Here is a 144,179-nt window from a genome sequence, read left to right on the forward strand (position 1 = left end):
CTCTGTTCCCTGTAGTGATGGGCTGAATCATGGCCCCTGAGCGGGAGACCATCCTGGATTATCCAGGTGGGCTGGTATAATCAGAGGTCCTTGTAAGAGGGATGCAGGGGGAGTGAGAGTCAGAGAAGGTGACGTGATGACAGAAGCAGAAATTGGGCTGATGAGCTTGCAAAATGCAGGAAGGGGCCACGAGCCAAGGGATGTTGGCAGCCTTGTGAAGCCAGAAAAGACAAGGAAACAAGTTCTGTCCTGGAGACTCTGGAAGGAACCTGCCCTGCCAACACCTTGACTTTAGCCCAGCGAAACTGATTTTGGACTTCTGACTCCCAGAAGTGGGAGATAATAAGTCTGTGTTAAGTCACTAAGTTTACGGTGATTGGTTACAGCAGCAAAGGGAAACTAAGACACCTGGTATTGCTTTAACTAGCGCTCCCTAGGAACTAACCAGCATATTGCATGGTCTCCACTTCCAGAGACCATGCAGTCCCTAAAGCCACGTTCTCTTCCTGAGGTCCCTGTGTGCTCTGTAGGGCCTTGCTGGCATTGGATGGACTCTGCCATTTGTCAGGAAGTTCCATCTCCTCTGTCCAGGGATGTCACCCCAGGAGACAGAGGTGTCTTCTGTTCTAGAAAACTCTAGCACAGGTTGGAACAGCAGTGCAGCCCCCAGAGTTTGGACAGAACCACCTCCTTTTGGCAGACCGTGCCCTTTGTCCTCCCCCATGCCCACCTCCCCTCTGACCACTGCCTGGACCCCAGGGCACTTTGTAATTTTATTTTTTCTGATTTGCAAGGATAACAGCTGCACCTTGCAGAAAATCCATGCAGTACAGAAACGAATAAAGAAAAGTAAAACTGTGGCAGTTCACCCAAATTGCTCTCCAAAACATAACACGAGGTCGAGGGCACAGCTCATTATTTTGTCTCCTTTAAAGCTTAGCATCTTTCTTGGATTCATAGTTGTATTTGAAAGTTTTCTGACAAATGTTCCAATTACAGTTCACTTTGGACTATAGAATCTGCCTGGGACAGCTGGATGGTATTATTTGGACTTGAGCAACTAGAGAAAGACAAGGAAATTAAGCCACCAGAGGTGAACTGTATCTTAATTCAGTCTACACTTACTAGCTGTTTGACAGTGGGAAAGTTTCTTAACTTTTTTGCCTCGGTCTCCCCATCTGTTAAATGGGGATGCTAATGGTTCCCAGCACCTCCCGTGGCCCTGAGGATTACAGGAGTTAAGGAGTTAAGAACTTAACTATTAGGGCTTCCCTGGTGGCGCAGTGGTTGAGAGTCTGCCTGCCGATGCAGGGGACATGGGTTCGTGCCCCGGTCCAGGGGGATCCCTACTTGCCACGGAGCGGCTGGGCCCGTGAGCCATGGCCGTTGAACCTGCGCGTCCGGAGCCTGTGCTCCACAACGGGAGAGACCACAACAGTGAGAGGCCCGCGTACGGCAAAAAAAAAAAAAAAAAGAAAAAAGAACTTAACTACTTAATTGGCTCTGAGTAAGCTCAGAGTAAATACCACTTTTTTTTTTTTTTTAATCAAGACTCAGCCCAAATGAGGAAACAGGAGAAAATTCGGTATTAATTCTTGCTCAATAATTGTTTGGACCCATGTTTCCCTGCACATGTCCTGTGGAACATTACTGATTCCAAAGGATGTGGGATGTTAATTGGTATTATGGGGAAACAAAATTAAAAATGTATGGGTATAGTGAGGCAAAGTTAAGCAAGCTCTTCCTACGGTACTCCTCAGAGTCGTCTTCATGGACTTTGCTTCCAAGATAGGTCTCCTAAGGGGCATTTCCCCAGATTAATTCATTGAGGCAATCCATTTTGCTTCTCTAAAGCCTGTCCCAGGACCAGTGTCCCACAGAAGGCACTCTGGGGACTCCTCCGTTAGACCATACAAGACCCATCCTCTGTCCTGCCTTTTCTCCCTGTTCTGTGTGGAGCAGTGGCTCCGGTATGCTTGTCGAGACTCCAGCTGGGAGCACGGATGCAGCGGTCCCCTCCTCCACCTGGGCAGCTAACCCTGGGAGAGGAGGGTCACCGCTACTCCCAGATCGGCTGAGCCTGTGTACAGAGGAGGCTGCATGTCGTCCGGCAAGTGTCCGGGGCGTGTCACGCTGCGCAGACATTGAGCAACAGGCTTGGCACCAGTCTGGAGCCTGCTCCTTCCGTGTCCACACGTGACTTGAGCAAACTTATTTTTCACTCTGTCCCTCCCTCCACAAGGCAGGGATAAAGCCATATCACCTCCTACTTCAGGTGGGGGTGATATGCGTATTAAAGGGGGACCTTCGAGGCAGAAAAGGAATGCCCGCCTCTTGTTTGGAAAAGCGAGAACAATGGTTACAATGGTTCCTTGAAGTCAGTGTCAATTAGAGTTTGCTGGAATGTAGACCCACTGGTTGGGATTTGGGTGGTGACATCTACAGGTACGCTGGCATTAGTCACCTGGGATTACCTGTTTTATTAGGGTTCTCCAGAGAAACAGAACCACTAAGACGTGTGCGAGTGTGTGCATGCATGTGTGTGCGCATGCACGTGTGTGTGTGTGTGTGTGTGTAAACATTTATTTTAAGGAACTGGCTCACACAGTTATGGAAGGCAGCAGTTCCCAAGATCTGTAGGGTGAAGTGAGTCAGAAGCAGGAGACGCAGGAAGAGCCAATGCGGTAGTTCTAGTCTGAAGCCCAGCAGGCTAGAGACACAGGAAGAGCCGATGTTTCATTTTGAGTCCAAAGGCAGGAAAAAACGCCGATGTTCCGTTCAAAGGCTGTCAGGCAGGAAGAGCGCTCTCTTACTCTGGGGAGGATCAGCCTTTTGTACTGTTCCAGCCTTCAGCTGATTGGGCGAAGCCCATCACATTAGGGAAAGCAAGCTGCTTGACTCAGTCTACTGACTTAAGTGTTAACCTCATCCAAAAACACCCTCAGAGAAACACCCAGAATAATGTTTGGCCAAATATCTGGGCACCCCATGGCCCAGTCAACTTGACACACAAAATTAACCCTCACATGTATGATCTGTGCTTTGTAAAGGGAACTATGGGTGAAGAAATGAGGCTGAGTTACTAAACCTTAGAAACTGAAGCAGCATAACCCCTGGATCAAGGCCCAACCCATCCGTAGGTTGTTGAAGTCACCAGGCATGAGGGAAGTTGAGAAAGAACTTCTTTCTTTGGACACAGGTATTGAGCTGAGCTCTGAAAGATGCTCAAAGGAGGAAGATGTGTCCCTCAGAGAGGAGGCCCAGAGACTCTCCCGGGGAAGCCTTTGCTCTGGGTGTGACTGACCCGGCACCTCAGAGATAGGACAGGCCTGGCGTCTCCCAGCTAAAGCTGGTAATCTGCTTAAGTATCAGCCTTGGCCTCACCTCGCGGATTCCTCCCAGGTGCCAGCACTTCACAGACACTGTTACTCTTATTTCTCATAATGATCCTGTTAGGTAGGAGATGGTTTCATGTGAAGAAACCAAACCTCAGAGAAATGGAGGAAATGGCCAAGGTCACACAGTAAATGGTGGAGCTGGGGTTCTAGTTGAAATTTGTCTGACCCAGGATCTGGGTCAGCTGCTGGCTGAAGAAGGGTGGATATGCCTTTGCCAGCCCAGATGCCCGGGGCCTCCTAGTATCGTGGGCCTCCGCAGGGGCTGTTGTCCAAACCGGGAGATGGGGGGCAAGCATTATGGGCTGAACTCTTTCCCCAAAAAATTCATGTTGAAGTCCTAACCCTTGTACCTTAGAATTTGACCTCATTTGGAGATAGTGTCTTTATAGAGATAACCAAGTTAAAAGGAGGTCATTAGGATGGGCCCTAATCCAATATCATGAGAGTCCTTGTAAGAAGAAGAAATTCAGACAGACATGCACAGAGGGAAAATGGTGTGAAAACGCAGAGGGTAGACGGCCACCTACAAGACAAGGAGAGAGGCCTGGAACAGATCCATCCTTCACGGCCCTCAAAAAGAACCTACCCTGCCAATAACTTAATCTTGGACTTCCAGCCTCCAGAACTGTGAGAAAATTAATTTCTGTCGTTTAAGCCCCCCTGTCTGTGGTACCTTGTTATGGCAGCCCAAAACAGAATAACCCAGCGAGATTCCCAGTCATGAGAGAAGACAGAGCAAAAGCTTCCCCGGCTGTGTGGAGAGGCTCAGGACCCTTGGGGGGGAAAGCAGTTTGAACAAAAATGTCACCAAACCAGGACAGAAATGAGGACAGCAAGTGTTTGGAGGAACTAACCCTTGCTCTGAAACCAAGATTGGGAAATATTCATTGTTACCATTGGCTTTGGCAGTCTTGTTTGGCTGGTTCTTCACATATAGCAATGTGGGTATGTCACCTGGTCAACTGCTTTCAGCCTTTCCAGATGGGGAGTGACCAGGAGTGGGTGGCAGTATGGTGTCTCCTGTCACCCTCCCTGACATGGTCACAGACAGCCATCCTGATGCCCCACTACTTAGCTTGGCACAGTGAAAGAAGCACTGGATGAGAAGTCTGAAAAGTTGGGTTCTAGTGGAACCCAGATCTCGATCTAGATCTAGATCTAGATCAAGTGGATCCCATCAGCTTCATCATCTAAACGAGATAAATCCCTGTTCCTCTTGACTTCACAGAGGTTTTCTTTTAAATAAGATCATTTATTCTTATTATTATGTCCCACCCACTCCCCAAAAGGATTGTGGGGAGCTTGTAATAAAGACATACTAAAAGTAGAATCGGGCTTCCCTGGTGGCGCAGTGGTTGAGAGTCCACCTTCCGATGCAGGGGACGCGGGTTCGTGCCCCGGTCCGGGAGGATCCCACATGCCGCGGAACGGCTGGGCCCGTGAGCTGTGGCCGCTGAGCCTGCGTGTCCGGAGCCTGTGCTCCGCAACGGGAGAGACCACAACAGTGAGAGGCCCGCGTACCGGTAAAAAAAAAAAAAAAAAAAAATAGAATCATCTAAGCAAGCATAAAATCATGGAAGTTAAGGAACAGAGGGAGGACATGGCTGTACAACTGTACAAGACGGACTAAGCGCGAAATTTAGCTCTGAGCATCCTGGCGGTCACGAAAAAAGTGGAGCACTTTCAAAAGTAGAAAAAAAAACCATAAGATATTGCTGTTTCACTTATTGTACTCTTTTAAAGTAAAACATTATATAGTACTAAAAATGATCATTTTATTTCACTGTACAGATTCCAAACATGAAGAACAGAATCTATCCAGATTCTAAACTCAAATTTCCTACATTTTTGGACATTTTAGGCTTTTCTAGACTTGTTTAGTTTGTTTATTTATCTAGGCCACACCTCGCGGCATGTGGGATCTTAATTCCCTGACCAGGGATCGAACCTGTGCCCCCTGCACTGGGAGTGCGGAGTCCTAACCACTGGACCGCCAGGGAAGTCCCTAGACTTGTTTGGTTGAGAATAGATTAATTTATCCCTGTAAAATCTCTTCCCAGTCAAAAATATCACGTTCTGGGCAAATCTAATAAGCTTTTTTATTTCCTTGACTCTTTACAAAAATAGCTTTTTTCTAATTGGGAAAGCAATACCTGCTCCTAGTAGAAAATGTCTAAAGTACTGAAAAATATTAAACAAGAATAAAAATATCCATAGTCCCCCCTGCCCCGTTCCTTCCAGATAACTACCATCAACATTTCAGCTGACTTCACTCCAGTATTTTCTCTATGTCTTTTGAATCTCCTGGTGCTTCTTGACCCTAAATTTTGGCTTGCCTCAGCCTTGGAAGTTTTTGCTCTGAGTAAAGGCTGTGTAGGAGCATCTAGACTTAACAGTCTGTCAGCCTCTCCTGGATTGGAGCTCACTTCCTTCAAAAGCAAGCTAAGCAGCCCGTTCCGGGGCCACCTTCCCCTTGTCCCACCTGGAGAGCCATGAGGCAGCGCACGTGATGAGGCATAGACATCTCATTGTGGGTATCCAATTCTACCAATTCCCGCTCCAAAACAGGCTCTGCTCTGCAAACTGTAAGAGAACCCAGCCTAGTGAGAAACGTGGTTCCAAGGCACTATCACCTCTTCACCCAACGTTCCTATCTTCTCAGGGAGCATTTACCTGGAAGCCTAGTGGGCGTTTTGAAGGGGATCCTCATCACCATCCCACTTTATTTTTTAAGAAGCCCGCTGTAGCCACCATGGAAAACAGTATGGAGCTTCCTTAAAAAACTAAAAATAGAGTTACCATATGATCCAGCAATCCTACTCCTGGGCATATATCCAGAAAAGACAAAAGCTCTAATTCGAAAAGTTACACGCATCCCTAATGTTCATAGCAGCATTATTTACAATGGCCAAGACATGGAAGCAACCTAAGTGTCCATCAACAGAGGAATGGATAAAGAAAATGTGGCACATACATACAATGGAATATTACCCAGCCGTAAAAAAGAATGAAATAATGCCATTTGCAGCTACGTGGATGGACCTAGAGATTATCATACTAAATGAAGTAAGTCAGACAAAGACAAATACCATAGGATATCACTTATATGTAGAATCTAATTAAAAATGATACAAATGAACTTATTTACAAAACAAATAGACTTATAGACATAGAAAACAAACATGGTTACTGAAGGGGAAAGCAGGGGGGAGGGGTAAAATAGGAGTATGGGATTAACATACACACTACTGTATATAAAATAGATAAACAACAAGGACCTACCTTATAGCACAGGGAACTATATTCAATATCTTGTAATAAACTATAATGGAAAAGAAGTTTTTAGAAAGCCTGTTGGCACGTGGGTTTTCCTGCCCTTTCTTATTTCACTGTTTGAAGTTCCATCAACAGGAGATTCACACAAATTAACACACATCATTTAAAAATCTCCTTCCAAGATCAATCTGATCCATCGATCTTTGTGAGAATTCTTTCTACCTGTGATTTCCCCTCTTACATGTGATGCTAACTGCACCAGCGGGCAGGGGGTGGAGGTGGGTGGGGAGGAAGGCTTATTGGAGGGTGCAGCAGAAGTCATTTTAGGTCTGAGGGGAGGAAAGAAGACCCCCTGTGGCTCTGCAGGGAAACCGTGCGGCTCCCCAGGGTTGCTCGGTCCCAGGACTCAGTGTGGTGGGAAATGCCAGATGCCCTGGCACAGCCTGCTTCACCCTGTCGCTGGTGTAGACCCCCCTTTCCATGGAACCAGGAGTCAACCCCTCTCCTCTACTCGATTTGGAGGGTCACCCTCCTTTAGTTTCTACTGGAAGGAGGGGGCGAGGGCTCCCGTTCCTCCTGAGTCGTCCACATGGCAGTGCCCTCTTGGGCCCCATGCACCCACCTGGGGTGCCCTGAGAGGGAGCGTCTCCCTCAGCCTGGGGTGAGAGGAGGGGGTGGCCCTGGTGCAGGTCTCAAGTCCCTTCATCTCCATGGTGTCACCAAGGCTGTGCCCGTCCAGAAAGCTTTGCCCTAGGACAGAGCACTGGGTACAAGGGGCAAAAGCAGCAGGAACGTGAGCCTGTCTTGCCCTGGGGGCCTCTTGGGAAGGTACCAGTTCTGCCTGTGCTCCTGTGACCTCAGGTCTACTTCCTCTGGCAGCAAGCAAGTCGTTTTGCAAAGCTCCATGGAGACACCCCTGACCTCCTTGCTCTGCCACCCAGGTCGTGGGGCTGCTTCAGGCCCGAGGCATGGGTACCAGGGCTCCACCAACACCGCTCCTGTCATGTCCTCCCTTGCCTCTCCTGTGGCCAAACCCCGTGGTCAGTCCTCAGTCCTCGCTTTGCCTTGGCTCCTGAGACACAGCCCTCTCTTGCCTTCCTTCTACCTCATGATCCCTACTTCTCAGATGCAGCTGCTGGGCCCCGGGGCTCCAGGCATCACTTCCTTTGTCTGCCTTCACCCACTCCCTTGGTGATCTTGACCGACCGCCTCTACGTGCTGCTATATAACGACTTCCACATTTATGTCTCCAGCGCAGACTTCTGCAAACTCCAGACTCTGTCTACCTGTCTCCTTGACGACCCCCCTTGGAAATGGATTAGAATCTGAACTCAACATGTGCTGAGTCCAAGCACTCATCACCAGAAGCCTTTCTCAGCCCATTTGATGGTCCCGCCATGTAAGAATGAGGTATGTGTAATGAAATGGGGCTTCATAAACGTTGCTCTGTTTTTACTTTCCCAGGGCTGGGGAGCATCTGGTAAAATTTATCAACTTTCCAGGGGGCTCTGGAATCACACAGGTCTGTGTGTTCAAATACCAGCTCGGCTACGTACAGCGACGTGGCTTTGGGCAGGTGCCTCACGCTGTCTGGCCCGGCCAGGCTCACAGGGTTGTTGCCAGGGTCCATGGATGTGCACACAGAGCCTGGCGCCTGTGTCCCTTTCTGTCCTGTCCTTGTACTGCCCTGAGGACAGAACTTCAGAAACATCCCAGGGACCCATGGACTGCCTCTTTGTCCCCACTGTGGCCCAGTGAGCACTTCCCTGTTGCTTCAGTTCGCCCTGACCTTGAGGGTGTGGCATATTTGCACGTGAAATAACATTGGCCTGGGGTGCCCTGGCCCGACCGCAGCCCTCTGATGGGCCAGGGTTCCGTAATGTGGGTGCTGGTTGGCTGTGGCCTCCTCTGGGGCACAGCCCACACCCCCCAGGCAGAGGCAGTACCCACATGGTGGTCTGTGCTTCTTATTTAGCACTTGTTCACTCAGAGCTCCTATCGCAGAGCTGGAGCTGAAGAGAAAGTGAAAGATTTGTGACCACCTAGAGGGGTGGGATAGGGAGGGTGGGAGGGAGGGAGACGCAAGAGGGAAGAGATATGGGAACATATGTATATGTATAGCTGACTCACTTTGTTATAAAGCAGAAGCTAACACACCATTGTAAAGCAATTATACTCCAATAAAGACGTTAAAAAAAAATAAATAAAGAGGGGAAGCTAACGCATGTTTAGTGCTCACTACGCAGTAGGCACTGCTCTAGGGCTTTACAACGTGAACTTATTTAATCTGCCCCTAAAGTGGCACTACTGTCAGCCCCACTCACAGACCAGGGAATGGAGAGGAAGACAAGGTGACGGATTGGGGCAAGGTCACCCACACAGCTGGGAGGTGGCAGAGCTTCTGTCTGAAGCATGCATTTGGCTCCAGAGCCCATGCTCGTAACCATCACGCTGCCAGATTAGAGCTATCACTAATGGTCCTTTAGGCTCCAGGCCCAGGTGACAGAGGCCAGGCAGCTGGGCCACAGTGAGGGAGCTTGAAAGTAAATTCAACATAAAGGCAAAGACGTCGCTTCCTCTGGAGCCTGTGGTCCTTTTTTTTTTTCAACATCTTTATTGGAGTATAATTGCTTTACAATGTTGTGTTAGCCTATGGTCTTCCTATATACTTGATTCTGATCTTTCTTTCTTTTGCTTTTTTATGATGGAGAATTTCAAACCTGTACAAGAGAGACAAACCCACCCCACAACTTCAGTAGTGATGAGTCATGGCCAGTCCTGTCTCACCTGTTCTCACCCCCAGCCTCTGCCCCCTCCTCTGTCATTAATTAATTTTTTTTAAGTTTTTTTTTAACATCTTTATTGGAGTATAATTGCTTTACAATGGTGTGTTAGTTTCTGCTTTATAACAACGTGAATCAGCTATACATATACATATATCCCCATATCTCTTCCTTCTTGTATCTCCCTCCCTCCCACCCTCCCTATCCCACCCCTCCAGGTGGTCACAAATCCTGTGTCATTTAGAAGCACATTCCAGACATTGTCTCGGTTCACCCTCAGATAGTTCAGGATGTAGCTTTAAAAGATGAAGATACCATTATTATGCCTTACAATTAACAGTTGTCCCTTAATATCATCAAATACCCAGTCAGTGTTACTTCCAATTGTCTCTTTAATGTCATGCTTTTTTTTTTTTTGATGAATGTTTGTAGCAGCTTCATTCATTATTGGCCAAAACTAGAAGCAATCAAGGTGTCCCTCAAAGAGAACTGATAAACAATTGGAAACTGTGGTACATCCATACAGTGGAATATCACTAAGTAATAAAGGGAAATGGTTTTCAAGGCACAAATGGTGTATATTGCTAAATGAAAGCAGCCAGTTTGAAAGGCTGCATACTATATGATTCAATGTAAATGACATTCTAGGAAAGACAGAATGATCCAGGCAATAAACAGATCGTGGTCGACCAAAGTTGCTGTGGATAGGGTTGGAATAGATGAAGCACAGAGGATTTTCAGGGCAGGAAAACTATTCTATATGACATAATGGTGGATTAGGATTAATGATGCTATGCAAATATCATACTTTTTTAAAATTGTTTTTTTCATCAGTAGTCACATGTTGAGAAGCAGATGTTTCTTTGGACTCTTTTTTTTTTTTTTAAATATATTTATTTATTTATTTTTGGCTGTGTTGGGTCTTCATTGCTGCACTCGGGCTTTCTCTGGTTGCAGCAAGCAGGGGCTACTCTTCATTGCGGTGCGCGGGCTTCTCATTGCGGTGGCTTCTCTTGTTGTGGAGCACGGGCTCTAGGCACGCGGGCTTCAGCAGTTGCAGCACATGGGCTCAGTAGTTGTGGCTCATAGGCTCTAGTGTGCAGGCTCAGTTGTTGTGACACACGGGCTTAGTTGCTCCTTGACATGTGGATCTTTCCGGACCAGGGCTCGAACCCCTGTCCCCTGCATTGGGAGGCAGATTCTTAACCACTGCGCCACCAGGGAGGTCCGGACTCTTTTCAATCTATATGTTTCCCCTCCGCCTTTTAGTTCTTTGAAATTTACATGTTGAAGAAAGTGGGCCATTTGTCCCACAGATCTTCCCACCGGATTTTGCAGATTACATCCCTAGAATGTCCATTCCATCCTTTGTATTGCCTCTCTATGGGTATTTGGATCCAGAGGCTTGATCAGATGTAGATTTGGATTTTTTTTTTTTTTTTAGCACAACTGTCTTGGAGGTGGTAGTGCTCCCATTCCTGAGACAGAGAATGTCTTGTGGGGCTGATATGATCCTCAGTTCCATTCATTGATTAGAGGTTGCAAAATAGTGATGTTCTGTCATCACTTACTAACTGGACTTTTTCTCATAAGAAAAACCTCCCGTCATCCACCACTTGGTTAGCCCTCAGCACAGTTCATGTAGGAAAAGCAGACTGAATACTTAACTCTTTCCCTATAATTTACCAGTTCTCAAAACAAGGACTTAGCTCACTAGCATCCTCCTACGTGACCAATTTGCTTTCTTCTTTCTAGTGCCCTCACGAATGCACAGATTTAAACATTTTATGGCGCACTGCAGTCGGCCTTCTCACTGATGTTCAGATTGTCCCATCCTGGCCAGTGGGAGCCAGGCTGTTTGTGGTCCCTGAAGCCACGACCCTCGAAGTCCTGGATAACTTCCTTGCTCCTGGGTATCATGAGGTAGTCCAGATTCGTCTTGTCTATTTTCTGGCCCAGCCATGGCATCAGCCCATTCTCCCAGAATACCTGGGGTTTGTTGGTTAGAAATTTGCAAGCCACTGGTCTGGACACTAGGGATGCTCACTGTTCTGGGTTGGTCACTGGTTTTAGGTCTTTACAGTGGAAGAACTAGGAAACGCACGTCTATAAAATGCTAACCACCCCACATGAGCTCGTAATGCTACTTCCAACTCAGTCCAGGACTGCAGGTGCCCACTAACCTCTCCTGTCCTCCAACTCTATCCCCTTTCCTCCACACCGACAAGACTGGCTTTCAGGACATTCGGGATGGAATTTGCATACCACTAATTACCTACTTGCTTTATTCCATGTTACATACTTGACAACCTCAGAATAACAATACTGACACTCTCTCCAAAAATATAACTCAATAATACCAAGTGTTAGAAACAGTTTAAAACAATTTTTTGCAGTTATTTTGGTCCTTAGGTTTTATCCCACTAGGGATGTCCAGTTAAATTACTGCACTTCAAAGTCACTTGGACTAGTTAAGTTCATCTATATTATTTTGTTTTCGATTTGTAAAGATTGTTCTTTTGAAATTTAATCTTGCTTATGACTTGGTGAAAGACTTACGTAGCACGAAAAGACATGGAAGAAACTTAAATGCATACTGATTAGTGAAAGAAACCACCCTGCCGAGTCTACACACTGTGTGATTCCAACTAACCACATAGCCAACAGAACACACAATATACGTCACCACTTACTGTGGGATTTGCCAGTGTTCTGGAAAAGGCAAAACTGGGGAGACAATAAAAAGATCAGTGGTTGCCAGGGGTTAAGGCAGAGGAAGGATGACGAGGTGGAGCACAGAGGATTCTGGGGACAATGAGAATACTCTGAACGCTACCATAATGGTGGAAGCACGTCATCATACACTTGTCAGAATCCAAGAGTGAACCCTAATGTGAGCGATGGATTTGGCGTGATAATGGCACATCAGTGTGGGTTCATAGAAGTGTGACACTGTCCCGCTCTGGTGCGGGCTGTCCATGGGGGGCTGTGCTTGTGGGAGGGTGGAGAGGAAGGATGTGAGAACTCGCTGTGCTTTCCACTCAGTTATGCTGTGAACCCACCACTACTAAAACATAAAGTCTTTTATTTATTGTTTTAATTCCCATAGTTCCCAGGTCAAATATATAAGAAAAAAGAGGTACATTTAAAGAAGTGTAACTTCTATGCTTGTCCCTCCGTTCTCTCCTACTCCTTAAAGAAAACCAATTTTAAGTGTTTTGGAAGATCCGTCCATTTCTTCAATACAAGACACAGCCCCGCGCCCCCTTCCTTAGATGCGTGGCAGCCTGCCCTCCCCACCTCGCACTCCCTCGGGAGATTTCTCTGTAGTTCTTGTACAGGTAACTTTCCATTCAAAGACTTGTTTTTGTTACTTGTGAAACATAGTAGTTTATCCAACTACTAATGAAATACCATCTCATTTTTCTTTCAGAGCAGTAAGAGCTAATAGTGCATTTGCAAATACATGGGCATCCGCGTAGCACATTTTGCTCTCTCTCTCTGTGGCTTTCAGCCTCCCGTCTCTCGTCCTGGGGCTGAGACACTGGCTCTCAGATGAATGCTGGGCCTCTGCCCCATCCCATCCTTCCCGGCACTAATGAGCCCTAAGACACTGGCCACTCGTCCAGCCCCATCTAAAGCCTTCGCATGCCTCCTAACCCCTCGGGTAATGGGAGCAAAGTCCCCTTGTAAAGAAAAATCAGTGTTCTGCTGATTTCGATGAATTGCCCTCCTGCTTCTCGAGGAAGGTCTCCATGGCTGAGCTGGGATGAACAGCGCTTGTCCCCCAAGGCAGGCTCACGCCTGTCCCCACAGTGAGGCACCTGTGCACAGAGAGCAAGTGTGCACTACCCTGTCCCCCAGCCCCGCCACGTGGGGCTCTCACACACCAGGGTCTCTTTAATGGTGCAGATGCCACTAGCCCAGGCTTTGCTGGGGGCGGGTGGGCAGCTGCGCTTGGCTGTAGTAAAGGCAGGTTGATCCCAGACTTCATACCTTTAAAAGGACATTTAGAGACTAGCTCTAGGGTCGTCTTTAAAGGCTTAGTGGCATGTGTGTTTTGATGTCGGCTTGTGATCATAGAAACTTGGACTGGGGAGGGTCTTTGAAAGTCATGTGCCCAGTGGTTCTCAACTGGGAACAATTTTGGTTCGGTCCCCAGGGGATGTGTGGGGATGTTTGGATCCTTTTTTAGGTTGTCACAGTCGGGGGTGGGGCTGCTGCTGAAATCTCGCGGGAAGAGCCCAGGGATGCGGCTGAGGGTCCTGCGCTGCACAAGGCAGTCCCCTACAGCAAGGAATTTCCCGGTCCCGCTGTCATTAGTGCCGGCGTTGAGAGGCCTTGATCCCATCCCTTGTTGGTCAAGGTGTGGTCTGCAGACCAGCAGCCTCAAACACACGAGCACGTGGAGCTTGTGAGATGGAGGGTCTCGGTCTCCACCCCAGCCTCTGATTCAGAATCTACGTTTCAACAAGGTTCATCTGTCCAGTAAGGTCTGGGAATCGCTGCTCTAAGCAACCCCCCGTCTCCCACCCAAAGCCAAGGGGCCTGGCAGCAAAAGTCAACTCTCCCGCCAAAATGCAGCACTCAGCTAAAGCTCTGTCTAAATAGCCAGCTCTTTTAATATCTTCAATATATTTATTTTAAGGAATGATTTAGCCTAATGGAATTCTATGTATGTACCATATGATGTGTGAAAACAGGTACGACCATCATTTCGATTTTTAATCTTAAGATAAGAAGATTCCACAAACCTTTCAGTATCGTGTTCCAGTGTTTTGAAGCTCCGTTAAGGCTGTTGGTTGGAGCATCTGCTGGTCGGTTACAGAGGATGCAGCTTTGAAACCCTCCACCCACCCAGCCCCAGTTATTTCCTGAGTATCAGAATAACCTGCCTGGAACGTGAGCCTCAGAAGAGCAGAGATGGGGTCTCCTTCTCATTTGGTCTCTCCTGGTGCCAAGCACAGTGCCTGGCGGTGAGTGAACGCTCCACATGTTGGATGAAAGGAATTGAGAGACGCTGGGGGAGAGAGTGGGGGGAAGGAGAGTGAGAGAAGGAGGGAGGGAGGCTCCCTCCACAAGACATTGAGGACACAGACATGGACATCCAGGAGAGCCAGGCTCCCCCAAGTGCAGCCTCACAGCGGTCACCTCCACCACTCGGAGGGGCTGAGAGAGCAGTGAGCTAGCAGAGCTGGTCAGTTCCGTCCAGTCCCCTCTCCAGCTGAGAATTACTTCCGAATGTTCTTCTATCTGAAGGTCATCAGCTTGAAGTCGTCACTTTCTCCCTCTGTGCCCACAGCAACACACCACTTCCGGAATGGTCATCTCCATGACTGGCCAAGAGCTCTAGGCGAGAACCTGAACCTGACCCTGAGCGGTCTGCCCACTCTTGGTCGCCCTCATTCATTCGTAAGCAGAAGCTCAAGGGCTGGCATTCTGTCTCAGTAAGAGAGCTGTCACTGTGATGATGCCTGTTACTGTGCTGATAAAGCATCTGCCTGAGTGCTTTGCGCTTATCTTGTTTTTCTTCACCACTTCAGAGTGAGCCACACAACAGGAGAAGGAGGCTAAAAGGGTACAGTGATGTGGTGGCAGTCAGGACCAAAACCCCAAGTGTCCCAGGCCAGTGCTTCCTGAGCCAGTGCAAACAGCAGTAGTTCACGGGCTGCTTAAGAGATGATAAGGCAAGAAAAGACAGGCCTTTCCTCATTACTATTAAGGCTTTAATATGTTGAACTAATTTATGTATATTTCACATTGTTCCAGAAATAATTTCAGGTGGAAGGTGGGTAGAAAGAAGAAAACCAAGCCAGGAACATAAAAGAGAGGCAAGAGTGGAGCTGAGACCAAATTGCATATAATTAAAGACCTAGGCTTTTGCCCACAGGAAAGCATACACGTTTGGCGTTTTAGTTGCCAGTGGAGAAAGAAACTCAGTTTTCAGTAGGTGACTAAAACAATTGCTGAAGGAAAACATAAGCGGTCCTGAAACTGAGATAGGACATGAACTTCTTAGGGTCCCTAAAGAACGGCCGTCTCAGCAACAAGCTTCCAATAGACCTTGTGTATCAAAAAGCCGAGGGCACCACGTGGAGGGGCAGCTCAACCAAAGAGGTTCTACAAGGGGCGCACCATGCAGTCCCAGCACACAGCCCTGCAGGTCTGCTTCCTTCCAGGGGTGGACCTGAGTCACCAAAGGTCCACCTCCGCTCATGACCACCATCCCCCTCCCAGCACCCTGCTCTCCAGCCTGTTGCCCAAGACTCTGAATCTCCCAGCTTCTGAGAACAGCCCTTTCTTAGACTTTGCATCTTCCCAAGGGCTCCAGCATCCCTCCTTCCCCACCTTGTCCCTACCAGAAACAAAAGCATGGCCAACGTCCATGGGAGGCTGGAGAGCAGATGGCTGAGCTCTTGGGCTCCGGAGTCAAGGGGCCTGGGCTTAGATTCTGGCTCTGCCACCTCCTGAAAGTGGACTTGGAGCCAGTAGCTCATCTCTGCCTTAATAAATGGAGGATAATAATAGCATCCACCTACCTACCAGAGTAAAAGGGATGATACAGTCATTCAGCAAATACTTCTTGAGCTCCTGTTATGTGCCAGGCAGTGTTCTGGGCCTTTGGGATATACCAGGCCCCCAAAGACCCCTTGTCCTGTGCTTTCCTTCACTCAGTGCAGCATAAGAGTTTGTACTGAAGGCATCTAAGAAAGAGGCTAGGTAACAGGGGTGCTGTAACAGGACCTGGGGTCTTCCTGCCCTGAAAAGCTTCCTAGAGCAGCATGAGAAAAGACAAGGAAAAATGATGTCAATATGGCCTTAGGCTCATGCGAATAAAGTATATGGCAGCAGTCTTGCCTTTCCTGCCGTGTTGATGAACACATATTTTTGCCTCTAAAAAACCCCCTGTAACTCTCATGTTTCACTGTTGGGAGTATAATTGGTACAAACACTTGGAAAAACTATCCGGGATTGCATATTAAAAATGACCACACATATACCTTATGAACCAGCCTTCGGCAGAAGATATCCAAGAGAAATGCTTTATAAATATATAATAAAAGACGTACGCAAAAGTGTTCACAACACTAAGAGCCAAAAGGTAAAAACAACCCAAAATGCCCATCAACAGGAGAATGAGCAGATAAACGGTGGTGTATTTACACAATGGAATGCAATCCACAAAGAGAAATGAACGTGCTTCAAGTACACACGCACGTGTGTGAATCTGATGAACGTAATGTTGGATGAAAGAAGTCAGACGTGAAGAGTACATACCGCATGATTCCATTTATATGAAGTTCAAAGTCACCTTCAGTGTTAGCAGGTGGCAGAGTGGTTACTTTTAGGTGGCTTAGTGACTGGCATAAGGGGTGCTTCTGAAACTACAAGAATGTTCTATTTTTTATTTAGGTGATATGTGAATGCACTTGGGTGAAAATCTCTCCAGCTGTATGTTTGTGATCTGGCTAGGACTTCCAGTACAATTTCTTTTAACTCATGGATTTTAAAAATGGAGATATCATTCCCATACCGTAAAATTCACCCTTTAAGCATATAATTCAGTAGTTTTTAGAATGTTCATTGTACACTCTCACCAGTGTATAGTTCCAGACCATCTCCATCACTCCACAAGGAGACCCTGCACCTACTAACAGTCAGTCCCCACCCCCTTTCCTCCCTGCTTCTGGCAGCTGTTACTCTACTTTCTATCTCTGTGGATTTGACTAGTCTGAACATTTATATAAGTAAATTCCTATGGTGGGCTTTTGTTTCTGGCTTCATTCACTTAGCATAATGTTTTCAAGGTTCATCCTTGTTGTAGCCTGTGTCATTCCTTTTTATGACTGAATAATATCCCATTGTATGGATAGGGCCACATTTTGTTTATCCTTTATCCGGTGATGGGCATTTTGGTGGTTCCACTTTCTGGCTATTGTGAATAATGCTGCTCTGAATATTTGTGTGCATGTTTTTGTCTTTTCAACTCTCTTGTGCCACACCTGGTAGTGGAATTTCTGGATACAAAATTGAATAGAAGTAGCTGGGAGCAGGCATCCTTGGCTTTGTTTCTGATTTGAGGGGAAAGGGGGCCTTCGTCAAGTTGATGAAGTTCCTTCTAGTCCTAGTTTGCTGAGTGTTTTTAACATGAAAAGTTGTTGGAGGTCGTCAAATGTTTTTTCCTGTATTTATTGAAATAATGTGGTTTTACCATTTATTCTATTAATATGGTGTGTTACATTGATTTTTGTATGTTAAATCTTGCATTCCTGGGATAAATCCTACTTAGTCATGCATAATCCTTTTTGTTTGTTGCCAGATTCAGTTTGTTAGTATTTGTTGGGAAGTTTCTTCTATATTCGTAAAAGATATTGACCTTTTCTTGCGATGTCTTTATCTAGTTTTGGTATTAGGGAAATACTGGCCTCATAGAATGAGCTGGGAAGTGTTTCCTCCCCTTCTGTTTTTTTCAAAGAGCTTCTAAAGATTTGACATTAATTCTCCTTTTAATGTTTGGTAGAATTCACCCATGAGGTCATCTGGGCTTACGTTTTTCTTTGGGAGAAGTTTCTATTTACTAATTCAATCTCTTTATTTGTTATAGGTGTATTCAGACTTCCTATTTCTTGTTGAATCAATTCAGTAGTTTGTATCTTTCTAGGAATTTTTCCTTTTCATTTAGATTATCAATTATCAATTTAGATTATTGAATAGTTGACATATAACTGTATGTTACATCTGTATATGTTATAAACGCAACAACATAATGTTATTGATTTGCATAATTTTGTTTTCTTAAAAAAATTAAGAGTCGATAATTTAAAAAGTCTACTTATACGGTGTTTTATATTTACCCTCAAATTTACTATTTCCAGCACCCTTAATTTTTTCAGGTTACTATCTGTTGTCATTTCCTTTCAGCCTGAAGTACTTCCTTTAGTATTTCTTGTAAGGCAGGTTTGCTAGCAACACATTACCCCAATCTTTATTTAACTGGAGTATTTTTATGCTTTTATCCTTGAAGAATAATTCTGCTAGATACAGCCATCGCAAATCTACTGTTAAGCCCATCTAGTGAGTTTTTCATTTTGGCTACTGTTCTTTTCAACTATAGAATTTCCACTTGCTTCCTTGTGATAGTTTCAAATTTTTTTGTTGTTATTTTCTTATTTGTTAAGTCACCATCAACATATTTTCCTTTAATTCTCTGAACATGGCTTCCTTTAATTCTTTGGACACAATTATAAAAGCTGCAAAGCATTTTTTCTGTGAAATGCAGCCTCTGGGCCCATTCAGTCAGTTCCTGTTGATTGTGTTCTCTTGCGGAATGGGGGCTGTGGGCGGGTAACACTTTCCTGCTACTTCACCTGTCTCATACTTTTTTGTTGAAATTGGACATTTTAGATACCATATTGTTACAACTCTGAATTCTGGTTTTTATCCTGAGCCCCATATGTCATTTCTATTTTTCTGGAATTGTCCATTTCATATGTATTTTTAAATTTATTGCCACATATTAATCAGAATATCCAAAATTTATTTTGTTGTTGTTGTTGTTTGGTTTGTTTGTTTGTTTTTTGCGGTACGCGGGCCTCTCACTATTGTGGCCTCTCCCGTTGTGGAGCACAGGCTCCAGACGCGCAGGCTCAGCGGCCATGGCTCACGGGCCCAGCTGCTCCGCGGCATGTGGGATCTTCCCGGACCGGGGCACAAACCCGTGTCCCCTGCATCGGCAGGTGGACTCTCAACCACTGCACCACCAGGGAAGCTCAAAAATTTATTTTTTAATATTAAAATTTAAGAGTACAAGAATAAAAATTCTTCAAGTTTAAAATAGTTTCATTATTTTTAAAAAGGCGTCTTTTTTGGGACTCCCCTGGTGGCTCAGTGGTTAAGAATCCACCTGCCAATGCAGGGGACACAGGTTTGATCCCTGGTGTGGGAAGATCCCACCTTCTGCGGAGTAACTAAGCCTGTGCACCACAACTACTGAGCCTGCGAGCCACAACTACTGAGCCTGTGTGCCACAACTACTGAAGCCCGCACACCTGGAGCCTGTGCTCTGCAACAAGAGAAGCCACCGCAATGAGAAGCCCTCACACCACATGAAGAGTAGCCCCCGCTCACTGTGGAATACCTGAATAGAAAATGAATCACCCCAAAATTGAGGCGGTGGACTTTGGGAGCAACTGTAGACTTGGGGTTTGCTGTCTGCGACTGACTTGTTTTTGATTTATATGTTTATCTTAGTTTAGTTTTTAGTGCTTGTTATCATTGGTGGATTTGTTTATTGGTTTGGTTTCTCTCTTCTTCTTTTTTTATTTTAATAATTAAAAAAATTTGTCTTAATAACATTATTTTTTCCTTTTTTTTTCCTCCCTTTTCTTCTGAGCCGTGTGTCTGACAGGGTCTTGGTGCTCTGACTGGGTGTCAGGCCTGAGCCTCTGAGGTAGGAGAGCTCAGTTTGGAACATTGGCCCACCAGAGACCTCCCAGCCCCACGTAATATCAATTGCGAGAGCTCTCCCAGAGATCTCCATCTCAACACTAAGACCCAACTCCACTCAATGACCAGCAAGCTCCAGTGCTGGACACCCCATGCCAAACAACTAGCAAGACAGGAACACAATCCCACCCATTAGCAGAGAGGCTGCCTAAAATCATACTAAGTTCACAGACACCCCACAACACACCACTGAACATGGTCCTGCCCCCCAGAAAGACAGGATCCAGCCTCATCCACCAGAATACAGTCACCAGTCCCCTCCACCAGGAAGCCTACACAACCCACTGAACCAAGCTTAGCCACTGGGGGTAGACACCAAAAACAATGGGAACTACGAACCTGCAGGCTGCAAAAAAGGAGACCCCAAAGACAGTAAGTTAAGAAAAATGAGAAGACAGAGAAATACGCAGCAGATGAAGGAGCAAGGTAAAAACCCACCAGACCAAACAAATGAAGAGGAAATAGGCAGTCTACCTGAAAAAGAATTCAGAGTAATGATAGTAAAGATGATCCAAAATCTTGGAAATAGAATGGAGAAAATACAAGAAACGTTTAACAAGGACCTAGAAGAACTAAAGAGCAAACAAACTGATGAATAACAGAATAAATGATATCAAAAATTCTCTAGAAGGAATCAATAGAATAACTGAGGAAGAAGAACGGATAAGTGACCTGGAAGATAAAATAGTGGAAATAACTACCGCAGAACAGAATGAAAAGAATTGAGGACAGTCTCAGAGAGTTCTGGAACAACATTAAATGCACCAACATTTGAATTATAGGGGTCCCAGAAGAAGAAGAGGAAAAAAAAAAGGGGACTGAGAAAATATTTGAAGAGATTATAGTTGAAAACTTCAGTAACATGGAAAAGGAAATAGTCAGGTCCAGGAAGCGTAGAGAATCACATACAGGATATATCCAAGGAGAAACATGCCAAGACACATATTAATCAAACTATCAAAAATTAAATACAAAGAAAAAATATTAAAAGCAGCAAGGGAAAAGCAACAAATAACATACAAGGGAATCCCCATAAGGTTAACAGCTGATCTTTCAGCAGAAACTCTGCAAGCCAGAAGGGATTGACAGGACCTATTTAAAGTGATGAAAGAGAAAAGCCTACAACCAAGATTACTCTACCCAGCAAGGATCTCATTCATATTCGACAGAGAAATTAAAACCTTTACAGACAAGCAAAAGCTAAGAGAATTCACCACCAAACCAGCTTTACAACAAATGCTAAAGGAACTTCTCTAGGCAGGAAACACAAGAGAAGGAAAAGACCTACAATAAGAAACCCAAAACAATTAAGAAAATGGTAATAGGAACATACATATTGATAATTACCTTAAATGTAAATGGATTAAATGCTCCAACCAAAAGACATACACTGGCTGAATGGATACAAAAACAAGACCCGTATATATGCTGTCTACAAGAGACCCACTTCAGACCGAGGGACACATACAGACTGAAAGGAGGGGATGGAAAAAGATATTCCATGCAAATGGAAATCACAAGAAAGCTGGAGTAGCAATTCTTATATCAGACAAAATAGACTTTAAAATAAAGACTATTACAAGAGACAAAGAAGGACACTACATAATGATCAAGGGGTCAATCCAAGAAGCTATAACAATTGTAAATATTTATGCACCCCAACATAGGAGCACCTCAATACATAAGGCAAATGCTAACAGCCATAAAAGGGGAAACTGACAGTAACACAGTAATCATAGGGGACTTTAGCACCCCATTTTCACCAATGGACAGATCATCCAAAATGAAAATAAATAAGGAAACACAAGCTTTAAATGACACATTATACCAGATGGACTTAATTGATATTTATAGGACATTCCATCCAAAAACAACAGAATACACTTTCTTCTCAAGTGCTCATGGAACATTCTCCAGGATAGATCATATCTTGGGTCACAAATCAAGCCTTGTTAAATTTAAGAAAATTGAAATCGTATCAAATATCTTTTCCGACCACAACACTATGAGACTAGGTATCAATTACAGGAAAAAAAACTGTAAAAAATACAAACACATGGAGGCTAAACAATACACTACTAAATAACCAAGAGATCACTGAAGAAATCAAAGAGGAAATCAAAAAATACATAGAAACAAATGACAGTGAAAACATGACGACCCAAAACCTATGGGATGCAGCCAAAGCAGTTCTAAGAGGGAAGTTTATAGCAATACAATCCTACCTCAAGAAACAAGAAACATCTCAAATAAACAACCTAACCCTACACCTAAAGCAATTAGAGAAAAAAGAACCAAAAAACCCCCAAAGTTAGCAGAAGGAAAGAAATCATAAAGATCAGATCAGAAATAAATGAAAAAGAAATGAAGAAAATGATAGCAAAGATCAATAAAACTAAAAGCTGGTTCTCTGAGAAGATAAACAAAATTGATAAACCATTAGCCAGACTCATCAGGAAAAAAAGGGAAAAGACTCAGATCAACAGAATTAGAAATGAAAAAGGAGAAGTAACAACTGACACTGCAGAAATACAAAGGATCATGAGAGATTACTACAAGCTACTATATGCCAATAAAATGGACGACCTGGAAGAAATGGACAAATTCTTATAAAAGCATAACCTTCTGAGACTGAACCAGGAAGAAATAAAAAATATAAACAGACCAGTCACAAGCACTGAAATCGAAACTGTGATTAAAAATCTTCCAACAAACAAAAGCCCAGGACCAATGGCTTCATGGGTGAATTCTATCAAACATTTAGAGAAGAGCTAACAGCTATCCTTCTCAAACGCTTCCAAAATATAGCAGAGGGAGGAACACTCCCAAACTCATCCTATGAGGCCACCATCACCCTGATACCAAATCCAAACAAAGATGTCACAAAAAAAGAAAACTACAGGCCAATATCACTGATGAACATAGATGCAAAAATCCTCAACAAAATACTAGCAAACAGGGCTTCCCTGGTGGCGCAGTGGTTGAGAGTCTGCCTGCCAATGCAGGGAACACGGGTTCGTGCCCTGGTCTGGGAAGATCCCACATGCCAGAGAATGGCTGCGCCTGTGAGCCATGGCCGCTGAGCCTGCGCGTCCGGAGCCTGTGCTCCGCAATGGGAGAGGCCACGACAGTGAGAGGCCTGCGTACCGCAAAAAAAAAAATAATACTAACAAACAGAATCCAGCAGCACATTAAAAGGGTCATACACCATGATCAAGTGGGGTTTATTCCAGGAATGCAAGGATTCTTCAATATATGCAAATCAATCAACATGATACACCATATTAACAAATTGAAGGAGAAAAACCATGTGATCATCTCAATAGATGCAGAGAAAGCTTTTGACAAAATTCAACACCGATTTGATAAAAACCCTCAAGAAAGTAGGCATAGAGGGAACTTACCTCAACATAATAAAGGCCGTATATGACAAACCCACAGCCAACATCGTTCTCAATGGTGAAAAACTGAAACCACTTCCTCTAAGATCAGGAACAAGGCAAGGTTGCCCACTCTCACCACTATTATTCAACATAGTTTGGGAAGTTTTAGCCACAGCAATCAGAGAAGAAAAAGAAATAAGAGGAATCCAAATCGGAAAAGAAGTACAGCTGTCACTGTTTGCAGATGACATGATACTATACATAGAGAATCCTAAAGAGGCTACCAGAAAACTACTAGTGCTAATCAATGAATTTGGTAAAGTAGCAGGATACAAAATTAATGCACAGAAATCTCTTGCATTCCTATACACTAATGATGAAAAATCTGAAAGAGAAATTAAGGAAACACTCCCACTTACCATTGCAACAAAAAGAATAAAATACCTAGGAATAAACCTACCAAAGGAAGACCTGTATGCAGAAAACTGTAAGACACTGATAAAAGAAATTAAAGATGATACAAACAGATGGAGAGATACACCATGTTTTTGGACTGGAAGAACCAACATTGTTGAAAATGACTCTACTACCCAAAGCAATCTACAGATTCAGTGCAATGCCTATCAAGTTATCAGTGGCATTTTTCACAGAACTAGAACAAAAAATTTTACAATTTGTATGGAAACACAAAAGACCCCAAATAGTCAAAGCAATCTTGAGAAAGAGAAACAGAGCTGGAGGAATCAGGCTCCCTGACTGCAGACTATACTACAAAGCTACAGTAATCAAGACAGTATGGTACTGGCACAAAAACAGAAATATAGATCAATGGAAGAGCGTAGAAAGCCCAGAGATAAACCCATGCACATATGGTCACCTTATTTTTGACAAAGGAGGCAAGAATATACAATGGATAAAAGACAGCCTCTTCAATAAGTGGTGCTGGGAAAACTGGACAGCTACATGTAAAAGAATGAAATTAGAACACTTCCTAACACCATACACAAAAATAAACTCAGAATGGATTAAAGATTGAAATGTAAGGCCAGACTTTATAAAACTCTTAGAGGAAAACATAGGCAGAACACTCTATGAAATAAATCACAGCAAGATCCTTTTTGACCCACCTCCTAGAGAAATGGAAATAAAAACAAAAATAAACAAATGGGACCTAATGAAACTTAAAAGCTTTTGCATAGCAAGACAACCCTCAGAATGGGAGAAAATATTTGCAAATGAAGCAACCGACAAAAGATTAATCTCCAAAATATACAAGCAGCTCTTGCAGCTCAATATGAAAAAAACCAACCCAATCCAAAATTGGGCAGAAGACCTAAATAGACATTTCTCCAAAGAAGGTATACAGCTTGCCAACAAACATATGAAAGGATACTCAACATCACTAATCATTAGAGAAATGCAAATCAAAATCACAATGAGGTATCACGTAACGCCGGTCAGAATGGCCATCATCAAAATATCTACAAACAATAAATGCTGGAGAGGGTGTGGAGAAAAGGGAACCCTCTTGCACTGTTGGTGGGAATGTAAATTGATGCAGCCACTATGGAGAACAGTTTGGAGGCTCCTTAAAAAACTAAAAATAGAACTACCATATGACCCAGCAATCCCACTACTGGGCATATACCCTGAGAAGACCATAATTCAAAAAGAGTCATGTACCACAATGTTCACTACAGCTCTATTTACAATAGCCAGGACATGGAAGCAACCTAAATGTCCATTGACAGATGAATGGATAAAGAAGATGTGGCACATATATACAATGGAATATTACTCAGCCATAAAAAGGAACGAAATTGAGTTATTTGTAATGAGGTAGATGGACCTAGAGTCTGTCATACAGAGTGAAGTAAGTCAGAAAGAGAAAAACAAATACCATATGCTAACACATATATATGGAATCTAAAAAAAAAAAAATAAGGTTCTGAAGAACCTAGGGGCAAGACGGGAATAAAGACACAGACGTAGAGAATGAACTTGAGGACACGGGTTGGGGGGAAGGGGAAGCTGGGACGAAGTGAGAGAGTGACATGGACATATATACACTACCAAATGCAAAATTGATAGCTAGTGGGAAGCAGCTGCATAGCACAGGGAGGTCAACTCGGTGCTTTGTGACCACTTAGAGGGGTGGGATAGGGAGGGTGGGAGGGAGACACAAGAAGGTGGGGTTATGGGGATATGTGTATACATATAGCTGATTCACTTTGTTATACAGCAGAAACTAACACAACAGTGTAAAGCAATTATACTCCAATAAAGATGTATAAAAACCCCCATAAACTCACCTCTAGGCACGTTCTCATGAGAAGAGTGAAAAACTTAGAAGGAAACCTACAGTGAAAAAAATAAATGAACTCTGCAGCTACACTGATGCTGGAAGACAAGAGGCCATGTCTTCGTAATTCTGAGGGAAATTGAATTCCAACGAAGAAGTTCATTCAGGTGTAAGAGCAAAATGAAGATGTTTTCAGGCAGGTAGAAAATGTGTTTGCCAAGCACCCTTTCTGATTATGTTCTCCAAGGAAGGAAAGGAAGGGGAGAAGGAAGGAGGGAGGAAGTCAGTGAGTCATGGGATCCAACAGCAGAAATCCTAACGGGAAGAGCCCTGGAGGGGAGTCCCAGCAGGACGGTGCCCCAAGCCCACAGGGCACTCAGCCCTGATGGGAGCCAGATGTAAGGGTGAACCCTCTAGAAGAAAGTGGTTTCCATGTAATAGCATGATTAGAGAGTTGGATAATCTTCAGAATAAAGTGAAAGCGTGTGCTTATTCTAGCAGTAAGAAAAAAGCTAAACGCAATTATGAAAAAGAAGAAGAAAAGCTATACAACAGTTGTGTAAGGCAAACTAAAACGTGCCTCAAATGGAACCAGTGGTGGGGCTTAGAAAAGAAATCCATTTGACAGTGACATCTGGAACATTCTGCTTGGCACAGGAGTGAAACACTGGAACCACGGAGTAAATGTAATCAGAAAAGGTACCATGAAAATGTAATCATATTCTATTGCCTGACTCTGCAGTGAACATTTACAATTTCAATAGCATAATGGTGTTTATTAGATTTTGATTTATTTATTTTTTAAATCAATTTTATTTATTTATTTATTTTTGGCTGCGTTGGGTCTTTGTTGCAGCGCGTGGGCTTCCTCTAGTTGCGTCGAGCGGGGGCTACTCTTCGTTGCGGTGCGCGGGCTTCTCATTGCGGTGGTTTCTGTTGTTGCGGAGAACAGGCTCTGGGCGCGTGGGCTCGGTAGTTGTGGTTCCCGGGCTCTAGGGCACAAGCTCAGTAGTAGTTGCACGGGCTTAGTTGCTCCGCATCATGTGGGATCTTCTCTGATCACGGATGGAACTCATGTCCCCTGCATTGGCAGGCGGATTCTTAACCACTGGGGAAGTCCCCTTTTATTCTTAAAGAAAGGAAGTGCAGAATCCTCCATAAATGCTTTCCACACTCACACTCCACCTAAAGACACAAGTCCGGGCACCGCGCACACATTAAACTGAGCAGCCTTCCACCCACTTTTGCTTCCCTGCGCAGACGTAGTGCTTTCCCAGGCAGTGCTTTCCAGAGTGCGGTCCCCTGAGCAACAGCTGTCAACCTCACCTTAGCACTTGTTAGAAACGCAAATTCTCGAGCCCCACCCCGACCTACTGAGTCAGCAAATCCAGCTGAGGCCGAGGGCCCTGAATTTCATGCTCCTTCCCCGTGGCTCAGATGCGCGCTCAAGCTGGGGCGTCCCCGGCCCAGGTCCCCCCTGTCACCCGCGCTATGCCTCTGGCCGGCCCCCGAGGGCCAGGGGTGTCTGAACAGCGGAGTCCAGGTGCCGGCTACGGACAGGTGTCCCTCTGCTGGGGCTCCAGGGTCTCTGACCTCTGCCTCTGCCGTTCCACCGCCTCCAAGGGTGGAGCCCTGCTGCCCCGCCCGAGCGCCTCCAGAGCGCCTCCAGCTACACAGGTGCTGGGCAGGGCCTGCACACCAAGTCACAGGAAGCAACGCCTTAGCAAAAAGTCCTCCGTCCTGGACTCCTCGCTTGCCAGTCGCAGGGAGCCCTCGGAGCCGCCACCATGGGTAGGCGCGCGGGGCCGGGGTCGCGGGGAGCCCGGCGCAGGGGCTGCGCAGTCGGGGCGCCGCGGAGGGGTCGCCGAGGGGCGGGGCCGGGCTGCCACGCAGGTCCCCGCGGTCGCCGGCGGCTGGCGGACCTGCGGGCGGAGCCGGCAACGCTGGCACCGCGGGAGGGCAGGCGCGCATCAGGGACACCTCGCCGCGGCGGGAAGCGACCGGGGGTCAGCGGAGCCCGGGGTGGCGGTGGGATTCGCAGGCTGGGGCGTGTTTGCAGGGCGGGCAGCCTCCCCGCCCCATCTCGTCCCCGGGCGCGGAGGCAGAGGACCCCAGGCGCCCGGTCACAGGTTGGAAGAACGAACGCAGTAACCTTGACCTGCCTACCTGTTGTGAATCCTCGGTCTCTGTGTTCCCACCCTGTGGGCTGAGAGTGGGCTGGAAGCTAGACTGCATCGTGCTGGTGATGGCAGGGCCAGCAGAGCCTCTGTCCAGGAGGGGGGAGCGCGGCGCTCAGGGGCTGTTCTGGCACTTCTCTTGCCTCTGGCTGGCCAGATGACTCCAGAGCTGCTGAGGGAGCCCTGGTCCAAGAGGAACTGGGGCTGGCCCGTTGGGGCCCTATTTAACGTTCTGCCGCTGTCTTCGAGCTTCAAGAGAAGGCATAGAGGAGAGTAGCCGGTCCTCCACAGGTAGGCATGGAGTGCCGGCGGAACAAATAGAAAACAATTTAATCCTGCCTGCTTCCAAATAAACAGCTCTGGAATGAACGCAGAAGCAGAACGGAGCTGCAAGAGACCAGCAACCCTTTTCTCCCTGCAAGCCTGTGCATGGATGGGTGCAGGCTGTCACAGTGTGGCCACGTGGTTGAGAGAACCCGGTCTGACTTTGGCCTGCACTTGTATTCCTGCTCTGCCACTTGCTCCCTCTGTGATCTTGCATCAGTAAGCTAAGCTCTGTGGCTCTTGACTCCCTCAGCCATTAGGCAGAAATGTCCATACCACCCTCAGTGGCAGCACTGAGCTGTGTAGGAGCCCGATGCTGGGTGTGCATGGGCACCTGGCTCTCAGACTCTCTGTGCCATGCCGAGTCGTGGTCCTGGAGCAGCAGTATTTAGTGGGTCACCCTTGGGACTTCTAGTGGTGCTAAGTATGCTCGTTCCAGAAAGATGCTGCAGCCTCCTCTCCAGTGCAGGCTGTCAGGGGCCGGTACCCATCAGAGCTCAGCTTTGCAGGCAGCCCCACTCCTGGGCTGGAGCTCTGGGTCCTGCCTCAAACACCATTTGCTTGTCACTCTATGTAACTTTTCTGGGAGGTGCTCTGAAATATTCATTTTGGTTTTCAGATCCCAAATACCTGAATGGTATCCATGCCGAATTAGAACTTTTCCTAACACAGTTCCAATTGGGGTAGCTGTCGGCAGCCTGATTGTCAGTGGATGAACACAAGGTTAGCTTTTGAAGTATAGTCCCCAGTGAACTGACTTTCTAGTTTACAGATTGGCGCTTAAGGGTTTGGGGGTGGGGGGTTGTTTGTTTTGCAACTGAGATTGGCATAGCATGTGAGTAGCAACAAAAAGTTTATATTCAGATACCAGTCTTATGTTTACTCAAGTCCTAAATTTTCAATATCTCGGTCTAGTTAGTAAATGAAACAAATAATTAGGAAATGTCTTTTAATTTAAAAAAGTAGCAGTAACTTCCCCTCTTAAGAGCAGATCTTTGTGACTTAGATGATGCCAAGATTGTTTCAGATCCCCTCGTGACTGAAAGGGGAACACTTGGAAAGCTTGGTGAATCCAGCAGGAGGGAAAGAAGCAAGGAAAGTTCTTAGAGAAGCGTTTGCCTTGAAAAGGGCCAGATAGTAGATATTTTTGGTTCCGGGGGCCACACAGTGTCTGTGGCAACGACTCAAGTGCACCCTTGTAATTTGAAATATGAAACAAATGGGCGAATCTGTGTTTCAGTAAAACTTTATCAATGGGCACGGAAGTGTGAATTTTATATGCTTTGCAGGTGTCATAAAATAGTCTTTAAAAGCGTTTTTCGATTGTTTTAAAATGTAGACACGATTCTTAGCTTACGAGCCATACAAAAATGGGTTGGGGGCTGGATCTGGTGCCGTGCCATAGCTGCTGACCTTTGCTTTAAAGGGTGTGTGTGATTATCAGAGTCGGGGCCAGAGGAGGCAGGAACCAGCCTGCCTGGTGGAGTTAGGTCTCCGAAGGGCAGCAAACCTCAGTGACTGGAGCGCCGCCTGTGAGACCTTTGGAGGGCTGGGGATGCTTTTGGGGAAGATTTGGAATATTCTGTTTCCGTCCTGTTACCCCCACCCGACTCCCTAGCCCAGAGCTTAGCAAAGGTATATGCCAAAGTTGTTGTTCTCACCAATTCCTTCCCTCACTTTGGTCCTGGCAAACCATAGATCCTGCCCTGTCGCATGCCACATATATGACTCTGAAAAGGGAGGTTGACGAGGCTTCGGGTTCTAGGAAGAGGCTTCCGGTTTTCCTGCCCCCCATGCCAGGGCCTCCAGGCCGACCTGAGAAGTTCATTTACTTAGTGATGACGCTTTATCACATTCCTCCCCTCCAGCCCTCAGCTTCCTTCTGGCCTTGTATGCAATTCTGAAGAGTTTTTCAAGTCAGTTTCCTGAGTATAAAAGGAGGGACTAGCCTTGAAGGTCCCTCAAACCTGGTCCTTTAAAAGTCCTTCCACATTCTCTCCTCTTTCTAGAAGCTCTTGGGTAGACCTGTGAACACAGCCGAAGGACCAGGGAGGCTGGCATTCCTGCTGTAGGCTGTAAGCGTGCTGCTGGAAGCTGAGGGTACCCCACGCCAAAGGGAGCCTTGGGCATCCCAACCTTGGGAGAACGTCTTCCTCCTGTGCAGTAAAAAGAGAGAACTTCTGACATTGGGTCCTTTTAGGCTGACATTACTCTACGTCAGTGGTTTTTAGGCTTTAGCATGTGTCGGGATCACTTGAGCAAAGGCTCATTCTAATGCGCGCCTGGACCGCAGCCCTAGCGTCTCTGCTTTGGTGGGTCAGGGCAGGGCTCAAGCATTTGCATCTGCAAGTTCCCAGATGCTGCTGCTGCTGCCAGTCCCAGGACTGCACTTTGAGAACCACTGCCCTAAGTGACTCTACCTGACAACTTTCTTTTTCTCTACCCTTGCCCATGTCCAGATGTTGCTACTGTGCCCCCCAAAATGAGGTCATGGCAAGAAGATCTAGTGTCGTCTGGACCCTGGCTTGTCCAAATTTGGGTCAAATTAGTAGCTAGAATTTAAAAATTAGCTCACAAAGGCAGTCTTAGGAAAGGGAGCCTTGACTCAACGTGGTCCAGCTAAGGCTGGCAGGGGGTTGACCTGAATCTCCTATTTATGCAGTTTTTGTTTGCTTGCTTGTTTGTTTTACCACATAAGGAAATAAAACTTTCCTGCCTTGAGGAGACTCATATCCTCAAGGGCAGGAGCGCAAGCCCGTAAACAACATTTTCTCGCACTGAGTTATAGATGAGGTGAACAAAGTATTATGAGACCCGTATAAAGTGTTACGAAAGCAGCAGCTTACCACATCAGAGTGGGAGGATTTGCCATCTTAATGGTAAATGTTTGCATAGTCCTTCACACCCCTACAAAATGTCCTGAGTGGAATTATTCCATTTTTGGTTCACTTGGATTTTGATTAATAATTTTCCCGCTGCCCTTTGAGTTACTGAAGGACAGAGGCAGATTGAGGGATCGTGAGCTACCAGGCTGCTTCACAGGGAGGCCTCTGTCCTCCAGGGTCGAGCCAGATGAATGGAGCCATGGGGCAGGGACTACCAGCCAGCTCTGTTTTCCCACTTCTCTGGGTGGTGGCAGCTCTTGGACACAATTACATCCTGATTCCATCCTTGGCAGGAGAGAAAGTATGTGGGTGTCCCAGGTGAGCTGATAAGGAAATCTAAACAAGGGTGGACTCTGAGGACATTCCATGTTCCTCCATGACGATGGTGAAAGAATAAGGGCAGTATTGTCAGGAGATGGATGAGAACCGTGAACTCATAAAGTCCACGGGATAGCAACATAAAGAACCAGGGACTCGCTGTTTTGTAACTTTGTCCCCTGGTTTCAAAGGTCAGAAATATATCACTGAGGAAACAGCACGGTGGGGTCAACTCATGGGGTCAATGTGCACGGGCTGTCAGGCCTTTGCTTGCCACCCAGATTCGGTCCAGGTGTGGCTACCGTGAGCAGGTAGTACAGGGTTACAGGACCATCGCAGCAGCTGGAAGGTGCCACAGGCAAGGGGAAGGGATAGGATCTTCCGCAGACTCTCCTGAAGGAGGAGGAAGGTCTAGTCCTTCCGAGACTGGAAACCAGCCAGGGCCTCCCACTGGGCTGCCGCCAGGAGCCTCTCATCGCACAGAGGGGTCAGAGTCCCCAGGTATGACGTAGAAATGTGTGAAACGGAACATGTGCCCGTCAGGAAAATTTGGTTCAAGGATCAGACATAAGACCAGAAAGCTCACGAAGTATACCGCGTAAGAAGACCCATTCAGGGTTCTCAAAGTCAGCGTTGAAAACCTCTGCTATCTGCGGAGTTTCATCGTAAGCTCTATCAGGACACGGCAGGAGGTACACCTGAAATGTTCTCGGAGGAGCAAAAGTTTTTCTTATTTAGTCAAAACACAGAAGCTCCCGTAATGTGTTCGTTCCCTGTGGCTGCTCTAAGAAAAGTATCACAAACCAGTTTGTCTAAAGCCACAGAAATGTATTCTCTCACGTTGCTGGGGCTGGAAGTCCAAAATCCAGGTGTCAGCAGGGCCACGCTGTCTCCGAGGGCTCTAGGGGAGAATCTGCCCCATGCCTTTCTCTTAGCTTCGGGTGTTGCCAGCATGCCTCGGCTCGTGGACACATCACTCCGGTCTCTGCGTTCATCATCACGTGGCCATCATCTTCCCTCTGTGTATGGCTGTCCCCTCATCAGGACACTGGTCATATGGGATTCAGAACCCACCCTACTCCAGGGTGACCTCATCTTCCCTCTTCTCATCTGCACCTTCTCATCTGCATAAGGTCACCTTCTAGGATTATGGAAAGCACAGTAGTTTTGGGAGAACACTATTTAACCCAGTACACATGGTATTAGAAAATATTCTCTCTGATAGATGTGTTATTTGTCCATAACTTTAGTTAGGAAATATTCTTACCGTGCAAAGATGGTTCCATTATGGCCTGCATCCTCAGCTTAGGTGCTACATTTAGTAACTAGTGTCTTCCCTGCAGCAAGACAGATGGACTTTCAAGTCATAGCTCTAATCAGTTCTGAACAGCAATCTATTAATAACAGAATTGGTCTGTAAACACCGCCCCCCATGTATAATAGTAGGTGAATCAGAAATGTTCACAGTGATGTCATAAGACATGGGTAATTTACCTCAAATTAGTTCTAAAAATAATGGTCAGACTCTGTTGATACTGTATTACTAATCTGTGGATAAAGTTTCCAGGCAGTCTTTAACTATGAATAGTGTTTATTTTTTTTAATAGCTGTCTCTTCTGTGCGTGTTCATTCTAAAATTATAAGACTGGAAAAAATAAGTCACCTAACACTTCCGTGGAAAGTTGTTAGGTAATATCTGACAGAATTTAAAATACACATAATATTTTACCAGCGTTCTACTTCTAGAAATTTCTTATGGGTATTCTCAGGATAAGAATGAGGCATGTACAACCTAAATATCAACGGAGGAAAAAATTTGCATTCTGTACCTAGTGTTGGAGCCTAACTTCACACTTAACCGTGATCAGAAAGCTGTTTCTCTAGTCGCGATTTAACATCTAAGAAAACTTTGTGTCTAAAATTTTGGATCTCTAACTTAATTGCCTCCAAACAAACTCCCCCAAAGACCAGAAGATTGGTTTTTAGTTGTTTGTTTTTTTTTTTCAATTTAGTGACACTTGTGTGCCTTTGGCATTGTTTTCTCCTATGAAACACACGACATTATCAGGGCCAACGCTAATATGCTTGTTTCTCTTGCCTGCTTGGAGCGCGTCACTTGCGGTGGTGGGAAAGTGATGTCCAGGAGGCTGAGAGACGCTTCCCCTCACGTTCTCTCCTGTTTCCTTTTAGAGCAGCTCTGAGGAAAGGTCTGTCTTTACCCTGAGAATATGTTTGTTTATTCACTCTCAGCATTCATAGCATCTAGAGTCAGCCTCATTCTAAGTTCAGAATACAGGGTGTTCTTCTAGAAAACAAGAATGTCCAGGTGTAGATACAGGAAGTCCCTGGAGAGCAAGGATTGCCTTCCTTAACCCTGAGTAACTGATCTGCCTACACCTGAGGCAGAACTCAGGCCTGTCCCTGGATCTTTCTGTTTTGCGTAGCACCTTACTACGTACTAACTCTGTCGCACCCTCTGGCCTGGCTGTCCTTTCCCTGCAATAGAGGCATAAACAACTTTTGAGCATGTACCGAGGGGGTTGGGTCCTGGGGCCCCTGGAGGTGATTTCTTTCTGAAGGAGAACGGGAATGGCGATCAATGATTCACATCTGTGGTTATGGAAACAAGATGCTAGAAGTTGTAGGTGATTTATAAAACCATCAGAAGCAGTCATGACGGGCCTCTTAAGCCTGTGATTTTAGACAGTCATGTGTAGAAACCTTTTTAAAAGGTAGGAGGATATCTGTAACCTACAACAATAGGTTGAGTACTACAAATGCCCTCGACTGTTATGGGTTTAATTATGTCACCCCCGAATTCATATACTGAAGTCCTAACCCCCGGCACCTGAGAATGTGACTTTATGTAGAAATAGCGTCATCACAGATGGAATCAGTTCAGATGAGGAGGCGGCCCTAATCCAGTGTGACTGGTGTCCTTGTAAGAGGGGAGATTTGGACCCAGACGCACCGAAGGGGAGAAGACCAGGTGAACGTGAAGGCAGAGACCGGGTGATGCTCATACAAGCCAAAGAACATCAGAGGTGGCCAGCAACCCACCGGGGGCTGGGGGATAGGCAGCGAACAGATCCTCCCTCACAGCCTTAGGAGGAGCAGCTCTGCCCACGCCTGATCTCAGCCTTCCAGCCTCCAGAACTGCGAGACGATGCACCTCCATCGTGTTAAGCCTCTCTGTCCATGGTACAGTGTTGTGGCAGCCCCAGGAAACGAAGGCCCTGACCAGGGGGCCCCTGGCCGAGAGAAGGAGGTTTCAGGAAAGATGAAGGCCTGGCCGTCGGACACACACGGGACCAGGCCTGGCTGCTGGGCAGCTCGGGATGCCACGAGGCAGCTCACTGCACCCACAGGGAAGACTAGGCAAGAAGGGCGACGCCGAAACAACAGGGGCCGATGCCGGCAGCACGGTGGTGAGGGACCCCGTGGCTGAGGAGCCAGTGCCAGGCTGCAGCCGGACAGTTTCATACCCCACGTCTGTCTCCTCTGGGGCTGGACAGAGAGCCCCACGCCCCGGCATCTGGGCTCACGCCTCGGTCTGTGTGGATACAAGGTCGCCAGTGCCCCAGGCTGAGCCCCTGCCACGGCATCGTGCCAGGGCCACGTCATAAAACCTACACTGTCCCATGAGCACTGGCTTCCCCGTATTTCTAAAGCAGCTCCATGTTCCTCGGGTTTAGCTGAAATTCTTCGTTCTCAAAGGCCTGAGAACTCATTTGCTTTTAGCAGTGGTGCCGGCAGGACAGCCAGGAGCTTGATTAAATGGCTTTAGGAAAACCATACATCAGTATGTTCTGTGTTTATGTAGCTATCTGTCAATGTATCGAAGGAAAAATAGGTTCTCTCTTAGTGGGGAAGGAGGTAGTTGTGGAAAAGAGGCTATTTCTATAAAAACAAGTGAAAGGTGGGCAGGGCCTGTGCCCATCGGTGTGCAGGCTGCGCCCATCCTGGGGGCCCCAGAAGGAGGGCCTGGGCTGGAAGGCACCACCAAGCCGCTCTCCACTTGCAAGCCTTGCCTCCCAGGCAGGATCCGGCTGGAAAGATCACAATTTTCTAAAGCACACAAAACTGCCATGCGGAGGAGCAGGGACCCTGAGGTGGAACATGTGGCCAGACATTCCAGGAAGGAAAAAAATCATCTATCAGGCAAGAAACAGCCTCAGGAAGAGCCACTCTGGAAACTAGGGCCTTGGGTGACAGGTGCAGAGCCTGTTCTGTAACTAGCCTGACTCCTGTGGGAAAAACCCATTGAAGGAAAGAAAAGCCCTTTCACTTCTTGATCAAAGCTGATCAATTTTGGAAAAAAAATCAAAGCAGGGGTGCAACACCAGGCCCCCCCTGCCTCTCCCGCCACCAAGTCTCAGCTCAGCTGCAGTTATGCCTGGTGCATGTCCTGCTGGGCTCTTTTTGAAATGGCACATGCTTTATTTTCTCAAAAAAGAAAAAAAGGTGGGGGGGATCATATGATATGTGAGGCTCTGAAACACTTTCCAGAAGTCAGAACAACTCGCTGTGTCTGGGGTGATTGTAAAGAGGCTAAAGGGATCTAAGCGGGGAGAGAGGAGTAGGGAGACTGATGGGTACGTGGCGGGGGGAGGCGCTAACTGCCCTAATGCTGCCGGGAGCCATGAAGGAGCCTGGAGGGAGGGAGAAGTAGGAGCCCTGGCTGGACTGCTGCGGTGGAAGATGACGGAAGTCAGGTCCGCAGGGGAGGCCTGGCCTTGCAGGTAGCAGAGCCAGTGAGGTTTGAGGCCAGTCCTGAGAGCCTTCACCCGGGACGCTCAGGTCAGTGGGGTGGGCAGGGGGCGGGAAGGTGAGGCAAGGCGTCTTGTTTGTCACCGTCGTCCTGGTGAACGGAGGACAGAGCTCAGAAAGAGGGAATGAAGAGCCGAGGCCGGAATCACATCATAGGAGCCGATCACCCAGACGTGAGTGATGCTCAGCGCCTGCCTGCGCCCCAGCCCCTCCCGTGTGGCTCCCTAGCTCTGCTCTGGGGCAGCGATTGGCTCCCAAACTGTATCCCCGGCACAGACAACTGGCCCTACCCTCTGAGGTTTTGATTCCATGGGTCTGGGCTGGACCTGAGAGTTTGCATTTCCATGGAGTTCCCAGGAGCTGCTTCTGCTGGTGCAGGGACCACACGTGGAGAACCGCTGCGCTGGAGAATTTTTGAACGTTCCTTTCACCCCTGCAGCCACTCACACAGTCACGCACTATACTGCTGCCGATTTGAAAGCAGCTTGACTGAAAGTCAGCGCTTGCCACTGTGGCTTGTATTTGAGAAGCCTGACTTTTCTCTGTCCACAACTTCCTCATCCCATGACCTAATTTCCCCAGGTGACATCATAAGGACCTTCTGATTTTGGTCAATGAGAGCAACCCTGGAGGGGACGGTCTCTTTCTTCAAGGGCCACCTCTCACCCCTGCCAGGGCTCCCCATGGCAAATTCTTGTCCCTATTTTAAAGTCAGTCCATTCCAAACATCCATCCACACTACCCAGATGTCTTCACGGGATGCAGTAAATAACAAACTTCATCTTATTAATGTAGCTTCGATCTTACTAACCAACCTGCAAAGAAGGTGTTAGCATTTCTAGATGAAGAGATGGAAGGCCAGTGGTTGAGTGTTTTGACCAGAGCCTCATGGCTGGGAAGATTGTCTCCAAGCTGATTCCAAAGTCCCATGTCCTTCCATCTACTAACTGCAGGGGTAATATTGTGAGAGGAGTTCTCACCTTAACTCAGAAGCTACTTCTGCTGAGAGTGAGGCTAAGTATATTCTAGCAGGAGCATTGTGTCCCCTCGGGTCTCCTGTGACCGACTTTGTGAGGCATACGCACAGCCTAAAAGAGCCATCATCGAGGAAACTCGTTTTACTCCCGGTTTATGAAACCGTTTTCAGACCCCCTTAGTCCTGGGGTAGCCACCCTGTAGGGCAGCATCCCCACTTTAGAGATGGGTTATGAAGAGTCAGAAACCTGCAGAAGGCAGCTGAGCAAGTACAGATGCTGCCAAATCCCATCAAAAAGGCAGGTGCCGCGTATGGACGCCTAAGCCCTCAGATAGAAAGTGTAGCTCAGGAAAACAAGTGATAAAAGGACATGTTGCTGACAAATAAAACTTGCTAGGAGATGTGAGTCTTATGATCTATGTAAATAGAGATGAAACCTCCATCTACAGAGCTTGAGGCAAACCCACATGAATTAGTCACCTATGGCTGCTGTAACACATCACCACAAACAGTGGCTTAAAACAACACAGAATTATCGTCTTAAAGCTCTGGAGGTCAGAAGCCTGACATGGGCTTCACTGGGGCAAAAGCAAGGTGTTGGCAGGGCTGGTTCCTTCTGGAGGCTCAAGGGACAGAATCCATTTCCTTGTCCTTTCAGCTTCTAGAGGTCACCACATACCTTGGATCGTGGTGGCCTTCTAGCGATTGCTGTCACCCCAACTTCTGCTTCTGTCTTCATATCTCCTCCTTTGACTCTTTCAAAGACACTTTTGATGGTGCTGAGGCCACCCAGATAATCCAGGATAAATGCCCCATCTCAGGGTCTTTGAATGAATCACACCTACAAAGTCCTTTTGCCGTGGAGGGTAACATACCCACAAGCCCTGGGGGTTGGGACATGGACATCTTCGGGGGACCACTGTTCTGCCACCCACACCATGCGACTGAAGAAATGTCATCCCCAACGCACGATGCAGTACTTAAATCTCTCCCTCAATTTCCCTCCCGGCGATGATAGGGAATATTTTTCTCTCTGCATGCAGGCACGAGCTTCTCTGTTAGATCCGGCAAAGATGCCTCTTCCTTCCCTTCCCAAGTCTAAATCCTAGAAAAGCACTCTTTACGCCCATCATGTTGCTGAGGGAGTTATCAGTTTCTAGGTAATAAAACATTAAAGTTAGGGTTTCTATCCCTAAATGGTTCAAAATATGGAATGTGCTCCGTTAAGTAGTAGGAAATAGTCACCTTAATGGAGAGATTCCATCAACTACTGGAAAGCAATAGTGTGTCTTTCTTGGTTTTTCCTGCTGTCCTCAGAAGTCAGTAATCATAGAGGTTTATAATGTACACTTATTTTACTAAATTCTTTAACCAAAAGAGAGACAAAAGCACTGCTAGGCTTAGAATAACAGTAAGAGCCAGCATTGATTCCATGGTTACTATATGCCGGGACTGGCTAAGCTGTTTTACTCTGACCCAGTAGTTAAAACCAAGTGACCCATGAAAGATGCTAGAAACATCGGACCACTCAAATATGCCGATCAGATTTACTATCAGGATATCAACAATAGACCCAACTCTACCAAAGTAAACAGAATCTTGTGACAGTTGAAATTTGAGTTCAGACTTAGGGCTCGACGTAACCCCCCCTTCCACACTTAGCTTCCTCAGACAGCAATCCTGAGAGGACACGGGTGTATTAAGAAATGCTGACTGCAGTAAGTAGCTCTGAATTCTATAAAAGAAGAGCTTAGCAACCTCTGCCCCACGGCAATAAAAGTGGTTCTTTGGAACACACAGCTTTCAGAAAAGAAAAAACTTCCCGAGTGATGAGTGGGTACTAAATCTCAGATTTTCACTTGGGGTTCAGGAATTTCATTTTCCATCATGTAGTTCTGGGTGCAACAGTTGCTGTAATAAGGTTTAAGATCTCTTTGCTGTAACCCTATTCATGTCTGAACTAAACAAAACCTTTGCCATTATTATTTAGCAAATAATTGGTGCTAAGTAATATTTAGCCAAAAAATCACAGGTGCTACCCTGGCCAGGTGAAGTCTTTCCCTGCAAACCAAAATTCTGAGAGACATGTGGAAGAGATGATTGCAGCAAAGCTCCAGGCTATCTCTGTTGAGTCTGGATTTTCATACCCTCCTCCTGCTTTTCTCTAGAAGGCCCATTGCAAGAACCAACCTGAGCTGTTGTGTGGATGACACTCATTGCTTTGTCTGGTCTTTGGGAGACAGTGGTAAGGCTACATTATCTGAAGTCGAAGTAGGCGGAGCGTCGTATGGTCCTGCTAGATCCTCAAGAAGACAGAGCAAAGAAACAGGCTTCGAATACTGCCAACAGGCTGGTCCTGTAGAACTTTGCAAAAGCGCCTTCCTGGCAGGTCCTTTTATTTCACAGCAGAGTGGCCGTCTCCCCACTCTGGTGATGAAACACGGCAACATGTAGTCTGGTGATGAAACGTGGCTTGTTTGTCCATGATGGTCCCAGCAGGAAACCGATGGCATTCTCAAAATAGGGGTGTTTATTCACAGAAAGACATTTAGACGGGTGGGGGGCAGGGCACCATAAGTGATGGTGCAGGTACCCGGAGTATCGGCCTTACTGTTACCACCTGTAGGAAGTGGAAAAAACCGGGATGGAAACCTGGAAGGAGAGTCGTGTGGAGAGAGAGAGGGCCGACCTCGGAGGCACAGTGGCTGACACTTGAGGGTTCAGCCATCTGAGGTGGCCTGGGCAAAGCCTCAGGGAGAGGAACACCCTGACCCTCTGACCTCCTGCGACGGCTCCCCATTGGCCAAACTCTATGGGGATTGGGAAGACATGGGGACACCGATGAAGCCCACCAGGTCAGCCTCACCAACAGAAGGAGGCTAGCGGGGCAAATGGAACTGCTAAGTGGCAGAGCCAGGATCTGAACACGGTACTTGATGACTGATGTGGCTGGATCTTTGGAATATGTATTCATTCAACAAACATTTAATTTCCACTCTGAAAAGCACCGTGTGAGGGGCTGAGTATTCTGATGTGGTAGCATCTCCCACTGAAGGACCCATTGAGCCCTGGTCTGGGGCTTCCCACGTGGAACTCTTACAGTCATCCTAGAAGGTGGGTGGCGTTATCTTCATCTGATAGGCAGGCTGTCCACAGGGGAGGTGGGCTTGCCCAGGGTCACGGGGGGTCAGGACTGAGATCCCATTACCCATCTGACCCCATGCCCGCATTCTTCACATGTTGCCCCTGAGAGCAGCCCCTTCCCACAAGGAAGTCTAACTGGGGAGAAAACCAGTCTGTTAGTGGTGAAGACTCTCCTTCCAGAATTTTAATATTTCCCACCTTAGGACAAGGACTAAAATAGCATCACTGCTCTTAAATGATGAGGCAAGAATTGGAGACTGTCTGGTGTGGGGTGTGAGGCCGTGCTGAGCTGGGGAAGTGCAGATACCCACAGCCCAGCATGAGCGGCTTCAGGAAGGAAGACCCCGGCCCACGAGATGAAGGGGGCCCTGGAGGACCACGCGGTCCAGCCCCAGAAGGGAGTTCCTCAGGCAGAGCTGCAGTTTGTTTCTTGTGGGATGGGGCCCTGGACTTGCACATGATGAAAACACAAGGTGGCAGCTCCGAGAGGAAAGGCCCAGAACGGGGAAGGTGCAAGAGCTGGCGCTGGGGGCCGTGGTGGAGACGCCAGCGAGCCGTCCAGCTTCTGTGTCCGGTTCCCTCCCCCGCCCCGCCCCCGCCCCGGGACACAGGGCACAGGCGGGTCTCTCTGGTGCTCGGGGACAGGGCAGGGATAAAACTTACGTAGATCGGTCAGGCAACTCGACCTCACAGTCTGCGTGTGATTCTCCGAGTGTGGTCCCTGGACCAGCAGCACCGACATCCCCTTGGAACTTGTTAGAAATGCAAGCTCGAGGGACCACGCCAGGCCTACAGGGACAGCAGCTCTGGGCGTGGGGGCCAGAAGCCTGCTCCCCCCCAGCCCTGGGGGTGCCTCTGAGGCAGCCTCCGGTCTGAGAACCATTGCTGTGGTGTCACGGATCCAGAGCCCCGCGGGGGACTCGAAGGTCGTCAGTGCGGCCGGAGGAGGGGCCGCGGGGAGCGGTGGGCGCTGGGACAGCCTGTGACAGACCCTGATTGGCGCGGGCCAGGCTGTCGGTATCGGCAGTGGCGCAGGTGAGACTACAGGCCGCTCCGGCCGGAACTCAGCGGAGACAGAAAAGCAGGGCTGGAACAGAGGGGATCAAGGGGACAGCTAGGACTTCGAAGGCGGTCAGCGGCACCCAGTTTTTACCAACTCACTTGGATTCTCACCCATTTTCTTCCTGTTCTAATTCACTTTTCTGACGCAAAGACACCGGGGACGTGGGGAGGTCAGAGGAGGCTTCGCTAAGGGAAGGGGCACGTTAAAAGGAGGCTTCCCGGCAGAGGGGTCGCTGTCTCGTTGAGGACTTTAGGTGGGTGCGCGTGGCGTTTCCCGGGAGCCTTGTGTGCCGGGGCCGGGCGGGAGGAAGGGCGGCCCGGGGAACAGGACGGGCATGGGACCTCACTGTGTAGCAGGCACTCTTAAGCGTTTTCTGTTCAACCCCCATCCAAACCCTCTGACCTTGTGAGATGGTGAAGTTTGGATTCTATCCCGTGGGCATCGGGCAGCCTTTTTAAATCTTTTAAGGAGGAAGTGGTTCCGGCAGATTTTCGGAGCCTCTGGCTCTCCATCCTGACCACACACGCGAGTTGCCCGAGCAGGTGATTGAAAGAAAATGCAGCCACCAGCCCAGCCCGACTCGGAGAAGCGGCCCAGGCCTGGGACTGGGATGTTGGACGGGGCCGGAGGGTCTGGACAGCACACCCGACGGCCTGACCAACACGGAGGGTCTGAGCTTAACTCAGCCGAAAGCATTTTAAGTACTTGACTCTAACGGCGGCATTTTGTTTTCTTTCAGGAACGTTCTCACGGCCGGTGAGTATCCTTTCTACTTCTCCACGTAGCTTCATGATGTAAACTTTACAACCTGTTTTGCCCGTAAATGTTCACAGCTGTGCTTCATTTGCTTAACAAATGCACCTCATGCATCTCACACCAATGAGGGGACCCTCCTGAGTTCCCGTGTGACATTTCTTCTCTTTAGGAAATGCTCTGTACAGGCATACCTCGTTTTATTGTGCTTCCCAGAGACTGTGTTTCTGTATAGATTGAAGGTTTGTGCTAACCCTGTGTTGTCAGATGATGGTTAGCATTTTTCAGCAGCAAAGCGTTCGTAACTTAAGGTATGTACCTTATTTTTTTAGGCATAAGGCTATTGCACACTTAACAGACCACAGTATAGGTAAACGTAACTTTCATATGCACTGGGAAACCCAAAACTTTGTATGACTTGTTTTATTGCAATTATTACTTTATTGCGATGGTCTGGAACCAAACCCACAATATCTCTGAGGTCTGCCTGTCTAGCTTTTCTCAGACTAACAGTAAAACTATAAAACAAGAAAATCTTCATTTCATTGTTGTCTCTATGTAGAGTGTAAGGGAATGAAACTTTTTAATTCTTGATTCCACCTCCGGAGTGCCTCTGATAAGTTACCAAACACGCATCCGCTACTTTCCATGCCGTTAGCCCTCACTGGCGAATATGGACCAGTGAGGAGCTTGTTTCAAACGCAGACTGTTTCTCTTTGTCAGAGCTGCTTTGGTTATCCCGTGAGCATCTTCTTCATCGTGATCAATGAGTTCTGTGAAAGATTTTCCTACTATGGAATGAGAGGTAACTCTTCAACACTCTCCCCACCCCCCCCGTCAGTGAAGACCTTGAGTTACTGTAGCCACTGCTAACTTTGTTGCCCTCTCGTCCTCCACCACCCTCGGCGAAAAGCGATCCTGATTCTGTACTTTCAAAGTTTCCTCCACTGGAACGACAATCTGAGCACCGCCATCTATCACACGTTTGTGGCTCTGTGCTACCTGACGCCCATTCTCGGAGCTCTCATTGCCGACTCCTGGCTGGGGAAGTTCAAGTGAGTCGTGGCAGGTTTCTTGTTAACGAGCAAGCCAACGAGTAATGATAAGCTTTGGGGTTTCGGAGGGTGGGCTAGGGGAACGAAGAATCAGGGAACGTAAAACTCTTAGGAGAGAGTCCCAGGCCCTGTTTCTACTCATCCTCATATTGTCAGAATTCAGCACAGTGCCTGGCATTCGGCGGGGTGAATGCAAGTAGCATCGGTAGGATTTTTTTTCCTCCTCTAAACACTTATAACGTCTTTGTCGCATCTTGAAATAGTAGGAGGGATAGCGTCTGTTGTTAATGACGCGTGAGAAATTAAGGGCTGGGAGAACAAAAAAGCTCCCTCAAAACGACCCAGCTGCTGAAAGGCTCAAACTGCTGGACCACAAGCACGGGGTGCTCAGCCAGTCCTGCAGGAAGAGCTCCAAGAGTGCGCTTGATGCGGGGGCAGGGGGCGGGTCATTGGGACATTTCCTTGGACTTAACACAGAAGGAAGTAAAGGCTCTTCCAGGTCAAATGCATGACACGGGCAGAGGCAGGAATACTCACTATCTCAAAATTACTCAATATAATTCAAAAATAACCAATGGACCACTCCTGCCCGAATGTTGTTACCAGGTGCAAGATAAATATCTCTGACTATTTAAAGATACAGGTCATCACTTCAGTAGCTAGGCAACAATAGACACTGAGTCTTTCAAATAGTTGAAAGAAAGAACAGATCTTCTGCCTCCCCAGGTTCTCGCAGCCAAAACTTCGCTCAGTGCTTACATGCTGAGGAACAAATTCTTCAGCAGGCTCTGCCTTGCAAAGGTTTATCAGGTAATTGTCCCAGTTTGAGAAACAAGGAGAATCGTGACTGGGCTTTTGAAAGTTGGAAGCAGAGGCCTTTTCGCACTGGCGTAGGAAGTGTATGGCTCTTGTACAATTAACTTGGATTCTCTTGACCTCTTTTAACACAGGACAATTGTGTCGCTGTCCATTGTCTACACCATTGGACAAGTAGTCGTTGCAGTGAGCTCAATTAATGACCTCGTGGACTTCAACCACGATGGAAACCCTGACAATATTTCTGTGCACGTGTGAGTTGATGTTAACTGCGGCCCTACCCCATCCTCTCACTAGTTGCTTGTTTGGTGCTGTAATTTAAAAAAAATTTTTTTTTTATTGAAGCATAGTTGATTTACAATGTGTTAGTTTCCTATGTGCAGCAAAGTGACTCAGTTATACATTTATATATTCTTTTTCATATTCTTTTCCATTATGGTTTATTACAAGATATTGAATATAGTTCTCTGTGCTGTACAGTAGGACCTTGTTGTTTATCTTTTTTTTTCTTTTTTTGCGGTACACGGGCCTCTCACTGCTGTGGCCTCTCCGGTTGCGGAGCACAGGCTCCGGACACGCAGCCCCAACGGCCATGGCTCACGGGCCCAGCTGCTCCACGGCATATGGGGTCTTCCCGGACCGGGGCACAAACCCGCGTCCCCTGCATCGGCAGGCAGACTCTCAACCACTGCGCCACCAGGGAAGCCCTGTTTATCTATTTTATGTATAGTAGTTGGTATCTGCTGATCCCAAACTCCTAATTTATCCCTCCCCCCTTTGGTGCTCTAATTTTTAATCATTTTCCTTGAACCTTCACCATAAGTGTAAGGAAAGCTTTCCTCCCTCATCAGTGTAGAGAAAGGTGTTGAATTGACTCAGAGTTGGGTCCTCAGTATGTCACCATCCTAACAGTTGTCTGGAGTCATCGCTCACTTGAAGGCTTGGTGTCTTGGGTGCATCTCCCATGAGGCGTGGTCAGTGCACGGGATGTTTGTATTAATCTCCATCTTCCCTAGAGGGACATGAACTCCCACAGACCTTGATCCTCAATTGCCCCAGGTTTCCTCAAGACTCTGTACCTTTGATTTTCTGTCTTGTACCACATTTCTGCTCATTTTTCGGTAATTCAGTTTCATAAATATTTTTTCTAGCCCTATGTTCTGCTTTCTTGATGAACAGTGCTATTGACAACTGCTCCTCTGTGAGATGAATTTCCCTTCATGACAGTCTGGCCTAGCAGACAAGTTGTAAAGATTTATTTCGTTTTCTGTTCTTTTGTTTCAATTCCTCGATCTATGAGTAAACCATCTAATGGGTTGGGAAAGTATTATTGAAATTCAAATTAGTATCTGCAGTATCTGTGTTTCTGGTTTGTTAGTCAATCAGATTGCCACCCAGGCTAGGTCCCTGGATGTGAACCCGTGGTGTCCCCAGGGAGCTGTGTAGGTGGAGGGGAGTGGGTATAAGCAGGGTATAATCCACAGCTCAGATTACCAGGATCTGAGTCCCACAGAGGAGCTGTAGGACCCAGGCCAACTTATCTCCTCCACACCTCAGTTTTCTAATCAACAATATCAATTAAGAACATGGAGTTCGGAGCCAGGCCGTATGGGTTCAAATGCTGCCTGTGCCTCTGACTAGTATTGATCTTCAGCAAGATTCTTAACCTCTGTGCCCAGTTGTCCTTATTTGTAATAGTACCTGCCTGTGCGTTAAGCCAGGTAGAACACCTAGAGCACTGCCTGGCAAGCAGTAGGTACTCAAGAAAGCTTAGTGACTTATTTTATTTCACGGTGTTAGTATTGAAACCTGCCTACAGTCCTCACGAGAGTGCACGGTATATAATATTCAACCGGCCATGTTTTTGTTGTCCTTTAAAATGCTCAGAGTGACACCGCCAAACACAAGTTGTTTTAAGAGGCAAGCAAGATGAAAGAGGTGCTTCTGCCAGTTAGCCTAGGAAGATGGGCATGATTTTTTAAAGAATTCTTTCTATGTGCAGTATCTTCCTTGACTTTATCTGTTTCATAAAATATTTTTTAGCATTTTAAAGCAATATTAGCAATCAAGAAGATATGGAATAAACACTTATAAAACCTGAAATTTGTAGTAACCTATTGTAAATCTAACAAAATGAGGGTTGGTAAATTCTGTGAGTGCTTTTCTTCAATTCAGGAGATAAAACACAGAAAACTTGGAAAACACAAAAGTAAATTTAAAAAATTTAAGTTTAGGGCTTCCCTGGTGGCGCAGTGGCTGAGAGTCCGCCTGCCGATGCAGGGGACGCGGGTTCGTGCCCCAGTCCGGGAAGATCCCACATGCCGCGGAGCGGCTGGGTCCATGAGCCATGGCCACTGAGCCTGCGCGTCCAGAGCCTGTGCTCCACACAGGAGAGGCCACAACAGTGAGAGGCCCGTGTACCGCAAAAAAAAAACAAAAAAAACAAAAAAAACACAACTCTTTAATCCCTTTTATTATTATAAATAATCTCTTTTTTATTATAAAAAGTTATAGTAATAAACATTTTGCTCTGCTTTTTTCAGTCTTCTGTACTTTGTGAACAAGTTAAGATCCTACTACATAACCTGCTATTCTGCTTTGCAATTAAATCATGTTTTCTAATGTCTTTTAATGACTATTATTAGTCTGTTATGACTGTACCAGAGACAATGCTTAAAATTTCACTTACCCATTCTTTTGCTAAAAATCATAAGGCTACAAAAGAACTCCATACCTAAATCTTTGTTCCGAATTCAAGCCATTTCTTTAAATTTTCTAGATGGTAAATTATTAGATAAAAGTATGAATTTGAAGACCCTTGAGTTCAAGTTTCATTCAACTGTCAAGACTGCATTTCTTGAATTATCTTCTAATACAGGTTGAATCCCTTCTCTGTGTGCCTGGTCCTCTTAGGGAAATTAGGGGAAAGAGAGGCCGATGATTTTAAGGATCTCACATTTCAGCAATACCCATCTCTTTCCCTAGGGCACTGTCCATGGTTGGCCTGGCCCTGATAGCTCTGGGTACCGGAGGGATAAAGCCTTGTGTGTCTGCATTTGGTGGAGATCAGTTTGAAAAGGGCCAGGTGAGAGCATGCGTCACCACAGAAACCATGTAAGTGATTATAAACACCGAGGAACAAATTCCATGGTCAGAGTGTATTCTCCATTGGAGGCTGTTCGAGTACACATGAAAGTAAGACACTGACCAAAGCTAAGTTCAAAGTCAAGTCAGATCATCGGCTACAGTTGATCCGTTACTGTATTGCCCAAATCACCCTACCTTATCCTTTTTTATTACAGGAAAAACAAAGAAACAGATTTTTTTCCATCTTTTATTTGGCCATTAATGCTGGAAGTTTGCTGTCTACTATCATCACTCCCATGCTCAGAGGTAAAAAATATCTGAAGTGGACCTTGGTTTTTCTTTTTTTAATTGTGAAGAGAAGTCAGGTGAAAAGGTTGAGTCCTTGTTGGTTTGTCCTGTCCCACAATTCTCCCACGATGCCTCAGCTGTCACATACATCCTAGAGGATACAGTGAAATCTGGAATGCCAGCTACTTTTCTTTCAAGATTTAACTGCTAATCTTATTTGAATCCCTTATCCCAGTGACCCCTGAAGAAGTTAAACCGTCCTTAGCATAGCAATCGATTTTTCTAACTTATTATTAATGCAAAGTCCTTACTCATGGTAAGAGATAAGACGAGAGAGGCTGTTTGGAAACCACAGCGGGTGGGCCATAGTTGACATTTTTGCCTTCAAGCTTTGCTCCCCAATGACGTTCAGCGAGCCAGGAAGAATTTAGCAGGCAAGGTTTTATTCTTTGCTTTCCCATCATCTCAGATATTTCTTTTTTTTTTTTTTTTTTTTTTTAAATTTATTTATTTATTTAGGCTGTGTTGGGTCTTCATTTCTGTGTGAGGGCTTTCTCTAGTTGCGGCGAGCGGGGGCCACTCTTCATCGCAGTGCGTGGGCCTCTCATTGTCGCGGCCTCTCGTGTTACGGAACACAAGCTCCAGACGCGCAGGCTCAGTAGCTGTGGCTCACGGGCCCAGTTGCTCCGCGGCATGTGGGATCTTCCCAGACCAGGGCTTGAACCCGTGTCCCCTACATTGGTAGGCAGATTCTCAACCACTGCGCCACCAGGGAAGCCCATCTCAGATATTTCTAAAAGAACTGCCCCCAAGGAAGAGAATGGGGCAGCGTCTGTCATCAGCTCACAGTTTTGTGCTTGTCAGCACTCCATTGAGGGTTTATGAATTTCCCATATGGAAGGGGATATTTGGGGACAAATTAGACCAAAACAGGACTATGGTGTCCACACCTCGAGTCAGAATAAACTATGAAAGAAGATAATTTATGGAGTTTATGTATTTCTGCCTGTAGTAGCACTTTGAAGATGACACTTAAACGCCATTCCAACTTGCTTTGTATGAAAATGTACTAGCTTTTATTCTTACATTATGTTTTCTCACCCCCTAACCTCCCCCGCCTCCAGGTTCTACTAGAATATGTGTTGTGCATGTTTGAATTAGAAAATGTGTAATAGGATAATTTTTAAGGGAACATCATGGCTCTCATACAGATATAACGTCAGCATGACAGAGATTTTATGTAACTTATTAGTTGATGAGGGAACTGGAAAGCTGCTACAATCAGTTCAAATAAGGATTTGACTAACAGAGATTTAGGTTCTTTACTGGATGGGGGGATTATTTTGCATTGCTGTGAATAGGAATCATTTGTACAGTAACGAACAGGAAACATTTGTATGACTATAGTTTTCTGCCTAGTTAACTTCTTTCTCTGCAGAACTGTGAAACAGTTGGTCAAAAACAGAGACAAACCCCTTTAGGATCAGATGATTCCTGGAGGCTCTAGAACTCCATTGAAAGGACTTCCAGTAATTTCTGTTGCCCCTTCCAGAGTCTTAATTTTTTCCCTACCAACCCTAGGATTTCAGAGCTAAAGTAGATCTTCAGACAGGAGTTAGGAGACTATGGCCCACAGGCCAAATCCAGAGATCTGGACAAGACCATCCATGTGTGTATCGTCTATGGCTGCTTTCACCTACAAAGGCAGGGCTGAGTAGTTAGGACAGGTCCACAGCCTAAAAGATTTACTATCTGGCTGTTCACAAAAAAGTTTATTGACCCCTACCCTGGGTCATCTAATGGTTTTCTAATTGGCATGAATTCAGGGACATATAATCCTGATTTTCCAGGGCCCTTTGATTTTACTTTCTGAGTCCCACTCTCTTCATATTATTGTATCTAGGTCATTTTCGTCTCTCCCAGTAAGTCCACAGAACATAAGGATTCCCACTGATTTTGGCTTAGCTGGTATCAGACATCTATTTAGTGGCTAAGGTTAGAACCCGCCTCCATCTCCTGCTCTTTCTACTGCAAAGCCGTTTGCTCAGCCTTGTAGTAGACATCGGTCTACTGCAATGACCGTCTACTTGCAATGACATCAGTAAGGCAAATGGATAAGTCTAGAACATTAAGTGAAAACAATATGTAAGAACCAGTTAGGGATTTACAAAACCGGGAAATAGATGAGTATTACCATTGCCATAATGAATTTTAATCTTGTCATTTCTCCCCAGTTCAAGAATGCGGAATTCACAGTAAAAAAGCTTGTTACCCATTGGCGTTTGGGGTTCCTGCTGCCCTTATGGCTGTATCTCTGAGTAAGTAGAAATCAGTTGAATTAATACAGTCCTGTGATCAGGTCAGGCCTTCATATTAATTGTTGTGACCAGTTTTTAAAAGTTCATGTAACAAATTGTAATAGTAAGTAATACAAAGAATTGCTATCCCATGTTAAACATACTCTGAGAATTCAAAGAAAGTAGAGTTGGCGTATTGTTTCAGAGAAAGTAGGATCAAAAAAGAGTCCAGAGGAAAGGGGATCAACTGAGTTGGACATTTAAAGGTTTGAAACTATTTAGGCAGATTAAGAAGAAGGTGATGGAATCTTCTAGACTAGGTGAAACCATGGCTGAAAGCTTTTGTTCTTATCAACATGCGCGCATCTACAACTTGCCTGAAGACATGGCAACCTGGTCCAATTGTCACTTAAATATTTCCAGTGAACATCTAGTTTTCCATAATGTATCATCTCTAAATGTTTCTACAAGACTGTCTTCCCTCTGGGAGGAATATATGTGTATAGTCATTTGCACATAAGTTCTTGGCATTGGCTTTTTAGGAGGTCTGAAGAGTTTTCTACAAGGAATAGTCCAGTTTAAAAGATGGTAGGTGTCTTCATTTCCTTGGGCTGCCATGACAAAATGTCACAGACTGAGTAGCTTAAACAACAGAAATTTATTAATTGTCTTACAGTTCTGGAGGCTGGAAGTCCAAGATCAATATGTCAGCAGGGCCATGCTCCCTCTGAAGGCCCTAGGGAAGAATCTCTTCCAGGCTTCCCTGCTACCTCTAATAGTTCCCTGGCTTGTGGCAGTATAACTTCAGTCGGTCCACAGCCTTGCCCCTGTGCGTGCATCTGTGTCCAAATGTCCCCTTTTGATAAGGACACCAGTCATTTTGCAGTAGGACCCACCCTAATGACTTCTCCTTAACTTCATCATCTGCAAAGATTGGATTTCCAAATGAGGTAACATTCTGAGGTCCTGGGGACAGGGACTTCAACATCTTTTGGGGAGAACACAGTTCAATCTACAACAGAAGCAAAAGAAGGAAACAGAACCCAACAACCGCCTCAAGCCTTCAGAGCGTCTCCTCCCTCTCAGATGAGGTAGCAGTCAGCACTATCACGTTCTCTGATCTATTTTTCCTTTTTTTTCCGGCCTGTTTTTTTTTTTTTTTTTTTTTTTTTTTTGTGGTACGCGGGCCTCTCACTGTTGTGGCCTCTCCCATTGTGGAGCACAGGCTCCGGACGCGCAGGCTCAGCGGCCATGGCTCACGGGCCCAGCCGCTCCGCGGCATGTGGGATCTTCCCGGACCGGGGCACGAACCCGTGTCCCCTGCATCGGCAGGCGGACTCTCAACCACTGCGCCACCAGGGAAGCCCTTTACCAGTTTTTAATAGTATTGAGTATGCCCTTTTTCACCTCTTTTGCTTATGTTGTAGTAATTTAGCTTTATCCTTACACTTAGGCGAAAGCTCAGGATTCACCCCCTTTTTAACATCCATTTTCTTCTGTAATTGTTTAAATATTGCCACTCTCCCCTAGAAGGCTTATATATGCCTTCCCTCCTTCAATTCTGGGTAAAGAGATAGGTTTTCAAAAACTATTGTTTTATGCCAGATGCTGTGTTAGATTGGCATCAGGTAAATTCTCTTTTCGTCCCGGTGAGTCATCCTTACATCAAAGATTATGCTTTTTCTTATAATGGATTTGAGAAGAGGCCAAATCCTATGCCTTACCATCCTCTCTAGAAGTTCCTATCGGCAACAATCCTATGCTTGAACAAGTTCATTAGTTAATCAGAAGCTTAAAGATTAAAATATTGGTTGACAAAAAGAGGTAAACTCAAATGGAATACTCAACTGGGTATTCCATGTCTGGATTGAGGGAAATTAGCATTGGGTGAGAATACAAGTAAACTCCTCTTCCTTTAACTGCAAAGAACATCTACAATCCAGGCACACACTTGGAGATATGCTTGAGAGTTGGCAAAACTTCATGTCTTCTTAAATTGGGGAAAACAAGTAGAAGTCAAGCAATTCGTCGATGTTTTAAAATTATTGAATTGTGATATTGGATAATCAGAAATCCCAGCATAGAGATTGTGGTTTTCAGAGTCTCTTGCAGAAAGACTTTTTTTTCCCCCTAAATTATTTTCACAGTATTATGCATTTTATAAGAAGGTCCATGGAAGAATGGCCTCATTGAAAAAGAACTTTTTAACTTTTCGTAAAACTGTAACTGCACATGCAATTAATGGTAACTGTTTCTGTACCATGACCACAGAATAAATTCTGTCATATGTGATTAAGTAGAAGTTTCAACAGATTAGTTCCTATTTTTGTCTGAAGATTTAAAAAAAAGAAGAAACTTTCTCTTGCTATTGCAGCCAGGAAATTAAAGCTGTGTTCTATGTATTTGTAGAATAATGCATTAATCTGCTTTGTGAAAGCATTTATCCCTGTAAAGAGGGATAGAACTTGTGCTCAAATAGCTCTACCGAGTGTCTGCCAGCTGCCCCAAGTTCTGGGAAGGAGATAGTATTAGGCTTCAATGTTCGTATATGAGAACACAATATAATATTACTCAGAAGCTGCTGTGATCATTAGAATCAAAAGCACTCTGGAAACCAGGAGAGAGGGAGGTAAACCAACACTAATGAGTAATCCCGGTATCTCCAGAACAAGGTTGTAACTCAAATAAAAACACATATTCTAGTTCACAGATAGTTCTGTCAAACTCCCTGTTGACTTATCTTCTTTTGCCCTCCCCAGTTGTATTTGTCATTGGCAGTGGAATGTACAAGAAGGTCCAGCCCCAGGGTAATGTCATGGCTAAAGTCGCCAGGTGTATTGGGGTAAGTATTTCAGTAGTCTTCTCTCTCAATCACATTTAGTCACCCCAGAGCCTTCTACCGCCTTTAAATTAAAATTCAATGAACCTTTGACTTTCCTTTAGACATTTTATTCTTGTTCTTTCCTTTTTTGATAAATTGAAGTTTCTTATAAAACTCACCAAATGGAAAAGGACACAAACAGAACTCAAAAAGGGAAGGATGGAAATGGCTATTGAACTTATAAAATAAGATCAGTGGTGATAGAAAAGCAAATCAAAGGGACTCTTTACCTCTTAAAATGATAGACAACATCTGATGTTTGTCAGGGAGCAGTGAAACAAAAATGGAGAGGTCTGGTTTCATAGTGTATATCCAGAGTCTGAAGTGTGGAAAGTGTCAGTAATCCTACGTGCAGGAACTAAGGCCAAGAAAATAACTTTTAAAAATGAACACAGCGTCACATGAAAAGATTATCAATGTATGTAATACTTAGAAAAAAAATTATGACAAAAATTGAAGTCCAGCAAGTTGCTGAAAATAGAACAGTGTTTAACTTATAGTGCATCTATGTCATACTACGCAGACATCAGGAGTCTTGTTTCCAAGACTATTTCACCAAATAGGAACATGCGGAATATGGTTTCTTCCATGTGCATCTACACGGTATGTGTCCACACAGGCACATTTTAAGGCAGGAAATCAATATTGAGTGTAGGAATTTTTAAATAATGGAGTCAAATAACTTTATTCTCAAATGTGCTACCCATTTTTTTTTTTAAAGGAATATCTACATTGTATAATCAGGGAGTAATGTGTCACTCATTTTTTTTAAGTGTGGGTAATCTTTTGGATGTAAAGGCAGCCTTAAGATAATTTTAGTCACTTACTTTCCCCTTTTCCTGATGTTATTGTGTTAAACTATACATGTATACTTTATCAAAGTCAAAAATTCTCCCGCCTCGCTGCTATTCCCTTTTCCTCCTACACTTTCCTCTAACATTGGAACTATTCCCACCACAAAGCTTTTTCCAGTCTAATAGGAATGATCCAATTCCAGTGATCTCTAAGTTCTTTCTTCCCAAGTAACTGATGACTTAGCCCCAACGCCAAAAGAACAATTTCAAGCTATTTAGTCATGAAAATGATATTGTTATTTCCCAGCATCCTAAGTCACCTTGTAGCTTTGAGTTATTGCTTTTAAGTCACAAAGTCACATGCATGTCCCCAGCTGGCATCACCATCGCCTTCTCCTGCTGTTACATCACTGTGAATGCACTTTGCTTTCCTAAAGGCATCTTACAAACAAGGAATCTTGGAAGCCTCTAATTTTGTAATGGGTGGTGGTAGGTAGGTATGTTTTTTGGATCAGTGTTACCATGTTTTAAAGTATGTTCAACTATAATCTTTATTTTCTTCTACTTCTGTTTCTATGTAGTGAGTTCTCCCTCTCCTTCATGTGACTGTAATACATTATAATAGGCCTTCACCATCCAGTATGGTAGCCACTAGCCACGTGTGGCTATCGAACACTTGAAATGTGGCAAGTGCAACTGGGGAACAGAATTTTAAATTGGATTTCACTTAAATTAATTTAAATTATGTAATTTCTTATACACGTATTTCTATGTAGTGGGTTCTCTTAAATTTCAAAACCAGTACTCAATTCAGTTATTGGACAGCTTTTAAATATGTTTGAAACAACTTAGGTGTGTAAGTCTAGTTTTTCAAGCATAAATTTTAGACAGTGTAAATACAGATCAAACATTTCTGGTAAAAATTTAGCATCCAAATTGAAATGTGGCGTAAGCGTGAAGTATACCCTAGATTTTGAAGACTTGGTATGAAAAGAGAATGTAAATTTTTTCACTAATTTTTTAACATTGAGTACATGTTAAGACCATACTTGGGGTTTGTTGGGTTAAATAAAATATATTTAAAATGAATTTCACCTGTTTCCCTTTTACTTGTTAACATGGCTACCAGAAAACTCAAATGGCAAATGTGTCATGTGTTGTATTTCTACTGAACGCTCCTCTCTAGAGAATCCGGAGAGTAAAGTAGTAAGTAACAGCGTGATTTCGTTTACCCCAGCTCAAACGCTCTCAGTTAGTGAGAGGTTTGAAATAAATGCATGTCATGCCTTTAGCATCATCATTATACTAACATCTACAATTTTGTATTTTGCTTCTCTTGTAAGTCTTCCATTAAAGGGAGTTTCATTGAAATGTGTTGTACTGATAAAGGAATCAGTTCTGTTTTGAAATCTGATTGTTCTTCCTTCCTTCAGTTTGCCATCAAAAATAGGGTTAGGCATCGGAGTAAGAAATTTCCCAAGAGGGAGCATTGGCTGGACTGGGCTAACGAGAAATACGACGTAAGTGATGATTACAGCCTCAACGGCCCCAGTGATCGTAATGCGTATTATTAAATAGGCTACATGGACAGAATTATCAGTCGTATCTTCATAAACTTTATTAGCATTTTAAATAAGACTCTGTGTGAGAGTGCTTATTTATATTGAAAAGACCTTGAGAAACAATGGATATAATTTATCTGGAAACAATATTACCTCTTCATAGTTATTCATGTGGAATAATCTGCCGTTAGTTATATGTCATTATGACCACATAACTTTAGTTTGAATATCAAGGGTTAAGTGATGGTGGTGGGATTTACATTTAGTGAATTTACACTTAAATTTGAATAATTTACCTCCTAAAGATGTTTTCACTATTATTTTCAACACCTTAGGAATTTGGGGTTTTCTAAAGAAACCTGTGATAGGGTTCTTGGAACAATTACTCACCTCCCAGCTTGTCTCTAGATGCAAATATGTCTACGCTGAAAATAGCATTGGCTGAGAGCTCTGGCACAGGTCATGTCTGATTTGTCCCCGCACTCACTCCAACTGCAGGAGCAGCTCATCTCTCAAATTAAGATGGTTACAAGAGTGATGTTCCTGTATATTCCTCTCCCCATGTTCTGGGCCTTGTTTGATCAGCAGGTAACATGAAACTGTGTTTCTGTACATCTTCATTAACAAAACATTCTTTGGGCATTTCCGCATGGCAAGCTGTACCTACTTAGTATTTAGCTCCTGAAAATGTTCTCTTCCAGTTCCTTTTTTACATTTCATTTATTTGGTAACTGTTCGATCACCTAGGGTTTCTTTCTTTCTTCCCCCCCCCTTTTTTTTTTAATTATCTAGAGGGTTCTATCCACATTTCTGTGACAAAACAATGAAGAAAAGTAGGCGGGGTCGAGTAGAGGAGCCTTGGGAAAGACAAGTATCCAGGACTCCTGCCAGCCAAATTGAGAATTCAGAGCTTTTCTCCTGATACAGCATGTAAAAGCTGTACTGTACTGTCTTTTATGGGATACACAGAATATTTAGACTGAGAGGGACTTGATATCTTCCACGCTGAAATGGGATTCTTGGGCTAGAAGCACCATCCAGAAATGTGAAATGCCTGCCAAAGTCATTCTAATCAGAGCAGGAGCTAGAACACATCATTGACTTGTCACCCTGCTCTTTCTCCCACAGCTGGAAGATGCGTGCCTAGGAATTTTTCTAAATAGGGTTAGAAAACCCAATGCATGACGCTCAGTAGCCAAAGTGATAAGCTATCCTTTCTTTTAGAAACCGGGGTTTAAGAAGAAATTTACACACGTGTATGGTTTTATTGTACAGGAGGGATTATTAAAAGGGTAAACCATCTCTTGGAAAAAACTGAGAATAGACATTAATCTCCTTATTTGTAAGTATGAAATTTAGACCAACATCTTAAGAACAAGTTTTGCATGTTGGGCGGGAACTGGTTATTAGAATCAGGCTTGCACTAGAAATGCACTGAACACCTTTATCTGTGTGACTTGGCGTAATCCCTTAACCCTTCTGAAAGGGTAATAACCCAGGGCAAGGCTGTGAGGATCAAAAGAGAGAATGTATAGTAAGTAATCAGTGACTGGCTTGTATCAAGAACTCAGCCGGTGGCATATTTCCTGACTTTCGATGATGTTCTCCTAGTAGAGATGATAGATTATGTTGAAAAATTCACATATCCAGTTCTCCATGGAATATATAACATATACTTGTACAGTCCTGCATCATCTTTTACTACAAAATAGGTTGAATATAAGTAGGCTGCCCAGGTTTAAATCCATCACTCTCTTGATGGAATTACATTTTAGGACAACCTAGGCTGTCAACGATAGGCTTTTTTTTTTTTTCCACATTTGCGTTATATCACCATTTTACTTCTTAAAATTTACTTTAATGACAATGATACTCCCTTCTTGTTTTTTGTTTGTTTGTTTGTTTTTGTGTTTTAACATAACAGTAGGCTCTTAACAGTAATAATGTTCCTGAAACTGTGATCCCAGTGAACATAAAATAGCCTCAGGGTGTGAAGATGCTTTCACCTTGCAGGTGATGTCAACTTCCCAGCAAACCTCAGAAATGCATTTCTGTCTCTATGAAGGAGAGCTTATCTCAAAGTAGTACTTTGTAGGCTCTCTGTGAGTGGTTGGAGTACTATTTGTTGTTAACTGAACAGCAGAAATGCAAGTTGTTTCTTCTTACCTACAATCACAGTGGAACTGGGAGAGGAGCCTGATACTGAAAAACATCTTTAAACCCCATAGCAATTCAGACCTCATTCCTGATTTGGAAAAGACTCCACACTGGCTTATAAAATGCTTAAAACCCACATTCCCAGATGACGCAGTAAACTTAACTTGTTTTTAAGGGCTCCAGGTGGACGCTGCAGGCAACAACTATGAATGGGAAAATTGTAAGTCTGGGACCTGGAGCTATTTTACGGCCCCTGGTCCCTATTCCTTTGCTTTAGCCCCTTTGCCCCCTTTTTGCTTCTCTCTCATAACATTCCAACCCCCCAACTGATCCTCTGTGCGAACTTATCAATGAGATTTTCCCCCTCTTTTTAGGGAATTATTGAAATTCAGCCAGATCAGATGCAGGTGAGAGAAAATATTTAAGTCGCCTCCAGAGCTCAGAGCCACCGCTGAGGCAGTAACAGCTCCTCTCCACTTCCTCTGCAGACCGTGAACGCCATCCTGATCGTTATCCTGGTTCCCATCATGGATGCTGTGGTGTATCCTCTGATCGCAAAATGTGGCTTCAATTTTACGTAGGTGACCCTCGGGTTGGGGTTCGGACTCCATGTGTCCCAGGGCTTTGCAAATGGGCTGCACTCCCTCAGCTCCCAGAGCCTCAGCAGAAAGAATGTCTGGCTCCTCTCCCATGACGCCACCTACGTGAGGGAGTTTTCAAAGAAATATTTTCGAATCAGATGTCTATGTGCTGACGTTTCTGAAAATTTGCCCTTAAAATAAAAGTGCTATTAATGGCACCCTGAAAAAGCCTCTCATTAAGGCTCCCTTGTATGTGTAGATGATAGAAATAGTAACTGTGGTCCAAAGTAGTATCTAGAATTTAAATGTCCAGATGCAGATGAGAAGCTGTAACATTTATCCTCCTTAGTCCTGGTCATGAATAAGAGACAGAGAGACGCTTGGAATCCACGTGTTTTGGAGGGGAGTTGGTTTTGTCTGGGGGAGGCGGGCGGGAGAGGAGCGCTTCCCTTGTGGGTTTACCGTCAGCTTGCTCACCTGCAGCTGGCTGAGAGCCACCCTTCTGCTTGTCCCGCCAGCTCCTTGAAGAAGATGACGGTTGGGATGTTCCTGGCTTCCATGGCTTTTGTGGCAGCTGCAATTGTGCAGGTGGAAATCGAGGTGAGCTGCTTTCTGATTCTCCAGTGGCCTTTCTTGGTGGGTCTGGTGGAGCGTCCTTCTCCAGGACTGAGAGGATGAGGGAGGCCAGGGATTTGCTGATAAACTAAGTCCTGGGGCTGTGGACGATGCGCTGCAGGGCAAAACAGTCCCTTTCAGTCAGCGCGCCCTGTGGGTTCTTGTCATTGCAAAGGACGCAGCCAGGAATAGGGCCAAAAAGGTGCACTCAATTAGGAGAAAACTTAGATGGCAGTTACACAGGGGCTTCCGTTTATAATACAGTTTTTATAAGGGGAGGGAAGTTTGTGGAACTTGTTCTTTTGCTATTTAAACTCCTAGGAGATCTGGTTAAAAGAGGTTCATCACTCACAAAGTCCTTCAAAAATATGTAAATTGTAATGGGAAATTGTTCATGGGAAGATGCCTTTTGTATCCTAACATTCCTGATGATGGTTAGTTCCCAAGCTAATCCACACGTCTGTTGGACTCAAAATGGGACTGAACTAGATTCCTAATGCTGTTCGTCTGAGAGCAGCTCTCAGAAACAGGGTGTTAGGTAGTATGTAAGATGAGAGGTAAAATCTCTCTCTCTGTCTCTCTCTCTCCCTCCTCCCCTCCCCTCCTTTTCCCACACCTGCACCCCCACATCTCTCTTTTTCTCTGTCTCTTTCTCTGTTTCTGTCTCTGTCCCTCTCCCTCCCTCCCTCCCTTCTCTCTCTTTAAATTTTTAAGCGTGGTAACATATGTATAACATAAAATTTGCCGTCTTAACCATTTCTACGTGTACAGCTTGGTAGCACTAGGTACATCCGTATTGTTGTGACCTCAATCCCTAGAACACTTCTCATCTTGCAGAACTGAAACCTTGTACCCATTAAACAACTCCTCATTCTACGTCCCCCCAGTCCCCCAGCCATGACCATTCTATTTCGTCTTGTTGAATTTGACTGTTCTCTGTACCTCATGTAAGGGGAGTCATACAGTATTTGTCCTTTTGTGTCTGACTTATTTCACTGAGCACGGTGTCATCAAGTTTCCTCCATGTTGTAGCACATGTCAGAATTTCCTTCCTTTTTCAGGCAGAATAATAGTCTTTCATACGGATATAGCACATTTTGTTGATCCATTTATCTGTGGATGGACATTTGGGTCATTCCACCTGTTGGCTGTGGTCAGTAATGCTGCCTTGAGCTTGGGTGTGCTCACTTTCTCTTGGACATCACTAGCTTTATGCTAGTGGGAAATGAATTGTGGGGCTAAAATAGACGTGGATTACTTCAGTGACACTGGGATTTGAGAGAAAAGGCAGAAACCCTGAGCAGGGTGAGAGGCAGGGGGCTCCCAAGCATTAGGAGGGGATATTCAGAGCACTATGTCCAGGGCTGAGGTCTGAGCTTCTAGAGTTACGAGGGAGAGCAGACCTCAGGCGCTACAACAAGATCAACCTTCATTTAGGCGACGGTTACTCTGACCCCTCAGGTATCAGGCTTCATACATCAGGCATCCTTTGACCAGGTCTGATCTGGAGGTGGCTAGGTAGGACCGAGAGCAGCCTCTTGCTGACTGCTTCCATGTTCCGTCCGAGCATCACTTTCTATGGGCGCCATGAAGTGCAGGATTGGAGGCCTCCTGGGCTTCGTGGTGGGTACGTTGTGTGCCTCAGCCAGTCCACCTTCCTCGGCCAGGGGGAAAGTGACTCCGGTGCCACGGTTAAGGTCATCTTCGGTATGCACTGAAGACCTCACTGCCAATTCTCTTTTATTTTGCTCAGAAAACTCTCCCCGTCTTCCCCAAAGGAAATGAAGTCCAAATTAAAGTATTGAATATAGGAAATGATAGCATGAATATATCCTTTCCTGGAAAGACAGAGACACTTAACCCGATGCATCAAGTAAGTAGAAGGAAATGCAACTTTCTTTTTCCTCTTCTGACCTGAGTTATCACAATAGGATTTGGAGAAGCTGATCTTCTTGGTTCCTGTGTAAATCCAAAGATGAGCCCAGAAGTGAAATGTCTTCATCTCTGATCTCATTTTGGCTTCACTCTGGACCAGTGTGCTCTTTAATGTGTCTGTGAATCACCTGGGGAGCTTGTTAAAATGCAGATTTGTGACCAGTGGGTCTGAAATGCTGCATTTTTACAAGCTGTTGGGTGACACTGCTGCTGCCGGTACGTGGAACCACACTTTAAATAGCAAGGTTCTGGGTCAGCGGTTCTCCACCGGAGCTATCAAAACAGCCCCCACAGGGAACACTTGGAAATCTCTGGAGACATTTCTAATGGTCACAACTGGGAGTGTGCTTTTGGCGTCTCCTATGTAGAAGCCAGAGATGCTGACATGCAGCCCCCTCAACAAAGAATTATCTGCCACAAATGCCAACAGTGCTGAGACTGGAAAACCCTACTGTGGATGGATGGTCATTGGTCTCGATGAGAGCTTCTCAACCTTAAGTCTGGAGAGCTTTGACAATTCTGACGCCTGCAGCCCAACTCCAGAAATTTTGATTTAACTGGTCACATTCCCGGTCAGCCACCACTGAGAACCACTCCCTTAGATCTTGCCGAACTAATAATCGTGAAGGAGGAAAGAATGTTTGACTCCCGATGCTTGGGAAAGCCCAGTATTGATTTTCACCCAGGTTGTTGCTTTTCCTCAATGCTGTTCTTTGCCCAATGGTAGAAATAATTTCCATAGCATTTATCTTCCTAAAATGAAAGTAAAATGCTGGATGAAAATCATAATTCTTGTGGTAATGCTAAACAACTTCAGGATAGAGTCCACAGAGGTGGGCTAGGGCGGAGGCTGAGACAAACCAATGCCAGCCCCCATCAAGGCATTTTTGGATGTGTATGAACATGACCTGGGAATGCCAATAATATGCATGACAGTGTTAGTGCAGAATAAGGCTCTGGTATTAACTGTGATTCCTTTCCCCCCATTATAGACAAGTGATTTTACGACTTTCAGTGCAGACAAACTGACAAGTATAAACATTTCTTCTACTGGATCACCACCCACTCCAGTAAAAGACTTTGAGCAGGGCCATCGCCATATCCTTCTAGTCTGGGCCCCAAACAAATACCAAGTGGTAAGTAGCTGGACACCTGCAGCTGACTCTTGACTGTGCTATTGGAGACTGTGCTATTGGCCTTTTAGTGGTGTGACTTTTTTTCCTCCCCATGTAGTATTATATTAGATAATCCTCAATTCTTCCTTTTTCAAGGACACAGTCATTTGACTTCCAGTAAAGGTTTGACTGGTGGATGGGAAGGGTTAATAGTAATTTTACAAATTTTAAAAAGACCTTCTGGGCATGGTATGGTGTATGTGCACACAGGTCACACAGAGTACCTGTGTGGATTCTCAGAGACTTTTTGAGATAAAGTTTCAAAGATATCTTTAATGGCATTCATTTAAAAAATTTGCACTGAGTAATTGGGAAATTAGAGCTGTCTCTAAAAAAAGAGAGTGAATACATCAGGTAAAAGCAATAGAAATGCATAAAAATGATTTCATAACAAAATATAGGCATCTGGATATTCCATTCAGCATATAAAGAAGCTATGAAGGTGTAGTTGACCTAATGAAGGAGTTGTGCGTATTCTGTAAGGTGAATTTAAGTGAGCTTGTACAGAACTGCGATATGGAGTTAAGACTTCTTGGTAATGTGTTTAATTAGGGAACTGTTGAGTGGCTTGCCCTAAATTCTTGGAGAGCAGTGTTCTGTGGAACCACTAGAAAGCAAGCATGAAAAGTTGTAGAGGCTCATCTTAACTTCAGGTGAACCAGGGCTGAAGAATGGAGCCCAGCAAATGTAGTCATGGTGCCCTTATCTCCTAAGATAAATGCCAATATCACTCTCCTTCTGAACTTATTCTGATGAGTTAGATTTGAAAATGTTTTCTTTCTCAGGTAAAGGATGGCCTTAACCAGAAGCCAGAAAATGGAAAAAATGGAATCAGGTATGTGTATTTTTTAAAACTTAAGTTATATCAGCTTCTTACATAACTAATGTATACCCACAGTAAAATTCAACTATAACAAGGATATAAAATGAGAGTATGTGGTTTACCCCAAGAATGTCAGGCTGGTTCAATGTTTTTTTAAAAAATTAATTAATTTATTTATTAAATTTATTAAATTTATTTATTTTTGGCTGCACTGGGTCTTCGTTGCTGCGCGTGGGCTTTCTCTAGTTGCGGCGAGCGGGGGCTACTCTTCGTTGCGGTGCGCGGGCTTCTCATTGCGGTGGCTTCTCTTGTTGCGGAGCACCAGCTCTAGGCACGCGGGCTTCAGTAGTTGTGGCACGTGGGCTCAGTAGTTGTGGCTCACGGGCTCTAGAGCGCAGGCTCAGTAGTTGTGGCTTACGGGCTTAGTTGCTCCGCGGCACGTGCGATCTTCCCGGACCAGGGCTCAAACCCGTGTCCCCTGCATTGGCAGGCGGATTCTTAACCATTGCGCCACCAAGGAAGCCCTGGTTCAATGTTTTTTAAATCATAAATAAAATCCATCATCTTAATAAACTAAAGAGGAAAAGCCACATCATCATATCAATTGATGCAGAAAAAGCATTTGATGAAATTCAGCATCCATTCATTTAACAACTCTCAGCAAACTAGGAACTGAAGGGAACTTCCTTACTCTGAAAATGTACATCTAAAAAAATCCAAGCTAACATTGTACTTAAAGGCAAAAGTCTAAATGCTCTCCCCCTAAGATCAGGAACCAGGTTAGATTGTCCACTCCACTCCTATTCACAATCCTTCTGGATGCTAGTGCCATGAGGCAAGAAAAATAAGTAAAAGCATCTAGATTGGAAAGGAAGAAATAAAACTATCCCAACTCACAGAAGACAGGATTGCATCAACAAGTCCCAAGGACTACAGAAAAAGCCCATAGAATCAGTAAGTGAGTCTAGAAAGGTTACAGGATACAAGGCCAACAACAAAACGAACATATTTCTATATACTAGCAATAAATGATTGGAAACTGAAATTTTTAAACTATACCTTTTACCATAGCTCAAAAAAAAGTGATGAAATACTAATTATAAATCTTATAAGACATATACAGGATTTGAGAGCTGAAACTACAAAAGGCTGATGAGAAATCAATGAAGACCTAAATAAATGGAGAGATATGTTGGTTTCATTGATTAGAAAACTTAATATAGAAAAGATGTCAATCCTCCCCAAATTGATCTATAGGTTTAGTGCATTTCCTATCTAAATCGTAGCATTGGTTTTTTGGTTTATGATTTTTCCAGTTTTATTGAGGTATAATTGACAAAATCATATATATTTAAAGTATACAACGTGATGATTTGATACATGTATACACTGTAAAATATTTACCACAATCAAGTTAATTAACATATTCATCACCTCAAAGTTACCCTTTTTATATTATGAGAATTTTAAGATCCAATCTCTTAGCAAATTTCAAGTATACAATATAGTATTAATTAGTCACCATGCTGTACTTTATTTAGATCCTTAGAACTTATTCATCTTAAAACTGAAAGTCTCCCCTCACCATTCCCTCCTTCCTTGGCAACTACCACTCTATTCTCTGTTTCTATGGATTCAACTTTTTCTTTTTCGGTTCCCCATATAAGTGACACCATACAGTATTTGTCTTTCTCTATCTAGCAGATTTCACTTAGCATAATTGGTCAGTGTAATGATCCAGAAATAGACCCACCCAAGTACAGTCAACTGACTTTTGACAAAAGTACAAAGACAATTCAATGGGCTAATAAGTTTAGTCTTTTAAAAAAATGGTGTTGAAACATTTGGACACTCATATGTAAAAAGTGAATTTGTCCTAAACTTCACATTTTATACAAAATTATATAACAAATCTTATATATCATGTAGGAAAATTAACTCAAAATTGATTACAGACCTACATGTAAAATGTACTATTAAATTTTTATAGGGAAACAAAATCTTTGTGACTTGAGTTCTTAGATATGACACCAAAAGCATAATCCATAAAAGAAAAAAAATAAATTTTCTCAAAACTAAAAACATCTGTTCTATAAATTTCACTGTTAAGAGAATGAAAAGGTAAGCTACAAGCAGGGAGAAAATATTTACAAATCACATACATATCTGACAAAGAATTTGTACCCAGAATATATAAAGTACTCTCAAAACTCAATAATAAAATAATCCAGTTAAAAAATAGAGCAGAAGATTTTAACAGACATTTCACCAAAGAAGATACACAAGTAAGCACATGAAAAAATGTTCAACATCATTGGTTATTGAGGAAATATAAATTAAAAGCACAGTGAGTTTTCATGATGCACCTATTGGCTGGCTATAATTTTTTAAACTGACAATATCAAGTGCTGATGAGGATACAGAGCAACTAGACCTCCCAATGCATTGATAATGGAAGTGCAAAGTGGTACAGCCATTCTGAAAAACGGTTTGGCAATTTCTTGTCAAATTAAATAGATACTTACCATGTGAGCCAGCCATCTCACTCTTAGATATTTATCCTAGAGAAATGCAAGTTTATGCTCACATAAAACCTATACTCAAATGTTTATAGAAGCTCTGTTTATAATCACCAAAGATTGGAAGTCACCCAAATATCCTTCAGTGGGTGATGGATAAACAGACATCAGATTTTATTGCATCCATACAATGGAATATTACTCAAAAAAAAAGGAACGAACTACTGATTCATGCAACAATATAAAAGAAATTCAAGTGCATTATGCCATCAAAGAAACCAATCTCAAAAAGTTATACATACTATATAATTCCATTTATATGACATTCTGGAAGTGGCAAAAAAACCCCTAAAAATGAAGAACAGATTAGTGGTTGACATGGGTAGGAGTGGAGGAAAGGTTTAACTACGTGGTAGCATGAGGGAGATTTGGGGGCAATGGAACTGGTCTGTATCCTGATTGTGATGATGTTTATATAAATCTAGACATGTGTTAAAACTCATAGAACTATATAGCAAAAAAGCCAGTTTACTATAAATACCCTTTTTTAATAAGAATAAATTGGGGGAAAATGAGAGTAGGTCTCCTATTTGCCTTAACCCTTACTGCAATTCCCATTTCTTTGTGGCTACAACCGAATTTCTGATTTTAGCTTTTACTAGCTACCACTAGAACACATTAATAGAGAAATAAGTATATTATTACGGTGTATCTACTAATTTAATGATATAAAGAAATTAATGTACTCTTCATCTCTCTTTACTGCCCATGTTTCACATTGTTAATACTTAACATTTATTTTTCCATGTATTTCATGTGCTAGGTGGAGTCTAAAAAATAGATCAATACACAGGATTTACAATTTGACTGTATAAATATTAGTTGTAGTGTAATAAGAGCGATCAGTCTGAAAGAGAAGAGAATGTAACTTTATAAACTTGAAAATGTATCCTCAAAGGGAAATGTTCTGAATGTCAAGATTCATTGACATTCCATGAATTGTTCGGTGGTACTGCATCTTGATTGCCTTAATTTAACCAAGGCTTTCTCGCCTAGCTTTTGTTTTTTCCTGTAACTTACTTGACCTCTCATTGACAAAAGCATAAGTCTTTATCCCCAAGGTGAGCGGATCCAGGGCTCCATGTCTCTGGAAACCTTCAGCATGCTCTTTGATCTCACTGGAACCTTTGCTCTGTAACCTTGTGATGCCACTATCCTCATAGAATTTTCATCGTATGCCCAGGTTTCTGCCTTTCTTTCTTGGATCTCGTGTCATCTTTCTGGGACACCTTTCTTGTTTTGCTGTGGGATATGCTCAGTTATCTTGTCAAGAGAAGCTGTGAGGTAAATTGCAAGCCCTTGCGTGCCTGAAAATGCCTTTTTCTATTCGTACACTTCATCATAAGCTTGGATGCTATTTTCTCCCAGAACCTTGGAGGGTTTTTTTCTACTGGCATCTAGTACCTAGTTGTGCAGACAAAAAAAAAACCCAACAAAAAGCGTCTGCCAGTCTTTGTAGTCGATTTCATTTTCTTCTCCCCACGCTTTTGTTATCTCCTTTCTCCTTGGTGTTCTCACAGTTCTCTGCAGTGAAAGTAAGTCTAGATGTGATTTTATTCATCTTGCCTGCACTAGGCCCTTTGAATGTTTGGTTCCTTCCCTCGTTTTCTTTGTTCCCTTCTGTATTCGTTTGCTAGGGCTGCCATAACAAAGTGCCACAGACTGGGAGGCTTAAACAAAAAGAAAATGACTTCCTCACCGTTCTGGAGGCTGGACGTCTGAGGTCAAGGTGTCGGCAGGGCTGGTTTCCTCTGAGGTCTCTCTCCTTGGCTTGTAGATGCCGGTCTTCTCCCTCTGTCTTCACATGGTCATCCCTCTGTGTGTGCTTGTGTCTTAATCTCCTCTTCTTATAAGGACACCAGTCATCTTGGATTAAGGCCCACCCTAATGACTTCATTTTACCTCTTTAAAGACCTTGTCTCCAAATACAGTCCCATTCCAAGATATTGGGGGGTTAGGACTTGCGCATATGAATTGGGAAGTGGGGAACACAATTCAGCCCCTAATACCTTTTCCAGCTTCTGGATTGTTGTTCTGTCCCTCACACACGCACATACACACAACTGCCTTAGCAGACCTGGAAGGAAGTACACTAATAACGGTCACCTGGCCCTTTCCTGACCTTTGTATTTGATTCTGAGCTGGCTGCACCTCTGGGATTTCCTTTGTGCCTCAGAGTGTTGTTTTGTGCCTCAGAATCCATTGCTTTGATTTTGTCAAAAATGTCTCCCGGGCTTCCCTGTTGGCGCAGTGGTTGAGGGTCCGCCTGCCGATGCAGGGGACACGGGTTCGTGCCCCGGTCCGGGAAGATCCCACGTGCCGCGGAGCAGCTGGGCCCGTGAGCCATGGCCGCTGAGCCTGCGCGTCCGGAGCCTGTGCTCCGCAACGGGAGAGGCCACAACTGGGAGAGGCCCGCGTACCGCAAAAAAAAAAAAAAAAAAGTCTCCTAACTTTAGAAACTTTGGACAATTTAGATTGTGGTATCCTTTCTTGTTCTGGTGCTGTTAAAGCTTCGTTCTTCTCCTCCTCTTCCTCTCCTCCCCCTCTTCCTTCCCCTCCCCCTCTTCCTTCCCCTCCCCTTTTCCCCCTTCCTCACTCCTCTCCCTCTCCCTCTCCTCCTTCATTGTCTTTGATGAGATCTTACAAAAGAAGGATACATGAGGTCACCAACACTTAACTCCACCAATCCATCCATGTGGTAAAAGATAAACCAGAAACTTTTTTCTTTTTATTGGCAACAACAAATTCTTAATGGATCAAAGGTTTTATTATTTATTATTTCAGTAATGCCCAGGAGACACATTTAAAAAAAAAAAGGGAAGTTCTGAAAAACTAGCGTCAGAAACAAACTGATAATTAGAACAACTTCAAAAATTTCAGGAAGTCAGACTTCTGAGTAATATATGAACTAAAGGAATAGTATATAGAATCTTAAGCAAAATGGAATCCTCTTAATTATGTGGTATCAGGAAGCTGCAGGACTTAACAGACTACAGTCTTTTAAATAAATGGCAAGGTACTTCATTCAAAAAGTGGTCGGGGGCTTCCCTGGTGGCGCAGTGGTTGAGAGTCCGCCTGCCAATGCAGGGGATGCGGGTTCATGCCCCAGTTTGGGAAGATCCCACATGCCGCGGAGCGCCTGGGCCCGTGAGCCATGGCCGCTGAGCCTGCGCGTCCGGAGCCTGTGCTCCACAATGGGAGAGGCCACAACAGTGAGAGGCCCGCGTACCGCAAAAAAAAAAAAGAAAAAAAAAGTTATTGTCTTGTGTATATGTCATTCTGCAATCATATTATAAAATATATTACATTAAAAATATTATTTTAATATTTAGTCACATTCATATATGTGTCCCTTATCCATTCACTTAAACCATTGTATAATATTCCATTGCATAGATATACCACAATTTTTTTGGTCCATTCCTCTGTACAGGAAATTTAGGTTATTTTCATTTTTCCAAACAATGTCACAGTCCACATTCACATATGTTTCTTTGTCCACATGTGGGAAGTTTCTCGAGGGCAGTGATCTTTAAACCTTTTATCACATTCAATAAAAATATTTTGAGCATGTACCCACAATATATGAATATGGTATCCTTTATAAATTATAAATGTATATAAACTACTGTACCAAACTAATATGTTCATCGTAAGTAATACAAAAAAGAAATATAAAAAGGATGAAGAAAGTTTTAAAAAACAATATTTTACAAATATTTTTATTCAGTAGTGGTACAGAAGTCATTCATGTACATAATGTGATTGTATGCTTCCTTGGTTGCTAAAAATCTCAATTTAAGATTTACTGTCAGTTCAGTTTATTTCAGTCCTGGTCTTGATGACTGCCATACTGAAAAAACACTCCCTTTAAGGAGGGAGTGTAGCTGGGACATGATTGGCCATAAGTAGATTCAGAAAGATATCTTCATTTTAAAAATTGTGGAGTTTTCCAAAAATGGTACTGGAAATCCACATCCAAAGGACTGACGTTGAACACCCGCCTCACTGATCCCATATATAAAAGTTAACTCGATGGGTCATAGACCTAAATATAACTAAAGCAATACAATTTCTAGAAGAAAAATAGGAATGAATCTTTGTGACCTTGGATTAGGCAGTGGTTTCTTATATATGAAACTAAAAGCACAAACAACAACAATAAAAATACTAATAGGCTTCATCAAAATTGAAAACATTTGTGCTACAAATGATGCCATCAACAAAGTGAAAGACAACCGACAGGACGAGAGAAAATATTTGCAAATCATATATAAGAGACTTATATTCCAAATGTATGAAAATTATTACTACTCAATAGTAAAGGGACAGATAACCCAATTTTTTAAATGGGCAAAGTATTTGAATAGACATTTATCCAAAAAAAATACTGTTGGACAAAAAGTACATGAAAAGATGCCCAGCAGCATTATTCATTAGGGAAATGTGAATCCAAACAACAAGATACCCCTTCACATTCACCAGGCTCTAATAAATAAATTAAAAAAAAAAAACAGGTAATAAAAAGTGTTGGTGAGGAGGCAGATAAATTGGAATCCTTATACACATCTGGTGCGAATGTAAACTGATGCAACCACTTTGAAAAACTGTTTCTCAAAATGTTAAACATAGAGTTACCAGATGACCCAGCAATTTTTCACCTAGGTATACACCCACAAGAAATGGAAATATATGTCCACTCGAAAACTTGTAGATGAATGTTCATAGCAGCATTATTCACCATAGACAAAATGTAGAAACAATTCAAATGCCCATTAACTGATAAACAAAATGTGGTCTATCCATACAATGGAATATTATTCAGTGGTGAAGAGAGATGGAGTACTGCTATATGCTGTCACATGAATACACCTTAAAAACATTATGCTAAGTGAAGGAAGCCAGGCACAAAGACCTCCTGGTGTATGATCCCATTTACATGAAATGGCAGGCAAATCCACAGAGACAGAAAGGAGATTAGTGGTTGCCAAGGGCTGTGGGGAGGGGGCATGGAGAGAGACTACTCACGGGCTTTGAGTTTCTTTTTGGAGTGATGAGAACTGGACTCTTGTGATGGTTGCACAACCATGTGGCTGTAGTGAAATCACTGAATTGCACACTTTAAAGGGGTGAATTTTGCGGTATGTGAACTATAGCTCATAAAGCCTTTTTTTAAAAAAATTTTTATTGAAGAGGAACAAATATCTCTGTCCCCTCGTTATAATTTTTTTTTTTTTGCTGTATGCGGGCCTCTCACTGTTGTGGCCTCTCCCGTTGCGGAGCACAGGCTCCGGACGCGCAGGCTCAGTGGCCATGGCTCACAGGCCCAGCCGCTCCGCGGCACGTGGGATCTTCCCGGACCAGGGCACGAACCCGCGTCCCCTGCATCGGCAGGCAGACTCTCAACCACTGCGCCACCAGGGAAGCCCCCCTCGTTATTCTTTAAGGAACTGGTCCCATCTTGTTTTCTCAGCTGGTTCCCACTCTCCATCCCTCCTCCCATGATCACTTTGTAGCTTAGATCCTGGTGCTCCTAAGATGTCAGGCCAGCTTGAAGCCTAGTGGACCCTAGGATTTGCCTGATCAGAGCTCTTAGAGCACAATTGATCTGGAACCTCCGCTTTCCATGCCTTTTGAAGCACTCAGAATGTGTTTGCTGTTTATCCTCTTCTATTTTCTGTGTGTATATGAAAACACATCTGATACGTGTGATGTTGCTTTTTTTTTTTTTTTCAAATTATTTCCATTCTTATTGGTATCTTGTACCAGCCCTGAGACATATGTCAGGCAGGCAGTAGTACTCAAGCCTTAGGATAGGATTTATTCAGTCTTCTGGCTTATAATATATAAAGCCAGGCCCCAGGCCCAAGGGTCTACTTTCTAATTGCATACTGTTTCCACTGTCTGTCTTTTGAATGGTTCATCTTAACCTTTTATAAAAGTGGCATTTACAGTTTGGAGCAATATTCACTCTATTAGGCTCCTGTTGACCTACATCAGGTTCAGTTTTCTATTTTAATCACCTGTTAAATGACACCAAGTCAAATGTTTCATTCATAAAAATGTTCTCTCAGTCCCTGGAATTTGACCAATATTACTTATTGCCACAAAGTAGATGAAACTTGGCCACTGTTGACAAAAAAATTAATCAATAGTCTATCTAAAGGAGAAGTAGAGAATTTTATTTGAGCAGATCTAAAAGATTATAACCCAGGAGACAGTCTTTCAAAAAACTCTGAGGACTGTTCCACTTGTTAGAAGTCAAAGGTACTTCATTGATACAAAGGTACCTCAAGGGAATTCTCTGGTGGTCCAGTGGTTAGGACTCCACGCTTTCACTGCCAAGAGCTTGGGTTCAATCCCTGGTTAGGGAACTAAGATCCCACAAGCTGCCTGGCATGGCCAAAAAATAAAAAAAAACACCACAAAGGTACTTCAAAATATACATTTTTGAGGCAAAAGATTGTACCTCAAAATGACACATATTTTTACATAAGGTTCGCCAAAAACACATAGTCTAAGTCTGCACATACAAAGCAAGCAGTAGGTCACCACGACCCCTTACAGAATTCGGAGAGAATGTAATCTTCCAAGGAGTTACACTGCTGATGTCAGAAGAAAGGAAAAAAAAAATTGATCTTTATGGTGGAGCCAGCATTCCCACCTTTGGGGAGGTCAAGTTAATGTATAATGCACACTGCATATCAGGGAGCGCTCAACACAGAGCAGGGAATGTTATGTTTCCATATTCTTGTCCTGCCTTAAAACGTAAATTTTATTCCATCACCATGTATTTTAGGGATGTGGAAGTTAAATTGTCCTTTATGGTACTTAGGTGTATACTGTTATTACTTCTCGTTCTCTGAATTGGATAATCTTCTGTATGCCTTCAATCACCTATCTGGTAGGAGAGATCCGCTGGTCTTATTTGGGGTAGCCCCCTTTTCCCTGGGGCAGTACAAGAGTACCAGAGTCTTCTCTAGCCTGGAACACTTGAGGAAGGGATCTCTAATCATCTGTCCACCCGGCCACCACCTATATGGTCCTTTGGAGGCAGACAACTCTCAAACGGTCCCATTGAAGCTTGGGCACAGGGAATGTTTCAGAGACTGGAAACCTTGGGGCCCAGCACCCAGTCCTACTGGGTGTTCCATTCCCAGCCGGATTCCCGTGGGGTGCTGATCACTGTTACTCCACGACCTGCAGACACAGGTCTCTGCCATCTGAAGGGAATTCCTCAAAACTGTCTGATTGCTGGGCTGGCCCATGTCTTCCTGTCCACTCCTTGGAGCCCCTCCCTGCCTGAAGCTGCTCTTTAAAGTAAAGGAAATGAATGGGCTTCCCTGACGCTGTAAAAGAAGCCCCAGTTGGAGGCTGTCTTTTAGGTACTCGGCAGCTACTGCTTTTGGTCCTTCATCACTTTGGCTGTCAAGCTTCTGAAATAAGAAGCGCAAAGACATGGCTGCCTTCCGGAGGGGGAGGAGATCAGCAGCTATTTCAATCTGTACTTAATATCCCAAAATACCACTGAAATAGTTCCTAGTCAGAGAGTACTTAGAACAGTTCCCGGCATTTACCTGTGTTAAATAAATTCTTTTAGGTGTGTTCTCATGAGGTGAGCAAAGACAAACCTAGAGTAAGTTACTTTCTGCCTTTATACTGTAGAAATCTTCCGCAGACATCTTAAATTCCTTCCAAAAGGGAACAGATCCCAACTTCAGATGCACATACTGTGACCTGGAGCAAGTCATTCCATAGTCCACTCACAAGACAGATGGTTTTCTGTTTCAGATTTGTAAATACTCTTGCTGAGAGCTTCAGTGTCACAATGGGTGAGGAAATTTATGAAAACGTCCCCATTCACAATGCCAGCGAATATCATTTTTTCTCTTCTGGCAGGTAAGTACCTGCAGTGGACACTTTGCTCCCAAGTTCAAGGGTTTCAAGTCTTTTCCTTTAAATAATACATTGAAACTTTCAATACCAAGAACGTTAATTTATATTAATCTTCCTTTTCATAGAAAGAGCTTCACAATAAACTCATCAGAGATTGCACAACACTGTGGAAATGAGTTCGAAACATCCTACCTTGGATTTGGTAGTGCGTATACCTATGTAATCACAAGGAAGGTTAGTAACTCATTGCACTGAATCAGAAGTTCCACTCAAAGTTTATTGACATGAGTCCTTGAAAACAGGACATAGTAATGATTTAACAGAGTGATATTAGGATCTGTATTTTAAACGAATTTAGAATTAATTCAGTTCACCACTAATTCTGTGGTTTATCATTGCCTTAAGTTCACCTTTAGAATAAAATTAAACAGACTGACCTGCTCTAAACGTTCACATTGACCACTGTCCTCATAGACTGTCAACATGGACCTTGGAAGCTTTTCGTTCAAAGAGCTGGCAATGTTTTCAACAAACCTGACTTCCAATCTGCTCTCTTATTTAAGAAGAAAAAGCTAGTGAACATATTTTCAAATCCTACCAAGTCCATCCCATCCCAAGGATAAAATGCAGTGTTGCATATTTACATTTAAAATGTGTACTTTCTGGATAGATCCTTTGGTGTAACCCTGAAGGTCCAAATTCAGTTTGCCTGTCTGAGCAATTTTTATTCTGGAAGCAGTCTCGATTTTCATTTCTTCTTCTTGCTTTTGCCTTACTGGTTTAGGATAACGGCTGCCTCGAACCGATAGTAGTTGAAGATATTTCCCCGAACACAGTCAGCATGGCCCTGCAAATCCCCCAGTACTTCCTCCTCACCTGCGGCGAGGTGGTTTTCTCCGTCACGGGATTGGAGTTCTCATATTCTCAGGTTTCCTATCTGTCGTTCTGTACACCCCTCTCCTACAACCCTGCCTTCAAATAATGCTGCTGGGACTTAGTTAAAAGCTGGGGTAGCCATGTATTTACAGTGTAAAAGAAAATTCTAGAAAGCATTATGGTAGGTTCTACCAAACAAGGTTTTAGAAATTACCAAGTCTTATTTACTGAATAAGAATATTACCGTTTAGGGAATTCCCTGGCGGTCCAGTGGTTAGGACTCCATGCTTTCACTGCCGAGAGCACAGGTTCAATCCCTGGTCGGGGAACTAAGATCCTGCAAGCCACACGGCGTGGCCAAAAAAAAAAAAAAAAAAAAGGAATATTACAATTTAGCATCATGAGTGTCCATATATAGGTATCTGAATTCCCAGTCACATGCTAGAGATTTGGGGTCCTAAGTAGGAAAAACTACATTAACGACCATTACCAGGGTCGTGATGGTCAGTGGATCCCACGTTCTGAAACAACCTGTTCATAGCAGGCTCATGCATAGGTCTGTGTCCTCATTATTTTTAAGGTTCACTCGAGGTCTCTTTGTAGCTCCCAGTAAACACACTGATTAAGGCCTAGCTTTTATTTTATTTATTATTATTATTTATTTATTTATTTTTGCGGTACGCGGGCCTTTCACTGTTGTGGCCTCTCCCGTCGCGGAGCACAGGCTCCAGACGCGCAGGCCCAGCGGCCATGGCTCACGGGCCCAGCCGCTCCGCGGCATGTGGGATCTTCCCGGACCGAGGCACGAACCCGTGTCCCCTGCATCGGCAGGCGGACTCTCAACCACTGCGCCACCAGGGAAGCCCAAGGCCTAGCTTTTAAAAGTTAAAAAGTAGTATTGCTTTTGTGACTATTAGACTAATGAGGCACATTTTGCTGATACCTAAATTAGAGCTTAGGTTCTAAACTATTTTATCAAAATACAGTGACAGTCGTCCTAAGCCCAGCGTGCCTAATACCTTCAAGTTTTGCAGTAAAGATGGTAAATATGAGCTGGGTAATCCCTTTCTGCGATGACCTCACAGTCTAGTTAAGGAGAGGACTGTAACACAGGTGACAAGAGTTCTAAGAGAAGTTTTGGTGACATAGCGGGGAAGCTCCCCAAAGAGCAAGGTGACAGCGCAGAGAGCAGCCTCCATCTGGGGGGAAGGAGAGGTTGGACTGGATGGCTTTGTCTGAAAATTCTTCTGTAGAAGCAGAATCGGTTCACCTATAGATTCGTCCATTTCATTAAGATGAGAGCTTTGCAAGCATGTGGAGAGTGAAAAACAAAGGATTCTTGTGTGTTCATACCACAGGAGCATTTGGGATGTCTTGTTATCCAAGTGATAATCCTTTTTGCATTTAGACCAGCCTGACTCTTAATGTGCATTTTGGGGGTAGACGGCCTAATTAAGGGAGTCGGTGAGTTAGCTGTGTTCCGCTCTGCGGTTGACGTCTACATCGGGACTCACTCTGTTTCGTTTCCTCAGGCTCCTTCCAACATGAAGTCAGTGCTTCAAGCAGGGTGGCTGTTGACAGTGGCAGCTGGCAACTTCATTGTCCTTATCGTAGCAGGAGCGGGCTCGTTCAGCGAACAGGTACTGGTGCAGACAGAGATCGCGCGTACCTCTGTCTTCTCACCTGTTAATCGTCATCGCGATGACCCTCCCTAGCTGTCTGTAGATACACGTGGTCCTCTTGGCTAACGGCTGAGGAGAACTGCCAGACCAGCCAGACAGGGCAGATACAAAAAGGCCTTATGGCCAAGTGCGCGCTGATGCTTCTTATTTCTACTTGGAAAATAACCAGATGTAACCAGATGGGGTTAACATACCTACACGCTCATATGGTTTTACTACCAAAGGAAACATCTTTCCTGGCCTCAGCGAATGCGGCTCAGTGGCCCCAAAGCAGGCGTGTTATCCAGAAAGTTTCACAGTACCTAAAGTTAAAGCCATCCTAAAGGTTGTCGTAATTTTTCCCATTAAAATAAAATGAGGGCTTTTCTGGTTCTGGAACTCTCCATCAGCACTCAGAATCTCTGCCTCATGAGGGAGCTGTCCCTTTACCCCATCAGACTCATTACTTCCCCCACCAGGTCCCATCAGAGCCTGTGCTAATCCTGCACGCTCATGACCTCAACGTTTTGCCAGAAGATAACATGGGGGTCTTACCTGCGAACATTTCAGCACATTCTTTTTCCCTCAAGAGTACTCTGCCTGGTGTGCTCTGGGTCCCCATCCTTCCAGGGGCCAGCTATTTGTCTTAAGACTCGGGTTTTTCGGAAATTTTGTCTCATCTTCTTAAAGTCCTGGGTGTCTGCACTCCAGAGCCGTTCCAAGAATGTGACTGTTACATTGGGCATTCAAGAAAAGCTGGCCATTCTGTATCTGTGGCAGTAGCTACCAGTTTCCCCTAACAACTTCATTTCCAACACCTTCGATCTGGATGTCTCTAGAAAACATACCCGCGATATATACATTCCCATAACCTGTATTGTTTTTGTTTCTTTCCTTGCTCCAACTTCAATTCCTTCAAAGTGGGCCGAGTATGTTCTGTTTGCGGGGTTGCTTCTGGTCGTCAGCGTAATATTTGCCATCATGGCCCGATTCTATACGTACGTCAGTCCAGCAGAGATTGAAGCTCAGTTTGATACGGATGAAAAGAAAAAGTACCCGGAAGAGAGTAACCCATATCCCAAGTTGGACTCCGACTTACAGACACAGCTGTGAATATCAAGAAGCAAGTGGAGGACGGATTGGGCCCAGGATGTGCCCAGGTGTCTTTCCCCTGGGGGCAGGACACTCTGTTGTATGGCCGCTGATGGGGAAGACTTCAGAACTGTGAAACAAACCAAGAAAGCTGTTCTCTAAGCAGCCAGCAATGAACCTAACACTCTAAAAGAAGTCCTTTTGTTTGTTTGTTTTTCAGAGAAGTCTTATTTAAAGCATACACACACACATACACATACTTTTACAACACTGAGTCCATACCCTGCCTTTAACTCCTTGCCTAACACACAAAGTTATTTTGGCCTAACTTGAATTTTTGAAATGGTGGCAAAGTTCCATATTGTTTGCATTCAAACACTCTATGGAAACAATGTTAAATGAGGCAAAAAGTGACTGTTTAGGCTTTAGAATGGTACACCATAAGGACCGGCTAGTAGGAACTGGTAACTTTACCTTCTGTTTTTAGTTTTGTCTTTCCAGTCCCTACCTCTTTTTAAATTATGTATAACTCAAAAAACTACTCAGATAAAGGCAAGTCATGATTTTTAGAGTTTCAATGGTATGAAATAAATTCTCATTCTTAAGAGTAAGCGTCTGTGTATTTGGGTGGGGGCAGAGTAAGAAATCCTTAACATTTCCTTTCCTGATTATAAAAGCTGTGCCCGCTCATTAAAATTTCCTCAGAAGGTGATAAAAGCATGAACAAAGCAAGACCCACATACAGTAAATTCCAGGAACATGAACTATCAAAGTTCGTTTCCTGCTTTTCTCGGGGTTATCTGTGGCTACACTGCTCTTTTCTACTAGGAGCTTCCCGTGTGCATATATTTATACCATCTCAAAGTGTTTTTCTCAATACTCGTGAGCATTTTTCTACTTGAATAAAAATCGTTCCAAAATATTATGAACACTTCCTGCCAAATTCATCCTATAGATATTTATCATATAACCATTCCCAGGTATCAGACTCAGAACGAGTCCGCTTTGGCACTCTTGGAAAAACGAGCAACAGTTCTCAGACAGACGTGTGCACAGTTCTGAATGTGGAAACTGGTTCCTGGGTTAGGAGCTTGGATCTCTAAGATGCTTCATGCACAAGCTTGTCATTGCAGTGTGGAGACGGAATGAAACAGACAAAGTCTAGAGTGAGAAACGCAAATGTAATGATCAAAGCTTGCTGAGGACCTTTTCTACCCTTTGGATCAAGTCCTCATTCCTTAACTGTTTCTTCTGTGGATATGTCACCTTTCTCTCTGATCTACCAACTTCTTCTAGTTCCTGGAATGCAATGGGTTCTCACTTCTAGTCAAAGGCAAAAGAAAAATCAGGTCTTGAGACACTTATTTTCTACCCACCCCTCGCCCACGCACTCCTCCTGGCAAAATGCTCTTCATATTCAGGATCCAGGCCACTTCCTCCAACGGTTTTCCTGTTCCCCAGTTTCGTTACCAAATTAAGTTGCATGGTCCCTGTTTGAGCCCTAGCCCAGCTGGGTTCAAGAAGGCAAATAACAAAACTGAAGCTGAGATGGACACAGCACAAGCTTTATTCATGGGCCAAAGAATGGAGAAACAGGAGGTAAGTTCACAGATCAACTTCTCACCCACCTGGTGAGAGGGATTTCATTTTAGAGTCAAGACGAAGGGAGGAGGAGTGAGGCTAATGACGGGAGGCATATGCATTAGTCTTTTAGCGCTTTTTCCGAGGGAGTGGAGCGCCACCGCATTTATCCTTTTTTGGTCCTTGATGTCCGGTCATGGCCTTTGGTAGGTGTGTGTCATTTGAGATGCTAATGTAGTAAAATCAGTGTATAATGAGACTCAGGGTCTGTTGGAGGTCAGAGTCGATTCGGGCCACCATCTTGGTCCCAGCTGGTTCCATCTGGGTTTGTTTTTTTTAATTAATTGATTTATTTATGGCTGCATTGGGTCTTCATTGCGGTGCGCAGACTTCTCATTACGGTGGCTTCTCTTGTTGCGGAGCACAGGCTCTAGGTGTGCAGGCTTCAGTAGTTGTGGCACGCCGGCTCAGTAGTTGTGGCTCGCGAGCTCTAGAGTGCAGGCTCAGCAGTTGTGGCGCACGGGCTTAGTTGCTCCGCGGCATGTGGGATCTTCCCGGACCAGGGCTCGAACCCGTGTCCCCTGCATTGGCAGGCAGATTCTTAACCACCGCGCCACCAGGGAAGTTCCCATCTGGGTTTTTTTGTTTGTAGCTTCCTTTCTTATCTCTGGACCCTTTAACTTAAAGATTTATGTTCACTCCTGCTAAAGGTAGGGGTTGGCAGGTTTTGAGCAGAGACCTGGAGCAGCTCTGGCAACAGTGTGGCTGTCTCTCCTCTGCACTCCTGTCACACACCCCCGGTGTGTTGTGACTCTCCAGCTTGCCGTGGGCCGGAAGCTCTCTGCATGTATCCTGTGATCCACTTAATTTCCGGAAGGTGGTTGGCCTCTTTGTGTTAAATAACAATTTAAAATCTCTTGGACCATGAGGGGTGAGATGGAAGAGGCTGAGGACTGAACCTTGAGCAGCGGTTTGAATGCGCCTCGGTGACAAGGTCTAGTGCGAAAGACTCGCTATAAGGGACTACGGATTTGCCTCTCTGGTCATTTCTACCCTCTAACTTACACAGTATGCCTTTGATGGAGGAAAACAACAGTCCCGGTGATGAGCTCTCAGCTCCATTACCTCACTCTCGTCAATAATCCAAAGAGAACTCATCCTAAATCCTCAAAATATATTCTGGTCCTAACCCTTCTTACAGCCGCTGGGTAACACGGGGCAACTCTTCACCTTTCAAATCTCATTTTCCTCTCCTACAAAACAAAGAGAACACGAGACAATGTGAAGTCTCTAAAATCCTCTGTTTGAGGGTACCTGGCACACACCAGGCTTCCAAATGTTGAATGAAGACCTGCCCCTCAATCGACTACGACATTAATATTGAGTATGCTTTGCAGTTGGACGAAAACATTAACTCAGTGTTAATGTGACCTCCACTGGCCTTTAAAGGATAAGAGGGGGGACGGGGGGCATCAGGGCACTTTGATCATCAGGGGTGAGTTTTCAGAGTGATCTTCCCTCTAATCTTCCCATTTCTTCCAAACGTAATCAAGACTGACGGGTGCGACCATGGGGGTTCTAGACAAAAGACTTTGGACAGTGGCAAGTGTCATGGGGCAGGAGTGGCCAAGGGGGACGCATGGGGCCAGATCCACAACCTCTGGTCTTCTGCCTTTTCCTTGGCCCCCATTTTTTTGTGCTTTACACCTTTCTCTAAGTTGCTGATCAGTGTTTAATCAAAATAATTCACTGACTTGAACATTGGCTGAGTGTTGAAGTACGATCCTACATGGGTTGGGGAGAGTATCTGGAATGGAAATGATTTCGTTGTACATAGCAGGATTTCATTGCTTATACCTAAAAGCCAGAATAGTTTGTGGGGTTTTTGTTTTGTTGTTTTTTTAAATTTTTATTTTGTGTTGGAGTATAGGTGATTTACAATATTGTGTTAGTTTCAGGTGTACAGCAAATTAATTCAGTTATACATATACATATATCTATTCTTTTTCAGATTCTTTTCCCATTTAGGTCATTACGGAATACTGAATAGAGTTCCCTGTGCTGTACGATAAGTCCCTGCTGATTATCTATTTTATATATACTAGTGTATATGTTAATCCCAAACACCTAATTTATCCCTCCTCCCCTTTCCCCTTTGGTAACCATAAGTTTGTTTTCTATGTCTGTGAGTCTGTTTCTGTTTTGTAAATAAGTTCATTTGTATCATTATTTTAGATTCCACATATAAGTGATATCATATGATATTTGTCTTTCTTTGTCTGACTTACTTCACTTAGTATGATAATCTCCAGGTCTATCCATGTTGCTGCACATGGCATTATTTCATTCTTTTTATGGCTGAGTAATATTCCATTGTACCATCTTCTTTATCCATTCTTCTGTCAACGGGCATTTAGGTTGCTTCCATGTCCTGGCTATTGTAAATAGAGCTGCAACGAACATTTTGGTACATGACTCTTTTTGAATTATGGTTTTCTCAGGGTGTATGCCCAGTAGTGGGATTGCTGGATCACATGCTAGCTGTATTTTTAGGTTTTGAGGAACCTGCATACTGTTCTCCATAGTGGCTGCACCAATTTACATTTGCACCAACAGTGTAGGAGTGTTTCCTTCTCTCCACACCCTCTCCAGCATTTATCGTTTGTAGACGTTTTGATGCAGAATATTTTGGACAGTGGTTATAACGTCCACATGAATCTTATTGGCCTATTCTTGTTTTGTTTCCACGTGTCTCCATAATTTTTTTTTCATTTTGTGGATGTTCTTTATTTCTTTCAGGGTACTAACATTTATTTTGCATCTATTTTAGACTTTATAAAGTTACTTTATTCAATGCATCTTCCAGTTTAATTTTTGTTGACCATTTTAGCCATAGATTTTTGTCATGCATTCTGGACTACTTCTGCAGCTTCATTTTTTTTTTTATAAATTTATTTATTTTTGGCTGTGCTGGGTCTTCGTTGCTGCACGCAGGCTTTCTCTAGTTGCAGCGAGCGGGGGTACTCTTCTTTTTGTTGCGGTGCACGGGCTTCTCATTGCGGTGGCTTCTCTTGTTGCGGAGCATGGGCTCTAGGTGCGTGGGCTTCAGTAGTTGCAGCACATGGGCTCAGTAGTTGTGGTGCAAGGGCTTCGTTGCTCCGCGGCATGTAGGATCTTCCTGGGCCAGGGCTCAAACCCGTGCTCCTGCATTAGCAGGTGGATTCTTAATCACTGCGCCACCAGGGAAGTCCTGCAGCTTCATTTTTTTTTATGACAAATAGAAGTAGTTAACACTTATTGGACACTGAATATGGGCAGACAGCATGTGTAGCACTTTACTGTGTCATGTTTACAAGCATGTGGTCCTTGCAATAGCCCTATAATTTAGATTCCTGTTATTATTCCCATTCCACAGAGCAGAAAACAGGCACAGAGAAACCAAGTAATCTGCCTAAGGTCACATCTACCATCTGGCTTAAGAGCCCAGGCTACCAGCCACTACACCAGCCTGCCTCTCACTGCCAATGGTTACTGGACAGTATGGATTAACTGAATTTAATCCTTATAACAATAATAAAGAAGGTGTTATTACCCCCATTTTAGAGATGAGAAAACTGAGGAATAACCAGCTTAAGTAACTTGCCCACAGCCATATACCCAACAGTTGACCAAGCCAGGATGTGAACCCAAGCATGTCTGAGTGGGGAGAAGTACCTCTCTTCTAATCACCAGGCTGTACTGTCTTTTTTCACGAAGTCAAATGCAGACATGTGATGGCAGGAGTGATGTACCAGGGACAAGGACAAAGGGGGCACTGGGGGGCCTCCAAGAAGCACGATCCACCCGAAATCCAGGTGGACACCCCAGGGCTGGCCTAGATGGGCAAGAGGGGCCGTGTGTAGGGAGGAGAGGCTGGTAAACCCTGCTCTCAAAGGATGAAACAGAACAGATTAAACACAGTTACCATGTTAGAGGGATCCAGGACCTCCTGTAAAGACCTTGTGACGTTCTGGAAACACTGGAACCCCCTCCCCCGTGGATCTGGGTTTTGCACGCCCCCATGGCCAGTGGGAGTCCTGGCGTTGGCGCCTCCGAGGTCATGGTGATCAGCTCTGAAGCTCGCCATGCAGGGGCCAGGGTCTCACGTGAGGGGCAGCCGGCTTGGGAGGCAGGGGTAGGTGTGGGCTACAAAGGAGGAGTGGCCAGCAAGTCACAGCAGGGGCCACAGACAGCGGGCAAGCTGTCTGGTTTCCTTTCTCACTGTGGTAAAACACATGGGACAAAGTTCATCGCGAACCATTTTGAAGTCTCCAGAGTCCAGAGGCATTAAGAGCATCCACTCGGCTACGCAGCCCTCACCACCGGCTGCTCCAGAGCTTTTATCATCTTGCAAAACTGAAACTTCATCCTCATTAAACACTACCTCCCCACCCCCTGCTCCTCCCAGAGGCCTCCAGCAGTTCCCCTTCCACTCACCTCCATCCTGTGACATCGGAGGCCTTTCAGGCTTCCTGGAGAAGCCCTGAGTGTCTGGGGCCTCCAGCTCACACCTGATCAAAAGCGATAAACAGGAGAGAGCCTGGGCCGCCCGGGGCTTCGAGGTGTGTCCGTGGGGACACAGCCCACCTCCAGCCCCTGCAGCCTGACCACGGAGCGTCTGTCCCCCCTTCCCAAATCCTCCTGACCTCTGACCACTCAGAGCCTCCAGGGTTTTTATTTTCTGGAATGTCTGGCTTGTTCTAAGGAGACTTCGAGGCTCAACAGATGTGTTTAAAGACTCATAAGGAGCAGGAGCCGGATCTGTAAGGTTGCTGTTCTGGTGCCCTTGAAACAGAGACCCTTGCACGTTTTTTTTGTTGTTGTTGTTTTTTCTAATATTTTCCAGTTGTTTTTTTTCTTTTAATTTAAAAAATAATTTTTGGCCACACCGCGTAGCCTGTGGGATTTTAGTTCCCTGACTAGGAATCGAACCCTAGCCCTCGGCAGTGAGAGCACAGAGCCCTAACCACCGGATCACCAGGGAATTCCTGAGAGCCTTGCATTTCTTAAGGTGGCAGGTCCCAGAGGCCAGTGAGGGGCCCTAAGAGCTTTTGCTGTGTGCAAGTCCGCCTTAAGTGCTGAATGAAGAAAGTGCTTCCCTTCACAGTTTCCGTTTCATACGTGGCTCCTAAATCAGTCTCTGCCCCCATCACCACAGGGAGGAGGAGGGAAGTGCAGGCCGTCTCTCACAGAACTCGCTGTGTAAGGCTTCCCAGCTCTGCAATTACCAGCAAAAGGTGCCGAGAGCCCCTCCTGAAACTGTACCTTTGGGCAGAGATGACATTCTCAGCTGCCCCATGCTGTTCAACGGATTTCAGTCTTGATAAGACTAACCTTCAATGAGTCATCAGTCTTACCTGGATCCTTGGTTTGGCTTACAAACCTGCAAAGAATTCTTAATATATCCCACTCAGCTACTAACAGTCACAACCCATGTGTGTCCAATAAGTATTAAGGCCCTACAGCAGGCAGCCCAGGCAGGAGGGAGGGAGCCCTCATGATGGAATTAGTGCCCTTAGAAGAAGTGAGAGCTCTCTCCCTCTCCCCACTGCTACCCCCTCTTTCCCTCCCTCACCCCTCCACCCCCAGGCAGCCGTCTGCAAGCCAGCAAGAGAGGCCTCACCAGAAACCAACCCTGATAACATCTTGATCTTGGACCTCCAGCCTCCAGAACTGTAAGAAAATTAATTCCTGTTGTTTAAGCCACTGAGTCTGTGGCATTTTGTTAAGGCAGCCCAAACTGGCTAATACAGGGTCCAACTGTCCCTGTTTGTCAGGGACTGAGGGAGTTCCCAGGACAATCCTGGGCAAACTGGGATGAGTTGGTCAGCCTAATTTAGAAGACAATGTATGTGCAGTGCTTGGGCTTCCTATAGTGCACGGCAAGTAGTAAGTGCTCTATAAACACTCACAATTATTATTTCATTCCTTCAACAACAATTATTTAGTAAGCACTTGCTCTGTGCTCAATGCAGTTTATTTTATTTTTTATAAATTTATTTTATTTTTGGCTGCATTGGGTCTTCGTTGCTATGTGCGGGCTTTCTCTAGTTGTGGCGAGCAGGGGCTACTCCTTGTTGCGGTGCACGGGCTTCTCATTGTGGTGGCTTCTCTTGTTGAGGAGCATGGGCTCTAGGCACGCGGGCTTCAGTAGTTGTAGCATGTGGGCTCAGTAGTTGTGGCTCGCGGGCTCTAGAGCGCAGGCTCAGTAGTTGTGGCACGTGGGCTTAGTTGCTCCACGGCCTGTGGGGTCTTCCTGGACCAGGGCTCGAACCCGTGTCCCCTGCATTGACAGGCGGATTCTTAACCACTGCGCCACCAGGGAAGCCCTCAATGCAGTTTAGTACACTAAGGGTACAAAATGGATAAAGCCTGCCCTTGTGGAGTTGGCAAGCATTTATTGAGTACCCAGACCAGATCGCCAGGGTCTAGCTGTGAAGAGTTTATGTAGGGATGTGTCAGAATGGGAGGACAAAGTTTGGGCAGGGAATGGCCCTCCATTGCTTCTCTCTGCTGTTCCCCGGCAGAAGCCACCAATCGAGGCAGTCACCTCGGTTGCTTCCTGTTTCTAAAAAACAGAAGCCCGAGAACCTGGGTAGCACCAGGGCCTGGTTAAATGACCACAGGTGTTTTGCCCAAGGGCCCTGGGCAAGCCCAGCCCCCAACTTTCCTTTTGACTAAGCAAAGACATGGCAAACTGCTCCCCTGGAAGTTCCCCAGTGTGGCCACAAGATGGCAGAAGAGAACATCCTTGGGAAAACTTGCCACAACATGCCAACAAAAGGCTTTTGTAAATGTCATAATTACCTTATTCGGAATTTTTCATGAATGCACATCAGAAGGCCTAATCATACACGGCGTATTTTTTTCTGGAAGTTCCATTCTTGGGACTGGCATTAGTGGACTCTATTCTATCTGGGACTCAGGTATAAATTCCAGCAGGGGTCGCTGTTCCTTGGGATGACACCAGGCAGCAGGTAGAAGCAACGGCCTTTGTGTGAATTGGGAAAGAAACACATTTATCAAGCACTTCCTACAAGCCAGAGTTTGCATTATCTAATGCACATCCTCATCCACTCATTTAATTGTGCAATAAATATTTATTAAGCTTCTCGTGGTTTCCAGGCACTGATACAGACCACGTAAACTAATAAATATATAATAGTGTCAGGTGTTGATAAATGCTATGAAACAAAAAATAAACAGAGTAAGGGGTGAAGGCTGGTATTTTAGAAGGAGTGGCCCAGGAGGGCCTCTCTGAAGAGGTGACATTTGAGCAGAGACATGCATGGAGTAAGGGAGCGAGATGGGGAAGAACATTCTGGAAGGGGTCCTAACAAGGGCGGATGCCTGAGATGGGAATATGGTTCGTGTGTCTAATAACAGCAAAGAGGCTCCCGTGTCTGGAGTGTGGTGAGCAAGGGGTGAGGGAGAGGTGACCCGGACTGATCGTGTAGGGCCTTGGGGGCCATGATAAGACTTTGGGTTCTCTCCTGTGCATGTTGGGAAGCTGTCAGACAGTGGTTCTCAATGCGGGCTCCCCTCAGAATCATCCGAGGGGCTCTAATCCCAATGCCTGGGCCTCCCTAGACCCAGAATCAGAACTCTGGGGTTGCAGCCTGGGCATCTGTTTTTTTCTAAACACGCCAGGGATTATTAGAAACCAAGGTTGAAGCCACAGCATTCGATATCGTGTGAGAGCACAATAGAAACTGCAAAAGCACGGCGCAAACACTGTGATTCGCGATAACGTGTGCCTTTCGGGAACAACTCTGGGTCTAGTAAGTGCGCGGAAGCATGACGTGGGTCACTGAGCACAGCTCTTTAATGCTATGAACTTTTTAAGTTGGAACCCCTATGTCCCATTAACAGCAGTGAATCTTTCCTGGGGAAAATGAAATTCCTAAAGCATCGTGAGTCATTAGAAGCTATGATGACCAGCATAAGAAATAGGATGATACAGGTAAAATACAGGCATGTCTCTGTTTCTATAAACTTGTCGGGTATGTTTAGATGTAAACTAACCAAGGCAAGGTTTGGATTTCCTCGGTGCTGTTGTTCAGAACAAGCATAATGAGATGCTGGTGGTCACGTCTCCAGAAACAGCAGAACTCCTCTCACATCCTCTCCCTTCCTCTGGGTCCTTTGTTTTCTTGTTCTGTTCACATCTGCATGTGCCCTGCTGAAGGCCTCTGTGGAAATGAGAATGCTCATTTTATTGAGCAAACATGTGTTGACTTTGATTCGAGAAAAAAATGTGTTGAGAGTTTCTTAAGAACATCCCCAGTGGTGCCTGGAATGCCCGGCAGAAGCATGTATAATTTTTAGATCATTTTCTCAAGCAAGGTGTGCCAGCCAAGGCCTCTGTGCCTTACCTTCGACATATCAGCACCTCCACACAGAGGAACTTTGAATATTACAAACAACTGCCCTGCTTGGACCCCATTTTGTTGCAAACCTAAGTATGATGGGATTCCTTCCTGGCCTGAGTTGGGGTCCCCATCTCTGCCCTGAGAAGATTACCAGCAGTTTGGAACATTGCCTCCATTTGCTGGAACTCTTTCCAGGAGTTCTACGGAACCCTGCCAGCCTCTCTTCTGGACGATCCTCCTTCCTGACCCCACTCCTCCAATCACTGGGCAGCAAAATACACCCTGGGGCCAAGAAGCCATAGACGTAGATGTTGAAACTGACGTTTCCCACCTTCAGCATAAAAATCAGTTAGGTGTGGCATTTAGCAGTGATGAAGTGCATGTGAAGCCTTTTGACTGGTCTTTGAAATTTCTGACTGCAATTTTAAAATAAATCAAAGAATGGTAGACCCTAAACAATGTGGTTTGGGCAGCAGAGATAGGAAACAGCACTGCACTAACCCTTCCTTTGTTCTTCTCCAGTGAGTGGTGGTGTGAAGCTTTCAGATTATGCTTCCCTTCATCAATAGCTTGGCAAAATTGTGTGCAGAGTGGCTGGTCACCTGCTACCTCAAGTTTATTTTTACAAGGTAGAGGTAAGGCACCCAGTAAGCTTCTCGCTAGAGATTTGATTGCATGAAATCTACCCACACCCACCTGAGTCAAACTAATTGTTCGAACCCAATCCATCTTGAATACTCTGTATTAATGTGGTATATTTTTTAATTAGTCTTTTAAAAATCAAATCAGTACATGCAAAGTCTAGAAAGGCAAAGATCTCTACAAGACTTGTTTGGAGAAATAGTCCGCCGTTTTCCCTCCCCTGGCCGATCCCCACTCCTTAGAGGTCCACTTTGAACTGTTGCAAACAATCTGATGGTTTATCTCCAAGTGGCATGCTTACATAACTACTTGTTGGTTTCTCAGTTCTCAACTTTATATATTAACTTCCTACTGTAGACAATGAGAATTCAGCTCTTCCTCACACCCCCCTGCCATTCACATCGGCTGCAAATGTGCACTTGTATTGGGGGGAGGGTGTTCCCATCCACTCAGTACAGCTTTATAGTGACTTTAGTTAGATTAATATTCACTGTCACATTGTTATGCTCATGTAAGTGCTGTTTTCACGTAAGCTACGTAGTGTACTAAGATTAGCTTTTCCTTCTCTGCAGATACTGTACTTTGGTTTCCCTGGAGTTACTTACTCTTTTAAAAACGTGCTTATTCTTCCATATATTTTTACTAATTCAGCCTCCAAATCTTCCCTGGTTTAGTAAATATCCTCTCAGTATGATCAAATACACTAAATGTTCTATTGATTTCATCATCTAAAAGAGGTTTCTTCTGGAGCCTTCTGAAGGACTCCAATCTGGAAGCCAGAAAGAGCCTTTTAAAAGTATCCTGGGGTCCCCTTCACCTCTCTGCTTTGTCACCTCCTGTCACCTTCTGTATCCCATGTCATCTTTTTTCTTGATTCTTTCCTTTTTTCTTCTTCTTTTTTTTTTTTTTTTTTCCTGATGGGGCACTTTTCTGTAGTAGCTTGCTGAGAAATGAAACATGGGAGGTAAATTTTTTCTAGGGTCTTGAATGTCTGAAAACGTTTTTATTCTACTTTCCCATTTGATCGACACTTAGCTGGGTGTAGAATTCCAGCTGGAAGCCATTTTCCTTGGGAACTTTGAAAGCATCCCTCCACTGACTTTGAGCTTTCAATGTTGCTATTGAAAAGCCCAAGGCATTCTGGTTATTGATCTTTTGTATGAAAACGTTTTTCTCCCTAGAAGCTTGTAGAATCATCTCTTGGCTTCTAGTAATTTGAAATCTCATGGTGAAGTATGTTGGTGTGGATCCTTTTTTTTTTTTTTTGCGGTACGCGGGCCTCCCACTGCTGCGGCCTCTCCCGCCGCGGAGCACAGGCTCCGGACGCGCAGGCCCAGCGGCCATGGCTCACGGGCCCAGCCTCTCCACGGCATGTGGGATCTTCCCGGACCGGGGCACGAACCTGTGTCCCCTGCATCGGCAGGCGGACTCCCAGCCACTGTGCCACCAGGGAAGCCCGGTGTGGATCCATTTTTATCCATTATGCTGGCTGCTCAGTGGGCCCTTTTTATCTGGAAACTCATGTCCTTGGATTTGGGGCCATTGTCATGAATTTTATTTTAATCCTCTCCCCTCCATTTCCCCTGCTCTCTTCTAGAACTCCTATTATTTAGATGTTATTCCTTCTTGAGCATCTAATTTTCTTATCCTTTCTCTCCTACATTTTTTTCTTTTTGTTTTACTTTTGAGAAATCCTCAACTTATTTTCCAAATTCCCTAATTTATTTTTCTTAATTCCTACCAGCTTTAATCCAAAGAGTCTTTTTAATTATCTGAATTGTTATTTTTGATGGTATCCAGCTTATATTTCATGAGGACGGTGTCTTCTCTCCCTTTAGACTATGCCCATGGGTATTTTAAGCATTCTTCCCCTATTTAGTCTCTGTTCCCTCCAAGTTGTTTTTCCCCAAATGTCTTATGATTCTTGGCTGTCTGCTCATGTTTAAGAGGAGGGGTCTGAAAAGCTGCTGGGAAGTTCTGTGCACAGACCCATGGTCTTCACTCTAAGGAAATATGGATAAGCCATTTTATTGCAGAAACCCAGAAGGTGGCATTTTTAGATTTTTTTTTTAGCTGATCCAGACCAGAGGGTGAAAGCATGACTGTCCTGAGCTCTGAATGGGGGGCAGGGGAGGAGGAACTTAGCATTCAGTGTGTAAAACTTCATTTACGTCCTATGTGTGCTGGCTGTCCCCAAGCCCTTGATGCTTGGTGTTACCCTCTCCAGAGACTAAACCACCAGGGAGGTGGTGGGGCGGGAGATGTACCCCGCTGTGCAGGAACGGGGTAGGGGAGCTTAACAATCAGATCCCATGTGTTGCTCCACCTTCATACCTGCTTCCTAAGGTGCTGATGCTGCCGATTCCTGAGGTGGGTGTGAGTGTGTGCATGGGTGTGTGTGCAACTTGAGTTATTTTATCGCTTCCTTACTATAAAACTTTGAATCCAGCTCTCTGCATTGGCTAAATCACTCACCACTCTTCTATCTGCTTTTCAGCTTCCAAAACTGTCAACATTGTTGTCTTCTCGCCAGTTTCTTGTGAGTTGATACATTTAAAAAAATATATTTCACTATCCTTACTGTCATTTACTGAGTTTGAGGAGGGAGTAGGTGTAAATATTTCTATCCAGTCCACATCTCTATCCAGAAGTCCGCCACCGCTGTGACCCAGGTGTATAATTGCAGCCTTCTTCTGATTGAACAGACTTTCTGTCTCTACTCTTTCCAGCAACTTGTTCAAGAGGCCTGGAAAAGCCACTTTCTCCCCAGGTCTAGTTTGCCGACCTGTTCTTCCCAAACCCAAAGCAGTCTTCCCGGTCCTGCAGAGGTTAGCTCGCTCCCACTCTCCTTCCGTTGGACTTCAAGCCATAAGCCCATTTGCAGCATCCACTCAGGACAGACTTGGTGGGGCTGAAAATCCAAGGACCCAGGGAGAGTAGAAGTTATTTATCCCCACTGACATCCTGACATTAAGAACCAGGCAGCCTCAAATTCTGATCTGGCCACCTGGCATCCAGGGAAGTTGGTTTCTGATTTGCTTTTAATTTCTTTTCCATCTGCTTAGACTTAAAAACAGGGAAAAACTCTAGTGGTGTACTTGCCTTTGGCTGCAAGTAACAGAAACCACAAGCCACACAGATGTAGGTAACGTGGACATGTTTTGGCTACATGATTGAAAGTCCAAAGATAGGACAGGCTGCAGGGTTGATTGATCCAGCTGCTCTACGATGTCATCAGTGACTCCATTCTTTCAGCCTCCATTTTCTTTCAGTTTTTCTCCATCCACATCATTCTCATTTCATTTTCCCCTCGTGGTTATAGGAGGGCTATGCCAGTAGCAGTGCTTCCTTAGTCATGGTCAATTTCAGTACACACGTAAGAGAGAAGAGACTTTCAACTCACAAATGGGTGTATGTGCATAGCATGCGACCCACGTCTGGCTCATCACTGTTAGCAGAGCACGTGCACAGCCAGCTCAGGTCCGGGCAGTGGGGAGGTTGTCAGGAGACCAGGACAGGGCAAAAGAGGTGAATGCCTTAAAACTAGGGTGGTGGCAATGGGACCAGGAAAGAAAGAAGAGTATTCAGGGGGACATCGTTTGAGGTGATTGGGAAGTCAAGTAGGAGAGCAACTTGAATAAGGCTGGGGAGGAAGAAGGACCAGTGGAGGAGATTTGGGGGCATGAGAATTTGGAGGGAGAGAAAAGCCCCCTTGGGGCACTACATCAGTCAGGCCCTGTTGTGGGCTGAACTGTGTCCCCCCCAAAAAGATACGTTGAAGTCTTAACCCCTGTTTCCTGTGAATGTGACCTTATTTGGAAATAGGGTCTTTGTAGATGTCAACAAGTTAGAGTAGGGTGGGCCCTTAATCCAATGTGACCAGTGTCTTTACAGGAAGACAAGAGCTATAGAGACACAGAGGGGAGAGTGCCGTGTCATCAGGAAGGCAGAGACTGGAGTGAGGCACCCACAAGCCAAGAATGCCCGAGCTTGCTGGCAACGCTGGAAGCTAGGAGAAATACCTAGAACGGAGTCTCCCCTGGAGCCTTCGGGGGGAACGTGGCCCTGCTGACAGCTGGCACTTTGAGTTTGGACTCCTGGACTCTAGAACTGTAAGGGAACGAAGTTCCGCTCTTTTAAGGCACCCAGTTGTGGTAGTTTGTTATGGCAGCCCTAGGAAACTCATACGGGCCCCCATCAGAAAGCAGATGGCGCCCTCGAAGTGGGGAAGTGAGAAGAGTCTGTAGAAACCATAAGCAAGAAAGACGGTGGGTGAGGCTGGTGGGACCAACACGATGATGAAGCACCTGGATTTGGTAAAAACCTTATTAGTACGAGACAGAGGCAAAGGGAGGGAGCAGGTACTGGAACCCAGAGAGGGCAGCTCAGCCGTGGGAGAGGGTGATGGTCCTTGACGGAGGGATGCAGCCAACCCAAGGCAGCCTGGGAGGAGAGATACCCTGACTTCCCTCTCCTCCTGCCTCCCACTGGCTGAACCCAACCAGAAGCCCGTGCAAGGAAGCCCGGTGGGCAGTTCACGTAGACAGCCTCCCGGGGCAGAGAGCAGAGTGGAGGTGGGCAGAGAATGGACCTGAAGGGGCCCCTGGAAAATATTCCTGGGAAAAAATTGGGGAATGTGGTTTTAGCTAGAACCTTCTGAGAGAAACTGTCAATAGGCTGGTTGCCTAACCAGCTGATGTGAACTAGCTTCGTGGTTCCCCAGCTGGAATGGGTCTTGGGGCAAGGGGCTTGGTTTGGGGCTGGGAGGCCACACCTCAAATCCCAGCTGGCTGCTCCAGATGGCCCACACGGGCCTTGCCTCAGTTTTGTTCCTGCCTCTGAAAAAGGTTACTGTGCCCAGGGACCTGTTCCTAACAACTCAGGACTCCCGTCACATTTCAGATTTAGGCTTAAAAAAAAAAAAAAAAGCGTAGCACATTATCGTGGAAATCACTCAGAACCTTTATTATGGCATAAAAATTAGGATTTTTAATAGCCTAATGAGAATTGAAAACTATACCTTGGAATAAAGCAAATAACCAAATTCCAGTTAAAAACTCTGAAGCCTGCTGTGCCCTCTCTCACTTGTGGGATTTTTTTGTTTGTGTTTTTGTTTTATTTCAAAATTGAACTTTTTACAAAGTTTTGCATTAAGTTTGTCATATTTTGCATCCATTTGTCGTTAAGGGAGAATAAAGTTATTTGGATTATACATCTCCGGAAAATGAAAAACAAATGAATTTTTTTTCTATTTAATTCTGAACTGCCTCAACGGCCGGTTTTTACAGAGGTATTTTATACAACAGCTGAACTCAACATTAATCTATGAACCAAACATTTCCAAGGGCAGAGGACTCAGAATTATAATAGTTCTGTTACAGAACAAAACCATCCATTACTATCCCTTTCTGCATATGCACAAGTCTTTCATTCTCATTAAATTGTAAAAATGATGAAGTAGTGGCCTCCATGAGATATGTAACATGCTTGTCAATGAAAAAATACATTTGAGGGAGAGGATTTTATTTATAGATGATCATAACCAATGTAGTCAGATCAATGTAGCCATGTTGGAGAGGTGTCCAATAAATCATTCCCATTTCGTAAGAGTTATCGTGAGCTTCCTCACCAACAGATTTGCACATAGTAAAATGGCTAGAGCTGGGATTTTTTTGGCCAAATGAGATGAAAGATCACTGTTACAAAAAAAGAAATAATTATAATAGCACTAGCTCCCATTTATTGAGCCCTTACGGTGCCTGATCCACAGGCATGAATTTATTTACTTCTCACGACAGCCCTGTGGAGTGGGCTCTGCTATTACCCATTTTACAGATGGGGCCCACGCCCTGTTCAATGACAGGCCATTTTTTTTGTTTGTTTGTTTTTTAATTTTATTTATTTTTGACTGCGTTGGGTCTTTGTTGCTGCGCATGGGCTTTCCCTAGTTGCGGCGAGCAGGGGCTTCTCTTCGTTGCGGTGTGCGGGCTTCTCATTGTGGTGACTTCTCTTGTTGCGGAGCACGGGCTCCAGGCGCGCGGGCTTCAGTAGTTGTGGCGCACAGACTTCGGTACTTGTGGCTCGCGGGCTCTAGAGCACGGGCTCAGTAGTTGTGGCGCACGGGCTTAGTTGCTCTGCAGCATGTGGGATCTTCCCGGACCAGGGCTCCAACCCGTGTCCCCTGCAGTGGCACGCGGATTCCTGTGATTTAACAGGGGTTTTCTCCCCTCTTGTGTAAGACAAAATCCAAGATTTGATTTTAAGAAGAGCTGTAGTTCAAGAATAAATTGATAAGGCATGAATTACAAGATTGATCATGAGAATAGAAAAAAGAAGCCTTAACAATGAAGTCATAGATTCTCCCTAAATGGCTTTGTGAAATTAACATTCCATGTAAAAATACAAGCTTTTGTTTGATTGATTAACTTTGGGAACTAGATTAACTAATTCTAAAGTTGACATGAACAGATAGACATGTAAGAATACCAGGAAAACCCTAAACAAGGAGACCATTGAGAAAGGACTGCCCTGCAGGATAATGTCAAGAACTGGATGAGAGTGGGAGATTTTACTCTTCTTGCAAGCCAGGAAGCTGCCCCACCACAGTTGCATGAGGCTTGTAGAAGACATGAGATCCCCCAGTACATCCAAAGTGTCGGCATCATCAACGTTTTCCTGTGTGGCTTCCCCAAGCCTTTCCCAGAGGTGACATGAAGAGGGCCAGGTGGGTTGCATTAAGGGGAAGAGACCCTGAGTTCAGGAAGCCCACATCATCATGGACAGGACCATGCCTGCCCTTTGCTTCCAGGAGACACTGCCTCTATCTTCCAAGGCTGTTTGCTACACACATATCCTTGATAGATAGCCCAGAACAAAGGCATCTTCAGCTCAAAAGATGTGCAAAAATGCAAGAGACCAAAGACAACTGTCTCCCAACAGATATTGTATTATACAATTTCTATAATTAAAACAGGGTCATGAAAAGACAAATAGAATGGGACACACAGATCAAATAGACCCCAATATATGGGAATTTAGAATTTGATAAAGGTGTCATATCAAATCACTGGGAAAAAAACATGAACTTTTCAAAAAATGGTGTTAGGGAAATAGAGTAGTTATCTGGGGGAAAATTAAGTTGGCTTCATATGTCACAATGTGCTCAGAATCATTCCAAATGAAGAAGATATTTAAATACCTAAAAAATTAAATACCTAAAACTATGTGGAATTGTGCACATCAAAGTAATACTTATATATATACCATCCTACTGGGAAACTTAGCTTTATTTGCAATTTTCTAATTTTCTAAAGGCCAATAAATATAGAAGGAATGATGGAGTTAGAACATTGCCATTTTGAACCATCATAGTAATGATTGATTAAAGCTAGAAATATCAATGGTGCTAAAACCACTAGATGAAGGTTTGGGGAATGTAATGGTTAATTCTGTGTGTCAGCTCGGCTGTGCCAGACATTTGGGGAAACACCAGTCTAAGTCAACACTGAAATCTGTAGTCTCTGAGTAAAACAGATTATCCTCCACAATGTGGGCGGGCCTCATGCAACCAGTAGAGAGAAAGCCTGGGGCTCCCAGAGGAAGCGGGAATTCTGCCTCCGTGCACACATCCTATTGGTTTTGTTTCTCTGGAGAACCCTAATACAATGGTATATTCCCACAATTAAATTATTCCTTGCAAAGGAAAAAAAGGGAACTTTGCAGTGGAGGGAGCTGGAGGGCAGTTCTTTAACCGAGGGGCCACCAATAATGGGAAGAACCAGCATCACATGCCCCTGAGGCAAGACCCTGAGAAGGATCTAATAGCATCAATGTGGCAATCCTGCCAAAAACGAACAACCCGATTCTAATCAGGAGGAAAGCTGATTGCAATCACAAGGAAACAATCACAGCTAAAACAGAGGGGGCTTCCCTGGTGGTACAGTGGTTACGACTCCGTGTTCCCAATGCAGGGGGCCTGGGTTTGATCCCTGGTCAGGGAACTAGATCCCACATGTATGCCACAACTAAGAGTTCGCATGCCACAACTAAAGAGCCTGCGAGCCACAACTAAGACCCGGTAAAACTAAAAAAAAAAAAATGTAATCCTGGACTAGATCCTGGATCAAAAAAAATTTTCTATAAAGGATATTAATGGAAAATTGGTTAGATAATAGGATGGCATTGTTAAAATCTCCTGACTGACTAATTGTACTGTAATTAGTTAAGAGAATATCTCTCTTCTTAAGAGAGAAGGAGGGGGAAGAGGGAGAGAGAGCAGGAAAGCAAAAAAGAAAATGTGTAAAAATGGCTAAAATTGGTGAATTCATGTAAAGGGTATATGGAGTTCATTATACTATTCTTATAACTTTTCTGATGTCTGAGATTTTTTTCAGGATAAAGAGTTTAAATTTAAGAAAGAAAACATAAGCATTGTAAATGTTTAAATCAAATATTAATAAGCCTGCTTTGAAAAGACAGACAGAAGGATTTCCAATTCATTTAATTACATGGCAAAAATTTTTGCACCTTCATGCCACTATTCTAGCCATATAATCAAGATGAAGTAAGGTGTTGCAGCAGTAAGCTTTCCACTTGCCCTCCCCCAATTATCTGGTACGAGTCCTCATGGGGTCCTCCCTCCCCACAACTGATACAATTGGTATAAATTCAAAGCCAGGTATTATCTGGCTTGGTACAAGAACTATTTTTTTAAATGCCTGTACCTATGATATGTTTTTCTTCCTTTACCTGTTTATTTTAAAGATTTCTTGAATTGCGGTTTATTTTGTCTTAAAGCTCTGATCAAGCCCCATTTTCATACTTTACAATATGGCAACTCTGCCATCATTACGGGATTTCAGCTCATGCGAAGTCAGGAGCAGAACCGGCCCATCCTAGAAAGTTGGGACTCAGCCCAGGAAGGGGTGTGCAGTGGAGGGACATTCTTGTCGGAAAACCCGACAATGGGCAGTAGGGGCGCAGCCCCAAGCTCAGGGTTTCAAGGGCCGGCTTTGGGGACCTTCGAGACTTAGGAGACAGGGCAGGGTCCCAGTCCTGGAGGACCTCTGGACAAAAGAACTCAGAGCGGAAGTGGGGACAAGATGAGCGTCCAGGTGCTAAAATGCTCATACCAAACAGGGCACTGGTCTCAAAGCAGAAGTGTAAGGGGCATCAGTGTAGGGTGAGCTGCTAGACCAGCGTTGTCACAAGCTCTTGAGGTCACAACTCCTTCAGCCATTTGGTTACCCTCTGACCTTTGCCTTCATTGTCCTTTACTCACCCCTCCCCCTGCCCCACCCCGACTTCCCCAAGGACCAGCCATTTAGAACTGTGCAGACTCAGTTTGACGGTGTCCTCAGTGACCACGGGTGCACTGAATGTTTACTTTGGCTGAATAGGAGTGACTGAGTGTTAAAATCAATACCTGGTTGACGTTGAAGCCAAATATCAAAGACTAAACTCATGGGTTACAAAAAAAAAATCTGAAATATCATCAAAAAGCATTTAATTATTCTTACAATGTTATAAAAATTTTAGAAGTTAATTTTTAAATTTGACATTTCAGTGTTGAAACGATTTCTCTTGCGGCCACGAAACTACATTTTCCCGATATTAGTCACTCACTTTCAGCGGAACTCGTTGGGGGAGCAAGATTTCTTTGGCTTGGCCTTGCAGGGCAAGGTACTGACGCTGATAATGTCACCAAGTTATTAAGCTTCCATTCCTCTTCAGTGGCAAGCGACAAAGGTAAAGATTTATCTATTCTTTAATGCCTGAACTTAAAGATTGATCAATGGGAATGATGCAAGTTCACTGAAACAATCCTGCAAACTAAGACCTGAGCTGTGCTTTAAGAATGATGCTTTATTACACATCGATATGTTACCAAACCAAACTCGGATCCGCTTGCCCTCACGCAGTAAAAACGATCTACTGACGGTAGGTGGCAGTGAAGGAAAGTGCAGCGTTTATTGCAGAGCGCCAAGCAAGGAGTCCAGGGCAGCACATGCTCAAACACCCAAACTCCCCGGTGGGTTTCAAGGAAGCCTTTTTAAAGGGAAGGTGAGGGAGGGGAATTTCAGTTTGTGCACTATTCTGTGATTGGTTGATGGTGAGGTAACAGGGCGGAGCCACAGGGGTTAACATTATCAATCCTTAGGAGCCCTAGGTCTGGGGGCTACGTGCTCCTGGTCATCAAGTAGTTAACTTCTTCCATTTGTGGTGGTTTTAGCACCTGTAAAACAACTCAGAAAATAGGCATCAGATACTATTATTATCTGGGTACTTCAGAGAGGGGCTGAAGCAGGGGATATGGGAGAGGGGTCTGTCCCAGCAAGGGCCCATGGGGTCCTGCTTAGTTACAGATATTTACTCATATTGGAGAATAAGTATTCAGGGATAACAATAAATGTGAACCTTATTCCTTGTATTCCTGGCATCAGCGCGCTGATTAGAGTTAATGGTAACCTAGGTGCCTGAGGTCAGGATGCCTGAAAAGACAAAGAAGTTGGCTCTTTGACCTTCCACAGGTGCGCCTGATTGCACAGCTGAATCAGATTTGGGCCGAAAGCCAGAGCTAAGCACGCTTGCAGCCTTATCTCTTATTGGGTATTTTTCGAGAAAGGTTTCCTGGTCTCTCTACCAAATATTTTTCGGGAAGGTGCGGTACAACAGGATTAGACCACATGCCTGGTGACTGCTGGGGGCTCACTTAAGCCTCTTTGGGGGATGGATGGCTCTGACCCCACAGCTCGACATACCTGTTCTCTCGGTAGGAACATAACACGCACAGGCAGAATCTGTCCTGCGTCCACACCATCAGAGCAGTGCCCTGCACAAAGCTGGCCATCAACTCATTTTCGTGGAAGGAATGAATGAGTGAAGCAATGAATGGATGTCCAGTCACTGGCAGCAATGGCAACATTTTATTTAAGATAAGACCAGCAAATTCCCTGCCTGAGGACATCTGGCCATGACCTAGCTAAAGGCAGAGGGTCTGACCTTATGATTTACTGGAGGTCTTTTTTGACCTCTGATAGCTTTGCTAGAAACCCACCTGGGGCCCCTGGGGGAAGTTTTTGAAAAGCAGGAGGCTCACTCCACCAGAGCCCTGGAAGCAGGAGGGAGGCGGGGCCGCATTTCCAGAGCGGGTAGGTTGCAAAGAGAAGGAAAGAGAACGTGGGCGCGCAACGCCTGTGGTGTTCTGGCAGCTCCCGTTCTCTTTTGCTTCCCGCTGCAGCTCAAGCGGCAGCCTTCAGAGTAGGGCTTCTTAAGTTGCTGTTGAATGGCTTTGACTCATCACCTGACGCTCGTTTTTTGCTCTCATTTTCCATTATGGAAACCTTATCTTGTGAGTCGGGATCGGAGATAAAAACGTGAGAATGGCGGAGGGCGGGGGCGGGGAGTGGGTAAAGGCTGTCTGGGGAGAAGGAAGGGGGACAGAAGCCCTCATAAATCCCTCCTTTGCCCAGAGGGTTTCTTCCGCCGGGAACGTGGAGCCCGCTGCCCTCGCTTTGGGCTGCAGGGGGCGGGCGGGAGAGAGGAGCTCATCCGAAAGGGGAAACTGCGCCCCCCCACGGCTGGTTTTTCTGCCTGCCATCCTCCCCAGCCTGGTCCCTCTAAACCAGGAGCCCCTGACTCCTGAGCCAGGTGTGGGGTTTTTAAAATCGAGGCATATTTGATTTGTATTATATTAGTGTCAGGTGTACAACATAAGTGATTCAATATTTTTATAGATTATACTCCATTTCAAGTTACTACGAAATAATGGGTGTATGTCCCTGTGCTGTACAATATATCCTTGTTGATGATCTATTTTATACACGATGGTTTGTGTCTCTTAATCCGCCTTGCCTGTCTTGCCCACCTCACCCCCACTGGTAACCACTGGTTTGTTCTCTATACGTGTCTGTTTCTGTTTTGTTGTATACATTTGTCTGTTTTATCTTTTAGATTCCATATATAAGTGATAGCAAAGAGTATCTGTCTGACATTTGTGGCTTTGGTAAGGGCAAATATAAATTAAGAATAAGAGGCTTAATTCCTCCGGTTGAAAGGGGGCGGGGAAAAGCCTTCTCCAACCTCTCCCTTTTCTTTCAGAATTTTTCTCTGTCCCTTCAAATGTATGTAAATCTTTTTATTGGACAGAGAAGCCACTTGCCACCCTTAAGACTCAGGGTCATTTCCTCGAGGACCTGGAGCCAGTCCCTTTGCAATGTAATATCAGGGAAGATAAGGCCCTGGCTCCCAGTTTCCCAGGAGGAGATGGGCCGGAATTGTCACCTGACTCTGCACTGTGAAACCCACAAATGTAATCGATGTACCCACTTAGCCACGGAAGAGTGAGGCGCTTCCTGTCTGCAGTCTCATTAGCAGGTTGCCTGCTTGATCGATAGTAAAACTGCTTTCTTTCTCTGCTACCATTGTGGAGAGGTTTTCAGGGTTAGGAGCGGATTGTGTTTTTAATTCTATTCCCCACACTTTGTACAGCGCCAGGAATGAATTTCATGTCAGGAACAAGCAGAGAGACAAATCCTCTTACTGACCTGACGAAGGCGGTCCAGGCCCAGCGCTCTGTGGCTTCTCTCCCAGATTTTTAGCCGCTGATGTTTGTACTTGTGGGCTTTGAATTGTGGGCAGAACATGCTCTGTGAGCATCAAAATATGGAGCCTAAATCTACAGGAACGGGATTTCGGAAGTGTCCTGAGACGGCTGCTCTTGGCCCACGTGCTTTGATTCCATCTCCAGCCTGAGAGGCCTGGTGGATGGTGAGATTCCTGTGAATCGCATCACCCCAGGTGGCACCAAATCCCTTGCTCGCTTATCCTGGTGCAGCCCGCCCTGGGCTGTGGCTGTCCTCAGTCAGCAAACCAGCGAAATCAGAGGCCCTCCCACTGTACGGGACATGATTACCTGCCGCAAGACACTCCCCTCCTTTATTGCCAGCAATCTTTCCCTGAGTCCCACCCCGGGACTCTCAGCGGTTGGAGCTGAATCAGCTTTAATCGGCGTCTTCTCTTTAGCTACCCAGAATCACCTGGGGAGGCTCTGCGGGCACACTCACACCTTAATCTGTTTGCTTTTTGCAAATGTCCACCAAGACCTCACACTTGGGATGGAGCTTTGGAAGGAGAAGATGAGGACTGAAGAAATATGGATTAAGAAAAGAAGTTATTTTAGAGCTGGGCATGTAAATGGAGGGCACCATGGGGGAGAGGTCTGTTAGGACATTTATGTACAGCCCAGAAAGCCAGCCGGCTAGGTAAAGTCAGACTTGTAGGAGGTCAGACCATCATCTCCAGTAACCAGTCCAGGAAGCTAAACAATAACCCTTCTAGCAACTGTCCCAGAATGGCCAGGACTTGCTTAATAACTGCCAGCTTCCCTAATTTTCATCCTCGCTTCCAACTTGGGGCCAATCAGAGAAAGCCAAACATGCTCCCCAACCAATCACATAGAGGCCCTCTTCCTAGTTGTCCCGCCCCCCCAGCTTCCGCAGGCCAATAGCCTCCAATCAGGGCCCAGGTGGAGCCTTCCCTTTTCTCTTCTATGAAGCTCTCCCCTTGCCCTGCCTGCCCTCGAGTCTCTGCCAAACACAAATGATGGTGGCTGACTCCCTGCTACAGCAGGCGCTGAATCAATAGTGTCTGCTTCTCTCATTTGGCTCTTTGTTTATTTCCACAAAGGTAAGACCACCTTCTCCTGTCAGAAGAGAGAAGGCTCCTTCCAGGGCGGGGGGTGAGTGGAGTGAGTGATGGGTCAGTGTCCTCTCCTCCTGCCAGGGTAAGTCTGTGTGCTGCATCCAGGGGGCCAGAGCTGCTTTTTAGGACTGGGAGCAACGTTCATGGTCACCACAGGCAGAGGCTTATGAAAGAGGTCTTGCCACGTGCCAGCTCTTCCTTCCAGAATCCTCACACCGTCCTCCCAGACGGTCCTGCCATCGCATCCCAGCCTGCCCTCCCCAGGGCGGAGATGATCAGACAGGGGTCTGAGCTGGTGTTCTGGAAGCGCCTTCCCCACGTGGGTGTTCCAGTTACTAAGCCATCAGGTCTGTGGGCATCATTTTGGAGTGTCATGGGAAGTGACTCTCTGGCCCGTCTCCTTTAGAAAGCAAACAAAAGCCCCACTGGCGGTCACCCTGGCAGAGCGGTAGGCACTGTGGCAAGTGGCAATACAGCTGCAGGCAGGAAGGAGAATGCTCTGACAGACCCTGACAGAATGGGCAGCACTGTGCTGCTTGGCAACCGCTTGGGGTACCCTGACGGCTGGTGATAGCAACGATCAGATACAGAGGATGGGCAGCCTGACCTCTGCCTTCAGACAAAGAATGAATCAGGTTCCCGGTAGACATAGTGAGTTAGACCTCATGGAATAGAGTTTCATGTACTTTCTCCAGCTCTTCCTTCATGAGGTGGCCTAGCTTTCCATGAAAATATTCAGAGGTGTCCCTAACCTTCATCCTTTACACTAAAGCCTCAGGGAAACTGATTCTCCTGTATTTTTTGAGAGTGTTAATTCAGCCATGTGGGATGTTCTGGGGGTTATAAAGAAACATCCATGAGCAGGCCCCCAAATGTCTGTTCCCATCAGAGACTAGATTGGACACTAAATGTCCTTGCTAAGTCCCGTATTGTTCTTGTGTTTGTTTGGTTTTGTTTTTGTTACTGTCCACAGAAATCCTGTAGACCTTACAGATTTAAGGCACTGGGATGAAAAGAAAGGAATCAACAAAGCAAATGCCAACAAGCATCTGTGTGCTGATGCCACTGGGTTAGGGGGGTGTTTAGATTTGATCTTGTCCTCAAAATGTAGCCAAAAATGGATGCAGAGCTGTCCCTTGGATGGTGACAGTAGTCATGTTCGCTTGGTCTGAGAATGTTCTCAAAATGATGCTCATGGGACTTCCCTGGTGGCTCAGTATTTAAGCATCTGCCTGCCAGTGCAGGGGACGTGGGTTCAAGCCCTGGGCCAGGAAGATCCCACATGCCGCGGAGCAACTAAGCCCGTGCGCCACAACTACTGAGCCTGCATGCCACAACTGCTGAAGCCCACGCGCCTAGAGCCCGTGCTCCACAACAAGAGAAGATGCTGCACTGAGAAGCCCACACACCGCAATGAAGAGTAGCCCCTGCTCACAGCAACAAAGACCCAATGCAGCAAAAAAAAAAAAAAGTATGTTAAAAACGACGCCCGTGTGACTACTCAACGTGGTGAATGTACTGAATTTCACTTTATGGACCTTTTTTGCGTCCAGAAAAATGCTTTCAAAAATCCCTCAGAGGAGAAATGTCGAGCATTATCAAACTCCCCTGTCTCTACCATTATGTTCCAAGCCCTTTTTGGCATAATTACTACATCAAAGGCCATTATCAGCGCTGGGGGTCACCTCGGCCTTTCTCATTTTTAACTGTCAGTCATCACGCTGGAATTTTTTTCACTTCCTGTTCCATTTTTGTGCTTACTCATTTTAATACTTCCTATCTGTTACTGCACCTTATTTTAGCCAATACAGTGTTCCACGGAATTAAAACTCCATTTAGAAGAAAGCACGTGAAAGACAAAACTAAAACGTGCTAACCAACAGAGACCACTAAGCGTCCCAGTGCTGCTGTTCTTTTCATTAGAGGCGCACAGTAAAGGAAACGCACCTCATCTGACCTCGATGCCAGTGCATTTTGGAGCACGTGCATTGGCCTAATGATATGAAGATGCTCCCATAAAACAACTTACCAATTGAAGAGCAGTTAGTTGAATTTTTTTTTAATTATGATGAGGCAGGGTACAGTTTTTTCTTAATAAAAAAATTATAACTCCTAGGCTAGGCCATATTCTTTTCTCATTTTAAGCAGTGTGTCCTCATTTGGTCTGGAAATGTCAAAGAGAGCCTGAATGATGAATGAAGGAGCTTAGGAGAGGCTCAGGGCCCTGCCAGCACTTTGCTGTGTTCTCGGGGAAAACAGTTAACCGTTCCTGACCTCAGCTTTGCCGTCCTGCTTGCTCTTAATCATATTGCAGAATACAGCGCGATTCCAAAGTGAACGAAGGTGAGGCTCCTGGGGTTGGGACAGAACCAGCAGATACGAGACAGTGGCCGACTCCAGATCAGCCAGAGAGGCTGTGCTCATAGTCTACAACGCGTAAAAGCCATCGACGTCAGACGTTTCCTACCAAAATGGTTTCTCAAGATCGATTTCTTGCCTTACTGAGCATCAAACAAAAAATTACTTTTACGTTTCCCATGGCAACAAGCATGCATCCATCCCGTGGATAGATATTTTCACGGGCTTTGCCACAGTTGTTTCCCGGGACTCTGAGCCCCTCTGCCTCAGCCCCAGTCGGGAGCATCGTAGTTTTCTGACTCTTATTCTCAGCTTTTCGTGTTGGAGCATATAGGCCAACACCTCCCTTTCCACTGCATATCAAGTCCTGCTGCCAGAGGATCAGGCCTGAGAGTGGTATCCCCTGGATACCATAACGTCACAACCCCACGTTATGCTACCCCTGGGTCTGCTGTCATCTTTTTTTTTTTTTTTTTTTGCGGTACGCGGGCCTCTCGCTGTTGCGGCCTCTCCCGCTGCGGGGCACAGGCTCCGGACGCGCAGGCTCAGCGGCCATGACTCACGGGCCCAGCCGCCCCGCGGCATGTGGGATCTTCCCGGACCGGGGCACGAACCCGCGTCCCCTGCATCGGCAGGCGGACTCTCAACCACTGCGCCACCAGGGAAGCCCTGCTGTCATCTTTAAGACTTTCTTGATGTTGGAGCCTTGCGTTTCTTCTGGACTTTGATCTTCACCACTGGCGTGTAAGACTTCCTTAACTCCAGACCATCCCTGTTCAGCCCTGGGTATCACCTGATCCAACAAGCTGGAGTCCCTAGACTCCTGGTCCTGGCTCTGCCCAACATGGCTGCCTCATGTACCTCCCCATGGGCCTCTAGCCTCAGTGCGACCAAAGAGGAGGAGTTCCTGGGCCAGAGCAGGCATGAGGTGGCCTCAGAGTCATTGTTGGAATCTCCGGGAATCCGCCTCACAAGACACTGGCGATCATGATGGCTGTCTCTCTAATCCAGTGTGGGCCCCAGACAAGCAGCATTAGCACCATCTGAGAACTAGTTCGAAATGCACAGCTGTACTTAATCAGAAACTCCGAGCCTGGGGCCCAGCCATTGGATGCTTTAACAAGCCCCGCAGGTGATCCTGACATAGACAGGGAGCGTGGGATGCGGATTTTAAGGAAGGCTTTGCTGAAATGCTGGGCCCTTCATGTACCTCCTTGTGATCTAGACTGTCGCCTGGAGAATGCACAGCCCTCAGCTGGCCCACTGGGCTGACAGGACCTGACCATAACCCTGGGATTTCTGGAAGGCATCAGTAAGTCATCTGGATACCCAAAGACAGCAGTCAAAGATTTCCTGAAACGAGATCCTCACGAAGATGGAGGAGATACAGCACAAGCTGCATTGTATCACCACCCCTTCGGAGCCCACTACCCTGGCTGGAAGGCCGTTGTTGTCTTCGACTCCAGAAAACAGACCGCATTGTAGTGGCCCCAAAGGACCACCCAGTGTAGACCGTGGCTGAGCAAAGTTGATCTGGAAATCCAGGACTGAGGGTAAGTAAGGGCCCTGATTTTGAATTTTATGCATCCAGTAATCACTGAAAAGGAACATGTTGCCTTGCTTTGGGGTGGGGGTGGATTCCAAGACACCTGGAAAGTTGTAGGTTAGAATAAATTCTGTCTCAAGTTAATTATTCAGTTTTTCCACTTATTGACTAATGTGCCAGGCATTGTGCTAGGAGTTTCTTGGTTGATCTGCAGAAAACTGTGTGTGAAACCGTTTGCTGGTGGAGAGATGTCAGGCGGTGGAAAGAACTGTGCCTGGAGTCTGACCACTTGGGTTGGGGTCTCAGCTCTGCCACTAGCCACCAACTAAGTACAAACTAAGGGATAAACAGTACTGGGTTCGTGGGCTTTTTTGGTGGCTCAGTGAGAAAATGCCTGATCAATGCTCAAGAAGTAAGTTTCAGTTATGAGTGGTTACTCCCTTTTTAAGGGACATAAGCAACAAAAAGCTTGGAGAGGCAAACCAAAGGTGCTCAGCGCTGGTGGCACATTGGAATCACCTGCGGGGCTTTGCAAAGCCCAGTAATTGGCCAGCACGGCCCCTGCGGCTGAAGCTAGCGGCTGAGTGAGTTGCCTGAGATCTCACCGCCGGCAGGTGGCAGGGCTGGGACTTGAGCCCAGGTGTCCTGACACCGAACGGTAACGAGCCAGTTCAGGGAAGCGCAGGTAACACCTCCAAGTCACATGGCAGAGGTGGTGTGAGGATGCCAGCCTCTGCATGGCTTCCCCATGACAAGACTTACTTGTCACCGTGGGGATGGTATTTTCCCAGCGGGTCCAGTTCAGAGTCTGTCTCAGGTGGTGCTGATCTCAGCAAGAGTGACCCTTCGCGGACATAGACAATGTTTGAAGTTGCAGAGAAGGATCTGAAGGTTTCCTTCTGATTAAAGGGATTACTCGGCCACTTCAAAAAGAAGGAAAAGGAAAAAAAGAGAAAAAAGCTGCTTCCTGACATTATACAGAGCTGACTAATGAATGAAGCACATTCATACTTACTTACCAGCTCTGTCACTTCCTAGCTGAGTGTCTTTGTGCAAGTTACTTAACCTCTCTGTTTCTCACTTTCCTCATTTGAAAAGTTGGGATGATAGGGCTTCCCTGGTGGTGCAGTGGTTGAGAGTCCGCCTGCCAATGCAGGGGACACGGGTTCGTGCCCCGTTCCGGGAGGATCCCACGTGCCGCGGAGCGGCTGGGCTCGTGAGCCATGGCCGCTGAGCCTGCGCGTCCGGAGCCTGTGCTCCGCAATGGGGGAGGCCACAACAGTGAGAGGCCCGCGTACCACAAAAAAAAAAAAAAAAAGTTGGGATGATAATATCAATAGTATGTATCTCAAAGTGTTTCTGTGATGATTGGATGAGATAATATATGGAAAGCCCTAGGAATAGTGAGAGGCATGTAGAAAATGGGCAATTATTAAATTCAGATTTCACAAAATTGAACCCGAGTTTTCTAAGTCTAGGTCTAAAAGTCCCCTCCTTCTATACCTGCACTGCATTGGCCCTGTCTTTGTCATCTTTCACCTGGGCTATTCGGTGGCTGCCCTACCTGTGTCCCTGTCTCTAGGGCTCTTCCAGTTCCTCTTTCCTCCTTTTTATTTATATATTTAAAAAATTTTTATTTAGTTTGTTTTTATTTTATTTTTCATAGTAAAAGTAAAATACTTTACTTTTCATTGTAAAGATAAAGTAGCAGTAGCAAAAAGTGTGGGGTGAGAAAAATCCACCAACAATCCCACTAAATCTGATGTAACTCCTGGCGGCAGTGCTACGTCCTAAGCACAGAGTTCTTTCCGTCGTGGTTCTCACTCTTGAGAGTCCACAAGAACCACCGGGACGACTTGGGTAAAATTCAGACTACTGAGCTCTAGCCTCAGATGTTCTGATTCAGCAGATGCAGGGCTGGAGACCTAAGTACTTCTGATGGCGTTGTCTTTGAGAAATACCCTCGTGGCATCGTGCACGTTCCTATCCTATGTCACCTATTCATGGAAGTGTTTCACCACAAGCACCTTTCCTGGTTGCCACACAAGGCTTCACGACCGTAACCTGGCCTCCACAGGCCTTCCATGGGTCCTGATATTCACTTGTCACAGTTTGGGTGTGTTTTCCTAGCGACCCAGCTCAGATTCTTTCTGTGGTTGCACCGATCTCAGATAAAGGGTGCAGGAATACAACATTCCATCACAGGGGGGCACGGCCATTTACCTCTCATGGAACCTTTCAGTTGAATCTGTGTAAACTATCCAGGCACATCTGTGTGCGATTAACCCAAGGTAGGGTCCAGGGTGGAGACGCAGACCCCGAATCAACCCACTGGGCCAAGACCGAGTCTGGAGCAGGAGATTTAAGACTGCAGAAATTCCAGAAGCCAGTGGCTGGAGCATCTGGAAGAAGACTCCGAACCACCAGGGAAGAGACTAGGATGAGCGAGGGCCCAGGGCTGGGATCACCCTGCACGACCCCAAGAGACAGCGCCTGGCTGGTCCCCCCGGTCCTCACTCTGTTAACCACGTTGGCCGTACTTCTTCTCAAGACCTCCTGTTGAGTTTACTGCAGTAAAAACCTTTTATGCCTACTGACTTGCTTGCTCATCCATCTGTCCCATGGCTCTGGATTTAAAAGGGCCTCTCTTTTCCCCACCCCTTGTCTTGGTTAATTAGTAAGATCATGTTCTCAGCCGGACTGATGGGAGGACAAGATCCTGACGGCAGAGAGAGAGCCCAATATTCCGGTGGTTCAGCGGCCGTGTGGCCTGTCTTCCCTCTGTCAGTGTTGTCAACCGGGGGCTGAAAACCATTTTTAATACCTTGTTACTGAAAGACTTCCGCAGAAGCAAGATGGTCCCTCATCTTGTCACCATGAAGGTCGCCCAAGGCCTCCAGCTCTGTTTCCAGGATCCTTAGCACTGCGGGTCCTGTGATTCAGACTCACCCAAAGGTGAACAGGCCGGACTCAACAAAACCAAAATGCTCACTTATTATTTTACAATAAAAACAGGCAAGTCTTCATTTTAGCTGGTCGACAGAAAAACATGACCTCAGAAAACCTCGTCGAGGTCAGAGTTGCACAGCGAATACAAAATTAAAGCCAGATGCTGTAAGAAATATTTCCACCACACCACGGTCATGTAGTAAGTTTCCGTTCTTCGCTATCGAGACTGTTCTATCCTGTCCGTGAACCCTTTTCCTCTGATTCTTGGTGCTCTGACCCATTCCTTTTCCTTCATCTTTCCCTTTTCAGGGTCTCGAGCCAAACTCTCTGAACTAAACTCCCGGAACTATTGTTTTATCGTCAGCCTTTGGGCGGAGTTTATGCCAATTTAAATTGCACTTCCTCATACAACTTGGTGGTTTTATGATCATTTCTTTTTTTTTTAAATAAATTAATTAATTTATTTTTGCCTGCGTTGGGTCTTTGTTGCTGCACGCAGCTTTCTCTAGTTGAGGCGAGCAGGGGCTACTCTTCCTTGCGGGACGTGGGCTTCTCATTGTGGTGGCTTCTTTTGTTGTGGAGCATGGGCTCTAGGCGTGTGGGCTTCAGTAGTTGTGGCACATGGGCTCAGTAGTTGTGGCTTGTGGTCTCTACAGCGCAGGCTCAGTAGTTGTGGCGCACGGGCTTAGTTGCTCCGCAGCATGTGGGATCTTCCCAGACCAGGGCTCCAACCCGTGTCCCCTGCATTGGCAGGCAGATTCTTAACCACTGCGCCACCAGGGAAGTCCCCGATCATTTCTGATAGCTTCTCTTCTTGGCCAGTTTCCTCTTCACCTAGTCCTGGGCCTTCCATGCCCTCCTGTGCCTTTGAGTTCACATAATCAAGGAAGAGGAGCTTTGGAAATGTCAGGGCTTGGCTGCCAGGCTTGGGAAACTGGTTTTACAGGAAACTTGCTACGGTGAGAAACAGGCTTTACAGAAAGGGCGTTGGCACAAAGGCGTCTTGAGCATGTAGGAACGTATGTATGTCTCGGACACAGCGTCGGGGCAAGGGCCAACTCCTGTGTCCACTTAGGCAGACTGGTGAGGTTAGTCTTCATCCAGGCAAAGCTTCCAGGCACAGGATCTCCAGGGGCTGATGATGTCACTGGGGCAGAACTGCAGGACTGGCCATGACCCTTTACCTACTTTCTGTGCCCTTTGCAAATGACAGCCTGCCACAGGGGACTAGTCCGGAAGCCCCCGCCCTGTCTTCACTTCTCTCATCCCTAAAGCACGTCTTCTCACCTCGGCATCATAGACATTCGGGGCTGGGTCATTCTTCGCGGTGGGTAGGCTGGTTTGTGCATCGGAGGGTGTTTAACAGCATCCCTGGCCTCTGCCCTCTAGGTAGCAAACATCTTCCTCGTTTATGACAACCGAAGGAAGAAGTGTCTTCAGACGTTGTCCAATGTCTGTGTCTTCGGACGTTGGTGTATATTCCCTGCAGTGGGGAGTGAGGCCCGACCACCTCTGGTTGGGAGCCACAGGTGTAAGAGCGACCCTGTGCTTTCAGAGTCTCAGGGAAGAGGCCAGGAAGGGAAAGCAGCTGACACTAGCTGCCTCTAATTTCAGGTGGGTGCGGAGGGAAAGACCGAAGGCAGAGCAGGGCTGGAGCAAGCCGCACTTCCTGAAGCAGAGGGCTCTGACGCTCCTCTGCCTCTACATCTCAGAAATTTGTTTATACAGCCAATCGTTATATATGCTAAGCACAGAAATCTGCCCTTTTGGGGTACTGGCCAATTTCAGAGCCATCCCCACCCCCGAAGGCTACCCACATCTATTATGTTTACTCAACTAAACAGGATCTTGAAAAAAAAATTTTTTTTTTTTAAAGAATAAGACTTTATTTTTTAAAAAATCCTCCAAGCAAAGTTCTCAAAGCCAGAATTCATCACCAGCATCTTAAGAAGTAGTATTTTTGGGGCTTCCCCGGTGGCGCAGTGGTTGGGAGTCCGCCTGCCGATGCAGGGAACACGGGTTCGTGCCCCGGTCCGGGAGGATCCCGCATGCCGTGGAGCGGCTGGGCCCGTGAGCCATGGCCGCTGAGCCTGCGCGTCTGGAGCCTGTGCTCCGCAACGGGAGAGGCCACAACAGTGAGAGGCCCACGTACCGAAAAAAAAAAAAGTAGTATTTTTGTTGTTGATGTCGGCCTTGCATGAACAATACTGAGAGTAATTGAAAAGAAAAGAAAAACTCTACTCTTAGGCCATCCCCCAAGTCTGAGGCGTTCATCTGTCACTTTCCTTCTAGTTCTCAACTATACAAAGACATGTCTTCCTCACACACTAAACTCCTGAGTAGACCCACCCTCAAGTTCCCAGCACCACCTTCTAATGGACATTTATGGGATAGGCATACATGAGTTGTTCTTTTGGTCTCCAAAGATATTTTTAAAGAAAACGTAAACCGATGCATATACATTGGCAACAGTTATTTCAGCTGTGGCGTGATATTTAGTAGAGGGCGTCTAGGAAGACCGTTTCAGTCTTGATTCCCCAGCTGCGTAATCACTCTACTTTAATGACGGGACTTTAAACCAGAAATGACCTTAGGAGTCATCCAGGGTGCTCACTTTACAGATAAACTAACTGTGACCCAGATATGGTGACCACTCCACCAAGATAACATGAAGAGTAAGTGGCAGGACTGGGAAGAAATCCCAGGCGTCCTGATGCCATGACCGAAGCTGATGACTTTTCAGCAACCCCTTCCCTACTGCACACCCATAAAAGGTTCCTGAGGGGAAGGACCAGTCAGAGCAAAAGTATTTATAAGGAAGCTTGTACAGCCGATTTTCACAAAGGGCTTGAGTTAGTTTCCCACACTGCCAGGATGAGGGTTCTGGGTTTGTGACGTTTCATAAAAATACGAGTTTAATCTGCTTTCTTACTTTGAATTGTGAGAGTGCTTTATTCAACTTGTTGTGTTGTTGTTGTTTTGGCCACGTTGCTCAGCTTGTGGGATCTTAGTTTGGGATCTTAGTTCCCTGACCAGGGATCGAACCCAGGTCCATGGCAGTAAAAGCGCTGAGTCTTAACTACTGGACCGCCAGGGAATTCCCAATACAAGTTTAATCTGGCCCCTACCATTTATGAGCACCTAAACCTAGCTGAATTGCTTAACTTCTCTGAGCCTTGGTTTCTTAATTTGACAGATGTCAGTAATAACACCTACCAAGTATATATTAAGGATCTACAAAACATTCTATCCTTTGGACAAATAATCTCCCACTTGGGAAATTTTATCTTTAAACAAAAATTCTGGGGCTTCCCTGGTGGTGCAGTGGTTAAGAATCCACCTGCCAATTCAGGGACAAGGGTTCAATTCCTGGTCCGGAAAGATCCCACATGCTGCAGAGCAACTAAGCCCATGCACCACAACTACTGAGCCTGCACTCTAGAGCCTGCGAGCCACAACTACTGAGCCCGCATGCCACGACTACTGAAGCCCGCATGCCTAGAGCCCGTGCTCCGCAACAAGAGAAGCCACTGCAATGAGAAGCCCGCACACCGCAACGAACAGTAGCCCCGGCTCGCCGCAACTAGAGAAAGCCCGCACGCAGCAATGAAGACCCAATGCAGCCAAAAATAAATAAAATAATTTTTAAAAATTCTGGCATACAGAAATAGTACATTTTTGTACATAATACTATCCCCCTTTGGTTTATAACTACTATTTGTTGAGCCTGCTCTGTGTGAGGGCTGCTGGCCACACTACCTGCTTTATCTGTGGAATTGTCCCTAATCTTCATAACAAATCAGAGAAATGGGTATTGCAGTGTTTATTTTACAAAGGAGAAAACTGAAGGCCAGAGAGGAGAAATGCCTTGCCCCAAATCACACAGGTGGTAAGTGGCAGGAACAGAAGTCAAACTCACATCTGCCTCTCTCAAAGCTGCTTTCTTTCCACTATGCCTTGTTATTTGTATATAATGGCAAATATTTGCAAACAAACTAAATATCCAGTGATTGAGGATGACTTAAAAATGATAGAATGGAATATTTTCATCTATTAAAATTTCATTTCTTGAAGGTTTTTAACCACTTGTAATCAAATGCTTAATAGATTCTCCTGCCCGTTATTGCTGGGGTGGCCATAGGGTAGAAGGAAAGGGTCTCCATGCCCAGCACATACGTCTTTTTGTGGGATGGAACACTGTGCTGAGACTGGTCTGGAGATGACAAGTCGTTGTTGTCATTATATTAAGTTTAAGAACCAGGATACAGCATTGCATACAAAGTTGAACCACAACTTTGAGTCTTTTTTTTTCCTCTATAATATTTTATTATAGTTTTTATTTTTTAATTTTAATTTTTTTAACATCTTTATTGGAGTATAATTGCTTTACAACAACTTTGAGTCTTAAATGCACAGGAAAAAAGTTTGGGAGGAAAAACAGCATTATGGAAGTACCTGGTTTTGGTGTTAGGATTATAAGTTTTTGCACTTAAAAAGAATTATTTTCCAAGCTGTCTAAAATGTTTTCGATGAGCATCTCTGAATTTTATATTCAGAAAAAAATTTAACACTTAAGTATAAACCACTGCTTTTCTGTCCATTCTTATGTAAAAGCAATGAATATAGTTTATGTGAAATTGCTTTGAAAACTGTAAAGAAAACTGAAAAAGCAAAAATTTTAGTATGTATCATAATTGGTTATTATCCAAGGAGAAGATATTACTAGCAAGGCAGTAGATTTAGGAGTTACTGATTCTTCAATTACCAAGGCAGATGAATTGTGTTCTGAAAGATACTTTTTCTGTGTAAAGTTTGCTAGCTTACTGCTAATATTTACCAAGCACTTAGTATTTACCAGATAGGAGTTTTTCACATATGAAGGAGGTTCTGACATTATCCCCTTTTTTCAGACAGAGAAACTAAAGCTTCTGGTGATTAAGTAACTAGCATAACACAGTTAGTGGAAACCACCTGTCTGACAGACTACCAGTGAAGAAATAGAGAAAGTAAGCTCTCCTCAAACATATACCAGGTCCAGATTTCATAGGGTAGTTCTATCTTCTACCAACCTTCTAACGATCAGATAATCCCGGTGCTACTTAACATATTCCAGAACGTAGAAGAAGAAGGAAAACTTCCAAGTCCATTTTATGAAGCAAGTGTTGCATTAATCCTACCTAGTACTTGATAAAGATGGCACTGAGAAAGAAAACTATAGACCAATTTCACTTATGCATAACAGTGTAAAATTCTTAAATAAACATTAGCCAACAGAATTCAATAGCACATTAAAAATAACGCATCATGTGGTTAGATTTTGATGCCAGTTGTATCCTACTCCACCTGTTAGCTTCCACACTCAACAAAAACACTGAATTTTTAAAAACTGTGATAAATACAGACCGGAACATGTACAGATCATAACTGTACAATTGGTAAATTTTCACAAACTGAACATAACCATGTAATAGCACTCATGTCAAGAAACAAAACATTATCAGAATTCCAGAAGCCCTCTCAGCCCCCTTTTTATCCCCCTCAAGGGTATCAACTATCTAGATTCCTACCACCATTAGTCGGTTTTGCTTATTTTTGAACTTTATATAAATAGACTCACACAGTATGTATTCTTTGGGATCTGGTTTCTTTCACTTGACATTAAGTTTGTGAGATTCAAGCCCATTACTGTATGAAGTTAAAGTTGATTCATTCACAATGAATATAGTTTTGTATACAACAGTGTGAATATGCCATAATTTCTCTGTTCCTTCTACTGTTGATGGAGAGTTGGATAGCTTACAATTTGGAACTATTCTAGTAGTGCTACTGTGAATATTCTTGTACATATCTTTTAGCAAACATACGTGTGCATTTATCTTGGACATCTACCTAAGACTATAATTGGTGGGTCAGGGGAGATGCACAGCAGCAGTTAGTAAATATTACAAATTTTCCAAAGTGATTGTACCAATTGACACTTTCAACAGCAGTGTATGAATGAACATTATGATTGTTCCATATTCTGACTAATCCCCATATATTTTTGTCTTTTTCCATTTTAGCCATTGCACTGAGTTTATAATAGTGTCACATTAGAGCTTTAGTTTGCATTCATGATGTCTAATAAGAATGAGAATCTTTTTCATATGTTTATTGCTCATTCTTAAATTTTTACTTAAATTTATCAGGCCACTGGAATTTTATCTCACTTTGCATCAGTGTAAACAGACTCGTGTTAAAATTGAGTGTGGATGCTTTTGATATCCTTGGTAATATGACACTTAAAGAACTCTCACCCACATGGTCCAGTCTCAAGAGTAGTGTGTGATCAAATGTAAGAGTTCATCAATAAAAAAGTAATTTCAAAATAACTCAAGTTCTTTTATTATAGTTCTCAGACATCATGAAAAGAAATACATAGACCACAAAAATGCCTCTTTAAATCTCTTTTTCTCTATTATCTAGTCCTCACAGCTGCCCTGCCATCTTTCTTCCAAAAAGCATGAAAAAAGAGAGGTATAAAATAATTTCAGTGGAAAGTCTTTTTATCATTAATCAAAATCCAAATTTCATAGAAGACTGATAAATGCAGCCTCAGACAGTAAAACAAACAAAACCCACAAAAGCTTCTGCATCTTATTTAACATCTCGCTGGAAGCCTTGGCCAGTGCAATAAGGCAAAATGTAGAAAGGAAGGGCACACAGATTGGGAAGGGATTCAAATAGTTTCTCTGCACAGATGAGATGATTGTCTACATTGACAATCCCAAGGAAACAAAAAAAGCCTCCTGGATATAATAAGTGAGTTTAATAGGTTGTGGAATAAAAGGTCAACATAAAAATCAATCATCTCTACATACTAGCAATAAAACACGTACTGAAATTTTAAAAATACACACATACACACACACGCTATTTACAATAGCTTACCCAAAATGAAATGAAAAATCTACAAAATATGTACAGCATCTGTATGCAGAAAACTACAAAACTTGAATGCTGAAAGCAATGAAAGAGATCTAAATTAATGGAGAGTTCATAGACTGGAAGACTCAACATAATTAAAATGTCATTTCTCCCCAAATTGACCTACAGATTTAACATAACTCTAATCAAAATCCCAGCAGGATTTTTTTCTAGATATAGGCAAGCTGATTCTAAAATACATATGGAGAGGTGAAGGAATAAGAATGGTCAAAGTGGTTTTGAAAAAGAAAAATTCAGAGGAATCATACCTCTCGTTTTTAAAACTTACTATAGAGCTACAGTAATCAAGACAGTGTGGTATGGTGGTCCAGTGGTTAGGACCCCGTGTTTTCACTCCTGAGTGCCCAAGTTCAATCCCTGGTTGGGAAACTAAGATCCCACAAGATGCGTGACATGGCCAAAAAAAAAAAAAAAAAAAAGACAGTGTGGTATGGCAAGGGTTAGGCATATTGATCAATGGACCAGAACAGAGAGGCTAGAAATAGAGCCAAACAAATATGGCCAATTGATTTCTGAGAAAGATGCAGGCAAGTCAGTGGAGGAAGAATAGTCATTTCAATGAATAGTGTTGGAGCAATTGAACATCAACACACACACAAAATGGGCCTGGATCCAAATCTCACACCTTTTATAAAAATTAACTCAGAATGGATCATAGATCTAAATGTAAAATGAGAAATCGTAGGAGAAAATCTTCATGAACTACATGAACTTAAGCAGTATTCTTAGGATGCCAAAAGCATGATAAACAAAAGAAAAAATGATTAATTAGACCTCATCAAAATTACACAATTTTGTATAAAGCACAGAGAATTTTGGTCTGCAAAGATACTGTGAAGAGAATGAGAAGACGAGCTACACACTGAGGCAAAATATTTTCAAATCACATATCCACCAATGGGTTATATGCAGAATATATGAAGAGCTCTCTAAACTGAACAGGCAGAAAACAACAACCTAATTAAAAAATGGGCAACAGATTGGAACAGACACTTCACCCAAGAGGACAGCAGGAAATAAACACATGAAAATATGTTTAATATCAAACCGTTAGGGAAATGCAAATTAAAACTGCAATGAGATACCACTACATACCTATTATAATGGCTGAAATAAAAAATGCTATCTGGAATTCCCTGGGTGGTCCCCACTGCAGGGGGCATGAGTTAGATCCCTGGTCAGGGAACTAAGATCCTGCAAGCCACGTGGCATGGCCAAACAAAAAACAAACAAACAAATACTATCAACACCAATTGCTGACGAAGAGGGGAAGCCACTTTGCTGGTGGGAATGAAAAACAACGCAGCCGCTCTGGAAAACAATTTGCAGCTTCCTGTAAAGTCAAACATACAACCCAGAAACCCCACTCCTAGGTATTTATGATATGTTCACACAAAAACCTCACATGAATGTTTATATAGCTTTATGCATAACTGTCAAAAACTGGAAACTATCTAAATGCCCTTGGTGAATGGATAAACCAACTGTGGTACAACCATACAATGAGCTACTACTTAGCAGTAAAAAGAAACGCGCTAAGGATGTAACCACAACTTGGATGAATCTCAAAGTCATCATGCTGAGACACACTACATACTGAATGATTCCATTTATAAAATATTCTTGGAAAGAAAAAACTAGTGAAAGGAGAATATATCAGTGGTTTCTAGGGTTGAGGAGAGCATGGCTACACATAGATAGCACCAGGACATTTGTGGGGTAATGGAACTGCTCTTATCTTGATTGTGGTGGTGGTTCCATGAATCTATACGTGTGTAGAACTGTACACCAAATAAGAAAGGTCAATTGTACTTTATGTTAATTTTAAAAAAGAAAATCACCTTTTGCATGGCCAAAGACATCATAAGCAAATTCAAAAGACAGATGACAAAGTTACAAAACATATTTACATGACTCATATCACAAACAAAGCACTAGTCCCCCTAATATATAAAAAGCTCTTAGGTATCAATAACAAGACCAAAACACTATTCCTGAAAGGGCAAAAATATGAACAGACAGTTAACATTAAAATAAATACAAATAACTTTAAAAATATGAATAGATGGTCCCCCTTACACATAAGCAAAATTAAGGGACTTCCCTGGTGGCACAGTGGTTAAGAATCTGTCTGCCAATGCAGGGGACACGGGTTCAAGCCCTGGTCCGGGAAGATGCCACATGCCGCAGAGCAACTAAGCCCATGAGCCACAACTACTGAGCCCGCATGCCACAACTACTGCAGCCCATGTTGTGTTTGTTTCCACAACAAAGAGAAGCCACCACAATGAGAAGCCCACATACCACAACAAAGAGTAGCCCTCCCTCACCACAACTAGAGAAAGCCCGCGCACAGCAGTGAAGACCCAATGCAGCCAAAAACTAAATGAATATATAAATTTATTTTTAAAAATGCATATTAAAACTACAGCGATGTACCACTCTTTATCTATAGGATTGACAAAAATGTCAAAGTTCAACAAAAATTGCTGGCCAGGCACTCTCATTCATTGCTGGAGGTAACGTACATTAGAAAATTTCACAGTATCTATCAAATATTTCCTTTGACTCGACAGTTTATTCTGGGAGAAATGCAGCATATTCAAGGTTATTCCTTGCAGCATTTTTTATAATAGGCAAAAATGGAAACTAGCCGAATTCCATCACTAGGGGACAAAGTGAATAAATCATGGAATGTATCCATTTATTGCACTGCTCTGCAGTTATAAAAAAGAATGAGGGAACTTTCTATGCCCTGATAACGGATGATTTCCAATATATATTATTGTTAAGTGAAAAAAGCAAGGTGCAGAATGGCGTGTCATGTGTGTGCATTCTGTATAAAAGGTGAGAGGTGTAAGCATGGAAATTGGTACTTGTACTGCATAGAGAAACTGGAAAAATAAACAAGAAAATACTGGAAGTGCTTATTGGTGGGAAAGAGAGCGGAGGGAACAGATAGATGGAGAGTAACAGCAGAAACAAAATTTTCACTCTATGTCTTACTGTCTGGTTCGTTTGGGAGCCATTTGTGTAAATTACTTGTTTGAAAAAATAAGTTAACAATTGTATTTTCAAATAAGAAGATAGGGCTTCCCTGGTGGCACAGTGGTTGAGAGTCCGCCTGCCGTTGCAGGGGACAGGGGTTCGTGCCCCGGTCCAGGAAGATCCCACATGCCACGGAGTGGCTGGGCCCGTGAGCCATGGCCACTGAGCCTGTGCGTCCGGAGCCTGTGCTCCGCAACGGGAGAGGCCACAACAGTGAGAGGCCCGCGTACCACAAAAACAAATAAGAAGATAAATTTTCAGTGATAAATCATCCATTCACTCTGTTGGATACGGAACAGGCAGAAGAGGATGGGAAAGCTGTGACAGGAAAACAGAAGAAGAAGAAGCACTTCCCTTGCTCACAAAAGGTAAAAATGCAGAAGGAAGTAGAGTTGGTGAAATTCATACAAAAGAAGCAGAGCGTGCATCCTAGAAAGGGGAGCTGGTGAGTGCGACAGAGTGGAAGAAAAGGACTTGTTTTGGGTGTAGAAGTCTTGGATTTGTGTCTTCTTTACACTGACTGGGGGACTTAGGGCTGGTCTTTTAAGTTCTCCAAGCCTGTTTTCTCGGAGAAGGGACAGGGGGCAAAGTCAGAATCCCCCTCACAGACAGGAAGGAAAAGGGCAGGATATCCTGTCCCAAAGGATTCTGCATCCCAACTGAACTCCAAGAGTTTGCTCATTTCGTTGTCAGTAGGCTACCTAACTGTGTGGCCAATTTCAGAGAGTTTGAATGGTGTCCTGAGGGAAGCCATCTTTGAGGGCTTTGAGTAGGGGTGTTGGAGGGGGCGCTGATAAAACGTGCTCTGTGCAGAAAGGGGGTTGGATGAGGCGAGACTGGGGGCCAGGAGGCCGCCACAGCAATCCGGGGAGAGGCGATGGTGGCCGGAACTGAATCGAAGGGATGGAAAAACATGGATGGAACTAAGAGATGCTGAGAGGAACTGAGAAAGTGTTAAAGGGAAACACAGCTGGACATTAGTTAAAGTGGTGAAAATAGATCTTATTCAGAAACTGCTGGCAGTAGGGGAAAGTTCTGGGCTTCATTCTGATCCGTGCAGAGGTGACTGGGTGTTTTAAAAGAATAGGGTGGGGTTGGCAGGGGCTTGAGAAGAGTCAGGGAAGTGAAACATTACAAGAAACAGGAAAAGGGGTGGGTCCACGGGAATCCATCTGGGTTTGCTAAGTTAGGCTCCTTCCCTGTCACAGAGGCTGGGAGAAGGGACCTCTATCTTCAGGCGCTGGCTGGAACAGTCACTTCTTTGGGCAGCCTTGAGTTTTCTCAGGCAGGCACTTTAAGGGGGGAGGGTCATCCCAGGGATACGAACTTGAGATGTTAGAAACCATGCTAGTGTTTGACCAAGTCTTCCTGGGCCAAAGTTGAGGCCTGGCCAAGAAGAGGGCTCAAAGGAGCCTGGGTAGAGTTTGGTCAAGAAGAGAATCTCGGTCAAGGGTTTGGTGAGTGGGGGCTTCCCTGGTGGCGCAGTGGTTGAGAGACCACCTGCCGATGCAGGGGACACGGGTTTGTGCCCCGGTCCGGGAAGATCCCACATGCCGCGGAGCGGCTAGGCCCGTGAGCCGTGGCCGCTGAGCCTGCGCGTCCGGAGCCTGTGCTCCGCAAGCGGGAAAGGCCACAACAGTGAGAGGCCCGCGTACCGCAAAAAAAAAAAAGAGTTTGGTGAGTGGCTGATGGTGTATGGTGGGCAACAGAGCAGAGGCAAGGGCGCCTCCCAGGTTCCCCATGGAACAGCCATGCGGGTGGGCTGTTGTTACTATTCCCTGAGACAGAAGCTAAGGTTGATAGGGAAAGATGGTGAGTTCAGTTCTGAACATAGTGAGTGCCGGGGGTTAGGTGCCAGGTGAAGGTGGTTGGCGGGCAGCTGGAGATTAGGGTCTGAATTCAGCATAGAGGTCTGGGCTAGAGACAGCTACCTGCAAATACCCATCGAAGGCCTGTGAGCAGGTGGCTGGCGCCTGGCAGTGGATGTAGAATGAGCGGGACCTGAGATTCAACCCTCAAGAATGTCACTTTATTTAATTCCCCCAAATGCCGTATGGGGTTAGGAAAGTGGTCATGATTATCTCCATTGGTCAGTGTCAGATCAGGGCACTGGATTTGAGCCTGAGGGTGTGACTAAAGTCAACCAGTCATTCCAGAATCCTAGCCCCTAATTAACTACCTAATTATCCACCTATTAATTCACTCATTATTGATTAATCCACTCGAATATATTTCTCCACTCTTAGAACTAGACAATTGTATTTACTTTTTATGGATTTTGATGAACTATTTTAGTATTAAAAAAAATTTACCCACCAGGAGTTAACAACAGATAGGAAAAGAGGTAGAAGAGGCCACATGGTCCCCCTGAACTAATAAGGAATGCTTCCACTTGTCACGTGCAGCATCTCAAACGTGCATTCTCTCTCTCTTCAGTGACGTTGATCCAACCAAAGTCATCTGTAATCTCTGCAAGGTAAATTGTGAGAGCACACGTCCAAGGGATGAAATTTCTCAAGGTCCGCTAAAGGCAGCATCCCAGTTCTGTACCCCCATCAAGTGTCACCGAAGGGGCTGTGTACACAAAGTCTCTGGTGGGGCAATTAGCATCTTCTTGCTATGCGTTTAAAGTTACCTCACGTCCAGAAACACACCTTATAGATTAAAAGAGATCATTAGCCTATCAATGCCTTTCTCTTGGCTTCCATCTGCTAAATTATTTTTTTCAGAACGGTTTTGTCATTTACTATTTTAAACCCATGATATATTGCATACAAAATAAAAATCCATTTATCAGTCCAGTTAATTTAACACTGTTTTCTCCTGCAGTGGGCAGCAATTCAGCCACTAAGACGAGGGAAACATTAGTTTTTATTTCCTTCATTTAACCTCCATCATTCCTCATTTGAACTCGAAGTTATATATCACAGCCTATGTGTAGTAAGTTTGATTTCTGGGAATTGTAATCTTTAGTCCCACTCTGCCTATGGGAAATCCTCTTTACCACACGTACAGGGTTGAATAGAGTACACACATACCCCAAATTCGTGCCTTTCCTGGAACCTTGGAATGTGACCTTACTGGGAAATAGGATCTGTGCAAATGTAAAGTTAAGATGAGGTCATACTTGTCATACGTTTATTAGGATGTGAGTATCCTATTACGGAGAATATGGAAAATAACAAGTGTTGATGAAATTGTTGAGAAATTGGAGCCCTTGTGCATTGCTGGGGGGAATGTAAAATGGTGTAGCCACTGTGGAAAACAGTTTGGTGTTTCCTCCAAAATTAAATGTGGAATTAGCATGTGATTCAGCAATTTCACTTATAGGAATATACCCAAAAGAATTGAAAGCAGAGACTCAAACAGATACTTGAGCACCAGTATTCCTAACAACATGATTCACAATAGCCAAAAGATGGAAACAACCCAAATGTCTATCATCAGATGAATGGATGAACAAAATATGGAATGTACGTACAATAGATTATTATACAACCTTAGAAAGGAATGAGATTCTGATACATGCTACAACATGAATGAACCTCAAAAACATTATGCCACGTGAAATAAGCCAGACAAATACTACATGGCTCTACTTACATGAAGCACCCAAAACATGCAAATTCATAGAGACAGAAAGTAGAATAGATGTTACCAGGGGTTGAGAGGTTGAAACAATAACTGGGAAGTTATTGTTTAATGGGAACAGAGTTTCACCCTGGGGTGATGAAATAGTTCTGGAAATAGATAATGCAGATGATTGTGCAACAATGTAAGTGTACTTAATGCTATTTAATTGTACACCTAAAACTGGTTAAAATGGTAAATTTTTGTTATGTATAGTTTAACCACAATAAGAAGTAACAATAATAAAAGAAAAAAAAAAGCATGAAGTCATACTGAAGTAGGGTGGGGCCCCTAATCCAACATGACTGGTGACCTTAAAAGGAGGAGAAGGACACATGGCAGATGGCCATGTGAAGATGGAGGCGGGCATTGGAGTGATGCCTTTACAAGGCAAGGGTCGCCATGGATTTCTGGCAGCTGTCAGAAGCTGGAAGAGGCAAGGAAGAGTCCTCCTCTGGAGGCTTCAGAGAGAACGTAGCCCTGCCAACACCTTGAAGTTTGGACTTTCAGCCTCCAGGACTGTGAGAGAATAAACTCCTGTGGTGTGAAGCCACCCAGTTTGTGGCACTTTGGTACCTCAGCCCTAGGAAACAAATACATCATATTTCAGATAGTTAAATATAAAAAAGAAGCATTTGATTTGGGAAGTTTGGGAAGGGCCAGGAAAGGAGAGTCTCAAGGGGACACTGAGAAAACAGTTTCCCATCATTTCATTTTTAAAAACCAGCTACATTTAAATTCTCTCTGAGGAAATCTCATTGTCTATTTAGGGCTTACTCTGTATACACTAAACCTTATCTCAAGGACTTTTCCACTTTATACAGGTTTTAAGTGTTTCCAGAAGACCATATTTGCATGAGGGAAAACTATATTCTAGATGTTTAGTGTCTGGGAAGGTATTTATGAAATATACTAAGTCCACAGAAAACATTGCAAAGCCACCTGATTCAAAACTTGAAAACGTATGTACACCAGAGTGTACACAGTGGCCACGGTTTTCTTATGAATTTTTTAATTTGGGGGGCGTGAGTTACTTTATTTTTTTCTTACAGATATTAGATCTCATTTAATACTTGCAACAGTTCCACGTAGTAGGAATTAATGTCTCCATTTTTTAAATTAATTTTTATTGGCGTATAATTGATTTACAATGTTGTGTTGGTTTCTGCTATACAGCAAAGTGAATCAGTTATACATACACATATATCCACTCTTTTTTAGATTCTATTCCCATATAGGTCATTACAGAGTATTGAGTAGATTTCCCTGTGCTATACAGTAGGTTCTTGTTAGTTACCTATGTTTTTAATATATAAATTTATTTATTTATTTATTGCCTGTGTTGGGTCTTCGTTGCTATGTGCCGGCTTTCTCTAGATGCGGCGCGCGGGTTTCTCATTGTCATGGCTTCTTTTGTTGCGGAGCACGGGCTCTAGGCACGCAGGCTTCAGTAGTTGTGGCATGTGGGCTCAGTAGTTGTGGCTTGCGGACTCTAGAGCTCAGGCTCAGTAGTTGTGGCGCACAGGCTTTGTTGCTCCTCGGCATGTGGGATCTTCCCGGACCAGGGCTCGAACCCGTGTCCCCTGCATTGGCAGGCGGATTCTTTTTTCTTTTTTTTTTTTTTTGCGGTACACGGGCCTCTCACTGTTGTGACCTCTCCCGCTGCGGAGCACAGGCTCCGGTCGCGCAGGCTCAGCGGCCATGGCTCACGGGCCCAGCCACTCCCCGGCATGTGGGATCTTCCCGGATTGGGTCACGAACCCGTGTCCCCTGCATCGGCAGGCGGACTCTCAACCACTGCGCCACCAGGGAAGCCCTAATTTTCATTTTATAGAAAATAGTGTGTATATATGTCAATCCCAATCTCCCAATTTATCCCTTCCCCCTTTCCCCCTTGGTAACCGTAAGTTTGTTTTCTACATCTGTGACTCTATTTCTGTTTTGTAAATAGATTCATTTGTACCATTTTTTTAGATTCCACATATATGCGATATCATATGATATTTGTCTTTCTCTGGGCATGAGTTACTTTAGTAATCAGAAAGCAATTAAGTTTAAAATAAAACTTTTGAGTTTCAAAATCAGAAATAATTCATTTGATAGGTTGAAGTTAGCCTCTTGGGGGCCGGCTCCTACAAACTCCAGACCAGAGGTTCACAAGCATGCTGCTGCCCATGGACCCCGGCCCATGACACATGGCTCATGACCCTGGTGCTCCCCACTCAGTGATCTGGACGGGAGACCATGTGGAGATCGTGATCCTCTGAGGAGCCCCATTCATCCCTGGGCTCACAGCTTCGGATGCAACTATGCTCTGAGTTTTTCTTCCACCAGAATGATGATGTTCCCATGTTTAGAGACATTCTCTACATATTTGATTATCTTTCTCACCAAGAATAAACCCTCTTTAAACAGTTTGGTTTGTACCGACAAACATTTATTTTACCAGACACCGTGCTAAGTGCTGTGAGGGGTGGTGCAGTTTTGTGATTAAGGACCGTGAGACCTAGGATGGGACTGGCTGGGGTTTGCATCCTGGCTCTATCATTTCCCAGCACTGGGAAATGGGCACATTACCCAGTTTCTTCAATCCTCAGTTTTTATATCTGTAAAATAGAGATAATAGCTGTAATCAAATCTCAGAGATCTTTGATTAAAGGCATACATTATTTGTTTACTTCTAAGAAAGGCAAACACTGCCATTGAAACTTCGGCATGTTGCCTTAAAAAATTAGTCCTGTATAGAGAGGGAATGGGTCACACCAGCCTGCCCTGGCTTTGCCATTTCCTACTGCATTGCTCAGTATGTGATGGGCAGTCCTTCTGTGCACATTTCAGGAGCTAAAGATGACACAGCTTCATCTGCCTATGGGGAATCTTCCTTTCTCAGGGCCGTGAAGCCCTCAGTTGTGCCTTTGCAAGAAAATGTAGGCGTGCAATCATTTCTCCAGCAGCACATTTCCAACTCTATTCCCATGTTTTTCTGTGCTCACATAGTCCCAGCAAGGCATGCAACTCAGTTGAAATACTAATGTTAATTGCAAAGACCCAAGTCTGCGTATACACAGGCAAGGACAAGTACGTATTGCTGCTGCCAGGTCCAGACTAACTGTGAAATGCCATCAGTTATAAGATGCATCAGGATTCTGAGTTGTTAGTGAAAACTACATACATATATACTTAATATATAGTATATTAGCATATATAGTTTTTATTTGTATTTATTAGTAGTATCAATATTATTAGTATCGTTATATATATCATTAGTATATAAGAATTAATGAAATAATTCTGATGAATTCTAATAATTCTAATTAATGAGGTAATTCAGTGTTACTTCCTTCTTTCAGTTTTGTGGCAATTAAACAATGCCTGTCATATATGAAGTACTCATTCAATGTTAGCAGTTATTCTTTTATTATACGTGTGGCTATGACAACATCCCAGCCCTCCAGAAAGGCATGGGTCCTGAGGTTTAGATTTAAAAATGGGATCCAAAAGAAGTAATATGAAAAAAAAAAAGAAGTAATATGTGTGATTACTAAGTGAGTGGAAGCCTAGTCCGTCCTTCCTCTCCTGAGGGATCGCTATACACCATCTCTCCTTTGATCCAGCTGCTAAGCCAGCATTTACTGAAATCTTTCTGTGTGTGGAGCTGTGCAAAGCGCCCTCCAGACTTGCGGTCAGCATTCAACAAATCAAGTGCAGGGGTCTGTGGCAGTGCTAGATGGCGATGTCTAGAGCCCCTAAGCATTGCTCGTCTGTGTTTAAAGGTGGAAAACGATCAGGGAGACAAAAGACAGCTGAAAACAAAGGAACAGTGTGGGGAGAAATTGGAAAAGAACAAGGCCTTTTAAGGCCTTCCATCTTTAGATGATGGAAAAAAGCAAAGCATTGAACGAGGAATGGGAACTAATGTCCAGTCCTGTGTTTCTCCAAGTCAACGTGGGGCTAACGTTTCCTTCCCATATCTCAATTTTGAGCATCATAAGGAATCATCGAGGTTTTTACGTCCACGTCATTATTTCATTAAGGAACAATGTGAAGCCTGATTTTCTGTATTTATCAATTATTGTATAATGTGTTCTCAACACAGTGGAAACACCTAATCTACTGACAGAAAAGTCTGTGAAGCAATATTCCTTTTCATCACGGCCTGGGAGAAACTTGATAACTGATGTACAAAAAAGTCCCTGGCTTTTAGTAAAGAACCTTAGAAAACAAAACAAAAAACAAAATCTCTGTGTCAGCAACAAAAATATCTTTGCGAGGCAGGCTCCAGTAGAAGAAACACAACCACCAAATAAGGAACATGAGCTTCTTTTCTTTTTTTTTTTTGCATTTATATAAATAGACTTTTGGATAAAAGGGCAAAGGACAAGACCTTTCCATTAAAATAATATTTTTAAAGCTGTTCATTATAGTAAAAACTTTTGCTCTACGACAAGAGTGGCACACATATATAATAAATATGTATATAAAATATTTACATATATTAAATATTAGTTCTTTTATATAACTAAATAAGTATAATGGTATAATGGTATAAAGTATAATTTTGGCCAAGCATAAGCATGGCCAAAAATAGCAGTGATTGAGTGACTTAAAGATCTAGAAATTCTTCTGGAAGCCACTTTCCAGTAAAAGCAGAGTCTCTGATGAATTCTAAGCTTGTCTTACTGATAATATCACCTCGAGATGCTGACCAGTGGAAATAAATAATTGATCAAAGTTAAAGCTTGGGAACTCTGGAGCACAGTGACCGCCAGCAGGGAGGGCGTGCTGGGTGCCTGAGTCAGGTCTTCAGGGTAACAGGTCAGAGAAATTGGCTGGTTGAAGCCTAACCCACCAGGAGAGTGAGTTGAAGATTCAGGAGCAGATCACTGAACCCTCAGGGGAAGAGCTTCGGGCCTCACAGGGGACCTCAACCAGGACTAGTCATCTCTCAGGCCCGAGGTCACTTTCTCCATTTCTCTGGCTACCTGGTTTCCCATGGGTTCTGCATCAGGCTTTCCCAAATGCCAAGAATTCGGGTATCAGTGAGATGCTCCAGGGGGAACTTAGTAAGGGAAGCTTAGGGGTGTAAATTGGGCCTCGAGCAATGGAAATGGACGTGTGTACTTGCGCACTGATCAGTTGATGATCGTAGAGGAGGGAGGGGAGGCATAGAGGGAAACAGAAAACACCCAGGGGCTTCTAGCCCCATGAATGGGGTGGCTCCGGGACACAAAGGGTGATGCTCAGAAAGTCACCAGTGAGGGCCGTGAGGGACGAGGCTTGCAGAGGCCGGCAGTGGGCACACACGGCTGGTAAAAGGAACCCAAGGGGATCTGGGAGGGGCAACAGTGTGTCTGTTGTAGTATCTCCACTTCCTTCTCTGTGCCTGCTTTGTTCTTCTCTCTCGGAAAACCAGTTCGATGTCATCTGCCTCCATCTGGGCCAGATGTGGCTCCCCCGGGCTCTGCTTCCTACCACTTCCCATGCAAGGGCCTGGAAGAGACTGATAGTCCCTGTATCCCCATTCCATATGCCCAGGAGAGAGAATCTACTGGCTTGGTTTGAACCAGACATCTCCGCCCCAGTCCCACTGACTATGGTCCTGGAGCCAAGCATAGTCCATAGACCAACCATTGAGTGCAGGGTCTTAGCCTCTGTGTGTGTGTGTGTGTGTGTGTGTGTGTGTGCGCGCGCGCGTGCGCGTGCACGTGCACGTGCACGTGTGTGTTGAGGAGGAGGGATGGACAGAGCAACAAGTTCTCAAAATGTCAGGATGGACCTGGCCAACTTTGTGCTGGATCCCCAGCTCTGGGCTCCGTCGACTACGTACCCTAGATTTTAGGAAGGCAGATGTCAGAAATGTTCAGAGGGAAGGAATAGACCTGACTCCAAGGCCAGAGACTCTAAAGGCTTAGTTGGCTTAGGAGGGGTGAGGGCTTAACAACGGCAAAATTCTGAACAAGCAATTACAAGTGATGTTCTTTTTTGAAGAAATGGCAAGATATCTAAAGGAAGTCAGGGTGTTCATGGGTGACACACAGGGACAGATTACAAGGTATTGTTTATAGATTATGATACTGTTTATATAGAAGGATGTATACAGAATCAAGTCAATGAAAATTATGGAACAAAAAAATGGTACAGGAACCCAAAGAACAAAATATTCAGGAGCTTTAAAAAATAGATATATTTGAAACAAGGATAACAAAGAGGTAACTCACAGCTTGAGACTGGGGTATAATGACAAATGACTAGCGTGGGGAACACAGGCCCTTTTAAGACATATTGCTAAGTGGAGAAAGCAAGTTCAAAACAGTACAGCCAGTAGGATACTTGGTCAATATATAATTATGCCTATATGTATCCATTAAAAAGAGAGAGATCTCAGTGTTGAGTTTATGGGTAATTTTACTTCTCTTGATCTGTCTTTTTTCCTTATTTTTAAAAACTACGAACTTCTGTTGTTTAGATAAAGAGAATAAAGTTAAGCAATGAAAGAAAAAAGGAGAACTACTTGATTTCAATATAGTCGCTCCGCGGGATGTGGGATCCTCCCAGACAGGGGCACGAACTCTCGTCCCCTGGCGTCGGCAGGCGAACTCTCAACCACTGCACCACCAGGGAAGCCCTAGTGTTTTTTTTTGTTTTTTTTTTTAATGAGAAAATTTTCAAATCCTTAAAGAGGAGAACAGACTTAAGAGATCTAGATGTTTTAAATGAGTTTAACACTCCAGGCCCGAGCAGATTATTCCTCAAAGTTCTGCAAAAACTTTAAAATTACGTCTGTGGAACCACTGATAGTAAGCTAGACAGACTCAGGGCAGCTTCAAAGGGTGAAACATGGATCAGTGAAAAGAAGTTAAAGAGGCAGAAGTTGCTTTAAATCAGAAAGGGCATGATTTGCCCTGGGCGGCAGCTATGTCCTGTGCTCGGACATGTCTGAGCAATGTCTGGAAACTTCCCTGTGACGATGCTGTAATGTGCGTCCTCCAGGTATGGGAGGTTGGACCAGATCAGGATCCTGAAGAAAGGTCAGTGGACCACAAAGTTCCTCCGATGAACCTAAAGTGATCTAAAAATGCAAGTCCTCTCTTGATTCTTATGAGTGACTAATACACAAGTCATAGGTTTTAAAATTTTGTAAACAACCCAGGGTCACTTACACATAATCTACGTGACAGGATAATTTACTGGGGCATCTCTTCCAACAGTTTCTCCTCCCCTGTTCCACCAAGGTGGGCAGGGCTTTTGTGCTCCCTCATTAACACTGTGCCTCAGAGGAAGTTGGGGGCTACTGTGTCCAAAACGAAATTACTCAAAAGACGCTTTTTCTTCAGACCTTTATCCTCCTAAAACCAGAGTGATTAGAGAAATAATGCTCTCTTCCTTTGCAGACACCAGTGGGCAGAGGAGCATCTTTGAGGCAAAGGCAGGGCAGCAGGAGGGATTTCTTCCAGTCCTTGGCTTTGTCCTCTGCTGTCCCTAGTGGAAGTGCTGAGATTTAGGAGGGCCATGGGAGGCTGGTCCCTAACTATAGGGTTCCCGGCTCCAAGGAAGCAGAGCCTTCATTGTGGTGGGTTTAGAAAATGGAGATAACAAAGAGGACGAAAAACCCGGAAGAGTGACCTTGCCTGTTCCCCGCACCACATAGAACTTGTGCCTTCCGCTGAGGGTCAGGGAAGAGAAGAGAGAGACCTCATAACAATGGCAATGCCATTTTCTTCCAGCCTAGCAGGCCAGAGGGTTGAAAGATTTACTTTGATATAAAGAAAATGAAAAGATAGAATTTTTTTTTTTTGCACACCTTGAGTTTGTGAACTTATACCTGCTATTTAGGTAGTTACTGGTACTAGGTTTAGAAGTGGTGAGAATTGACGCAGGATTCTAAGCTGGGGCACTGGGCAGGAGTCTGGCTGGCCGCCTTGAAGCTCTTAGCACATTGGCGGCACTTGTGCATACTTGGATGGTTGGAATTCCTGCAGTTTGGGGAGAAGATGCTATTTATTAAGGCATTAACAGTAAGTACTATCTTGAACGGGGCATGGTCTCCAGTTGCTGCCATTCCTGCTTCATGTATTAATTACTGTTACTTCAGCAGCAGCATTTCCAATTTAGTTTGTCATGGGTCCCGTGACAGTTAACTTCCAACACAATCCTTATTTATCTCCATGCTCAAATTGCCCCAGATTTAACCACTGGGAACTCCAGCTTGGTCCCGCTGTTCTTTTGATATCTCCCCATCAGCATTTGAGCCACTTTCTCATTTAATGGCAGAAGATGTGTCGGGGTCATTTTGTGCTTTCCCTGGAATCAGCCATTTCTCCAAAGAGCCCTGGTTCCTTTCAGTAGAAAGTGATATTTAGAAACCAAGATCTGGGCTCTATATGTGCTCAGTATTCCTGGTGCATCATTGCTTCTAGGTCCTCTGAGCAGACGGAGTTAGGAAGTGTGTGTATGTGTGTGTACTTGTGTATGTGTACATATGTATGTAGGTCTACCTCTATCCATATAAACCCATGAGGTCATATTGATGCATCTAGTTCCAAACCAAAACCACAGGCCACATTCTGGTCTCCCCTCTGTCCATATTTATAATTCCCCTTTTCCAACAGTGAGAACAGAACTCTCATTATCCTAAGTATATCCTATCCATTTGCTCAAGACTTGAGTACACAGAAGGTAGCGTTACTAACCTGTACCACTGTTAGAGGGAAATCTACTAGCTAAATATTTCCTTATAGTTTATTTTTTTTTAGGTAAAATGTATACAGAATGAAATGTATACATCTTCAATGTACAGGTTAATGAATTTTGATGAATGCATAAGCCCATGCAATCCATACCTTTGTCAAGATATGACCATTTCTATCATTCTGGAAAGTTCTTTCATGCTTTTCTGCAGTTAATCCCCATATACCCCACCAGAGACAGTCACTGTTCTGGTCCCCCACCCATAGATTAGTTTTGCCTATTCTGTGATTTCATAAGAAGAATCTTATAGTGTGTATTCTTTGGTTTTCAACCTCTTTTGCTTAGTGCCATGTCTGTGTCACCCATGTTGTTGTATATCAGCACTCCATTCTTTCTTGTTGCTGAGTAGGATTTCATCGGACAAATATATTACATTTTGTTTATCCATTCTCCTGTAGATAGACTTTTGGGTTATTTCCAGTTTTTGCCTATTGTGAATAAAGCTGCTGTGAACACTCTTATTTAAAAAAGAAAAAAAGAGCAGTTGTACGGGACATTTTTTCTGTCCCCCTTTTCCTCTCAGCCCACCTCGTTCTCCAACCACTGCTTCAGCAACCTGCTTTGAGCAGTGTAACATGACAGCACCTCGCCTCAGCCGCACCGCACACCTGGCACTGCCCCAGCATGCAGTACGGCCCTCATGCATGTGGGAATATGAAGCTGGTGGAAAAACGTTCCCCCTTCTATCCATGGGTGGACAATTCTGAGGCACGTTCTACATGGCTCCTCAGAAGGCCCCAGCAGGACTGAACCCCAGTGGTCCGTGGTGGTGACAACCACGGTGCACCTTGAAAGCGCTCTCCCTCCTTCCCTGCTGCACTCTGCCCAGCCCCTCACACCTGTTCCTGGGCATCAGGCCCCAAGTAAGCTGTCCATATGGAAGCTCTTGCCCCAGGCTCTGCTCTTGGGAGGAACGCAGCATCAGAGAGCAGCTTCAGCACACTATTTAGAAGCCTACAGGCAAGTAGCAGAGGCAAAAACTAAAAGTATTAAAATAGGACTCTATTGCAGTGTTCTCTAACTTGGCGACTGGAAAGTTTCTCTCTTCTTCCCACCCCTACCTCCTCTTCCTCCATCTTTCTCTCTCTCTCTCGTCACATCTAAGATGTATTTGAACTTCCGAAATACTGAAAAGTACAAGATCACACATCTTCTTGTGAGTATGTAGGTTGTCTGATTGGTTACTATCTGCCTGCCTCCCCCTTGTGATTTCCACCAGGGCAGAGATGGAGTCTGATGTAAACACATAAAAGCGTAGTAGGTGTTCAGCAAATATTTGTGAATAAGAGAATGGTGGACAGCGAGGAAAAGGGAAGCGGAGGAGGCTGAAGTAAGTGTGGGAAGAACTCTAAGAGACAGATACTTAGTAAAAGACTCGAAGAGGAAAGGAAAGCGGATTGAATCTCCCAGAGCTTGAATGAATAAATAAAGACGCATAGGGATTAGGGCCAGGACCGAGAAGTAGTTTAACCAGCAAAAGACCTAGGGAGGGGCTTCCCTGGTGGTGCAGTAGTTAAAAATCTGCCTGCCAATGCAGGGGACATGGGTTCGAGCCCTGGTCCAAGAAGATCCTACATGCTGCAGGGCAACTAAGCCCGTTCGCCACAACTACTGAGCCTGCGCACCTAGAGCCCATGGTCCGCAACAAGAGAAGCCACCATAATGAGAAGACCGTGCACTGCAATGAAGACCCAAAGCAGTCAAAAATAAATAAATAAATTTATTAAAAAAAAAAAAAAAAAGACCTAGGGAGGCAGGTTTCCTCCACAGACCCTCCTTCATTGGAAGGCAAGGGAGGAGGGTCTAATAGCCTCAGCAGAAAGTAATGCCTTTGCCACGATCCTCTTCCAGTATATCAGAGAAAAATAGGTTCAAAAAAGATTATTTTCACAAGCATGCTTCCTAACTAGCTTATGACAATTTTTCTATAAATCCTTCCAGTGCTGCTTTTGTAACCCACGAAGGAAATTCTGTAACTCAGTTCCTTCCGGTGACACCACTTCCTAGATAACATACTTGCATTTCACAGATTAAGATGGTTACTGTGGGTTAATAGAACAATTACTGGATCAGCAATATCATGCTAATTAAAGGCAGAGCCATTTGCAGACAAAAAGAAACAGGCATTAAGGTATCCAAAGGGTGGCCCCGGTAAATGTGCCGCAGTCTCTTTCTGTAAAGTCTTGTTTGCTCCTCAGGTTAGGACCCTGAAAAGGCAGCAAATGTTTTGTGTAAGGAACCAGAGGATTGTATATATGGAGGATGGTTTAGGAAAATGAGCGGGTATTTTTCCTTTCTCCGCACTATGGAAATCAGAGCTGGATTTGCTATTTAGACTGGGTAGAAAACTAGTCTAGAGTCCTCATCCTAAGCATAGGGCAATGACAAGGACTCCTGTTTATGACGGTGAAAAACGTCTTTATAGAGATCATTATAAACTTAACAGGCAAAGGCTGAGTTGATTTTGTGGTTGATAGTTTAAGTGGAGGTTTAACCTTGTAGACTTTCCAGAAAACCAGAGATAATAGGAGTTAGGCTTGTGTACTTGGGTAACAGATGAGCCAGGGGCCAGTTGGATTTACTGGTCCAGGAATCTTAGCACCACTGATGTTCCTGAAGTGCAATGGGGAGCCACTGGAGGCTTTGGAGCCGAGGAGAGGCATGATATGACCTTTATTTTTACCGGAACACTCTGTTGAAAATAGACCAAGGACAGAAGTGGGAAAACTAACTGGGAGGCCATTGCAGTGATTCAAGGGAGAGCTATTGTGTCTTAGATCTGGGGCGTTGGGTGGGGATGCGGGTGGACATGGGTGTACTGTGGAAGTGGTGAGAAGGTGTTGGATTCTGGGTATATTTTGAAGGTAGAGCCACAGGGGTTTGCTGACAGATCAGATAAGGGATGAGGGAGTAAAAGTGAAGTCAGCGATGCCTCCGGGGTTCTTGACTTGAGCAACTGGGAAAATGGTATTGCCGTTTACTGAGACGGAAAATGCAATAAGAGGAGCAGGTTTTGGAGGGGAATCAAGAGCTCAGTTTTGAACAAATTAAGTTTGAGATGCCTACTAGATATTAACGTATAGACGTTTAGTAAGCACTTGGATATGGTCCAGACTCCAAAAAGAACTCTGTTGGAGATATAAATTTGAGAGTCATCAGTGCTGAATATTGACCTTACCAAAAATTACAGTACAGCTCTAATGGGAGGGCGAGGAAGAAAAAGTGTACATGTGCATGGGGGGTGGTATGTAAGAAATGGAAACTTCATCTTTTATAGCAGGAAGTCAATGGTAGATAGCTAACCTGGAAAAAAAAATCAAGAAATAGCTGTATATGCTTCATAAGAAACAATCATCCCTATTACTTCTACTCAATATCTTAAATTTTTTCTTCCTCATCTTTTTTTGGGGGGGTATTTTTTTAGAATTTATTTTAATTTATTTTTTAACAGCTTTGTTGAGATATGACTCACATACTATAAAATTCATCCATTTAAAGTGTACAAATATATGGGCAAGACAGGAATAAAGATGCAGAGATAGAGAATGGACTTGACATGGCGAGGGGGAAGGGGAAGCTGGGATGAAGTGAGAGAGTGGCATGGACATATATACACTACCAACTGTAAAATGGATGGCTAGTGGGAAGCAGCTGCATAGCACAGGGAGATCAGCTCGATGCTTTGTGATGAACTAGAGGGGTGGGATGGGGGGGGAGGGAGACTCAAGGGGGAGGGGATATGGGGATATATGTATACATATAGCTGATTGTTATACAGCAGAACCTAACACAGCATTGTAAAGCAATTATACTCCAATAAAGATGTTACGAAAATTTTAAAAATAAAGTGTACAATTCAGTATCTTTTCGTATATTCTATCATTACAACCAATTTTAGAATTTTCATTAAGCCAAAAAGAAACCCTATACCACTTCGCCATCAACCCCTAATCCCTCTATCCCTCTCTCCCAGCCCTAGGCAACGAATAATCTTATGTCTCTATGGACTTGCTTACTCTAAATGTTTCATATAAATGGACTCATACAATATGTTATCCTCTGTAACTGGCTTCTCTTACTTTGCTGTTTTGGGGTGTTTTTTTTTTTTTGATTCTTCTCCCCTTCTTCCCTAAGTTCTGTCCTTTCAAGCCCATCCCCAAGTTTCAGGATCTTTGATCCCTACTTTGCAGAAGCCACTGTCATCCCTTCTGATGTTGTCTTTAGAAAATCCTGCCTTTGCTTGTGGCCCTCCAAGGCAAGACAGTACCTCCCTGTAACACCACCAATGATTGCTATCCAGCGCTTTGAATAAAGCAGAAACGTTCTGGGGAGCCCCTTCAGTCTTCCTCGAAGTACCTTGGACTCTGCTTCCTGAAAGGTGGGCTGCCTGGTGATTTCAGCCTGCATTCCAGACAACTTAATTAAAGTTTATCAGCAGTATCTCTTATCTGACTGCAAATGATAAGGTATAGAGAGCTTTTGAGGAAAATCTGCAATGCATTTTGTACTTTGGATTCATATTCTTTGTACTTCATATTCTATGAAATATTTCTATTCCCAAACTCCATTTTTATGTTTGAACAAGTGAAAGGGTTTTTATAAAATTGAATTTTATAGACTCGATAGTAGTGCTTGTTTCCAAAGGCCTGTGGGTTACCTATGACAACAAAAACTTGTCCACACTGGCATTTGACACAGGATTGAAACAGAGTGCTGAACCTATTTTCAACATATTTGGGTATATCAGATGATGTTCTTTCAAAGAAATGGCCATCGTGTCCAGGGTACAGTCTTCCTCATAAAAAAATAAAACGAGAAAGAATTTTATTTTCCATACTTACAACATTTGGATTTTGATCCTTTATCCAAAGGGGTTTCTCTTAAGCTTTCAGAGCATAATTTATGGCATTTTGCAAAGAAAACCACTTCTTTAATACTTGAGGGCTTTTTACATGCATTTATTACATGAATTAACTAACTACATAAACTGAGAAATAGTCCCATTTGCAATGCAACTATAGTATTCATACAAAAAAGGACAAAATCAAATGAAACCTTTCTTGATTTAAAGTACTTGAAAAAAATAAGGCTGTCAAAATACTTCTTATCTTAAAAGAGATACAATAAAGATGAAAGTTGGACAAAGGAAAACAATATCTTAAACCATAGCATATAAAAGGAACACTATATGGAATACACTTTATTCTAAGAAAAATGGGAGGCTATTAAAAGGCTTTTAGTATATGAGGGACGTGATTTGTTTTGCTATGTGAAGAATCTGTTGGGAGGGACCAGAGTCAAAGCAGCGCGGTCAGGTGGAGAAATTGTAGTGGTTTAGAGAGGTGCTTCTTAAATTTCATATACATGCAAATCACATGGGGTCTTATTAAATGTACATTTGGATTCAGTAGGTCTGGCATGGGGCCTGAGCCGCTGCATTTCTGACAGGCTCCCAGGTGAATAGGATGCTCTTGGTCATGGACCACACTTGAGTGGCCAGGGTTTAGAGCAGGGCAGTAACAGCAAAGACAGAGGAAATGGATGGACTTCAAAGCAATGTAGAGGATAGGATAACGGAACCAGCTGATTAACCAGGAGAAGGAGATGCAAGGGCCAGGGATTTTTGAGTGAGTGGGTTTGTGTGATCAGATTAGTCAGTGCTGAGAACGCAGGAGGAGAAGCAAGCTTGTGGGGGAAGATCTTGACCTTGGCAAACATCCAAATGGAAATCACAGGTGAATAGTTGGAATTACAAGTCTTGAGCCCAAAAGAGAGGGCCAGAGATATAAATTTGGGAGCCACCAGGATGACTAAATGGAATAATGGACCCAAGGGAGCAAAGAGGAGTAAGAGGATGAGGGGGCCTGGAACTGAGCCTTGAGAGCTTCCAGTATTTAAAGGTTTGGTGAAATAGATTGAGTCCACTGGGGAGAATAAGAAAGAGAAACCTAAAAGGTAAGAGGAAACCAAGAGAATATATGATACAGATGCCAACAGAAGAGAAGGCTTCAAGAAGGCAACATAGTCAACAATGTCAGGTGCTAAAATGAAAAGATGAGAGACTTCAAATTGCCCATGAGATACATCTGCCTCGGTCATTGGCGAATTTAGTGCAGCTTCTGCAGAGCAGGGGGAATGTCCACAGATCGGAGGGATCTGCTGAGTGGTGTGGGTGGACGCCAGATTGGGGGGATCTGGGAGGGGAGGATAAGGTAAGGAAGTAGAACACAGTTCCAAGAGGTTGTCTGTGGAGGGAGAGAGACAGTTGGCATGGTAGCTGGAGCGGCACCTGGGGTCGAAGGGAGGTTGATTTTGTATCTTTTAAAATAGAAGAGACATGAGTGTGTTTAAAAGCTGATGGGACATATTGAACAAAGAGAAACTGATGACGTAGAATCGATAGAGAACAATAAATAGCATAAGGTCACTGAAAAGAGAGGAGGGCTGGAGGAAATAGACTTAGATGTGGGGAAGGGCACGTCCCCTCTTGCAACAGGAAGAGAGGACTGGGGCCAATGTCAATAGGTTTGTAGACACGGAGGTGAGATACTGAGGGATTTCTCATCTGATGGCATCTGTTCTCGGTGAAGCAGGCGAGGAGGTCATCTGCTAAGAGCGATGGGCCAGAAGTGGGAAGAAAGGCCGCCTAGAGTCGCAGAGGTGGTCTACAGGGAGCGCTAGGGCCCCATCTGAGACCGGTGATCTTAGGTCTATAGCCAGTCCACCCCGCAGTGAGATTTACACCGGGTGCTCTGCTTCCCAGGTGCCAGAGGGAGAAGATGGACATCTGGTTCATCTAGGATTAGAGACTTGCCAGGTGGATATGCAAGAAAAGTCCAAAGAGATACAGAGTTTAGTTTAAGCTACTGAAAAGAACATTCTGTGGGCTATGGGGCCTGGGACACAGTAAGGTCCCCAAGAATTGTGTTTATTATTACAGGAGAAGAGAGACAATTCCTCGCCTCCCCCCAGCCCTCCACGGTTCCTGCCTGACCACCATCACCTACACATGCAACTCCAACCCCTTTGTTCCCAAGATATTTGTACAGAATGTAGAGGGGCTTTTGGAGGTAGGTATGATTTTTTTTTATGGTTGGTCATTTTCCACTTGTTATGTGTCCCCACTTCATTATTATTCAGGGATGATTATAAAGCCTCAGAAGTTGGGTTCTTTGTTCAGGCGTTCAGTTTACCGCTGGAGTAATGTTATGTGCAATGAATTCTGAGTTTCAACAAATGATTCTACTTAAGAAAAGTAATCATCAGATGAGCCACGGTATGTAATTTATTATAATCATAATAATTTCTTAAGATCCCTTATGGAGAAAATCACATTTTTCTAAATATAGTTGCGCTTAAGGTCTTTTTTTTTTTCCTTTAAAGTGTTTTATTAATTACTAGTCTGTAAGGAATGCTGTTTGGTCTGCTAATCTGAAAATTAAAAGTTTCTACGGAGGAAGTAGATTTCAACACAAAGGTCACATTAGGAATGACTAGTGACAATACCAGGAACACGTTTTGGTACAAGAAATTAGGAAGTTGGGCAAATAATATAGCTTCTTTAAGGCTGAGTTTCTTCACCTGTAAAGTGAGAAAATTAGAAAATACAACTTCCAGTATTAAGTGCAAAATTAACTGCTCTATCCAAATGGTAGCCACTAGCCACATGTGGCTACTTAAATTTAAATTTATTAAATTAAATAAAATCTAAAATTCAGTTCATCAGTCACACTAGCCATGTCTCAAGTAATCAATACCATAGGTAGCTAGTGACTACCCTGTTGCGCAGCACAGATGTAGAACATTTCCCTCATTAGAGAAAGTTCTACTGGACTGCTCTGATCTCTAATTCTAGTTTTAATACAATTGCAACAAAGGGAAGATGGTAAGATGCTTCCAGAAATTATCATGTTATAATTTTCCACTTAACCACAGTAGGACATTTCTAGAATACACCCACATCTCACCTGCCCCAAAGGACCGGGAGTGAATTAAAACAAGGTGGACCTATTGCAATGAAATAATCTCCAGGTGATGGAGAGACAATACATTCTAGACCCTTCCCACTTTCCTTCCCACTCTGCCTGTCCTCCTTTCCCACATTTTTTATTGAGTGCTAAGCCCTGAGTCAGCTACAAGTCCTGAGGCATAAACATGATTTGACCTGTCTGTTTGATCTGACAGAAAAACAGATGATGATAATACAGTGTATTTGGTAAGGAATATGATAGAAGGATCCTTAAGGTTCTGTGGAACTCTACAGGAGGAATACATAACCCTAACAGAAGAGGCAAGGGAAAACCTTCCAGAAAGAGTGATACTTAAGGAAAGTAGTAAAGGATGTTTATGAATTAAAATGGTTTACAGGTTTGAACATTAATTATGACCCTATTAAAATGCAACAATGAAGAAAAGAGAAATTTGAGGAAAATCAATAGCAAGTAGTTTTTGATATCATTAGTGTTACAAACTCTCTGTGGTACGCATAATTTGCAGACACTATTAAAATAAAACCCATCCATTCTGAAGGGTTACCTGCGTAACTCAGTCTTTTTTTTTTTTTTTTTTTTGCGGTACGCGGGCCTCTCACTATTGTGGCCTCTCCCGTTGCGGAGCACAGGCTCCGGACTCGCAGGCTCAGTGGCCATGGCTCATGGGCCCAGCTGCCCCGCGGCATGTGGGACCCTCCCGGACTGGGGCACGAACCTGCGTCCCCTGCATCGGCAGGCGGACTCTCAACCACTGCGCCACCAGGAAAGCCCAACTCAGTCTTTTTAGTTGCTTCCTCCTTTGTATTAAAAGGACAGTGAGTTGATTCTGCTCATAGAGACCCATTCCCTAACCCAACTGCATTTCTCAAGACTACCACTGTTTCAGTAAAAGTTGCATCTCAAATCTCCTAGTTTCTCAGACCAAAATTCTTGGAGTTATTCTTGACTCCTCTATTTTTTTGCACTCCATGTCTATTCCCTTAACATCCTATTGTCTTTGCCTTCAAAATATATCCAGAATTATATCCCTTTTCCCTTTTCCTTGTAATACCTTCGTGGTCCAAACCACTATCATGTCCTGCTGAGAGAATAGCAAGAGTCTTCTCATGGTCTTGTCCACAATTGCCTTTTCACCATCAATTCTCCACTCAGAAGCCAGAGAAACTCATTTAAAACTTAAGTCAGATCCTATCATGCCTCTGTTCCAAACTCTCCATTTCACAAAGACAAATTCGAAAGTCCTCATCATGGACCACAAGTCCCTACGTGACCAGCTCCAAGCTACTTCATCACTTACATTCTCTCTTGCCTACTCATCCTGCTTCTGCCACACTGGCCTTGCTACTTCAGGCATGGTCCAAGCACGCTCCCTCTTCCGGGACTGCTCAAAAGCCACATGGATCACTTACTCCCTCACTTCATCCAGGCGTCTGTCCAAGTGTCCTCAAACACAGAGGCCTTCCTTGTGCATCTAGCCCATGTAAAATTAGATGCTCTGTACCATGAGCTCCACCATCATTCCTTATCCTTACTCTGCTTTGTTTTTCCTTCACTGCACTTATCACCACTTGATGTGTTATATAATTGTTTACTAGAATGTGAACTCCATGAGAGCATACATTTCGTTTTGTTTACTGCAATAGCCCAGTCTCTTATTTAGAGTCTGACCTATGCATGTACAGTTCACAGTTGTTAATGGAGGAGTGAATGGCATTTACTCTATCACATTTCATCTATAATTATATGACCTGCATAGACTGTGAGGCCCTGAAGACATGATTACATATATTATTCCCAGCCACCAGCCCACTATGTGGAAAGTAAACTCACTATGAAAGAAGTTCCTTGAATGTATCTCCCTCCTTATATGGAAAACTATAGGATCGTAGATGCAAAATGAATCTTAAGAGGTGTTCTGGTCTACAGCCATGCCCTCGGGAAGACCACACTTAACACTCACTCTATTTTGAAAGGCCACCCAGAGAGAAGAATCCATCATTTTCTCTATTTAACTACTTTTAGTTCCAGGATATTCTTAAACCAAATCTAAATCTCATTTTCTTTTATCTTGGGATCAGAAGAATTTTAATAAATAAAACTGGTTGTTTATACATCAATTATACCTCAATTAAAAACAAAAACAACCCCCCCCCAAAAAAACGGTCAGTATTTTTTTTTCTTTTTCTTTCTTTTATTTTATGTGGCAGGTGGGCTCCTTAGTTGTGGCATGCAAACTCTTAGTTACGGCATGCATGTGGGATCTAGTTCCCTGACCAGGTATTGAACCCAGGCCCCTTGCATTGAGAGTGTGGAGTCTTATCCACTGTGCCAACAGGGAAGTCCCCTCTAATCAGCTTTTAAACCCACCAATTAAAAAAAATGTCAATTATATTTTTTATTTCTAGAATTTTTTACTTGATTTATTTTTTATAGCTTCCAGTTTTCTAGAAAATTCTCCATCTTTTCATTTAATTTCTTGACAATATTAGTTATATTTATTTTAATGTTCATTCTGATCACTGAGATAGCTCCTATGAGTATTTTTTTGGTATATTTCTTCTCTTGGTTTTCTGTCAAGTCTTGCCTTCTTGTATGCCTAGTTATATTCTATAAGTTCTATTTCACTATACCTGGTTATTTTTTTTATTGAGGGCCATACGTTGTTTATGAAAGAAATGTAGAGATGGTTTGAGACTCTAAATGATGGTATCTACCTCAGAAAGGATTTATGTTTACTTCTGGCACGGAGCAAGGCTAGGACAGAACATCTTAGGCTAATTTACTGAGCTGATTTGAAGCTAGACTTAATCCTTGTGAGATTTAGGCTATTTCTGATTCACCCTTATTCTTAGGAGGTAGTGCTTCTGTGGTCCCAATCAAAAGTCTGGATTGGGGCTTCCCTGGTGGTGCGGTGGTTGAGAGTCTGCCTGCCGATGCGGGGGACACGAGTTCGTGCCTCGGTCCGGGAAGATCCCACATGCCGTGGAGTGGCTGGGCCCGTGAGCCATGGCCGCTGAGCCTGCGCGTCCGGAGCCTGTGCTCTGCAACGGGAGAGGCCACAACAGTGAGAGGCCTGCGTACCGCAAAAAAAAAAAAAAAAAGTCTGGATTGTTGCCAGAATTTCACTTCCTAAGAGGGCACTGAAATCTAAACTTTGCCCTCCTGGCCCTGTGTAAGTGCCAAACCTCTGTTTTGCTCTTTTGCCACTAAATTGTCTCTTCCAAATTAGCCATTGCCTCAAGAAGAAAAGCAGCTCCAGATGCCAGGTTCACCTCTCTTGGCTCCTCTTTCCTCTGGATCTTGGCCCTACAAATTGCCTTGCTAGTTCTCTGATAATTTCCAACACATGGGATTTTTGTCTTCTTTATTAATTCATCTAGTAATTAATTTGTCTAGCTTTTCTAGTCATTCTTAACAGCTGATTGTTCTGAAATAACCTAGTGAGCCATTGCCAGGAGCAGAATTCTACTTATATTCTAATGAAAAATGGTTATGTCACACCTCCATTCCTATAACTTACTTTTCTCACTTATCCTTATGTGAACCATGTATAGCTTTAGTAAACATGTCAGTGTTAATTTACACAATAGCTTAAAATCACTACATAGAATGTATACCATTCTAAGGTAAATCATGATTTTTTAGACAAACTCTCATAATTGGACACGTCAACTGTTTCTATTTTTTCCCTATTATAAACAGCAGTAGGATGCACATCTTCATGTACACGTTCCTAAGTAGTTGTAATTATTCCCTAATTATAACATCTTGAAATAAAATATTTTATTTGAAATAAAAATTTTAAAGTATGACTATTTTAAGGTTTTTGTTATATTACTAAAGATCCCTCTAGGAAAATCAAACCAGTTTACACTTCCACCAGCAGTGTGTAAATGCCAGTTTCCTTATATTCTTAAGCACTTTCTAAATCATGGAATTTTAATTTCTAAAGTCACCTGTGTCTGACATAAATAAGTATTTATTATATGATTCATCTACTTCCGTACCAGGAACACTCTTGGGATTACAAGAGAAAGAAACTAAACTTGGACCCTGACCTTACTTCTGACCTCATGATTCTTCACAGATACTCTATGACTCTCTTTTGATTATGAAGGTTTACTGATAGTGTTCCCAGAAGGCCTGAATCCTCCATATGGAAATTGGCCTTCTCGTGTTCTCACCAGTTATATATGTATTTTGGACCCTGCCTTTATCTTTAACTACAATCGAGTATTATGGACTTATTTAAAATACGTAGTCCAGGATAGCTCCTTGGTCTCAACTCTATCTAGCCATGCGGTGTAGCTATAGTTTCCTCTTCCTTCTTCCTGTACTTCCCTGAACTTGTACTGCTTGAACTCCATTCAGTGGTCTGACCACTCACCCAACTCACCGAGGTCACTCATCCAGATCAGGGCTCAACAGACCACGGCCCTGGGGACAAATCTGGCCTGCCAGCTGCGTTTGTAAACATTTCCCTGAACACATTCATCCTAGGTTGTATGCATATTATCTGTGCTGCTCGGCTGACACAACAGTGGAACTAAGTAACTGTGACCAAGGTCGTATGGTCCACAAACCTACAATATCGACCATTCGGCCCTTTACAGGAAAAGTCTGCCAACCACTGATCCATATACCTTTGTAAGAAGGGTCTGAACTTAGTAAGAGATTTCCCCGCTACTAGATTAAGCGGCTGTACAGAGCAAACCTCCAATCCCCCCGCCCCAGCGGGCATAGGACTCTTGTCTGCTCAGTGCCATTTTATTTAGGGTACAGTTCCCCCCAACCCGTGCCTTGAAACTGTCCTCTGTCCCTGGATTCTGATCTGAATCTGGCTGAGTTGTCACCTCTTATGATTTAGGACCTGGATCACGTGTAGACTTTGGACTCAGTAGGCATGGCACACTGGTCTGGACAGAAGAGGGTGCTTCTCACCAGAGGTCCCTGGTCTGGGGCTCTGGGTGCCTTGGCACTGCCCAGAGGCTAGTACCTTCGGGCATGGACAGCTGCCTTACTGATATGCCACCACCCAACACTTAGGAGGCTGTTGGTACAAAAAGGCCAGAAAATGGAATGAAAAGGTAACCACTAGTATGTTCTCTGTATCTGTGAGTGTGCTTCTTACATGTTATATTCACTAGTTTCTTGTATTTTTTAGATTCCACATATGTGACATCATACAGTATTTATCTTTTTCTGGCTGACTTATTTCACTGAACATGATGCCCTCCAAGTCCATCCATGTTGCTGTGAATGGTAAAATTTCGTTCTTTTTCTATGACTGACTAGTACTCCATTGTGTGTGTGTGTGTGTGTGTGTGTGTGTGTGTGTACATGGATATACATATATATGTATATATACACACACACACCACATCTTCTTTATCCATTCTTCTGTTGATGGACACGTAGGTTGTTGCTATGTCTTGGCTACTGTAAATATGCTGCTATGAACGTTGGGGTGCAAGTGTCTTTTCAAATGAGTGTTTTTGGTTTTTCTGGATATATACCCAGGAGTGCAATTGCTGGGTCATATGGTAGTTCTATTTTTAAAACTTAACATTTAGATATAGATTTAACATTTAGATGTAGCTGGGCTGTGAAAAGCCACATCTAGACTTGACAAAGAGGAATACATATTCTCCAGAGTGTCTGGACTAGGAAATGGATGGGCTAACTAGACGGTACTTGGGCTGAACTGCTTTGGGGAAGAGGTAAGTACATGGATGGATACGCATAGGTTGGCTGTATCACGTTGGGGGGCAGTACAGAAGAAATTATATGTATGGAAAAAGAGAATGTGTGTGTGCACAAGTGTATGTATGTGTGTATATGTCTGCGTACATGCCTATGCTGGTCAGTCAGGGGCTGGAATGTATCAGGCCAGGAGTCTTTTTTCCGTTGGGAAACTGCCCCTTCCATGTTGCATGCTTTGGGGATTGGACTCTTCCACCTCTGTGTCTCCTTGTCCTCTGTGGGGAGGAAGATCTCCGCGTCTTACTCTTCCGCCATCTTCCTCAACTCCCTCCTTGTCCTCTGGTCACAAGAATAAACGTGCACATGCACTAATTTGTGTTCCTCCACTAGATGTGGCCTAGGGACACTGGGTAAGAGAAAGTCACTCTTTCTGGGGTTGCAAAGACTATATAGAGTGACTCTTGTCATCACACAGAGAGGACTCATATGCGGATGAAGCCATGCAGAGGTTAGCAGGAGTGACACATAGAAAGACAGAGCTCTGATTTTATCATTGAACCCACCCTCCTGGACTTATCCATGCCTGACTTAGCCAAGCTTGGATTTCCGTCACTGAGCTAAAATTTCCCCTTTTTGCTATGGAGGTTTGAGCTAGA

General features: G+C 44.3%; 2 protein-coding genes and 2 long non-coding RNA genes across 7 annotated transcripts in view; all 4 read left to right on the forward strand.

Annotated features, from left to right (window-relative positions):
• The first annotated feature begins 27,328 nt into the window (after positions 1–27,328).
• SLC15A1 (solute carrier family 15 member 1) lies at positions 27,329–76,835 on the forward strand. 3 transcript variants are annotated; one of them, XM_027115944.1, is made up of 23 exons: positions 27,331–27,439; positions 42,045–42,061; positions 42,782–42,863; positions 42,972–43,113; positions 44,064–44,183; positions 46,915–47,014; positions 47,232–47,322; positions 49,539–49,622; positions 52,361–52,443; positions 54,710–54,796; positions 55,337–55,426; positions 57,171–57,215; positions 57,370–57,402; positions 57,484–57,572; positions 58,095–58,176; positions 59,945–60,064; positions 61,119–61,262; positions 62,087–62,136; positions 72,495–72,602; positions 72,725–72,833; positions 73,384–73,527; positions 75,008–75,115; positions 76,058–76,835. In XM_027115944.1, exons 1-23 carry the CDS (start codon positions 27,436–27,438, stop codon positions 76,247–76,249), a joined length of 2,124 nt encoding a protein of 707 aa, XP_026971745.1. In that variant the 5' UTR covers positions 27,331–27,435; the 3' UTR covers positions 76,250–76,835. The 3 variants fall into 3 exon arrangements, with proteins under 3 accessions (XP_026971747.1, XP_026971745.1, XP_026971746.1); XM_027115946.1 differs by lacking the exons at positions 75,008–75,115; positions 76,058–76,835 and having other exon boundaries at positions 27,329–27,439; positions 73,378–73,486; XM_027115945.1 differs by lacking the exons at positions 27,331–27,439; positions 42,972–43,113.
• Positions 76,836–83,475: 6,640 nt separating this feature from the next.
• LOC113625416 (uncharacterized) lies at positions 83,476–101,837 on the forward strand. Its single transcript, XR_003434666.1, has 3 exons — positions 83,476–83,523; positions 96,428–96,609; positions 99,352–101,837. It is a non-coding gene; the product is annotated as an uncharacterized LOC113625416 (long non-coding RNA).
• Positions 101,838–136,771: 34,934 nt separating this feature from the next.
• Positions 136,772–143,024, forward strand: LOC113625417 (uncharacterized). 2 transcript variants are annotated; one of them, XR_003434667.1, is made up of 4 exons: positions 136,772–136,899; positions 137,010–137,105; positions 142,688–142,907; positions 142,985–143,024. It is a non-coding gene; the product is annotated as an uncharacterized LOC113625417 (long non-coding RNA). The 2 variants fall into 2 exon arrangements; XR_003434668.1 differs by lacking the exon at positions 137,010–137,105.
• A 40-nt stretch (positions 143,025–143,064) lies between these two features.
• STK24 (serine/threonine kinase 24) overlaps positions 143,065–144,179 on the forward strand; it is a 108,644-nt gene continuing 107,529 nt past the window's right edge. The window contains exon 1 of the mRNA XM_027115949.1: positions 143,065–143,082. Within this exon, the coding sequence (XP_026971750.1) occupies positions 143,080–143,082 (3 nt within the window). The 5' untranslated portion in view covers positions 143,065–143,079. The remainder of the gene's footprint in view (positions 143,083–144,179) is intronic.

Source organism: Aethalodelphis obliquidens, unplaced genomic scaffold (assembly GCF_003676395.1).
Source record: "Aethalodelphis obliquidens isolate GAN/ISIS:26980383/991018 unplaced genomic scaffold, ASM367639v1 scaffold15, whole genome shotgun sequence".
Lineage (NCBI taxonomy): Eukaryota > Metazoa > Chordata > Mammalia > Artiodactyla > Delphinidae > Aethalodelphis > Aethalodelphis obliquidens.

What these genes read in the sequence shown, in the direction of transcription:
- SLC15A1 (XM_027115944.1), top strand. An exon ending in TTGTGCAGGTGGAAATCGAG is followed by an intron (nt 58,177 to 59,944) that starts GTGAGCTGCTTT and finishes TATTTTGCTCAG; the next exon opens with AAAACTCTCCCCGTCTTCCC. An exon ending in AATGGAAAAAATGGAATCAG is followed by an intron (nt 62,137 to 72,494) that starts GTATGTGTATTT and finishes TTTCTGTTTCAG; the next exon opens with ATTTGTAAATACTCTTGCTG.